The sequence below is a fragment of the Stomoxys calcitrans genome, chromosome 1 (assembly GCF_963082655.1).
Source record: "Stomoxys calcitrans chromosome 1, idStoCalc2.1, whole genome shotgun sequence".
Taxonomy (NCBI): Eukaryota; Metazoa; Arthropoda; class Insecta; order Diptera; family Muscidae; genus Stomoxys; species Stomoxys calcitrans.
Genome location: NC_081552.1, coordinates 140,566,877 through 140,711,055, shown reverse-complemented (window position 1 = coordinate 140,711,055; position 144,179 = coordinate 140,566,877).

Sequence of the window (144,179 nt, the reverse complement as noted above, 5' to 3'; positions counted from 1 at the left end):
GCTTTTTGCTTATTCAAAACAAAAAGGACAAAAATGTTGTGCGTGTGAATGTGACTATTGAAAAGCATACAATTGCAATTATTTGCAAGCCCATGGGCCTGCTTAGTATTATTTTCTTGTGAACATACAAAATAATGTGCAATAGTTTGAGTATTTTTGCAAACCACAGGTCTAACGCTCAAATACTCACTCTTTCTCTCTAGGAAGAGAGACACAGGAGAAAAAATTTTGATCTGGTATTCGAATAACCCTTTGCGTCTATCGAAACACTTTTGAAATTAAAAAGTATTTGGTTTTACAACAAAAGAAATGTTTTTTACCGTATGGCATGCTGCTGAAGGGTGTACAATAAACAAAATAAGTTATGCTCAATAATGCTACGATTATAGCTAACGTTTGATATATTGAAGCGAACCGTTACATGGTTACAATAAAAGAAAAACTTCGTGATAAAATTATTTTGTTTATCTTAAAAATGTACCAAACTTTTTATTTGTTTGCATGCAGAGTGTGTAAAATTAGCGTATCCCAGTGCGCAAATGAATGAAAAAAACTAAAGGAGTTCATGCATGCCCACATAAACTGACCTTGATTGTTAAGTGTTGGCTTGGTACTTTTATAATTTGGCTCAAACCATAGTACACAGAAGTTAAAGCTAGAGGGCAGACCATTCAGTAGATTTTTTAACAATATTATTTCATTTTCGTACCACAGCTTTTTATTTTCTAGCGACACACCAAACCTCAGATGGGAATAAAATTCGCACATGCCTTGATTCATCCGGATGTCAACACTAAATATGCTTCATAACTATACACTACAAAAAAGTTATAATTTAGTGCGACAGGAGTCTCAATGCAGCCTAACAAACAGGGAGCCGATGATGGTACCATCACCTACTCCCAAGAAGCCAATTTACTTAAGATTTTTTGGAGGACTAAGATAGGCAAAGATCCTATTATTGAAACATTAGGCTGTACAGGGACTAAATACTCAATACAGCCTAACGAACAGCGACCCGACGATGGAACCATTACCGACTTTATAAAGAGTCGGAAGACTAGGATAGGCAAAGAACCTAATATGATGACATCAGGCAGTGCAGTGACAGGAAAGTCAATGTAGTCTAAAGAACAGGGGGCAGACGATGAGCTCATCACCTACTCCCAAGATGCCCATTTACTGGAGGTTATACAGATAAACATCTTACGGAGCGAGACTGCTACACACGTTGTCAACGTCAGATGCAACAGTGGTGAGACGGGGAGACGGTGCAGCATATCTGGGATCACTTTATCTGCCTTTCGACTGTCCGACACTGCCACTCACGTCGGAGTTGCAACGGCTGGTGAGGAAAGCAAAACAGACAGGATACGAGGTGCTGATAGGGCGCGATGTGAACTCTCACCACATTTCGTGGGGTAGTACCAACACTAATAAGCGGGCCCAAGCCCTGGCAAAGTTCTTGAATACTAACGACCTAATAACACTTAATATTGGTAACACCGCTACCTTCGTTAATAGGATTAGGGAGGAGGTATTAGATGTGACGACATGTTCCGAAAATCTGATCGATGAGGTTCAGGACTGGAGGGTCTCCATGGAACACTCTTTCTCTGACCATCGCTACATTTGGTTTAGAATAGCACGGCCAGCGCCGAATCCTATAAGCTACCGGCATAAGTTGAAACCCAACTGGACAAAATTCGAAATGCTGCTCAGAAGAAGACTTGGGCAAAATAAACAATCTAAATTATTGATTGTCCAAGCATAGGAGACATTGACGAAAATATTAACAGGATTCCGGCTGCACTGGTGGGGTCCTTCGAAGATAGTTGTCCTTTTCGGGAAAGGAAATCAGCCCAAGAAAAACCCTGGATGATCGGGAGATTTGCAATATTGGGAAGGAGAACCGCAGACTTTTCAACAGACCATGTCGTAAAAAAGCTGCAGTTTATTGGGATGGGTATTACATACTGCTCAAGGAATATAATAAGATTGCCAGAGCGGCAAAACGTGCCTCCTGGAAGCTTTTCTGCGAACAGGTCGATAGGGTTAATGACGCTGTCAAGATAAAAAAGTTTCTCTCAAAAACCCATGTCCAAACGTTAGTAGACGATATGGGAGTGAGAGCAGCGGCAACGGAGGACATGTTGAGGCTTTCGATGAAAACCCATTTTCCATAGGATATGACGGGACTCACGGAGACACCGGAATCTTGGAATAATGACGTTGATCGTAGGTTTATAATTACGGAATTTATGGTGAAGGAATCCTTGCTGAGCTTCAAACCACTTAAGTCACATGGACCTGATGGAATATTTCCGGCATTGCTACAGAAAGAGGCAGACTATCAGGCGCCTCATCTGGCCAAAATTTTCACAGCGTGCCTAGGACTTGCATATACCCCGAAAGCTTGGCTGGAGTTTATACCCAAGCCCGCAAGACAAGTTACGCGACACTTCTCCTATGACTTATTACGAATACTGACTGAGGAGGGATTTAAGTCCGTCTGCTACGCAGACGATGTTATAATACTTCTAAGGGGTAAGGATCCGACCGAGCTATGCAGAAGGGCCGAATGGATCCTGCATATGGCATATGACTGGGCTAGACCCAGAGGTCTCAATGTTAACCCAGAGAAGAATGAAATATGACAGTTCACGAGGAAGACGAAGGTGGGCGAATTTAACGCACCACGTTTCCTCAATAAGACGATTTCGATATCTGACAAGGTCAAATACTTAGGTGTGATCTTGGACAGGAAACTGAATTAGTATCATATTCAGGAGCGTACTGAGAAGGCTCACAGATGTTGGGCACTATGTAGACGGGCCTCAGGCTTGAAATGGGGCCTGAATCCGAGCATAGTCCACTGGCTCTACAGGAGCGGGATTAGACCAATACGTACTTACGCCTCAATAGTTTGGTGGACAGCTAGGGAGAAAAAATGCAACATAAAGACCAAACAACAGGTTCAGAGAACATGTTGTCTTGGCATAGGCGGAGCGATGAGGACCACGCTCACTAGGACAGTGGAGACTTTTCTAGATATCCAACCCATTGACATACAGATTAAGTGTGAGGCAGCCACAGCGGCTATCAGACTTAAGGCGATGGGAGAATGAATTGAGGATGGGAGCAGCTCATACCATCGCGGTATAATCGAGGCGAGTGAGGCGTATCCCCATATATCAGATAAGAGCTCTGGTCTCAAATACCTTTCATTTGAGTCCCATATTGTCATTATTGGCTTATATTCCAATTGTCTGGTGGCTTTGGAGGTGGTGCGGCCCCCTAAATATCCCTTCCATCTCCGAAATCTGGCGTTTCTGAAAATACAGTAAGGGGAGGGTCCGCCCATTAAAATTTGGACGTTAGATCTACTTCATTCTCTTGGATTTGGTGGTGGATTGGAGTAGCCAAACTCTTTGCCCCAAAAGTGGATATCGGATTCAAACTACACTACCGAAAATCGCATTGGAGCTATATATTGCTGTTGTCGGTATATATGTGTGGTTTAGTGGGAGTATAGGCGGTGAGGCGTTCCTGAAAGACTTGGCCATGAAACAGATACAGATTTGAGCCTCTTTTTGCCATAATCCACAAATATGTCCAGTTTGAGGGGTATGCAGGGTGGGGCGGCCACCTACGTACATACAAACAAAACAACAAATTTTGACCATGAATATTTATTTATTTCATTTCATGCAATGCGAAGCCATCAGGCCTATAAATAATCAGACTATGCATAAGACGTACTTTTTCTAACATAAGATAAAAAACTACTCAATTCACTAAGGGAAAGGGGCAAACTTCTCACATATCAATGAGTGCAGTCGGATTCAGGTTTTAAGCTCCTTTTTAGCCGAGTCCGAACGGCGTGCCGCAGTGCGACACCTCTTTGGAGAGAAGTTTTATATGGCATAGTATCTCACAAATGTTGCCAGCATTAGCCCGTACTTATCCCTGATAAATATCATCATCGTGCTCTACACTTCAATTTCTTTAATGTGAGCTCCAATTGCCATTGGTTTAGGGGGAGATTATGGGTTGGCACGACCCCCAAACATTTGACCTCAAATATGGATATCAAACTGCCTTTTATGAAAATTGGTTCAGCGGTTTTTGAGTCTATACGGAACAGACAAACAAATAAACAAATAAAAATACAAATCGTAACAATTTAATTTTTGTATAATAGATATCTAATTCGATATATAACTATATCTGGTAGTAAATATAATTGGATGGGTCCAGATATAATTGAATCTGCTATATATAATTGTATCCAAGAGATATCCGGCCTTAGATATAATTTTATCTTGGGCTATGTATATCTTGCGCTACAACTGAATTCTGTTCTTGCATTGTTTCAACGCAGAAATGCTTATATTTTATTTTAAACTAGCTGACCCGGACCGCTCCGCTGTGCCTTTTTTTACTTTATATGGAACAAAAGTTTCCTTGGAATATTTATTTTCGACAATTAAAGATCTTTTAGTGAAATACCATGCTACGCAAATAGTATATCGCTTGACTAACAGTTTAACGATATAAGTGCCTTTATCTGAAACCCATATGATCTTTATTGGTCTACGAATTTAAGTTTGGATGTAAGGTGTACTCCATTCTTAAAATACTTTATTTCAGCCCGATATTCTCATGATGGTCCCGAAATTGGTTATCAAATTCGTTTTCTAATTTAATCTCAAATGCCTTTCATTTGAGCTACATATTGGCATGGTCGAAAAATTTTTACTCTTTGAGGGGAGTTTTAGGGAATTCTACTCCCAAATACCTTGATTTGAGCCCCACATTGTGATGCTCAGTAACAAATAGCTGTTTGTAGGGTATTTTGAGAAAGTGGTAGACCGCAGAAAATGGATGCCGAAAGAGAGTATCAATTCTTGCTCTACCCCCAATACCTTTCATTTAAGACCCACATGGACATGGTCGGTAAACATGTCCGATTTAGGGGTGTTTTGGGGAGTGGGGTGGTCTTCCAAACACTAAGCCCTGAAAATATATCAGCGACGTGCTCTATTCTCATATATCTATATATCATTTATGTGAACCCCATATTGCCATTGGCATTTGAAATGGATATCAAATTGGTTTTCTAATCTTAAATACCATTCATTTAAACCCCTTATTGCAAAAGCCAGCACATATGATCGGTTTGGGATATGGACCCTAAAATCTGAATATCGAGCTCCACTCCACATCCTATTTGGGGATGTTATAGTGATGGGACGTCCCCTAGACAGTTGGTTTCGAATGTTGATATTAGAATCATGGTCTACTCCTAAATACCTATCATTTTAGCCCCATTTTTTCATAGTCGCAACCATGACAGGTTTTGGGAATGGGGCCGCCACTTAGTGACTTGGCTTTGAAAATATACATCAGATTCGTAGTCTATTCTAAAAAATCTCTTATTTGAGGCTCATATTGCAATGGTCAGCAAATACTTCCTATTTGGGTGGTGTTATGGGGGTGGGGTAGCCCCACAGACACTTTCCCCGAATATTGATATCAGATTTGTTCTTTACTTCCAAAGACCTTTCATTTGAGCCCTATATTGCTATGGTCATAAGTCCCATATTGCCATGGCCAATAAATAAGCCGTATTTGGGGGGAGCTTTGGGGAAGGGCTAGAACCCCAGAAATTTGGTCCCACATTTGGATATCAGATTCGTATTTTACTCGGAAATACCTTTCATTTGAGTCCCATATTGCCATAGTCGGTAAATATGTGCGATTTTGGGGTGTTTTAGGGGTTGGGATGGTCCCCCAAACACATGGTCCAACAATTGGATACCAGATTCGTTTTCTAATCTTAAATACCGTTCATTTGAGTTCCATATTTCCGTGATTGGTGCGTTCTTCTTTCAAATACCATTTATTTAAACCCCATATTGCCCTTAGTTTTGAGGGCGAGTTTACAGGATGAGTCGTCCCCTAAACACATGGCCTCCAAATTGGTTATTAAATTCGTTTTCTAATCTCAAATACCTTTCATTTGAGCCACATATTGGCATGGTCAAACATTTTTACCCTTCGGGTGGTGTTTTTGGGAAGGGGTGGTGCCCTAAATATATGGTCGCACATTTGGATATCAAGTTCGTATTCTTATCCCAAATTCCTTTAGTTGAGCCCCATATTGCGATGGTCAGCAAACAATTACTGTTTGTGGGGTATTTTGGGAAAGGTGTGGACCCCCAAAAATTGCTCCCGAGAGTGGGTATCAATTCTTGCTTTGCTCCCGAATACCTTTCAATTATGCCCCACATTGACATGGTCGGTAAATATGCCCGATCCCCCAATCATTAAGCCCTGAAAATAAATCAGCAACGTGCTCTGTTCTCATTTATTTGAACCCCATATTGCCATTGGCCTCAAAATTGGATATCAGATTCGTTGTCTAATCTCATATACCATTCACTTAAACCCCTTATTGAAAAAGCCAGCAAATATGTCCAGTTTGGTGTGTGGGCCCTACAAACTATGAATAACGAGCTCAGGAGCTTAGGTCTTGAAGACCTAAATTGTCTTGGTGAGCAAATACGTCCTACTTGGGGGTTGTTATGATGGTGGGACGTCCCTTAGACAGTTGGTCCCTTATGTTGATATCAGATACGTGGTCTACTCCCCAAATACCTTTAATTTGAGCCCCATATTTCCATAGTCGGCAAACGTGACCGGCTTGGGGGGTGTTTTGGGGGATGGGCGGCCACTCAGTGAGTTGGCCTTGAAAATATATCTGGGATTCGTGTTCCACTTTAAAAACCCTCTTATTTGAGCCTCATATTGCAATAGTCAGCAAATACTTCCTATTTGGGTCGTGTTATGGAGGTGGGGTGGCCCCATAAACACTTTTCCCGAATATTAATATCAGATTCGTGCTTTGCTCCCAAAAACCTTTTGTTTGAGCCCCATATTGTTATGGTCGTAAATTTGTCCTCTTTGGAGGATGTTCTCGGGATGGGCGGCCCCTCAAACACTTGGTCCCACATATGGATATCAGATTCGTGTTCTACACTCAAATACCTTTTATTTAAGGCTCATATTGCCATGGTCAGTTGTTGTTGTTGATGTAGCAGTTTATTGTGTACTATCTTTCGTCTGCTTGATTCTGTTGAGTGTCAAGACCCAGGAACTCCGCGACTAAGATGGGGTGCGTCCACAGGGATCTGGGTCTGAGTCGAGTGGGTCTGTCCGGGCAGTTAAACAGGTGACGTGTATCGTGCGGTCCCTGGTTACAATCGGGACATACATCTTGCACGTCGGCATCAATCCTAGCTCTGTGGGAATTGAGGCGGCTGCATCTGCCGGAACGTAATTGAGCCAGAACCACTCTGGTTTGCCGGGGGAGGTCGATTTCTTCGGGTGCAATGGGTGGCGGTCGTTCTCCAAGGACTACATTCACCCGGTAGCCAATTAACGCGTCTGCTACCGTGTCTGCATGAATGTTGTTCAGACCCGCTTGATATGCCGCTTGATCTAGAGGTTCTCTCTTGTAGCGCTGGACCTCACGTTCTAGATCGTGTAGATCTACCTTAAGGCTTCTGGGCGGTGGGTATCTATCCACAAGATGATGATTTGGATGATTTCTGCGATAACAGCCCAAAAGGTATTGCTTAGACAGCATGTAGTTATGTCTTCGCACTGGTAGGATCTTTGTCTCCTGATGGAGGTGGTCCACATGAGAACTAAGGAGACAGCCCGTCGCAGTTCGGACAGATCTGAATATTATTCCACTGCGTGTCACAAAGTTGACGTGACCACACTGGCGCTGCATAACTTACCACAGACCGGCCAATTGCTTTGTACGTGGTCAACAAAGTTTCTTTGTCTGCACCCCAAGTGCTACCAGCGAGTGACTTGAGGACCTTGTTTCTACTTTTAACTTTATTGCAGATTGCTGTAGCATGTGGGGAGAAAGTGTAGGAGCTGTCAAATGTGACGCCAAGTATTTTGGGACACTTGATGGTCGGAATCATTTCTCCACCGACCATCACAGTCAGCTCAGTATTCACCTCACGCGTATTTGTAGTGAACAGTGTGGCTGAAGATTTGGTGGCGGATATCTTCAGATTTCTTGCAGCGAAATATGAGGCAAGCTCGTTGAGGTAGACGTTCAACCTATCGCAGATGTCATCAATGGGTGAGGGGCCTGATGCCATGATCGTACAATCGTCCGTATATGATACGATCTCTATGCCGTCTGGAGGGGGTGGGATGGAGGATAGGTAGAGGTTAAACAGAGCCGGAGATATCACCCCACCTTGGGGAACTCCCTGTTTCACTCTACGGTGTTTTGACTTCTTAGCCCTAAATTCCACAAATGACTGGCGGCCACACAGATAATTCGCGACCCAACGTTTCAGGCCTGGCTGGAGGGACGTGTTGGCGATGTCCTCAAATAATTTGGCATGGCTGACCGTGTCGAATGCCTTCGATAGGTCCAGTGCCACGAGGACCGTCCTATCACATGGCCTGGGTTGATTGAAGCCACGGCAAATGTGTGTGGTGATGGCATGCAAAGCTGTTGTTGTGCTGTGCAGTCTCCGAAATCCGTGTTGATGCTCGGCGAATGGAAATTCTCCTACGAGGCTCGGGAGGAGTAATGCCTCAAGCGTCTTAGCCACTGGTGAGAGAAGGGAGATCGGTCTGTACGACTCCCCCAAACTCGGGTCTTTACCAGGCTTCAGTAGCGGGATCACTCTGCCCATTTTCCAGACATCGGGAACTATAAGAGTGTTCAATGACAGGTTAAGGACAGTGGTAAGGTACTCAACTCCAGGTTAATCCAGATTCTTCAGCATCAATGTAGAGGTTCCGTCGGGGCCCAACGCCTTGGAAGATTTGGCGCCACGGATGACATTCGTAACTTCGCCCACGGTAAGTTGTGATGGCTGTTCATCGGCTCGGAGACCACGAATACGGCGAATGGCTCTCCTCCTTGCCCTGTCTCTCTCGGGATGCACAATAAATTGACGGTTGAACAACCTGGCGCATCTCTTCGGATCAGTCACGGTTATCTCGCCAAAAGTGACTGAGGTCCTGTCGTCCCGTCTACCGGGGTTCGAGAGAGACTTAACAGTGGCCCACAGTTTGCCTGCACCGGTGCCTAAGTTACATTGCTCCAAGTGTTCCAGCCACAAATTCCGCTTATGTTCGTTGACTACCCTGTTTATTTCCAGATTCAGCTCGCTGATTCTGGGGTTAGCGGGGTCCATAGCACGAATCCCATCACGCTCGTCTGCGAGTACCACAGCTTGCGCCGGGAAATTGGGTCGCACTTGCGGTATTCGACCGGCTGGTATAAAGCGAGCGGCTGCTGCGTTGATGATGTCTCGGAATTTCCTCTCGGCCACAAGCACATCAGAGGGGGGTGGCAGTTCATTGAAGCGGCGATTGGTATACTCTCTGAAGCCAGTCCAATTGGCCTTCTTGTAATTGATGATCGTCCGGCGCTCAGAGGTTATGAAGTCGGGTGGTCGGTCGATGGTGAGGAGTATGGGGAGGTGGTCTGACCCCAAAGAGATGACGGCTTGCCAGGATACGTCACTCAGGAGATCAGGGGATGCGATTGAGATGTCTGGCGAGCTGCTGCCACTCCTCGTAATCCTAGTGGGGGCATCCTCTTTCACCGTGCAAAACGTGGAGCTATCTATCTGCTCTGCCAAAGCTATGCCACGCTGGTCGTTACCTAGGGGAGAATGGCATGACGAATGATGTGCATTAAAATCCCCCAGAACCAGACGACTATGGCCAGATAGCAACCCACTTATGTCGGGGCTGTAGGCCTGGCCATTAATCGGGACACAGCTACCAACCGGCGGTATATACACGTTGTATATCTCTATCTCGGCAGTACCAGACCTGACTGCTACCCCCATACATTCAATGTATGGGTCACTAGCGTCAAGCGCAGGCGAGATAGGTCTATAGTCTATACTGCACGGAATGGTGTATAACGAAGGCCAATCCCCCACCTCCATTCCTTGAACGATCCTTACGTAGCACATTGTAGCCGTGACAACTGTGCAAGCTGCAGGTGTTAGTCAGCTTTGTCTCCTGGATAGCAGCGACCGATATGCTCTTCCGACTCATAAAATCTACAATCTCATCAATCTTGCCTCGCAGTCCATTGCAGTTTAACTGCAAGAACGATACACTTCCCGGCACTGGCCTGGCAATAGTAGGGCTAGGGTGCTGTCGTTGCATAAATTGCCGTACGGGAGAGGTCGGGGGGGTCACATAGTCCGACGACGGCGACGCTTGTGACCCACTGCTGGCTATGTTCGCACAGCACCTAGCGAGATAGCCAGTATGACTATACTCCCGTAGCGAAGTTAGGCCAGAGCAGGAACGGAAATGTACCCACTCCAAGCACCGGTTACACCTCACCGACACTGACCGATGATGAAGGCGGTTCTGGCAAACGGAACAGAACCAGGGTCCGGGGTTCTTTTCAATCCCGGCACGGACCAGAAGCATACGGAGAAGGCACTCCGGGATGTGCCTCTCCCATGACGAAAAAAGACGAACACGTACACTGAGGCGGCAGCCCTTTCCGATGAAGATTCCATCGGGTCAATCCGGTGCGTACAACCGGCTGCCATGGGATTGTATGGTCAGTAATTAAGTCTTGTTTGGGGGAGGGGTTTTGGGGAAGGGGTGGACCCCCAGAGACCTGATCCCACATTAGATTCGAATTATACTCGCAAATTCCTTTTATTTGAGTCCCATATTGCCATGGTCGGTAAATATGTCCGATTTAGGGGTGTTTCGGGGCTTGGGGTGGTCACCCAAATATTTGGTTCGACAATAGGATATCAGATACGTTTTCTAATCTTAAATACCTTTCATTTAAGTCCCATATTGTCGTGATTGGTGTATATATATATTTGGTAAGTTTTGGGGTGGATCGGGTGGGTTGCCCACACTAGGTACCCCATCCGAAATTTGGATAAAAAATTTTTGTTTGTAGGTTACTATAATAGAGCATACAAAATTTCGCTTAAATCGCACCACACATCTCCGAGATCTGGCGTTTCTGAAAATTAGGGTAAGATGGAGGGTCCGCTCTCCCTTCAGATATTAAAAAATGTATTATAAAAAAAATTTATAGTACCATATTTTATTGTGAAAATTTCAAGAAAATCGGTTCAGCCCTTTTTCATCATATGAATTATAACTTTCTTTTCAATAACTCTTCTTTGTATTCACTAAGTTACGTTTATATTTTGCGGCCATGCTTTTATAGATCTTTTAGACTATTTATTAATTTGAAGGACAGACAACTTGTCAAAACAGAAGTGAAAACCATATGATCAACTTTGAAACCCTCTCCTGAAATGCTTTTGGCTTACCCATGCCAAAAATATTAGAATCAATTTTCTGCACTGGATATTCCTTCAATAATAGCTGCGACAATAATTATTATCCTACTAGACCACTAAATTTGTTTCTTCTTTTTATACCATACATCATAATCTTATTTCGTCATTCCGTTTGTAAACCATTGAAATATTGATCTGAGACCCAACAAAGTATATATGTGTATTTTTGATCGTCTTGACATTCTATGTCAATTTAGCCATGTCGGTCCGTCCATCTGTCAAAAGCACGTTAACTTTCGAAGGGATAAAGCTAGGCGCATGTAATACTTTCTATTTGTGTAGGTCAGTTGGGATTTTAAATGGGTCATATTGGTCCATATTTTGATATAGCTGCCATATAAGTCGATTTTGGATCTTGACCTCTGGAGCCCCTAAACGCCGCAATTCTTTTCCCATTTGTCTCAAATTTTGTATAAGATATTTTGTTATGACTTCCAACATCTGTACTTAGTAAGGTTTAAAACTTGAGTTAGCTCCCATATAAACCGATCTCCTAATTTGACTCTCTGAGCCTCTAGAGGGCGCAATTGTTATGCGATTTGGCTAAACATTATTTTAACGACTTCTCCTATGATCTTTCACATATGTGCTAAATATGGTCTGATTGGGTCCATAACCTGATATAGCTCCCAAATGAAACGATCTCCCGATTTGAATTCTTAAGCCACTATAGGGCTCAATTCTTATCCAATTTTTGCTGACATTTTGCGCAATGACATCTACTATGGTCGCCAACAGCCAAACCAAGCATGTCCCGAATTGGTTGATAACCTGAAATAGCTCCAATAGCTTTGCAATTTTTTTCCATTATCCTTTGTTTGCCTGTAAAGAGGTATCGGGAAAAAAATGACAAATGGGATCCATGGTAAAGGGTATGTAAGATTCAACTTTGCCGAACTTTTCCCGCTTTTACTTGCTGTCACTCGATTCGTTCGCCAAGTCATTGAAAACAGCTTTTTTCTCTTTATAAAATCAGCTGTTTTCAATGACTTGTCAAACGAATCGAGTGACAATACGAAAAGAATGTGTGCTTATGGGCACTCCACTTGGGCTCGATTATAAAAAAGTAAGCTTCATATCTTTGAGCTAAAATTTCAATCAAACCCGCTCCACTGAGCTTTTGCTTTCAAGACGTAGAAAAATCTCACTTCAGTAATGTAACCTACTCTCCAAAAGCTCTGATTCTGTGTACGTTCGTTGAGCCTTCCCCTCTAACAGTTTAACACAAACTTGGATATTCGCACTCTACTAAATAAATTTTTATCTATGGCAAAGATAGCCGCTTAAACTACCTGAAACACATATTGTTAAGGCCCATCTTAGGGTGAGAAATTCAAAAAAATAATTCAGCGAACAACCGCAAGGAAATTCCTATATTTTAAGTGCCCATAGGTTGCCATAACAAAGATAAATGTAACATGATCAATTTTTACCACTCTGCCCTCTTTCTGTTCGTGGTGGCGTATCCATTCAGTTGATCCATTTGCAAACAGAATAGATGGCGCTTGTTTTAATGTTAGTGCTGCCATCGATACGGGAAAGGTTTAGACTTTAATACCCTAAATGTTAACAAAATAGCTTAAAAGTTCTCCGTTCCATGTCGCCCCACATGCTTGCGCAGTCACATATAAACGACTGAGAATTTAACATTTCTCCCATCTGTTAGAATATATGTTATGAGCCTTTAGATGTCCTTTGTCTTTGCTGCTACTCGCTTGGCTACCTGCATATATATATGGCTACCTGTTGAATAGTCATAATTTAGTCTTTTTCAACTCAAATCAAATTGGCATATTAAACAATTCTCAGTGGTAAAGGACTAATTTGCCAGTCTTTATATTAGGTGCGGTGGCGACAGTTCTTAATAATTTAACCATGTAAAACTTTTGAACATGAAAGTGTTGCCCAGCAGCACGTTGTTTGGAATTGTCTAGGAAACGAAGACTCCTTGTCGATGAGCTAAAAATGACAGCCCCCTTGACTTTAGGTTTGCAACTGCTCTTATCACACTGAATGTCATAACTTTGGGGGTACGGCGGCAGTGTCCTGTCAGGTCATTATAATTGATCAACTGTTTGAGGTGAGGTGGTCTGCTAGATATATGAGCAAAATAAAGATATCATACTCGCAGTCCACAACCCTATACTTAACCCCATATTGTCATAATTGGTGTATTCAGCCGTTTGGTGAGGGGCGCCTCACTCCATTTGCCACTTGAGCACAAATTTGAATGACGCACTCCACTTAAAAATATCTACCACTTGAACCCCCATTGTTTTAATGGGGAGGTAAAACACCACCTAGATTCGTGGACACAAAGTTTATTGTCATATTCGTAATCTGCTACCAAATGCCTTTAATTTGAGGCTCATCTAGCTAGGATCGAATAATATTCCCATTTGAGTGTGGGGCTACTCCCAATTACTTGCAGCTCATTTTTTATGTTATATTAGTAGTCTAGTCCCGAATATCTTTTATTTGAGTCCTATATTGATATTTACTTCCAATATGTTTGTTTGGGGAGTTTTTGTGGATGGACGACCCCTCACATACTTCTTCCCAATTTTTAATACCATATTCGTATTCTACTCCCCAATACCTTTCATTTGATACCCATATAATCGCTATCGGTTCACTTTTGATTTTAGGTGGTGTTTTTGTGGTAACGGGGGAGGGTCCGTCCCCTTCGAATATCAACAAACTAAAAAGTCTTTTCCACCATCCTGACCATTTTCGTAATCTACTCCCAAATACCTTTCATTCGAGTTCCATATTGTCATTATCGTCCAATAATCCTATTTTAGGGGTTTTGGAGACGGGGCGGCCCCCCCAGTTACTATTATTTTCTCATCGACAAATATTTTATAGTATTTCATTAATTATTAAAACGAAAAATCAACTATTTTTGAGAGACTGCTAAAACTTTTTTTTTTTTTAACTAATGGAGCTTTTAATGGTCTTCTAATTTACCATTTATATAATATTTTGAATAAAATTCAGTTTCATTCGACAATGTTTGAACCAAAACGTTCCGAGCGAGAACATCAGAGTTTTTCTCTGTTTGCGGTAGTTATCCCCACCTACTGCTGGGAACACTTATTAGGCATTTACCTTATGTAATCAGCCAAGAAATCTTCTCTTCTGGAGCGCTTTCGGTCTGCGGCAAGACGTTCGGACTCGGCAATAAGAAGGAGGTCCCTTATCATTCAGCGTAAACTGGTAGTGGACAGAACCCATCGATGTGAGAGAAATCTCCTTGCTGTACCTCAATGGAATGTTTATGAGCAAAAACGGTATAAGTTCTTGTAAATTAAAAATATTCATGTTAATATCTGATAAGAGAACAAGAGATATCTCTTATTTCACTGAATGCTGCCCGATTCCCGATTTTAGCTAAATGATAAGCGACCTCGTGTTTGTAGGTTAGGTTTAAGTGGTAGTCTACCATCAGACTCATTTAAATTTCTTCTGTCTTGCACGGATTTATACCTAGACCACTTTGCTGTTGCACGTAGAGCTTCCTGAAGTATATCTCTTAGAGTGCTGGGAAATTTTCCCCTAACCGCAATTGCCACGTCACCAGCATACGCGATCACTTTTACGTCTTCTTCCAGAGACAGTAATATATTGTTAATTACTATATTCCAAAGTAGCAAAGTAGAGGGGACAGTAAACCTCCTTGAGGCGTTCCTCTGTTGACCCATCTTTTTTAGATCCCAAGCCTGTCGCAATGCAACTTTTAGTAAGTAAGTTGCTAATAAATTTTCTTACGGCAGAGTTGATGCCTAGAAACTCCAACTCCTTCATGATTGAAGTCAGTTGTACATTATTGACACTGACACTTTCAATGTCAAGAAATGCTTCCATTGTATATTTCTTGACAGCGAGAGAAACCTCTATGTAGCTGACTAGATCGTGAAGGGCTGTTTCAGTGGATTTGCTTTTACTATATATGCATGCTGCTGCCGCAACAGGCGATATCCAGGGATCTTTGCCCCAAGAAAATCTTTGGCCTTCGTGTGGTAGGGTTTTCCTGCTTTCGGAATGAAAATGTCCTTCGTGTGCCTCCAACCCACAGGTATATGTGACATTCTGATACAAGCAGAGTATATCTCCCTAAGCCAGGGAACCAGTCTATCAAACACAGCTTATAATTCAATCGATGATACATCATCAGGGCCTGGCGACTTAAAGGAGTCGAAACTTCTTATCGCCCAAAGAATTTTCGGCTCAGACACAATTTCTCTAATAGCCTTCCACAAATGCATACCAGTGACAACCTTTTCAGGCGCCACGTTGTTCGTTTCAGAATTTCCAGAGAAGTGTATATCAACAATTCGTTCTAGTGTTTCCTCACTAGACATTGTCCATACATTCTCTGACTTCTGAATATACCCCACCATAATAGGTCTCGAGGACAGAATCTTCCTTAGCCTAGATGTTAGCCTTAGATGTATCCTCCACGGAGCTGCAGAATTCTACCCAGCATTTGTTCTCAGCCTTTTAGCTCAGTCTGATAGATGTCGCATTCGAGTGTGCTCTTGTTGCTTTCGCTTTGTTGAAGATTTTTCTGCAGTTCCAACTAGCTCGTGTTTGTATTTGAGTTCGAATGGCGTGCCATTGAGCGAAACCAAAATGTACGGAAATTTAGAATGATTGATCCCACAAATGTCGCCGGTATAATCGACCATACCCACCGCTGAACATTTTTCTGGTTGAAACCCATGCATTCGTTTTCATAAGCGGAAATGCTTCCCTACCAAAGGCCTGCAAATGCCAATCGAAACCATTTGAGCGATAAAAAAAAAAAATACAAATGATGTTTTTACCTGTTATTCTGCTGCATAAACTGGGCATAGCAAGGAAATAAAATGAAATCCAAAGAATGTAATTTACCTTTTATTTTAAGGCGTTTAATAATCGTTTGGAAAAAATGAAAAAGACGTCATAAAAATGAATTTTTTGTTTGTATTTGATGATTTGTATGACATTTTTATTGCTTAAATTAATTTGAATAGAAAGAACTATTGCAAAAGAAATGTTAACTCTTGGATATGGTATGTTTTTAACTAGACATCTAAACACAAGTGTCATACTTTTCTCAGTGTCTTCCTGATGTTACCAATTTGACTATTTTGATTAACCACATTCGACGATTGAACGTCAATCAATGTATTTTTGCATCATGTGCAGCTCAGCGACATGACAGATGTATCGTGTCACACAAATCACACACAATTTACACTACTCTTTAAAACCGGATTTAATGGCTCGATCATCTGTTTTCCCTTTATAAAATCAGCTGACGAGAGCCTTAAATTCGGATTTAATGAGCAGTGTAAACGGGGTTTTATTATGATGCGCGTATCGGTGCGAGTCGGTTAGGTTTGGATAGCGCTCCCAAATCAGTTTACATTTATAACTTCTTAAGCTTCTAAAAGCCTAAACTTCTATGCAATTTTATTGAACATTTATATTTAAGGTGCACTGTGCCCACCAACACTCCATAAGTAGATAACGGCCCGTATAAACCGATCCATCGATTTACTTTTTGAGATCAGCTTAAAATATACACGTTCGCATGAAATAAGGAAAATTCGCCAGCAACATTATGCGCAACTAACAGTTTTCAATCGAGTCAAGTCATGGGTTACACTCCCATTATTGAGTGTTATCACATGGCAAAGACAATTTAATAATTCTACTCGAATGTGGACCACATAGGTAACATATTTGATATACAAGTTACGGAAACCTCTCTCCTTATTTAAATTCTTGAAAAAAAAAATATTTTTGATTAAAATTGGGATTGCACTTCGAATTTCCAAATTGTTTTAAATTAGACCACCAAATGTGGTCCAATTTAATAAATATGGAAATATACCCATAATAAGGACAAAATATGTTAAAATTTCACAAAAACTTGGCTTTTGCCTAAGTGTTTTTTAATCTTAAAACTAAAGTTGTAAAAATTTCTTATTAGTATCAATATTATTTTTGACTTTTAATCAATTTATAGTTAAATTCTTTATCTTAAAGTTTATATACTGCAATATAACGCACCTCAAATTTAGCTTAAAATTATGCAACCCTATATCAAGAACGAGATTTTACAGATGAGACATACTATATTTTCAAGGTCAATAAACATTTGTGCTTAAAACCGAATTTTAAAACCCAGCATAAAATCGTTAACATTAGGAGCATTTACTTGTCATTTAGGACAAATTCGCTTAGGTTAGGTTAGGTTGAAAAAGGGGTGTAGATATTAATCTACCCCATGCCACTATGGAAATACGCCTATGCCAGTAATCGGCTTGTGTGCGCTCTAAAAACTAAAAAGTAACCTCGAAAAAGAAAATTTTAAATAAGGAATTCCATGCTGCTCACAAAATCCTTAATTGTTTTCCATACCACTCCCTTAAGTTGGCTCATGTCTGATAAGGGGTCCCCACCTAAGTGCCGGTATCTGTTAGCCGCGAAAGCCGGGCCATGACATAGGAAATGCTACAACGTCTCATCATATTCCCCACATGCCCTACGCATGCCATCACTTGCGGCACCGATTTTGCATAAGTGAGCTCGTAGTCAAATGTGTGCCGTTATGACACCAAAAACTATACTGAGCTCCTTCTAATTTCCCTTCATTAATAGCTTCTTTCTCTCACGACCCGGATCGCCCAATAGAATTTTCGCCGTCCAACCGACCGTTTCGCTGTTCCACAGTGTTACATGTCGCCCACGCCCTTAAATCGGACTGCATCGACCCGAAAGGCTTCGGGATAACTAAGTTAATCGACGGCAATTCTCTGGCCTTCTCAGACAAGGCGTTAATCTCCTTCTTACACTCCAAGACTGTTCGTGACCTTACCGTTAAGCTTTTTATTGCCCTTATGGCAATTTACACCACCTCACGCAATCCGGTATCGCCTGGATCTCCGCAGTCTTAGTCCCAGGGTTCTCAATGTAAACCCCCAGGCCCACTCTGTCCTCTAGCTTTGATCCATCCGTGTAACATGATCTTCCGGATGGCAATACTAGGGTTCCGTCAATCCAAGACTGTGCCGATGGTAGCAGTGCCTCGCACTCGACTTCAAGGTTCATCTCAGGTATCGGATCGGAAACCTCTTCCCTTCCTTCAAGGTTTCCTATCGTCGCCTCGATTATACCGCGATGGTATGAGCTGCTCCCATTCTCAATCTATTCTCCCATCGCCTTAAGACTCATAGGCGCAGTGGCTGCCTCACGTTTAAATTGTATGTCAATGGGTCGGATATTTAGAATAGTCTCCAGTGCTCTAGGAAGCGTGGTCCTCATCGCCCCACCTATACCAAGACAACATGTTCTCTGAACTTGTTGTATGGTCATTATGTTACACTTTTTCTCCATAGCAGTCCACCATACTACAGAGGCGTAAGTAAGTATTGGCCTAATCACGCTTCTGTAGATCCAGTGGACATTCCTCGGATTCAGGCCCCATTTCGAGCATACGACCCGTCTACGTAGTGCACAACATCTGTGAGCCTTCTCAGTACACTCCTGAATGTGACACTTCCAATTAAGTTTCCTATCCAAGATCACTTATAAGTATTTGACCTTGTCCGATATCGAAATCATCTTATTGAGGGAACGTGGTGCATCAAATTGGCCCACTTTTGGCTTCCTCGTGAACAGGCACATTTCTGTCTCTCTTGGTTAACATTGAGACCCCTGCGTCTAGCCCTGTCACATGCTATATGCAGACCCTTTCGGCCCTTCTGCATAGCTGGTTCAGATCCTTACCCCTTAGAAGTATTATAACATCGTCTGCATAGCAGACGGGTTCAAATCCCTTCTCAGTCAGCATCCAAAATATGTTATTTATGGTGGTCAGCCAAAGGATTGGAGATCAAATGCCCCCTGTGGCGTGCCTTGTGCCACTTTCTTCCTCATATTTATGTCATGGGACTCGCAATTTATCCACCTGTTCCTTAGCATATGGTTTATCCAGTCTCTAAGGACCCGGTCCACCCGGTACTTTTCTAAGAATAGGATCAATGTGCCACAAATTATTAAACGCCTCTTATATGTCAATGCAAATCGCCAATGTGTACGTCTTGGCATTGCAGGATTCTTCTATTTTATGTACAACCTCGTGCATGGGAGGCTCCACCGAACTTCCTTTGACATTGGCATGCTGTTTTTGTTTAAGCAGTTCGCTGGATGTTCTACTCTTTATCATGGTATCCACAATGCGTTCCATGGCTTTGAGTATAAAGGACCTAAGACTTATAGGTCTGTAGGCTTTTGTTGTCGCATAACGTATATATATTCTTGATCGTCGCGACATTTTATGTCGATCTAGCCATGTCCGTCCGTCTGTCCCTCCGTCTGTCCGTCCGTCTGTCCGTCCGTCCGTCCGTCCGTCTGTCTATCGAAAGCATGCTAACTTCCGAAGGAGTAAAGCTAGCCGCTTGAAATTTTGCACAAATACTTCTTATTAGTGTAGGTCGGTTGGGCAATATCGGTCCATGTTTTGATATAGCTGCCATATAAACCGATCTTGGGTCTTGACTTCTTGAGCCTCTAGCGTGCGCAATTCTTATCCGATCAGAATGAAATTTTGCACGACGTGTTTTGTTATGATATCCAACAACTGTGCCAAGTATGGTTCCAATCGGTCCATAACCTGATATAGCTGCCATATAAACCGATCTTGGGTCTTGAATTCTTGAGCCTCTAGAGTGCGCAATTCTTATCGGATTGGGATGAAATTTTACACGACGTGTTTTGTTATTATATCCAACAACTGTGCCAAATAAGGTTCAAATCGGTTCATAACCTGATATAGCTGTCATATAAACCGATCTTGGGTCTTGACTTCTTGAGCCTCTAGAGTGCGCAATTCTTATCCGATTGGAATGAAATTTTGCTCGACGTGTTTTGTTATGATATGTTATTATTAACATTGAGACCCCTGCGTCTAGCCCAGTCATATGCCATATAAAGACCCTTTCGGCCTTTCTGCATAGCTGGTTCAGATCCTTACCCCTAAAAAGTATTATAACATCGTTTGCATAGCAGACGGGCTCAGTCAGCATCCAAAATATGTTATTTATTGTGCTCACCCAAAGGAGTGGGAATCAAATGCACTTCTGTGGCGTGCCTTGTGCCACTTTCTTCCTTATATTTATGTCATGGGACCCTCAATTTATCCACGTGTTCCTTAGCATATAGTTTATCCAGGCTCCACCGAACTTCCTTTGACATTGGCATGCTGTTTTTGTTTAAGCAGTTCGCTGGATGTTCTACTCTTTATCATGGTATCCACAATGCGTTCCATGGCTTTGAGTATAAAGGACCTAAGACTTATAGGTCTGTAGGCTTTTGTTGTCGCATAACTTACTTTGCCGGGCTTGGGTATAAATACCACCTCTTGCTTTCTGCCAGGCTTTTGGAGTATAATCAAGTCCTAGCCACGCTGTGAAAATAGTTTCCAGATAGTCGGTCTCCTTTTGTAGTAACGCCGGAAATATTCCATCAGGTCCGGGAGACTTAAATGGTTTGAAGCTTCTCAAGGCTTCTTTGACCATAAATTCCGTTTCCTGAGCCAAACGTACATTTCTTCGACAGTGAATTTAGCAACGTAAACCATAGTAGTAACAACACCTCACCAGACCTACGTTTTGATCTTGAGCGTTTTGAACAAAGCGATATAGTTAGCACTGTAGAATCGATTAAGTCTAATGCCATTGGTTCTGATGGTATTGACCCAAGATTTTTTAGGATAACTCTACCCTTTATTCTTCCGTATATATGCAATCTTTTTAACAATATTATTTTAAGGAGTTGCTATCCTCAGTCTTGGAAACGGGCAAGGATAGTCCCAATACTATAGAATAGCCAGGAATTTAGACCAATCGCAATACTTCCATACATCTCTAAGATATTTGAGACTCTAGTCAACCGGAAAATATCAGAATATATTGAGAATAATTCGCTGCTAACAGATTTTCAATCTGGTTTCCGGCCAAAGCACAGTTGCACTACTGCACTTTTGAAAGTAGTTGAAGATGTAAGGACAGCGATAAAGTTACCTTTCTAGTTCTTTTAGATCATTCGAAGGCATTTGATTCCGTTGATCCCAATGTACTTTGCCTTAAACTAAAACATTTACAATATTTAAATTTTCTGAAAGAACAACGGATCTGTATTTGTATTTGTATTTTATTATGATAAAACCCATACAAAAGACAGTATCTTATATAAAGCATGGATTAGTAAATTGATAATACAATGAGTTCAACAAGTTTATATTTTAATATCTTTCGAATAGAAGCCAATTGGTAGCCGCTGTTCAAGCTATCTTTCAGTCTCAAGAGGTGTTCCACAGGGGTCTGTATTGGGTCCACTCCTATAGCAATGACCTTCCTGGACAGTTGCGCAACTGTGGTATTCATATATATGCCGACGACGTACAGCTGTATATGAGCTCTTCGCCGGAGAGGTGGATTAATGACGTACTTGGCCTTAATTGTGGCTTGGATAGGATAAACACATGGGCAAACGCCAACGGACTACATCCAACGAAGTCAAAGTGCCTTGTGATTTGTAGGAATCGTGTGACAATGCCGTCCAATCTTGATGTGGCAATTGCTGGAGCCCCAATTGAGGTTGTTTCATTTGCAAGAAACCTTGGGTTGGAGTTTGATGATAGACTTTCATGGAAGAATCATGTCAGTATGACAGTGGGCAGGACCTACGGCGTTTTACGAAACTTATATTTGAGTTGGCAGTATACCCCTTTGTCAATAAGAATGCTTTTGGCTAGGACATTTCTTCTGCCGAAATATTATACTCTTGCGAGGTTTTTACCGGTTGTGATGTAAGTCATAGGAATAAATTGCACGTGGCCTTTAACGATGTCGTTAGATACATTTTTGGTTTGCGTAGAAGAGACCGGGTATCTGACTTGGGTAGACAAGTATATGGTGTGTATTTAACTCGTTACTTAAGATACGCTCGTTGCCAATGGTCCACAAGATTTTTTATTCCAATGTACCGTCATATCTGGCTTCTGTATTGCGTTTTGCCAACTCTACAAGAGGTAAACAAGTAATACAAATTCGTCATCAATAACGTGTTACAGAACAACAGTTCTTTGTTAATGCTATACGTCTATGGAATAACCTTCTCAATAGTATACAAATTATAAGTAATGAACGACAGTTCAATTACAATCATTTTAATTAATTACTGGTTTTGTCTTCTTTATAACTCTTTATACCCTCCACCATAGGGGTATACTAATTTCGTCATTCTGTTTGTAACTACTCGAAATATTCGTCTGAGACCCCATAAAGTATATATATTCTTGATCGTCGTGACATTTTATGTCGATCTAGCCATGTCCGTCCGCCCGTCTGTCTGTCGAAAGCACGCTAACTTCCGAAGGAGTAAAGCTCGCCGCTTGAAATTTTGCACAAATACTTCTTATTAGTGTAGGTCGATTGGTATTGTAAATGGGCCATATCGGTCCATGTTTTGATATAGCTGCCATATAAACCGATCTTGGGTCTTGACTTCTGGAGCCTCTAGAGTGTGCAATTCTTATCCGATTGGAATAAAATTTTGCACAAAGTATTTTGTTATGATATCCAACAACTGTGCCAAGTATGGTTCCAATCGGTCTATAACCTGATATAGCTGTCATATAAACCGATCTTGGGTTTTGACTTTTTGAGCATCTAGAGGGCACAATTCTTATCCGATTTGAATGAATTTTTGCACGAAGTATTTTGTTACGATATCCAACAACTGTGCCAAGTATGGTTCAAATCGGTTCATAAACCAATATAGCTGTCGTATAAACCGATCTGGGATCTTGACTACTTGAGCCTCTAGAGGTCGCAATTTTTACCCGATACCCCCCAATATGCCCCATTTAGGGGTGTTTTGGGGATTGGTGGGGCCCCAAACCCTAAGCCTGGAAAATATATCAGCAATGTGCTCTATTCTCATATATCTATATATCATTTATTTGAACCCCATACTGCCATTGGCCTCAAAATTGGATATCAAATTTGTTTTCTAATCTCATTTAAACTCCTTATTGCAAAAGGCCCTAAAAACTATGAATAATTAGTTCTACTCTCTTTAAGATCCAAATTGTTTTGGTGAGCAAATACGTCCTATATGGGGTTTGTTATGGTGGTGGCACGTCCCCTAATGTTGATATCAGATACGTGGTCTGCTCCCACATACCTTTAATTTGAGCCCCATATTTCCATAGTCGGCGAACATGACCGGCTTGGGGGATGGGTGGCCACTCAGTGAGTTGGCCTTGAAAATGTATATCGGATTCGTGTTCCACATTAAAAACCCTCTTATTTGAGCCTCATATTGCAATATTCAGAAAATACTTCCTATTTCGTGGTGGTGTGGTCCCATAGACACTCTTCCCGAATATTGATATCAAATTTGTGGTTTACTCCCAAAGACCTTTCATTTGAGCTCCATATTGCTATGGTCGTAAATTTGTGCCCTTTGGGGGATATTTTTGATGACTGGTCCCTTATTTGGGTATCAGATTCGTATGCCACATTCAAATACCTCTTATTTAAGCCCCATATTCCCATGGTCAGTAAATAAGTCCTGTTTGGGGGGTGTTTTGGGAAGGGGTGGACCCCCAGAAACGTGGTCCCACATTTGGATATCAGATTTGTAATCTACTCGCAAATGCCTTTCATTTGAGTCCCATATTGCCATGGTCGGTGCTTAAATCGCACCACCCACCTTCGAGATGTGGCGTTTCTGAAAATTAGGGTAAGGGGGAGGGTCCGCCCCCCCTCCCCTTCAAATATCAAAAAATTTAGTATGCTGTTTTCACCACGGGGTCATTATGCACCATCTGTGAAAATTGCACGAAAATCGGTTCAACCGTTTCTGAGTCTATAAGGAACACACAAACATACATACAAACAAACAAACAAACAAAAAATCATACAAACAAAGAAACCTACATACAAACATATTGGGTTGCCCAAAAAGTAATTGCGGATTTTTCATATAGTCGGCGTTGACAAATTTTTTCACAGCTTGTGACTCTGTAATTGCATTCTTTCTTCTGTCAGTTATCAGCTGATACTTTTAGCTTGCTTTAGAAAAAAAGTGTAAAAAAAGTATATTTTATTAAAGTTATTAGAGTTCCGATCTTGGGTCTTGACTTCTTGAGCTTCTAGAGGGCGCAATTCCTATCCGAATTGGCTGAAATTTTGCATGACGTATTTTTTTATTCTTACTTTCAACAACTTTGACAAATAAGGTTCAAATCGGTTCATAGCCTGATATAGCTGTCATATAAACCGATCTGGGATATTGACTTCTTGAGCCTCTAGAGGTCGCAATTATTATCCGATTTGACTGAAACTTTGTACGACGGAATCTCTCATGAACATCAAACCTACGTGTTTATTATGGTCTGAATCGGTCTATAGCCCGATATAGCTCCCATATAAATCGATCTTTCTATTTTACTTCTTGAGCCCCTAAAGGGCGCAATTCGTATTCGAAATGGCTGACATTTTACCCAGGTCTCCAACATATAATTTAATTGTGGTCCAAACCATATCTTGATATTGCTCTGGTAGCAGAGCAAATCTTTTCTCATATACATACTTTATTTTGCCTAAGAAGAGATGCCGGGAAAAGAACTCGACAAATGCGATCCATGGTGGAGGGTATATAAGATTCGACCCGGCCGAACTTAGCACGCTTTTACTTTTTTGTCCATAAGCAGGTTAAGTTCGATGTTGGGCTATATCGGACTATATCTTGATATAGCCTCCATATAGACCAATCCACCGATTTAGGGTTTTAGGCCCGTATAAACCACATTTATTATGCGATTTTGCTGAAATTTGGGACAGTTAGTTGTGCTAGGCCCTTCGACATCTTTCGTCAATTTAGCCCAGATCGGTCCAGATTTGGATATAGCTGACATATAGACCAATCCGCCGATTTAGGGTCTTAGGCCCATAAAAGCCACATTTATTATCAGATATTGCTGAAATTTGGGACAGTGAGTTGTGTTAGGTCACTCGACATCCTTCGTTAATTGGGCCCGGATCGGTTCAGATTTGGTCATAGCTGCCATGTAGACCGATCGTCCGATTTAGGGTCTTAGGCCAATAAAAGCCACATTTATTATCAAAGTTTGCTGAAATTTGAAATTTTCGTCAATTTAGCCAAAATTCGTCCAGATTTGGATATAGCTGCCATAGAGACCGATCCTCCGAATTAAGGTCTTAGGCCCATAAAACTCACATTTATCATCCGATTTTGCTGAAATTTGGGACAGTGAGTTGTGTTAGGCCCTTCGACGTCTTTCCTCAATTTGGCCCTGATCGGATCAGATTTGGATATAGCTGCCATAGACCCCGAACACTCCCGATTTAAGGTTTTGGGCCATAAAAGGTGCATTTATTGTCCGATGTCGCCGAAAATTGGTACAGAGAGTTAACTTAAGCCCCTTGATATACTTCTGGATTATGGCACAGATTGGTCTAGATTTGGATATAGCTGCCATATAGACCGATCTCTCGGTTTTAGGTTTTGGGGCCATAAAAAGCGAATTTATTGTCCGCTGTCGCCGCAATTTGGGACAATGAGTTGTGTTAAGCCCTTCGACATCCTTCTTCAATTTTCATTCAGATCGGTCTAGATTTGGATATAGACCAATCTCTCGATTTAATGTTTTGAGACTATAAAATGCGCATTTATTGTCCGATGTTACAGAAATTTTGGACAGAGAGTTAAGTTAACCCCCTCCACATTTTTCTGCAATTAGGTCTAGATCGATCAAGATTGGTATATTGCTGCCATAAAGGACCGTTATCTCGATTTAAAGTTTTGGCCCCAAAATAGGCGCATTTATTATCCGATTTAACTAAAGTTTGACACATTGACTTATGTTAGGCTTATTGACATCCATATTGTATATGGTTCAGATCGGTTTATTTTTAGATATTGCTTTTTTTGTTAGACACAATTGAACAATGACTTGTACTTATTAGTATTTGGTCCAAATCGGATCATATTTCAATATAACTGCTATGGGTATGCAATTTTCACCGGAGTTTGATGAAAGGTGGTTTACATATATACCCGAGGTTCGGCCCGGCCGAACCTAATGCCTTTTACTTGTTTATCTTGGCGGCGTCATTAGCCCTATCGACCTGGTTCCAGAAAAGCACGTTTTGCCCCTCTGGCATTCTTATTGTATTCCCTGAGCCGTGTGTAATACACATCCCAATATGCTTCGGATTTTTTACGACGTGCTCTGTTAAAAATTCTGCGGACCTTTTTCCCAATGTTGCGAATCTCCCCGCTCATCCAAGGCTTTTCTTGAGTTGATTTCCTTTTTGGAAGATGACAACTATCTTCGAAAGACTCCTCTAGTGCAGTCGTCAATGTCTTCTATGCTAATACTAATCCCTAATCCTATTAACAGAGTTAACGGTGATACCAATTTTAAGTGTTATTAGGTCGTTAGTATTCAAGAATTCTGCCAGGGCTTGGCCCCGCTTATTAATGTTGGTATTAACCCAAGAAACGTTGCAGCTCCGACGTAGGTGACGATGTCGGAGAGTCGAAAGGCAGATAAAGTGATGCCAGGTATGCTCCACCGTCTCCCTGTCTCATCATTGTAGCATCCGGCGTTGACAACTGTGGGAAAAATATATAATTCAAACTTTTATGACAAATAACGCAGGTTCTCGGCCGAGTACCAGTGTTGGCATAGAATAATTGGTAGTTGATATCGTTCAGTCCAGAGACTTTGTTCCGGGTCCCCCATGGCTCCTCAATTAAGGCAATATAAATCGTGCCCTTGCTGATTTTCTCCATTAGAGCATGATTAGAGCTATCCGATTTGGCTGAAATTTTTCATGACCTATTTTATTGAGACTTCCAATAGTTATGCCAAATATGGTTTTAATTGGTTCATAACCTGATAAAGCTGACATATAAACCGATCTGGGATCTTGACTTCTGGAACCTCTAGAGGTCGCAATTATAACCCGTTTTGGCTGACAACAACTTCTCGCATACGTGTCAATTATGGTCTGAATCGGAATCCCATATAAACCAATCTCCCTATTTTGCTTCTTGAGCCCCTAAAGGGCGCAATTTTTATTCGAATTGGCTGAAATTTTACACAACGACTTCTCGGACTATAAGTTGATATAGCTCCAATATCATAGCATTATTATACCCACCACCACAGGATGGTGGGTATGCAACAAATCGAAATATCCATTTCCGACCCTATAAAGTATATATATTCTTGATCAGCGTAAAAATCTAAGACGATCTAGACATGTCCGTCCGTCTCTCCGTCTGTCTGTTGAAATCACGCTACAGTCTTTAAAAATAGAGATATTGAGCTGAAATTTTGCACAGATTCTTTTTTTTTTCCATAAGCAGGTTAAGTTCGAAGATGGGCTATATCGGACTATATCTTTATATAGCCCCCATATAGACCGATCGGCCGATTTAGGGTCTCAGGCCCCTTAAAAGCCACATTTATTATCCGATTTTGCTGACATTTGGGACAGTGAGTTGTGTTAGACCCTTCGACATCCTTCGTCAATTTGGCTCAGATCGGTCCAGATTTGGATATAGCTGCCATAGAGACCGATCCTCCGATTTAGGGTCTTAGACCCATAAAAACCACATTTATTATCCGATTTTGTTGAAATTTGGGACAGTCAGTTGTGTTAGACCCTTCGACATCCTTCGTCAATTTGGCTCATATCGGTCCAGATTTGGATATAGCTGCCATATAGACCGATCCTCCGATTTAGGGTCTTAGGCCCATAAAAGCCACATTTATTATCCGATTTTGCTGAAATTTTGGAATGTGAATTGTGTTAGGCCCTTCGACATCCTTCGTTAGTTTGGTCCAGATCGGTCTATATTTTCATATAGCTGCCATATAGACAGATTTCTCGATTTAAGGTTTTAGGCCTATAAAAGGCGCATTTATTATCCGATGTCGCCAAAATTTAGGACTGTGTGATAAGTTAAGCCCATTGACATTCTACTGCAATATGGGACAGATCGGTCCATATAGACCGATCTCTCGGTTTTAGGTTTTGGGGCCATAAAAGGCGCAGCAATTGTCCGATTTTGCCGAAATTTTGGACCGTGAGTTGTGTTAGGCTCTTCGACGTCCTTCTTTAATTTGAACCGAGATCGGTTCAGATTTGAGTATAGCTACCATATAGACCGATCTCTCGATTTAAAGTCTTGGCTCCATAAAAGGCGAATTTATAATCCGATTTCACTGAAATTTGACACAGTGATTTATGTTAGGCTTTTCGACATTCGTGTCGTATTTAGTTCAGATCGGTTTATTCTTAGATATAGCTACTAAAAAGACCAATATTTTGTTATACACAATTGAACAATGACTTTTACTTCTAAGTATTTGGTCCAAGTCGAAACATATTTCGATATAGCTACTATGCATACCTTATGCTTTTTTCACCGGATTTTGACAAATGGTGGTTTACATATATACCCGACGTGGTGGGTATCCAAAGTTCGGCCCGGCCGAACTTAACGTGTTTTTACTTATTTTTCTTTTATCATATGTTTGCCTAAAAAGAGATATCGGGAAAAGAACTAAATAGATGCGATCCATCGTGGAAGGTATATAAGATTCGGACCGGCCGAACTGAGAACGGTTTTACTTCATTTCATTGTAGTCATTATCAAAAAGTGATAGAGCATTTGACTAAAATAAGTAATTGATTTTGTTATATTTTTGAATTTGAACATTCGAATGGAATGCAGTAAATGAAGCATCCACTCGGTTTTGCTTCCCACTGCAAATTCTTCCTGTCTACCAGTTAGGAAACAGTCAGGCTAGGCGCTTGAAATTTTGCACAAATACTTAATATTAGTGTTGGTCAGTTGGGATTGTAAGTGGGCCAAGTCCGTCCATGTTTTCATATAGCTGCCATATAAACCAATTTCGGATCTTGACCTCTAGAAGGTACAATTCTTATCCGATTTGGCTGAAATTGTGCACAATGACTTCTACAATGCGATCCTTGGTGGTGGGTATACAATATTTAGCCCGGCTGAACTTAGAACCCTTAATTTCAGACAAGGTTTGGTTTGCAGAACAAGTTGTGTAATTTAATCCTAGCGCCAAGAGAATACAATTCAGTACAAGTCTCTAATAAGGGTAATTTTTTTGAGGTTAGGATTTTCATGCATTAGTATTTGACAGATCACGTGGGATTTCAGACATGGTGTCAAAGAGAAAGATGCTCAGTATGCTTTGACATTTCATCATGAATAGACTTACTAACGAGCAACGCTTGCAAATCATTTTCAGTGAATGGGCCCTAAAAAAGTTGGCAGAAAATCCGCTTTTTTATCGACAAATTTTGTTCAGCGATGAGGCTCATTTCTGGTTGAATGGCTACGTAAATAAGCAAAATTGCCGCATTTGGAGTGAAGAGCAACCAGAAGCCGTTCAAGAACTGCCCATGCATCCCGAAAAATGCACTGTTTGGTGTGGTTTGTACGCAGGTGGAATCATTGGACCGTATTTTTTCAAAGATTTCGAACCGAACACTGATTTTGGTAATAAAATTCAATGATTTGCAAGCGTTGCTCGTTAGTAAGTCTATTCATGATGAAATGTCAAAGCATACTGAGCATCTTTCTCTTTGACACCATGTCTGAAATCCCACGTTATCTGTCAAATACTAATGCATGAAAATCCTAACCTCAAAAAAATCACCCTTTATATTGGTTCTGATTGCTGACAACATTTGAGGCTTTCCAAACTACATCAGAAAGAATATTTGCGTTTTCAACATGCACCACTGTACACTTCCCACTATGTGACAGAAGTGTAAATAACTTTTGTAGCAAAGGATTGCAAAGCTTTCGCTTTATCTGTCTCCACTATGCGTTATTGCAGCAGCTCGGTGGCTGGCAAATGGTAACGATCTACATGAAGCGAGCCCTTTCGCTTAGAGATTGTGACACATGTTCTTAAGTTATATTTAAGGCTTCCATACGAACACTCAGTGCCCAATGGATGCACAAAGGCATTGCTGCATTATCCAATGTGACGTACATTTGGATGACCATTCACATCTTTGAAGACGACCGGCCATCCGAACAGAAATTCATTTTTTAGCGATTTGTTATGCAACATAATTCATTTATCTGGATCTGTAACAAATATTCTTATTACAAAATATGGCTGAATGTGTGTCTCTTCGTTTTTGGTGGCAATATCCAGCGTCTTTAGCCTTACCGTTTTTCCTTCACGCATTGCGGCCACATTCATTGGACTCGGCTTAAAGGTTCATTCCTTCATTTTGTTTGTTGACATTAATAAACGGCGATTGCAATAATTTAGGGATTTCAATGACAATCGTCATTGTTGCAGTTGGTGATATCCATTGGACATGTTTGAAGATGAAGGCTTAGCCTCAGTAAGATCCAAGAATAGCCAAGAGAAGCCTTATAGTGTTTTCAACGGCATTGTTCAGATAATGGATAAGATCGAATTTCAAAAAAAGAAGTGAAAACTGCTGAGTTATGTCGGGCTAAAATTTGTATGTATGCCTATCATCATTGATCTTCGCTAAATATGTCTTTCGTTCTCTGAAGGAATAAAATAACTGGGTCGATCTATAAGGGAGTTATACCCAGGAATTCGTAGCGAAGCAGAGCGGGCCTTTTTTGCCTAAGTGGAAAGGGAGCAGAATTTGTACAATCCAAAGTGGTTTTCAGTCTAAAAACCGCTTTTCTCCGACGCGGCAAAAATACATTTTTAACTACACACAGAGAAAAATTTATACCAAACGTGATTATTTCAGTAGCATACCGTATTGATAGCAAAGCAACACAACCCGCGTGGCATGGATGAAATATAAAATGATTACTGCTATTTGGTGCTAGCCTAACTACCGAAATGTTATTAGCTTTAGTACCAAACCGTTATTGTTTTTAGTACAAAACCGTTATTGTATTAATACCAATCTCGTTACCTTTTGAATATTCCATCCCACAAAATAAAAAACATTGAAAATATTTATAATTTTATTTCGGTTATATAGTATGTCAATAATTACAAATGACCTGACCAGCCTCATTCCTTTGCATTCAGTAATTGATTCCATAACCATTGATTCCTAGAAGTGGTTTTCATATAAATACATCAACATAGCATCGTTTACCACACAAGAGGATAAGTGTTTGTACTAAATATTTCCATTTCACCGCTTTCGAGTATTTGTTCACGATCTTACGCACGAAAATCTTATTAAAACTTTTTATTAAATTAAAATAAATATTTTAATTACAAACCTTAACACACTTTTGCAACGATGGAAAGGATACCAATGCGAGCCGTCTATTCTTAATATCACCCTTTGTCTGGTATTAAATTTATACCAAATGGTATTAAAATATCTGCCGATAAAGCGAATACCGTAATTTCCCTATCAGTGTATGTTCATTACACAAAAATTTACCGTTTTTGCAGAATTTCATACGAAAATTTAAAAAATCATGAGAGCGTTATCTTTTCTTTAAACTATTAAACGACCGCAATCGGTTCCAATCCACTTGGACTGGATTGTAATGACATTGATATCAGTCGAAAGTAATTTTTCCAAAGGTTTGCAGAACATATACTAATATTAATGTTAACAAAGATTAAGATTTACAAGTAAAAGCGTGCTAAGTTAGGTCGGGCCGAATCTTGGAAACCCACCACCATGGGTTCTGCTAAAAATTTATACAAAATAAATTTAGTTTATGAGCATAGTTTTATTCTCATACTAAACTTTTGTTAAATCAACTTTAAGCTTCTAGGAACCAAACAAGGATGATAGAGAGACCGTTTTATATGGAAGCTATATAAGGTTATAGACTGATTTGGACATTTGTTGGAAGTCGTAACAAAACACCGGACTCAAAAAGGTTTATATCGGAGCTGTATCAGGTTATAGACCGATTTGGACCGTTCTTGGCACGTTTGTTGGAGCACCGTATGCAAAATTTCAGCTAAATCGGACAAAAATTGCGGCTTGTAAGGACTCAAGAAGTCAAATCGGGAGATCGGTTTATATGTGAGCTATATCAGGTTATCAACCGATTTGGACCGTACTAAGTACAGTTGTTGGAAGTCATAACAAAACACCACATGCTAAATTTCAGCAAAATCGGACAAAAAATGCAGCTTCCAGAGGATCAGCAATTCAAATCGCGAGATCGGTTCATGTGGAAGCTATATTTAAACCTAAACCGATATGGCCCATTTGCAATCCCCAACGACGTACATCAATATCAAGTATCTGTGCAAAATTTCAAGCAGATAGCTTTACGCGCTCGACCGCTATCGTGATTTCGACAGACGGACGGACGGAAGAGGCTAGATCGATTCAGAACGTCGAGACGATTAAGAATATATATACTTTATGGGGTCTTAGACGCATATTTCGCGGTTTTACAAACGGAGTGACTAGATTAGTAAACCCCCATCTTATGGTGGTGGGTATGAAAATGGCAAAACAAAACCATACTATACTGGGCTCTGGCGCCCATTCCACTTCTAGGAAACGTGTCAAAATAATTCCTGTTCCCAAATCAAACACGAAATTTCGGACAATAGCTACCTTTCTAAAGTATTTGTGAATATAATACACGAACAGATTTCAGAGTATCTCGATCGGGGATCGTTATTAATGACTATGCAGTCGGGTATCCGTGCTGCCCTCAGTTGTACTAGCGGTATAAGAGAATATTGATGCCAACTTAGTCTATTTCCTGGTACTACTAGACCATTCTAAGGCACTTGATACAGTTGGTCATCGTAACTTGTGTTTCAAACTTCGGCGTTTTTCAAATTTGCCAATTCGTCTACAAGACTTATAGAGTCGTACTTTCCCAATCGGTCTATGCTTCAGAGAGGGAATCAGCATATTTGACAGTGGGTAAGGGAGTTCGACTGGGATCTGTAATAGGCCCCCTCCTTTTTTCTTTGTACGCAAATAATCTTCCTCTCCAACTAACTGATAGTCGAACCCATATGTATGCAGATAATGTGCAGGATGTGAGTGAACATAATGAAGACCTCCAACGTGTCTGTCATTAGGCTGAAGCAAATGGTTTGCTTCTTAACCCTAATAAATAGAATTTTTTATACCCTCCACCATAGGAAGGGGAGTATACTAATTTCGTCATTCTGTTTGTAGCTACTCGAAATATTCGTCTGAGACCCCATAAAGTATATATATTCTTGATCATCGCGACATTTTATGTCGATCTAGCCAAGTCCGTCCGTCTGTCCGTCCGTCCGTCCGAAGGAGTAAAGCTAGCCGCTTGAAATTTTGCACAAATACTTCTTATTATTGTAGGTCGGTTGATATTGTAAATGGGCCATATCGGTCCATGTTTTGATATAGCTGTCATATAAACCGATCTTGGGTCTTGACTTCTTGAGCCTCTAGCGGGCGCAATTCTTATCCGATTGGGATATAATTTTGCACTACGTATTTTGTTACGATATCCAATAACTGGTCCAAATCGGTCCATAACCTGATATAGCTGTCATATAAACCGAGCTTCTAGAGTGCGTAATTCTTATCCGATTGGAATGAAATTTTGCACTTAGTATTTTGTGATAATGTCCAACAACTGTGTCAAGTATGGTTCAAATCGGTTCATAACCTGATATAGCTGTCATATAAACAGATCTGGGGATTTGACTTCTTGAGCTTCTAGAGGGCCCAATTCTTATCCGATTTGAATGAATTTTTGCACGAAGTATTTCGCTTTGATATCCAACAACAGCGCCAAGTAGGGTTCAAATCGGTTTATAACCTGATACAGCTGTCTTATAAACCGATCTGGGATCTTGACTTCTTGAGCCTCTAGAGTTCGCAATTATTATACGATTTGCCTGAAACTTTGTACGAAGGATCCTCTCATGACCATCAACATACGTGTTATTTATGGTCTGAATCGGTCTATAGCCCGATACAGCTGCCATATAAATCGATCTTTCTATTTTACTTCTTGAGCCCCCAAAGGGCGCAATTCTTATTCGAATTGGCTGACATTTTACACAGGTCTCCAACATATAATTTAATTGTGGTCCAAACCGGATCATATCTTGATATCGCTCTAATAGCAGAGCAAATCTCTTATATCCTTTTTTGCCTAAGAAGAGATGCCGGGAAAAGAACTCGACAAATGCGCTCCATGGTGGAGGGTATATAAGATTCGGCCCGGCCGAACTTAGCATGCTTTTACTTGCTAGTATTTAGAGAGCACAACAAGCCCATTACTTGCTTAATTGTATGTACATAGTGGCATGAGGCGGATTGATATCCACACCCTCATTTAAACCTAACCTAAGAAATTTATAAGTTTCGTTTTATTGGTTATGATTTAGGTTTTGTAAAAGATCAGTATAATTTTATAATTTCACTGTGTTGCTTGCTTTCCATTTTCGCAAAAATAAATCGCTTGAAAACAAACAATCAAGCGACTGATTTTGACTTCTATACATTAGACTATAATTGGGAAATAGTAGGTTCTTCTTATCCCAATTTTTTACTTTTTGCTTTTTATTCATTCAGTCCATTTGGACAATATTTTATTTTTAACAGTATCTTCTCCAGTGCCATTAGTGACCTGTATATCGATCTTGAAGTCAAACATTAAACTCAAAAGTATATTTGATAGAGCAATAAGGGAAGTATTTCGATACCAAAATAGCTATATCAGGTTCAAGACCGATGTAGACCCTACTTATCAAGCAAGTTGAAGGGTTTGAAAAACAAAATTTCAGCAAAATCGAATAAAGATTGCGGCTTCCAGAGGCTAAATTCATCAAAATGGGATATCAGTTTATATGGGACCTATATAAGGTTATAGACCCATTTGGATCGTACATCGCACCCACGAAGTCTTGTCGAAGAGCCACTTTATATGGCATCTATATCCACATTTGAACCGATATGACTCACTTGAATTCCCAACTAATGACATCAATAAAAAGAATATGTGCAAAATTATTCTTCATGGTTTGATTGCGTAGTGGTCTCGAAGAGTAAGTGGAAGGTGATACATGACATCAAAGTGGAGATCCAGATGAACTCAACAGGACCTTCGTAAGCAAACCCGACATGCAAATTGACAAGCAATTTTAAAGTGATGATGATGGGCCGGCTTTCGTTTTTGATGCCCGCAGTCCTTTTGAGTTTAGATGTGTTAGCCATGAGGAAGTTTATGAGAATTTTGTCAGCGTTAAGTCAAATGCAATTGGTTTGGACGGAGTTGATCCGAGATTTGTGCGAATGTTAGTTCCATATCTCCTACCGTACTTTACGTACCTGTTTAATTCAATTTTGAGCTCCAGTGTGTATCCTATTCATTGGAAGCATGGGGGGGGGGGGGCGGATCATCGCCCTCACCCAAATTTTCAGCAACGAAATTTTGTGTGCTCTCATATAGTACCCCAAAAAATCAAAATTTGGTATCCAAGTTTAGGTGTACCTAGGGACGCGATAATATGGGACTCAAATGAAAGGTATTTAGGATAAGAAAACGTATATGTTATCCAATTGTCGAACCAAGTGTTAGGGGGACCACCCCGACCCCCAAAACACCACTAAATCGGACATATTTACCGAACATGGCAATATGGGACTCAAATAAAAGGTATTTACGAGTAGAATCCGAATCGAATATCCAAATGTGGGACCACGTGGGGGACCATTCCTTCCCCAAAGAAGACTTATTTGCTGACCATGGGAATATGGGGCTTAAATAAAAGGTATTTGAGCGTAGAATACGAATCCGATAACCAAATATGGAACCAAGTTTCTGGGGATCCACCCCTTCTCCAAAGGGGAAAAATTTACGACCATAGCAATATGGGGCTCAAATGAAAGGCCTTTCGGAATAAAGCACGAATCTGATATCAATATTCGGGAAAAGTTTCCACGGAGCCACCCCATAACACCACCCAAATAGAAAGTATTTGCTGACTATGGCAATATAAGGCTCAAATAAGGGGTTTTTAGAGTAGAACACTACTCCGATATATATTTTAAACGCCAACTCACTGAGTGGCCGCCCATCCCCCAAAACACACCCCAAGGTCAGGTCATGTTTGCCGACTATGGAAATATGGGGCTTAAAGGTATTTAGAAGTAGACCACGTATCTGATATCAACATTAAGGACCAAATGTCTAGGGGACGTCCCACCACCATAACAACCCCCAAATAGGATGTATTTTCTCACCAAGACAATTTGGGTCTTCAAGACAGTGGAGCTCGATATTCAGTTTTTAGGGTCCATACCCAAAACCGATCCTATTTGCTGGCTTTTGCAATAAGGGGTTTAAATGAATGGTATTTAAGATTAGAAAACGAAATTGATTTCAAGACCAATGGCAATATGGGGTTCAAATAAATGATATATAGATATATGAGAATAGAGCACTTTGCTGATATATTTTCAGAGCTTAGTGTTTGGAAGACCACCCCAATCCCCAAAACATCCCATAATCGGGCATATTTACCGACCATGTCCATGTGGGGCTTAAATCAAAGGTATTGGGGGGTAGAGCAAGAATTGTTACCCACTTTCGGGATCAATTTTCTGGGGGTCTACCCCTTTCCCAAATTACAAACAGTAATTGTTTACGGGCCATAGCAATATGGGGCCCAAATAAATGTATTTGGAGGGAATTTGATAACCAAATGTAGGACCATGCATTAGGGTCCTACCCCAAGACATGTACCCCCAAGGGGTACACATTTTTCGACCATGCCAATATGTGGCTCAAATGAAGGGTATTTGAGATTAGAAAACGAATTTGATAACCAATTTTGGGGCCATGTGTTTGGGGGGCGCCTTATCGTGTAAACTCCTCTTAAACCAATGGCAATATGGGGCTTTAATAAATGGTATTTGAGAGAAGAGCACGAACCTGATATTTTTCAGGACCGAGTGTCTGGGGGACCACCTCACCCCCGAATACATCCCTAAATCAGACATCATGAGAAAATCGGGCTGAAATAAAGTATTTTAAGAATGGTGTACACCTTACATCCAAACTTAAATTCCTAGACCAATAAAGATCATATGGGATTCAGATAAAGGCACTTTAACCGCTTTGAGTAATAAGGGTATCAAATAAAAGGTATTCAAAATTAGAATACAAATCTGAGACAAAAAATTATTTTTTGGTGTCTGAGGGCCCACCCCACCACCCAAAATCCCCCAGCAAGCCAAATTTACCGATTGGAACAATATGGAAATCAAACGAAAGATATTTGGAAGCTGAGTACACATCTATATATATATATATATAAATGAATTTGTGTTTGTTTGTATGTTTGTTTGTTTGTTTGTTTGTTTGTTTATTTGTGGGTTTGTAAATTTGTTTGTTTCGTATAGACTCAAAAACGGCTGAACCGATTTCTTACAAATTTTCACAGATTGTGGGGAGTGGTCAGAAAGGAGCAATAGACTATATAATTTATTGATATTGGCCGGGGGTGGTCCCTCCCCCTTACCCTAAAATTACGACCCCAAAATAAAAGTGAACCAATCGGAACAATATGGGATTCAAATGAAAGGTATTCAAGAGCAGACAATGAAATCCATATTGAAAATAGGATCCAAGTAACTGGGGGCCGCCCCAAAAACAAAACCCACTGAAATAGGTTTATTGGAAGATAATGACAATATGGGTCTCGAATGAAAGGTATTTGGGAGTAGATTATGAAAATGGTCAGGAAGGAGGAAAAGGCATTTTAGTTTAGCTTCGAAAGTGGACCAATAGGGACAATATGGGTATCAAATGAAAGGTATTGGAGGAGTAGAATACGAATATGGTTTTAAAAATTGGGATGAAGTATGCGAGGGTCGTCGAACCCCAAAAACTCCCCCACACAAACATATTGGGTGTAAATGTCAATATGGGACTCTAATGAAAGGTATTCGGGACTAGACAACAAATATGACATAAAATATGAGGTCCAAGTAATTGGGGACCCCATATTTTATGTCAAATGGGAATATAATTCGATCCTAGCTGATGATGAGCCTCAAATTAAAAGCATTTGGTAGCAGATTACGAATATGACATTAAACTTTGTGTCCAAGATTCTAGGTGGTACTTTTCCTCCCCATTAAAACAATGGGGGATCAAGTGATAGATATTTTCAAGTGGAGTGTGTCATTCAAATTTGTGCTCAAGTGGCAGATGGAATGAGGCGTCTCCCACGAAACGGATGTATGCACCAATTATGACAATGTGGGATTAAATTCAAAGTATAAGGTTGTGGACTGCGAATATGATATCTTTATTCTGCTCATATATCTAGCGGACCACATCACCTCGAAATAGTTGATCAATTATAATAACTTAACAAGACACTACCGCCATACCCCAAAGTTATGACGTTCAGTGTGATAAGAGCAGTTGCAAACCTAAGGTCAAGGTGGCCGCCATTTTTAGCTCATCGACAAGAAGCCTTCTTTTCCTAGACAAGTCCAAACAACGTACTGCTGGGCAACACTTTCATGTTCAATAGTTTTACATGGTTAAATTACTAAGAACTGTCGCCACAGCACCTAATATAAAGACTGGCAAATTAGTTCTTACCACTGAGAATCGCTTAATATGGCAATTTGATTTGATTTAAAAAAGACTAAATTATGACTATTCAACAGGTAGCCATATAGTCAGTTATAAACAACTTACACATGATGATCAATGTTATGGGTGCTAAGCCGCTCCAAGCGAGTAGCAGCATAGACAAAGGAAATTTATAGATTCATAACATATGTTCAAAAAAGCTCCAACAGATGAGAGAAATGTCAAATTCTCAGTCGTTTGCAAATTTCCCACCCTAAGATAGATAATTCAGGTAGTTTATGTGGCTATATTTGCCATAGATAAAAATTTATTTAGTAGAGTGCGAATATGTAGACGGGCCGTAGGCTCGAAATGGAATTCTGAATCCTAGGATAGTCCACTGGCTCTACAGGAGCGTGATTAGACCAATACTTAGTTACGTCTCAGTGGTTTGGTGGACTGCTATGGAGAAAAAATGCAACATAAGTCCCATACAACAGGTTCAGAGAACATGTCGTCTTGGCATAGGCGGAGTGACGAGGACCACGACCACTAGGGCACTGGAGACTATTCTAGATATCCGACCCATTGACATACAGATTAAGTGTGAGGCAGCCATTACGGCTATGAGAAGGAAGTGGAGAGGTTTCCGATCGGCTACCTGTGATGAACCTTGAAGTCGAGTGCGAGGTACTGCTGCCGATGGATTGACGGAACCCTAGTATTGCCATCTGGAAGATCATGTTTCACGGATGGATCAAAGCTAGAGGACAAAGTGGGCCTGGGGGTTTACATTGAAAACCCAGGGACTGACATCTGTTTTAGACTGCCTGACCATAATACGGTCCAGTAGGCGGAGATCCGGGCGATCACGGAATGCGTGAAGTGGTGTGGTGCTAACGCGAGGACGTCGAGTCTGAGCATCTTTTCCGACATTAAAATTGCCATAAGGGCAATAACAACCCGGACGGTAAGGTCACGAACTCTCTTGCAGTGTAAGTAGGAAATTAACGCCTTCTCTGAGGATACCGGTACTTAGGTGGAGACACAATATCAGACATGAACCAACTTAGGGGAGTGACATTGAAAACAATTAAGGATTTTGTAAGTAGCACGGAATTCCTAACTCAAAATTTTCTTTTAAGAGGTTACTTTATAGATTTTAGAGCGCACAACAAGACGATTACTGGCTTAGGTGTATGTCCATAGTGGCATGGGGCGGATTAATATTGGGTTGCCTAAAAAGTAATTGCGGATTTTTCATAAAGTCGGCGTTGACAAATTTTTTCACAGCTTGTGACTCTGTAATTGCATTCTTTCTTCTCTCCGTTATCAGCTGTTACTTTTAGCTTGCTTTAGAAAAAAAGTGTAAAAAAAGTATATTTGGTTAAAGTTCATTCTAAGTCTTATTAAAAATGCATTTACTTTCTTTTAAAAAATCCGCAATTACTTTTTGGGCAACCCAATATATGCACCCTCTTTTCAACCTAACCTAGAGTGCGAATATCCGAGTTTGTGTTAAACTGTTAGAGGGGAAGGCTCAACGAACGTACACAGAATCAGAGCTGTTGGAGAGTTGGCTACGTTACAGAGGTGACATTTTTCTACGTCTTCAAAGTGAAAGCTCAGTGGAGTGGGTTTGATTGCAAATTTAGCAGAAAGATAAGAAGCCTCCTTTTTATAAACGATCCCAAGTGCTATGCCGATGAGCACACATTTTTTTCGTTTTGTCACTCGATTCGTTCGCCAAGTCATTGAAAACAGCTGATTTTATAAAGGGAAAATAGCTGTTTTCAATGAACGAATTGAGTGACAACAAAGCTGCAAAGCTATTGGAGCTATTTCAGGTTATCAACCAATCTGGAACATGCTTGGTTTGCCTGTTGGAGACCATAGTAGAAGTCATTGTGCAAAATGTCAGCAAAAATTGGATAAGAATTGGGCCCTATAGTGGCTTAAGAAATAAAATCGGGAGATCGGTTCATATGGGAGCTATATCAAGTTTGGACCCATTCAGAGCATATTTGGCACGTATGTGGAAGGTCATATGAAAAGTCGTTAAAAGTGTTTCAGGGACGTCTCACCTAAACTCCACCCAAACCACTCATGTATACTGACTATAGCAATATGTGGCTGCAATATGATTTTTGGGAGCATTGTATAAATCTGATACTCACTATCCACTTTCAGAGCAATAGGATTGCCTACTCCAATCCAACCCCAAAACCAAGAGATCTAACAAGAATGCTATAATGGGCGGACTCCCCCTTACCTTATTTTCTAAAACTCCAGATCTCGGAGATGGGTAAGACAATTTAAAATTTAGTTTGTTTATAATAACTCAAAAAGAGTAATTTGGTATCCTTATTTAGGTTGGGATATGTAAATGAAAAAAAAAATTTAATATAATACAATTGAAATTTTAGATACAATATTTAGCAAGTAAAAAGGCGTTAAGTTCGGCCGGGCCGAACTTTGGATACCCACCACCTCGGGTATATATGTAAAACACCTTTTAACAAAATCCGATGAAAATTGCATACCTTATGTCCCATAGCAGTTATATCGAAATATGATCCGATTTGGACCAAATACTAATAAGTACAAGTCATTGTTCAATTGTGTATAACAAAATATTGGTCTTTTTAGTAGCTATATCTAAAAATAAACCGATCTAAACCACACACAACATTGATGTCGAAAGGCCTAACATAAATCACTGTGTCAAATTTTAGTTAAATCGGATTATAAATGCGCCTTTTTTAGGGCCAAGACTTTAAATGAAGATATCGGTCTATATGGCAGCTATATGCAAATCTTGATCGATCTAGACCTAATTGCAGATATATGTGAAGGGACGTAACTTAACTCTCTGTCCCAAATTTCGGCAACATCGGACAATAAATGCGTCTTTTATGGGCCTAAAACAATAAATCGAGAGATCGGTCTATATGGCAGCTGTAAACAAGTCTGGACCGATTTGAGTGAAATTGAAAAAGAATGTCGAAGGGCCTAACACAACTCACTGTCCCAAATTGCGGCGACATCGGACAATAAATGCGCTTTTTATGGCTCCAGAACCTAAAACAGAGAGATCGGTCTATATGACAGCTATATCCAAATCTGGACCGATCTGTCCAATAATGCAGAAGTATGTGAAGGGGCTTAACTTAACTCACTGTCCCAAATTTCGGCGACATCGGGCAATGCGCCTTTTATGGGTCTAAGACCCTAAACCGGAGGATCGGCCTATATGGCAGCTATATCCAAATCTGAACCGGTCTGAGCCAAATTAACGAAGGATGTCGAAAGACCTAACACAACTCACTGTCCCAAATTTCAGCAAAATCGGGTAATAAATGTAGCTTTTATGGGCCTAAGACCTTAAATCGGAGGATCGGTCTATATGGCAGCTATATGAAAATATGGACTGATCTGGGCCAAATTAACGAAGGATGTCGAAGGGCCTAACACAACCCACTGTCCCAAAATTCAGCAAAATCGCATAATAAATGTGGATTTTATGGGCATAAGACCCTGAATCGGAGGATCGGTCCTTATGGCAGCTATATCCAAATCTGAACCGATCAGAGCCAAATTGACGAAGGATGTCAAAGGGCCTAATACAACTCTCTGTCCCAAATTTTAGTAAAATCGGATAATAAATGTGGCTTTTATGGGTCTAAGACCCTAAATCGGAGGATTGATCCTTATGGCAGCTATATCCAAATCTGAACCGATCTGAGCCAAATTGACGAGTTATGTCGAAGGGCCTAACACAATTCACTGTCTCAAATTTCAGCAAAATCGGGTTATAAATGTGGCTTTTATTAGCCTTAGACCCTAAATCGGCGGATCGGTCTATATGGGGGCTATATCAAGATATAGTCCGATATAGCCCATCTTCGAACTTAATCTGCTTATGGATAAAAAAAGAATCTGTGCAAAATTTCAGCTCAATATCTCTATTTTTGAAGACTGTAGCGTGATTTCAACAGACAGACGGAGAGACGGACGGACATGTCTAGATCGTCCTAGATTTTTACGCTGATCAAGAATATATATACTTTATAGGTTTGCAACACATCGGATATTTCGATGTGATGCAAACGGAATGATAAAATGAATATACCCCATCCGTCGGTGGGTATAAAAAGGAAAACATAGAAGAACAAAGTTTATAATTTCGGGCTTCAAATTTATAACAAAGCTCGTCGTAAAAGAGCGGAAGTTTACTTGCATGTATACTACACACGGCTCAAGGAATAAAACGAAATAAAATAAGTAAAGACGGGCTTAAGGCAAGACATTGGATATGCAGGCTAAGTCGTCGAATTTAAAATTTGCTTAAATTTGATTTTTTGAGATGATTAATTGATAAATGGATTAGCAATGGCCTTAAAAGGGAAAATCGTGGGCGACGAACTGTGGAACAGCGAAACAGTCGGTAGGACGGCGAAAATCCTATGGGGTGATCCGGATCTTGAAACTACGACGCTATTATTAAATGGAAGTAAGAAGGAGGTGAGTATAGCTTTTGGTATCACAACGGGACACATACGATTACATACCGTAAGTTATACTGCCAAACCAAGGGGCACACATCGACCTCCATGGTATACCCAAGAACTGGTTGGTCTAAGGACGGGCTAAACAAAACTCTTAAACAAGACGAAAACCACAAAGGCACCACACAATTGGGACGTCTAAAAGGCTGAGCAAAGAAAATACAACGGCGAGCTGAGAAAGGCTTAGAACAAATCATAGGTGGAATTCCGCAGCTCCGTGGAGGATACATCTGAGGCCTATAGGTTAGGAAGGTCTATTCTCGAAAACTTTTAAAGGTTAGGTTAAGTTAAAAAAGGATGCAGATTTTAATCTGCCCCATTCCACTATGAACATAAGCCAGTAATCGGCTTGTTGTGCGCTCTAAATAAAGGGTGATTTTTTTGAGGTTAGGATTTTCATGCATTAGTATTTGACAGATCACGTGGGATTTCAGACATGGTGTCAAATAGAAAGATGCTCAGTATGCTTTGACATTTCATCATAAATAGACTTACTAACGAGCAACGCTTGCAAATCATTGAATTTTATTACCAAAATCAGTGTTCGGTTCGAAATGTGTTCAAATTTTGACAAATTTTGTTCAGCGATGAGGCTCATTTCTGGTTGAATGGCTACGTAAATAAGCAAAATTGCCGCATTTGGAGTGAAGAGCAACCAGAAGCCGTTCAAGAACTACCCATGCATCCCGAAAAATGCACTGTTTGGTGTGGTTTGTACGCTGGTGGAATCATTGGACCGTATTTTTTCAAAGATGCTGTTGGACGCAACGTTACGGTGAATGAACACATTTCGAACCGAACACTGATTTTGGTAATAAAATTCAATGATTTGCAAGCGTTGCTCGTTAGTAAGTCTATTCATTATGAAATGTCAAAGCATACTGAGCATCTTTCTCTTTGACACCATGTCTGAAATCCCACGTGATCTGTCAAATACTAATGCATGAAAATCCTAACCTCAAAAAAATCACCCTTTACTAAACAAGTAAAAGCGTGCTAAGTTCGGCCGGGCCGAATCTTATATACCCTCCACTATGGAGCGCATTTGTCAGTTCTTTTCCCGGCATCTCCTCTTAGGCAAAAAATGATATAAGAAAAGATTTGCTTTGCTATTAGAGCGATATCAAGATATGATCCGGTTTAGACCACAATTAAATTATATGTTGGGGCCTCAAAAAGTAAAATATATGGGAGCTGTATCGGGCTATAGACCTATTCTGACCCTAATAAACACGTATGTTGATGGTCATGAGAGGATCCGTCGTACAAAATTTCAGCCAATTCGTATAAGAATTGCGCTCATTGGGGCTCACGAAGTAAAATAGAGAGAACGATTTATATGGGATCTGTATCGGGCTATAGACCGATTCAGACCATAATAAACACCTTTGTTGGTGGTCATGAGAGGATCCGTCGTACAAAATTTCAGGCATATCGGATAATAATTGCGACCTCTAGGGGTCAAGAAGTCAAGATCCCAGATCGGTTTATATGGCAGCTATATCAGGTTATGATCCGATTTGAACCTTATTTGACACAGTTGTTGAACGTAAAAATAAAATACGTCATGCAAAATTTCAGCCAAATCGGATAGGAATTGCGTCCTCTAGAAGCTCAAGAAGTCAAATCCCCAGATCTGTTTATATGACAGCTATATCAGGTTATGGACCGATTTCAACCATACTTGGCACAGTTGTTGGATATAATAACGAAATACTTCGTGCAAAAATTCATTCAAATCGGGAAAGAATTGTGCCCTCTAGAGGCTCAAGAAGTCAAGACCCAAGATCGGTTTATATGGCAGCTATATCAGGTTATAGACCAATTTCAACCATACTTGACACAGTTGTTGGGTATCATAACAAAACACGTCGTGCGAAATTCCATTCCATTCGGATAAGAATTGCACCCTCTAGAGGCTCAAGAAGTCAAGACCCAAGATCGGTTTATATAGCAGCTATATCAGGTTATGAACCGATTTGAACCATACTTGGCACAGTTGTTGGATATCATAACAAAACACGTCGTGCAAAATTTCATTTCAATCGGATAAGAATTGCGCACGCTAGAGGCTCAAGAAGTCAAGACCCAAGATCGGTTTATATGACAGCTATATCAGGTTATGGACCGATTTGAACTATACGTGGCACAGTTGTTGGATATCATAACAAAACACGTCGTGCAAAATTTCATTCCAATCGGATAAGAATTGCGCACTCTAGAGGCTCAAGAAGTCAAGACCCAAGATCGGTTTATATGGCAGCTATATCAAAACATGGACCGATATGGCCCATTTACAATACCAACCGACCTACACCAATAAGATGTATTTGTGCAAAATTTCAAGTGGCTAGCTTTACTCCTTCGGAAGTTAGCGTGCTTTCGACAGACAGACGGACGGACGGACGGACGGACGGACGGACGGACATGGATAGATCGCCATAAATTGTCACGACGATCAAGAATATATATACTTTATGGGGTCTCAGACGAATATTTCGAGTAGTTACAAACAGAATGACGAAATTAGTATACCCCCCATCTTATGGTGGAGGGTATAAAAAGATAATTTTATGTTAGGAATTCCGTGCTACTTACAAAGTCCTTTATTGTTGTCCATGATACGCCTATAATTAGGTTCATGTTTGGTATTGTGACTCCATCTACCCGAAAGGCTTTGGGTTAACGAAATTTATTGACGACAGTCCTTTGGCCTTCACTGCCAAATCGTCTGCACTTTCATTCCCCCTCACTCCGTTATGGCTCGACATTCAAACGATGCGGATTGTGCCATTCTCAGAGAAGGCGTTAATCTCCTTTTTACATTCCAAGATTGTTCGTGATGTTACCGTACTGATTGTTATTGCCCTTATGGCCATTTTACTGTCCGTAAAGATATTCACACTTGACGTCCTTACATTAGCAACACGCATTCCGTGATCGCCCGGATCTCCGCCTGCTGGACCGTATTGTGGTCAGGCAGTCTAAAACAGATGTCAGTCCTTGGGTTTTCAATGTAGGCCACCAGGCCCACTTTGTCCTCTAGCTTTGATCTATCCGTGTAACATCTTCCAGATGGCAATACTAGAGTTCCGTCAGTTCAAGACTGTGCCGCTGGCAGCACTGCCTCGCACTCGATCTTAAGTGTCGTCTTAGGCATTCGATCGGAAACCTCTTCCATTCCTTCCAGGTTTCCTACCGTAGCCTCGATTATACCGTGTTGGTATGAGCTGCTCCCATCCTCAATCCATTCTCCCATCTCCTTAAGTCGCATAAAGCTAGCCGCTTGAAATTTTTCACACATACATCAATGAGATGATGTAGGTCGTTAAGGATTGCAAATGGGCCACGTCGGTTCAGATTTGAATATAGCTTCCATATAAACCGATCTCCCGGTTTGATATATTTAACCCCTAGTGGCCGCAATTTTTGTCCGATTTGGCTAAATTTTTGTATGTAGTGTTCTGTTACGACTTTCAACAACTGTACAAAGTACGGTCTTAATCGTTATTTAACCTGACTTAGCTCCCATACAACCCAATTTCTCGATTTGACATGTTGAGCCCCTGAGAGCAGCAACTTTTGTCTGATATGCCTTAAATTTTGCATGAAAATTGTTGATTCATCATTTAGGTCAATGTTATAGGCGTTATGCCATTCTAAGCAAGTAGTATAACTAACATTTAAAATAGCGCCATCTACTGGCTGTTTTCAAATGAATTTAGTTGATCCAATTGAAAACAGCCAGCAAATGGCGCTAATTTGGAGAAGCCAACATGAACAGAAAGAAGGTTGTGTGGTCAAAATTTATCATACAGCATTTATCTTCGTTATGACTTCGTTACGGTTGTTTGCGGTATTATTTTTTAGCTTTCTCACTCTAAGACGGGCCCTCACAAAAATGATCAAAAACACCAGATCTCGGAGATGGGTGGGGTGATTTAAGCGAAATTTTGTTGGCACACTTACATTAACCAAACATCAAAAATTTGGTATCAGAATCTGAGGGCCCAAAACCCGAAAAAAAGGATTTATAGACCAATCACTACAATATGACTATCAAATTAAAGGTATTTGAGAGTAGAAAGCGAATCTGAAATCCAATTGTGGGACTAAATGTTTCGTGGGTCACCGGCCCCAAAAAATCTCCTCAAATCGCACATTTTTATCGACCATGGCAGTATGGATCTTAAATGAAAGGTCTTTGGGCGTAGAGCTCGATATTGACTTCCACTTTGAGACCAAGTCTCTGGGGATCCACCACACCATTAAACAGGACTTTTACTTATTGTGATTTAAACAAGAGCTATTTGAGAGTAGAAAAATCCACAGGAAAAATACCATGTTCTTGGCCGATTTGGACCGTACTTAGCACAGTTGTTGCGAGAACACTATGTGCAAATTTTGTAGTCCTAGATCAATATTTCGAGGTATTACTAACGGAATGACTAGATAAGTATACCCTCATCCTATCGTGAATGGGGTATACCCCACGAAGCTGGTAAAAAAAGTTCCGATCAAGCTATTGAAGGAACGTCACACTCATAAACTGACTCGGACAGATGGAGGCAATATGTGGCTTAAATGGATTTGAATATAACTCCTATATGTTGTGGTCATTCGACATGATTTAGTGGTCACCTAGAAGCCGCAGTTATCATTCGAATTGGCTTAAATTTGGCATATGGTGTTTCTTTTGACCTCCAACACCCGTGATAAGTATGGTCCAAATCGGTCTTTAACCTGATATACATAGCTCCCATATAAACCAATCTCCCGCTATCCGATTTGGCTAAAAAGTTTCAAGCTGTGTTTTGTTATGACTTCCAACAGTCATAATTAGTATTGTCCAATTCTCATATACACTGATCTCTAGATTCTTCTACGGCCTCATGAAGCTTACATTTTTGGCTGATTTTCCAGAAGTTTTGTATATAAAGTTCGAGCATACTTCAACTTCAACTGTGTTCATTTGTATATTTTTTTCGTAGAATCCGTGGATTCAACCCGGCCAAATTTATCACATTTCTACTTGTATATATATGCTATGAAAAAACAAGCAAAAGCGTGCTAAGTTTGGCCGGGCCGAATCTTATATACCCTCCACCATGGATCGCATTTGTCGAGCTCTACCACGGTCTCTTCTCTCTTTTCTCTCTTTTTAGGCAAACAAAGGATATTATTATGTTATTGGAACAATATCAAGTTATGGTTCATTTCGGACCATCATTGAACTGAATATTGTAGACCATAGTAGAAGTCATTAAGTAAAATTTCAGCCAAACCTAGAAAGAATTGCGCACTTTAGGGGCTGAAGAAGTAAAATACCGAGATCGGTTTATGAGGGAGCTGTATAAGGCTAAAACCCGATTCATGCCATATTCGATACGTATGTTAAAGGTCATGAGAGAAGCCGTCGTACAAAATTTCAGCCACATCGGATAGTGTTTGCGCCCTTTAGAGGCTCAAGAAATCAAGATCCCATACCGGTTTATATGGCAGCTACATCAGGTTATGGACTGATTTGAACTATTCTTAGCACAGTTGTTGAACGTTATAATAAAACCCCTTATGCATAATTTCAGCTAAATCGGATAATAATTGCGCTCCCTAGTGGCTCAAAAAGTCAAGACCCCTGATCGGTTTATATGGCAGCTAAATCAGGTTATGGACCGATTTGAACCGTACCATAATACAATTGTTGAAAGTCATAACAAAACACGTCACGCAATATTTCAGCCAAATCGGATAGGAATTGCTCCCTGTAGAGGGTCAAGAAGTGAAGACCCCAGTTCGATTTATATGGCAGCTGTATCAGGTTATTTACCGATTTAAACTATTCCTAGCACAGTTGTTGAAAGTGATAACAAAACACCTCATGCAAAACTTCAGCCAAATCGGATAATAATTGTGCCCTCTAGAGGCTCAAGAAGTCAAGACAATATTTTTAACACAGTTATTGGAAGTCATAACAAAAGACGTTGTGCAAAATTTCAGCCAAATCGGAGAGGAATTGCGCACTCTAGACGCTCAAGAAGTCAAGACTCCAGATAGGTTTATATGACAGCTATATCAGGTTATGGACTGAATTCAACCATGCTTAGCACAGTTGTTGGAAGTCATAATAAAACACCTCATGCAAAATTTCTGCCAAATCGGATAAGAATTGTGCCCTATAGCAGCTCAAGAAGTCAAGATCCCATATCGGTTTATATGCCAGCTATATCAAAATGTGGGCCGATATAGCCCATTTACAATCCCAACTGACCTCCACTAATAAGAAGTATTTGTGCAAAATTTCAAGCGGCTAGCTTTACTCCTTCGAAAGTTAGCGTGCTTTCGACAGACAGAAGGACGGACGGACATGGCTAGATCGATCATGACGATCAAGGATATATATACTTTATGGGATCTTAGACGAATATTTCGAGGAGTTACAAACAGAATGACGAAATTAGTACACCCCTATCCTATGGTGGAGGGTATAAAAATGAGTTTGTGTTCGCTTGTTTGTTTGTGGTTTTGTAAATTTGTTTGTTCTGTATAGGCTCAAAAACGGCTGAATCGGCGCCTCGACCTCAAAACCCCCAAATTAGATTTATAGGACGATAATGAAACTGAATGAAAGGTATTCGGGAGTAAATTACGAATATGAGTCGAATACGGATATTTTATAAAAACTTGGATTCAAGTGTCCAAGCTGTCGCTCCACCCCAAAAACGGCTCCAAACAGACATATTGGACGAACATATCAATATAGGTCTCAAATGAAAGGTATTCGGGAGTAGACTACGAATATGACATAAAAAATTAGGTCTCAGTTATGGATGGTAGCCCCATCCGCTATAAGCCCCCCAAGTGGGAATATTACTCGACCATAGCTTCATGAAACTCAAATGAAAGGCATTTGAGAGCAAATTACGAATATGGAATTAGACTTTGTGTCCAAGAAGCTAGGTGGTGCTTTGCCTCCTAAACCGTTTCCAATGGGTTATTTGACCCATTAAAACAATGGGGAATCAATTGGTCGTTTTTTCTTTTTTATACCCACCACCGACGGATGGGGGTATATTCATTTTGTCATTCCGTTTGCAACACATCGAAATATCCATTTCCGACCCTATAAAGTATATATATTCTTGATCAGCGTAAAAATCTAAGACGATCTAGACATGTCCGTCCGTCTGTCTGTTGAAATCACGCTACAGTTTTCAAAAATAGCGATATTGAGCTAAAATTTTGCACAGATTCATTTTTTGTTCATAAGCAGGTTAAGTTCGAAGATGGGCTATATCGGACTATATCTTGATATAGCCTCTATATAGACCGATCCGCCGATTTAGGGTCTTAGGCCAATAAAGGCCACATTTATTACCCGATTTTGCTGAAATTTGGGACAGTAAGTTGTGTTAGGCCCTTCGACATCTTCCGTCAATATGGCTCAGATCGGTCTAGTTTTGGATATAGCTGCCACATAGACCGATCCTCCGATTTAGGGTCTTAGGCCCACAAAAGCCACATTTATTATCGGATTTTGCTGAAATTCGGGACAGTGAGTTGTGCTAGGCCCTTCGACATCCTCCGTCAATTTGGTTCAGATCGGTTTAGATTTGGATATAGCCTCCATATAGACCGATCCTCCGATTTAGGGTCTTAGGCCAATAAAGGCCACATTTATTACCCGATTTTGCTGAAATTCGGGACAGTGAGTTGTCTTAGGCCCTTCGACAGCTTCCGTCAATATGGCTCAGATGGGTCCAGTTTTGGATATAGCTGCCATATAGACCGATTCTCCAATTTAGGGTCTTAGGCCCATAAAAGCCACATTTATTATCCGATTTTGAGAAAATTTGGGACAGTGAGTTGTATTAGGCCCTTCAACATCCTCCGTCAATTTGGCTCAGATCGGTCCAGATTTGGATATAGCTGCCATATAGACCGATCTCTCGGTTTTAGGTTTTGGGGCCATAAAAGCGCACTTATTGTCCGATGTTGCCGAAATTTGGGACAAAGAGTTAAGTTAAGCCCCTCCACATATTTCTGTAATTTGGTCTAGATCGATCAAGATTTGCATATAGCTGCCATATAAACCGATCTCTCGATTTAAAGTCTTGGCCCCATAAAAGGCGCATTTTTAATCCGATTGCACTGAAATTTGACACACTGACTTATGTTATGCTTTTCGACATCCGTGTGGTATATAGTTCAGATCGGTTTATTCTTAGATATAGCTACTAAAAAACCAATATTTTGTTATATACAATTGAACAATAACTTTTACTTATTAGTATCTGGTCCAAATCGGAACATAGCTGCTATGGGGCATAAGGTATGAATTTTGCATCGGATTTTGAGGAAAGGTGGTTCACATATATATCCGAGGTGTTGGGTATCCAAAGTTCGGCCCGGCCGAACTTAACGCCTTTTTACTTGTTTTGTAGAGTGCGTCATTCATATTTGTGCTCAAGTGACAGATGGTGTGTGGCGCACAAACCTCCTATAGACGCCCGCCACCAAACACCTGTATGCACCAATCATGACAATTTAAAGCTATAAGGTTGTGGACTGCGAATGTGATATCTTTATTATGCTCATATATTTAGCGGACTATCTCACCCAAAAACCGTCGATCAATCATAATGACCTAACAGGATACTGCGTGACTTAATGAATGTGTGGGGACACAAATAAAAGTAGGCCGCCATAGTCCGAAAATTATGACATTTAGCGTGATAGCAGGAGTTGCAGGATGAGCTAAAAATGGTTACAACTGACAGACCAAATGACGTGTTGCTGGGCAACACTTTTTTGTTCCAAAGCTTTACACACAGAAAATCGTTTAAAATTTTATTTAATTTAAAAAAAGACTACATCATGTAGTCTTAGTATGTATGTATAGTATGACTATTTAATAAGTAGTCGTATAGTCAATTACAGACAACCACCACATGATGATCCACTCAAAGCGAGTAGCACTAACATATAAATTAGCCCATGTGCAGGTTGTCTTAAATTGGATTTAGTTGATCCAATTGGATTTAGTTGATCCAATTTAAAACAGCCAGTAGATGGCGCTTACTTGGAGAAGCCAACATGAACAGAGAGAGAGCAGAGTGATCAAAATTATCGTTGTTATGACAACTTATAGGCCCTTTGAATAAAGAAAAATAAAATATAAGAATTTTGTTGCGGTTGTTTGCGCTATTATATTGTGGATGGACCCTCCTCCTTACCCTTTTTTTTTAAAATACCAGATCTCGGAGATGGAGAGGTCGTATAGTCAATTATAGACAACCACCACATGATGATCCACTCAAAGCGAGTAGCACTAACATATAAATTAGCCCATGTGCAGGTTGTCTTAAGTTGGATTTAGTTGATCCAATTGGATTTAGTTGATCCAATTTAAAACAGCCAGTATATGGCGCTTACTTGGAAAAGCCAACATGAACAGAGAGAGAGAGCAGAGTGGTCAAAATTATCGTTGTTATGACAACTTATAGGCCCTTTGAATAAAGAAAAATAAAATATAAGAATTTTGTTGCGGTTGTTTGCGCTATTATATTGTGGATGGACCCTCCTCCTTACCCTTATTTTCAAAAATACCAGATCTCGGAGATGGTTAGTCCGATTTAAGCGAAATTTTGTTTGCACAACTACAGCAACCTAAAAACAAAAATTTGGTATCAAAATTTGGGGTGGGGTGCCTAGGAGGGCCGCCAAACCCCACAACCCGCCAAACGAATTTAAAGACCAATCACTACAGCATGGGAATAAAACTAAAGGTATTTGAGAGTAGAAAACGAATCTAATATCTCTGATACCCCCAAAAAACCCCTCAAATCGGACATGTCAATATGTTTACCCTTTGGGGGGTGTTTTGGGGAAGGGGTGATGCCCTAAATACATGATCCTACATTTTGATATCAAATCCGTATTCTACTCCCAAATACCTTTATTTAAGCCCCATATTGAGATGGTCACTAAAAAATTGCTGGTTGTGGGATATTTTGGGAAAGGGGTAGACCCATAGAAAATTGGTCCCGAAAATGGGTTTCAATTCTTGCTCTTCCCCCCAATTCCTTTCATTTGAGCTCCACATTGACATGGTCGGTAAATAAGCCCGATTTAGGGGTGTTTTTGGGATTGGAGTGGTCCCCCAAAGACTAAGCCCAGCAACGTGCTCTATTCTCATACATTTATGTATCATTTACTTGAACCCCATATTGCCATTGCCCTCAAATTGGATATCAAAATCGTTTTCTAATCTCATTTTAACTCCTTATTGCAAAAGTCAGAAAATATGTCCGGTTTGGGGTATTGGCCATAAAAACTATAAATATTTAGTTCCACTCTCTTTAAGACCCAAATTGCATTGATGAGCAAATACGTCCAACTTGGGGGTTGTTATGGTGGTGGGACGTCCCCTAAACATTTGGTCCCTAATGTTGATATCAGATACGTGGTCTAGTTCTAAAAATCTTTAATTTGAGCCCCATATTCCCATAGTAGGCAAACATGACCGGCTTGGGGGGATGGGCGACCACTCAGTGAGTTGGCTTTAAAAATATATATCGGACTCGTGTTCTACTCTAAAAACCCTCTTATTTGAGTCTCATATTGCAATAGCCAGCAAATACTTCCAACTTGGGTGGTGTTGTGGGGGTGGGGGTGGCCTCATAGGCACTTTCCGGAATATTGATTGCAGATTCGTGCTTTACTCCCAAAGGCCTTTCATTTGATCCCCATATTGCTATGGTCGTAAATTTGTCCCCTTTGGGGGATGTTCTTGGGTCCCATATTTAGATATCAGAATCGTATTCTACATTCAAATACCTTGTATTTAAGCACCATGGTCGGTAACTAAGTCCTCTTTGGGGGTGTTTTGGGGAAGGGGTGGACCCCCAGGAACGTAGTCCCACATTTGGATATTAGATTCGAATTCTTCTCACAAATACCTTGGTCGGTAAATGTCCAATTTAGGGGTGTTTTGGGGTGGTCTCCCTAGCACTTGGTCCGACAATTGGATATCAGATACGTTTTCTTATCCTAAATACCTTTCATTTGAGTCCCATATTGTGGTTTGGGTGGGGCGGCCCCCCTAGGTACCCCATCCTAAATTTGGATACAAAATTTTGATTTTTTGGGTACTATATGAGAGCACACAAAATTTCGCTTAAATCGCACCACCCATCTCCAAGATCTGGCGTTTCTGAAAATTAGGGTAAGAGGGAGGAGATTTTTTCACAAGAATGTTTTTAGGAATTGTAATTTTAAATATAGTGTTTGAAAATTATTTTCTTGAAGAGTGGAGTATTACTTATGGTTTGGATGTAGGATGGCAAATTTTTCCAATACTGTCCAAGTGGAGGCGAACATTGAGATATTTTGGCTGCTTAAGATAAATAATTTTTTGCAGTAGAATGAAGCATTTTGGTTTTGGGAGGTTTTCGAAGCTGATGTTGAATATTTTGTAGGCGAATTGAGAAATTCGTGTTCTCTTTAAAAGTGTAGCGAGCAATGTTATTATAGCTTACTTTAAGTTTGTTTAAGTCTCTCGAATCAAAATTTGCGAAAATGTCACATCCATAAAGTAGAGTGGGTTTGAGGTAAGATTTCGCGAGCTTGAAACCATAAATTTCGCAGCATTCCTTAAACTTTGTCAACAGCAACGAGTGTGATTGGTCTAAGTCAGTTTCGAATTTAATATTACTCCAAGGATACAGGATGAATCAACATGTATGTATATGTGAAAAATTTCAAGGTTAGGTAAGGTTAGGTGTAAGTGGCAGCCATCAGACTCACTTAGACGTTTTCGTGCATTGTGATACCAGAGAAAGAAAAGAAGGAAGACGCCTTCTAGTTACAACCGCTGAACCATCCAGATCGCTTTAAAAAGCCCAATAACTTGCGAATGTTCACATCAGGTACTCAAAGAAAGTGGAACTGATTCTGACAGCTAGTGTGGGACACACACACAGAAGGTGTTCTATAGTCTCTTCTTCTTCGATGCCCTCACAGCTTCTGCAAAAGTCGTTGCTGGCAACCTTCATCCTGTCAGAATCTTCAAATCTAGATCTAGCCACATTGCTTTGGAATGCTCACAGCCCCCTCTTAGTGACCATCTATCATTCGTTGGCCTGGTCCTAAAAACTTAGCTTACATGTCGCTAGAAGCATGCTTACAGATTCCAGTATCACTGGAATGTGTTAGGTAGTTCATAGTCTCGCAAGCTCGTCCGCTTTACAATTCCCTGGAATATCTCTGTGGACCGGTACCCAGAACAGGTGAATTTTGAACTGTCAACTGGTCAATCGCGGTTTTGTGCTCAGAAAACGTTATCCAGGGATTAAATGGCTGCCTGGCTGTCTGAGAAGATATTTATGTCAATCGTCGTTATGACGTTATATACTAGCCATTCCATCACTTCCTTAATTGCAAGGAACTTCGCTTGATACACACTGCAGTGGTCGGGTAATCTTTTCGATATGACCAGTTCTAGATCTTTAGAGTACAACCCAAAGTCCACCTGGTCGTTTAGTTTGGAACCATCCATATAGAAGTCTATGCAACTTCTGTTACCAGGGATATCGTAGTTCCAATCGGTTCCATAAGGAATATTGGTACAATACTTTTTATGAAAAAGCGGCTCAGGTAGGGTGTAATCCACACTGCCTGGATATTGTATCATGTGGTGTCCGTAGCCGCCACATGACCAAAGATAAAGCTCCTTTAACCTCACTGCAGTGGTCGCAGCCCTTTCCAAAATGTTGGATTTGAAGTTCAATTTCCTGTCCAGCAAAACACCCAGGTATTTTGCGCTTTTTGTAATTGGGACATTCTCTCCACCCAAGGAGACAGATTTCACTGTAGGCAACATGTATCTCCTGTTGAAAAGAACTACCTCTGTCTTGCACGGATTTATACCCAGACCGCTTTCGGTAGCCCACTTTGCTGTTGCACGTAGAGTTTCCTGAAGTATATCTCTTAGAGTGCTGGGAAACTTTCCTCTAACCGCAATTGCCACGTCATCAGCTTATGCGACCACTTTTACATATTTTTCTTAAAGAGACAATAATATATTGTTAATGGCTATATTCCAAAGTAGAGGAGCCAATACACCTCCTTGAGGAATTCCCCAGCTGACCCATCTTTTTAGATCCACAGATCCCAAGCCTGCCGTAATGCATCTTTTAGTAAGTAAGTTATTAATAAACTTTCTTACGGTAGAGTTGATGCCTGCAAACTCCAATTCCTTCATTATTGACGTCGGTTTTACCATGTATACAATGCTACCATTGTATATTCCTTGACAGCGAGATAACCTTCTATGGTGAAGGGCTGTTTCAGTGGATTTTCCTTTACTATATGCATGCTGCTGACGCGACAGGCGATCCCCAGGGATCTTTTGCCCTAAGATATGTTTCCATCAACCTCTCAATCGTCATCAGCATAAAGGATGATAGACTAACAGGACGAAAATTTTTGCCTTCGTGTGGTAGGGATTTCCTGTTTCGGATTAAAAATGACGTTCGTGTCCCTCCATCCCACAGGTATATATGACATTCTGATACAAGCAGAGTATAGCTCCCTAAGCCAGGAAACCAGTCTATCAGACATAGCTAGCAATTTAAACGGTGATACATCATCAGGGCCTGGCGACTCAAAGGCGTTGAAACTTCCCAAAGGATTTTCGTCTCTGACAAAATTTCCCTAATAACCTCCGACGAATGCATACCAGTGACAACCTCTTCTGGCGCCACGTTGTCCGTTGGAGAATTTCCCGGGAAATGTGTATCAACGAGAAGGCCCAGTGTTTCCTCACTAGACATTGTCCATACATCCTCTGACTTCTGAATATGCCCCGCTGTAATAGGTCTCGAGGACAGAGTCTTCCTTAGCCTAGAGGCCTTTCATCTGTTTAGCCGAGTGACCACTTCTGCAGTATTTTCTCCAAGGCTGAAACTAATATAACGATGATCAGAGTAGCTGTGGTCCCCAACACATCGCAATCGCATATTCTTCCTCCTGCCTGTTCCTGGTATTAAAGGTCGGTTTATCCCCTTTATTACAAATCGCCAGATTGAAACTTATAATATATTCGATAAGCAGTTCACCCCTTTCGTTGACATCCGAACTTCCCTTCAGAAGCGGTTTCAACCAGCGACTTAAGGTTTGAAGGCGGCGTCTCTGACTCCTGTGCCATATATAGGGAAGCCAGCCAGTAACGAGACATGATTATTTCAAGGCTGACTACTACTAAATCTTAAGTGCTTAGCGACGGAAAAAGAAAATCTTTTATATTCGGCAAGAATTTAGGCTCTTTGCAAGAATATAGGCTCTGTGTCATCCTTGAGTAGTTTAAATTCCGGAACCATTCCTGCACAGACCCATGGTTCCTGGATAAGAAACACGTCAAATCCCCCAGCCATCAGTAGGACCTTTAGTGCCACCGAAACGGTGGAGATTTATCTACAGTGGAGATTTATCTGTAGAAACCGGACCATAGTCAGGGTTTAGAACTTCCACTACTGTTGTATTAGCCTCGTTTTCTGACTCCACCAGGAGTTCATCCTCACAAGATTCGTTAGAACTTGTCATGATGAGCTTCCGTACGCATCCAGCGGCAGTTGTTAAAGCTGTGGAACCACTCTTCCACAGGACACTGGACACTTGCGGTGTTGGTGATTCCTCTTTATATGCTTCACTAGCTGTTGCTGTCGAAGTACTTTTTGAGTTCCGTGCTTCCCCGCTTGAGCTTTCCCCTTGAGCCCAGTCCAACTGGATGACCCACCCACGCAACGATTGTCGGGTCTCGTTTCGATGCCATCCCCTCCGGTCTCGATTGTGGCAGGGGGATATTCAGTTGCGTGCAATCCGTCCGACTTTATCGATGTGATCGATAGTTCCTCATGCAAGTGTTCAGCAACAACTGCTGAGTCGTCTCCTGATTTCCCAACCCCACCGCTTCTATAGACCTTCAGTTTCAACTTGTTGAATCCGTGGGATACAACCCCTTCAGACTTGCCGAGAGACAGCCGGAGTTTAGTATGAATACTGGATGTATCCGTTCACGATCAGCCTCATCCAATCTTCTAGTCGGTGGTTGAAAGATTGGGATTACATTCTCTGAGTCTTCCAGGTATCGCTTCAGGATCTGAGGGAATCCTAGGCATCCAAGCATGCGCCATTGGTAGAGAAGAAATATCTTCCTTCTTGACTAAATCTAGTGCTGCACCTGGCCAAATCTCACCAATCTTTTTAGCGCACAACGATACATTTCAATTGAGCGTTGATCCCCGAAGGCAATTAGTCTGTATCGGCCCCGATACCAGCCTGCATCGTCAGAATCTGGAGGAGACCCAGAAAATTCCGCATGGACATCGCAGTATACTGATGACTATCTCACTCCAATTATTCCCAGGTATGCAGCCCCGTTCTTCTCCCTTGTCGACAACTGCCATCACCAAACTGTCCCTCTCCCTCCCGGAGACCGCAGCGTTTTGGCTGAATGCTGTGCAGTTTCGAAATCTAGACGTGTAGTCTATGAGGTAGCCTGTGCAACGAATCCCCGAGCCCAATTTAGGGAGTCTCTCTCCCTATTAGTGAGAGTTTTAGCATCATTCGCACCAAACCTCTCAATAAACCTGAGAGCGATACGTCTTCTTTTATTCCAACCTCTTAAACAGCATATTGGTTTGCCGTGGAAGGCCGATGGCCTGGGCATGCGAAGAAAGGGAAGGTTCGGCCTTGTAAGTCTCAAACCAGTCAAGGTTTCAGTAGCAGACAACATGTTACGGCCTAATACCACCACCGCAGCTGTTGGGTCTTTGGAGTCCATTCTAAGCATACTCCCGGGCTCTGGATCTGCCGCTTCACTGGAAACAGACACAGATCATCACTTTAGTGACTTTAATATTTCTTCCAAAAATAATGACCTATTACGAGTAGCAGGAAAATTTTTGCGGGGCGAAATGACAAAACGTCCGCTCCACTCAACGGTTCAAACAAGAATCTTCAAACGGCTAGCTTAAGGCGATGGGAGAATGGAGCAGCTCATACCATCGTGGTATATTCGAGGCGAAGATAGAAAACCTGGAAGGAAGGGAAGAGGTTTCTGATCGGATATCTGAGACGACACTTGAGGACGAGTGCGAGGCACTGTTGTCAGCAGCACAGTTTTGGACTGAGGGAACCCTGGATTGCCATGTGGAAGGTCATGTTACAAGAATGGATCAAAGCTTGAAGACAAAGTAGGCCTGGTGGCCTACAATGAGAACCCAAGGACTGAGATCTGTTTTAGACTGCCTGAGATTAGGAGATTAACGCCTTCTCTGAGGAGGGCACGATCCACACTGTTTGGGTGCCGGTTTTGGGTCGACGCAGTCCGAGTTAAAGGAGTGGGCGCCATCGGTAGGATGGCGAAAATTGCATGGGGAGATCCAGATCGTGAGACGACGAGGCTATTACAGAAAGGAAGAAGCAGGAGGCACAAAGGAGTACGAGCAGACTTATGCAAAATCTGTGCGGCAAGCGATAGCATTTTTAGGGCAAGCGGGGAAGATGATGAGACGTTGAAGCATTTCCTATGTGATTATCCGGCTTTCGCGGCTAACAGGCACCGGCACTTAGGTGGTGACACAATACCAGACTTAAACCAACTAAGGGGCGTGGTATGGAAAACGATTAAGGATTTTGTAAGCAGGCAGCAACAATTAGGGATTGTGTAAGCACCAATTCTCTTTTTCGAGGTTACTTTTTAGTATTTAAAGCGCACACCAAGCCGACTACTGACTTAGGTGTATGTCCATAGTACCAGGGGGCGCACCCTCTTTTCACCCTAACCTAACCTTGTCAGATGAAGTTGAGCACGCTCTAATTTAAAAAGTAGCATGTATTATTTTGAAATTTAATTATCATATGTTAGTTTCATTCGTATCTATTATTTTATTTGGGATTTGTTTACGTTTACTGCTAGCTGATTCACTTTTTCCATTTATTTATTTTATTCACAAGAAAAATAACACGAAAATTGTTATACCATTAATTCCGTTTGTAACACCTCGAAATATGGATCTGCGACCCCATAAAGTATGTATATTAGTGATTGTCTTGACATTTTAAGTCGATGTAGCCACGTCCGTCCCTCCGTCTGTCGAAATTACTATAGCGGTGGAACGAGTAAAGATGTCGGTTTGAAATTGAAATCGTTTGAATGCCGGGCCATAACGATGTAAGGGGGAATGAAAATGCAGACGATTTGGCAGTATAGGCCAAAGGACTGCCGTCAATAAATTTCGTTAACCCGAAGCCTTTCTGGTCGGCGTAGTCCGAGTTAAGGGCGTGGTGGAACAGCGAAACAGTCTGTAGGACAGCGAAAATGCTATGTGGTGATCCGGATCGTGAGAGGACGAAGCTATTACTGAAAGGAAGCAAGCAGAAGGTCAGTATAGCATTTGTTATCATAACGGAACACATTGGACTACGAGCTCACTTATGTAAAATCCGTGCGGCAAATGATAGCATGTGTAGGATGATGAGACGTTGGAGCATTTCCTTTGTCATTGCCCGCTTTTCACGTCTAACAGATACTGGCACTGAGATCGAGACACAATACCAGACATGAACCAACTTAGGAGAGTGGTATTGGAAACACTTAAGGATTTTCTAAGTAGCACGGAATTCCAAACTTAAATTTTTCTTTATATACCCACCACCGAAGGATGGGGGTATATTCATTTTGTCATTCCGTTTGCAACACATCGAAATATCAATTTCCGACCCTATAAAGTATATATATTCTTGATCAGCGTAAAAATCTAAGACGATCTAGACATGCCCGTCCGTCTGTCCGTCTGTCTGTTGAAATCACGCCACAGTCTTTAAAAATAGAGATATTGAGCAGAAACTTTGCACAGATTCTTTTTTTGTCCATAAGCCGGTTAAGTTCGAAGATGGGCTATATCGGACTATATCTTCATATAACCCCCATATAGACCAATCCGTCGTTTTAGGGTCTAAGGCCCATAAAAGCCGAAAATCCGATTTCGCTGAAACTCGGGACAGTGAATTGTGTTAGGCCCATCGACATCCTTCATCAATTTGGCCCAGATCGGTCCAGATTTGGATATAGCTGCCATATAGACCGATCCTCCGATTTAGGGTCTTAAGCCCATAAAAGCCACATATATTATCCGATTTTGCTGAAATTTAGGACAAGGAGTTGTGTAAGGCCCTTCGACTTCCTTCGTTAAATTTGCCTAGATCGGTTCAGATTTGGATATAGCTGCCATATAGACCGATCCTCCGATTTCGGGTCTTAGGCCCACAAAAGCCACATTTATTATCCGATTTTGCTGAAGTTTGGGGACAGTGAGTTGTCTTAGGCCCTTCGACATCTGTCTTCAATTTGGCCCAGATCGGTTCAAATTTGGATATAGCTGCCATATAGACCGATTTCCTGATTTAAGGTTTTTGGGCCCATAAAATGCTCATTTATTGTCCGATGTCGCCGAAATTCGGGATAGTGAGTTAAATTAAGCCCCTAGACATACTTTTGCAATATCGCACAGATCGGTCCAGATTTGGATATAGCTACCATATAGACCGATATCTAGGTTTTAGGTTTTGGGGCCATAAAAGACGCAATTATTGTCTGATGTCGCTGAAATTTGAGACAGTGAGTTTAGTTAGGCTCTTCGACGTGCTTCTTTAATTTTGCCCAGATCGGTCTAGATTTGAATATAGCTGCCATATAGACCGATCTCTCGATTTAAGGTTTTGGACCCATAAAAGAGGCATTTATTGTCCGATTTCGCCGAAATTTGGGACAGTGCTTTAAATTAGGCTCTTCGACATTTTTATGAAACTTGACCCAAATCGGTCAAGATTTGGATATAGCTGTCATGTAGACCGATATCTCGATTTCAAGTCTTTGCCCCATAAAATTCGCATTTATGATCCGATATCACTGAAATTTGACAAAGTCGTATGTTAGGCTTTTCGACATCCGTGTCGTATATGGTTCAGATCTGTTTATTTTTAGATATATCTACTGTACTTATTAGTATTTGGTCCAAATCGGAACATATTTTAATATAACTGATTTGGGACATAAGTTATGAATTTTTCACCGAATTTTGATGAAACGCGGTTTACATATATACCCGAGGTGGTGGATATCCAAAGTTCGGCGCGGCCGAACTTAACGCCTTTTAGAGGTTACTTTATACATTTTTGAGCAAAACAAAGCCGATTACTGGCTAAGGTGTAAGTTCATAGTGGTATGGGGCAGATTAATATCTGCACCCCCTTTCCAACCTAACCTAACCTATTTCAAGAGGAAAAGTCATCACCTACTGAATTTAACGCAAAATTTTATAAAAATCCTTTATAATTTCGAATTGAAAAACTGTTTCAACCAATCTTTTGTTATAGTACCAAAAACTTTTTAACTACAAAGTGGGTCGATAACCGCATTAAATTATTCGTGTACCGGGTCAATCATTTTGTCTTGTGCCTCTCCTACTAGAGGGAAAGGATGAGTATTTGAGTGTATATACCAGGGGTGGACAAAAATACTCACACTTTTGCACATTACTGTGAACGTACACAAGAAAATAATTCCAAGCAGGCCCATGGGCTTCCAAATAGTTGCAATTTTGTGCTCCTCGCTGGTATAGACACATTTTCACATTCAATATTTTGCACTTTCATGTTTTGACTCAGCAAATCGCTGTCAGTATATTGAGTAGCTTGGTAAGCTCGGAAAGTGACAATTTTTATAGCTTCGCCTAAGGTACAAAAATATTGGTATGTCCAATGGCCAACATTATTAGAGCAACACACAAATGGCTGCCAGATAAAAAAAAAACAACAAGAATTACTAAGGCTAATACATTGTTTGGTAATATTTACACAGTAAAGAAGTATTCATCCCAAAGTTGGCATTTTAATGTGCGAAAACAACAACTCCCACAATTAGATTTTGTTTTATTGATAGCACGACAAATACAACAGAACATTATACAAAAACATATGGAGTTGTGCGAAACTGGAAGGCCTTCAATATAATTGTGCTTCATAACATCAAAATAAATCCAAACCCAATATTAAAGAGATGGCATTACCAACTGAGATCTACCTATCAATGGTAAAAATTAGAGTTTAAATTAAGTAACAGCCTTAGAATGAACTTGCACGAAGTGTTTTGTTATGACTTCCAATGACTGTATTAAGAATAGTTCAAATCGGTCCATAACCGGATATAGCTGCCATATAAACCGATCTGGGATCTTGACTTCTGGAGCCTCTAGAAGGCACAATTATTATCCGATTTGGCTGAAATTTTGCATGAGGTCTTTTGTTATGACTTCCAACAATTGTATTAAGTATGGTTCAAATCGGTCCATAACCTGATTTAGCTGCCAAATAAACCTATGTGGGATCTTGACTTCTTGAGCCTCTAAAGGGCACAAATATTATCCGATGTGGCTGAAATTTTGTACAACGGCTTCTCTCATGACCTTTAACATACGTGTTGAATATGGCATAAATCGGTTTATAGCCTAATACAGCTCCCCTATAATCCGATCTTTACTTCTTCAGCACCTTAAGTGCGCAATTCCTTCTAGATTTGGCTGAAATTTTACACAATGACTTCTACTATGGTCTACAATATTCAGTTCATTAATGGTCCGAAATGAACCATAACTTGATATTGTTCCAATAACATAACAATTCTTTTCTTTTATCCTTTGTTTGCCTAAAAAGAGTTACCGTGGCAAGAGCTCGACAAATGCGATCTATGGTGGAGGGTATATAAGATTCGGCTCGGCCGAACTTAGCACGCTTTTACTTGTAACTTGTTTAATTTGGCCAGATCAATCCAGATTTGAATATAGCTGCCATATTGTCCGATCTCTTGATATAAAGTCTGGGGCCCATTAAGGCCACATATTTTGTCTGATTTCGCTCAAAATTTATGACAGTGACTGAGTTAGGCCCTTGGATGACCATCTTGAAGATGGCCCAGATCGGTCCACATTTGGATATAGCTACCACATAGGCCGGTGTATCGATTTAAGGTCTTGGCCCCATAAAAGGTGCATTTATTATCTGAATTCGCTGAAATTTGACAAAGTGACTTATGTTAGGCTTTTCGACATCCGTGTCTTATATGTTTCAGATCGGTCTATATATGGACATAGCAGCCAAAAAAAGCCATTATTGACTTGTATATATTATACCACTCAATGTCCACGCAGAATTTGCTATAAATCGGACAATATTTGGATATAGCTGCTATGGGTGTATTCAAAATACATTTTTCACCGGACTATGACGAAGGATGGTTAAATCAATGGCAATATGAGTTCTAAATAAATGGTATTTGAGAGTAGAGCACGATGCTGATAATAGTTCAGGGCCAAGTGTACCCAAAAACACCCCTAAATCGGAGATCGTGACATATCGGTCTGAAATAAGGACTCTTAAGAATGGAGTATATCTAACACTCAAACGTTAACGACCCTAAACCCTCCGAGCGAATTCATACACCAATAAAGATCGTATGGGATTCAGATAAAGGCATTTGTATTAGTATACTGTCAGTCAAGCGATATACTATTTTCGTAGCATGCTGTTTCACTAATGGCTCTTTAATTGTCGAAAATAAATACTCAAGGGATAATTTTGTTCCATATAAAGTAAAATAAAGTAAACAGGTAAAAAGGCTTTAAGTTCGGCCGGGCCAAACTTTGGATACCCACAACCTCGGGTATATACAGCGGTCAAAAAAAGTATTCATCATTCAATGTTTTTTTTTAATAAGTCTACAAAAGACAATTGGAATAAAAACATATTAAACTAATGATGCAGTAGTGCTTGTGTGATATATATGTACACAATTTCATTGTTTTTAAAGAAAAAAATAGTATTTATTGGAATCAAAAGGGCCATTTTACAGCTGAACACAAAAAATTAAACAAAAAAAGTATTCATCATTGCAAAAAAACAAAAAAATAAATAACATAATTTAAAAAAATTAATACTTTGTTATTCGACCACCGCGTCTTATAACTTCTTTTAAACGGTTTGACATCGATTGGACTAATTTAGCGGTTATATTTTGGTCTATATTAGTCCATGAACAACATGTGAACAACCTTTCGTCAAAATCCAGTGAGAAATGCATACCTTATGCCCCATAGCAGCTATATAGGCATATCCAACGATTTAGACCAAATGCTTATGAGTACAAGTCATTGTTCAACCGACAGATCGGTCTATATGGCAGCTATATCCAAATCTGGTTCGATCTGAGCCAAATTCAAGACCAACATCGAAGAGCCCAACACACCCCACTGTCCCAAATTTCGGCGATCTGAGCCAAATTCAAGACCAAAATCGAAGAGCCCAACACACCCCACTGTCCCAAATTTCGGCGACATCGGAAAATAAATCCGCTTTTTATGGGCCCAAAACCTTAAATCGAGAGATCGGTCTATATGGCAGCTATATCCAAATTTGAACCGATCAGTGCCAAATTGAGGAAAGATATCGAAGGGCCTAAGGCAACTCACTGACCCAAATTTCAGCAAAATCGGATAATAAATGCGGCTTTAATGGGCCTAAGACCCTAAAACTGAGGGTCGGTCTATATGGCAGCTATATCCAAATCTGGACCGATATGGGCCAAAATGACGTAAGATGTCGAAGGGCTCAACACAACTCAATGTCCTAAATTTCAGCAATATCGAATAATAAATGTGGCTTTTATGGGCCTAAGACCCTAAATCGGAGGATTGGTCTATATGGCAGCTATATCCAAATCTGGACCGATCTGGGCCAAATAGATGAAGAATGTCGAAGGGCCTAACACAACTCACTGTCCCAAATTTCAGCAAAATCGGATAATAAATGCGGCTTTAATGGGCCTAAGACCCTAAAACTGAGGGTCGGTCTATATGGCAGCTATATCCAAATCTGGACCGATCTGGGCCAAAATGACGAAAGATGTCGAAGGGCTCAACACAACTCAATGTCCTAAATTTCAGCAATATCGAATAATAAATGTGGCTTTTATGGGCCTAAGACCCTAAATCGGTGGATCGGTCTATATGGCAGCTATATCCAAATCTGGACCGATCTGGGCCAAATAGACGAAGAATGTCGAAGGGCCTAACACAACTCACTGTCCCAAATTTCAGCAAAATCGGATAATAAATGTGGCCTTTATTGGCCTAAGACCCTAAATCGGCGGATCGGTCTATATGGAGGCTATATCAAGATATAGTCCGATATAGCCCATCTTCGAACTTAACCTGCTTATGGACAAAAAAAAGAGTCTGTGTAAAATTTCAGCTCAATATCTCTATTTTTAAAGACTGTAGCATGATTTCAACAGACAGACGGAGAGACGGACGGACATGTCTAGATCGTCTTAGATTTTTACGCTGATCAAGAATATATATACTTTATAGGGTCGGAAATGGATATTTCGATGTGTTGCAAACGGAATGACAAAATGAATATACCCCCATCCTTCGGTGGTGGGTATAAAAAGGCGCATCGGAGCGGGCCCGGTTCAGCTAGTTGTTATTAAAAACGAAGTATGCAAACCGATTTTTACGAGCAATATCTCATTTTGTTCATAGGTAATGTGGCTTTTAGTGAAAGTTATAAGACTTGACACATTTTGAATTTGTGTGATTAAAAAAGAGAAAAAATTTAAATTTTTTTCAATCTGTTCTTTAATATTTAAAGAGAATTAATGTTATTTTGATCGTAAATATTCATTCGTGCAACAGGAAATAATTTTTTCGAAAAAAGTTAAAAAATCAACACCCTAATGTTTACATTTGAAAGTGTTATATAACTAAATAAAGCATATTGACTGATGTGATGAATAAGACTTCTTGGGACGAAAGTTTGATTTATATCCATGGTCCTAAGTACTTAAAGTTAAACATGGGCGATTTCATTGCGTTTTTACTTGTGTGTGTGCGTGTGTGTGTTTTTTCTAATCAATAGCGCGATTGAAATCTTTGACTGATTTTGTTCTACTTGCACACATGTTCTAATAATTTGTAATACGAATAGTGACTAAAATTGTAATCTCATATTCATCATCTATGTCGTATCGAAGTGTTTCCGTCTTTGGCTTGATCCAAAGCAAAATACTTCCAACGCTTTGTTAAAGCGCATTATTAAATTCGAGAAAATCAAGTCTTTGACACTTTTACAAAGATGCAAACAGGACACAAATTTTAGACATCGTCCACGAACTTACCCTTGTTGTTCCGTGAAAAAAAAAACATCTTGTGCTGTGAACTGGCCTTTCCTTGAGCACAAACACACTACGTAGATAAGTGTGGACCTCAGCGTGTTGACCACCAGTTGACTTCGTCGTTGACCAAGGCAAGGCTTGAATAAATCTACATATGAGTACGTGCACACACGTCCGTCCGCCCATGGTCTGTAGAGCAAATGGACATGTACCATAAAGAATATGCAGCCACCCAAAAGTGGCTAATAAAGCAAAACTTATTGACAACATTCACTGCCACAAGCACAACGGGCTGCGACAACGACAACTCATGTCACCGAAATTTACCTACCAGCAAAGACTAGCCAAAGTCGAGCATACAGGGCTCCAGGCGGCAACCGTCTTGTTGACGCACATTATAACACGGAATTTTCGCCAATTAACACCTTGCAACATGTTGAGTGAAATTTCGAACACTGTCTGTTTGGCCTGGGTGGCTAAAGATTTTCATAAGCAAAAATGCGTTAATTAAAATTTTGGTCAATGCCAGTGACAATGGACCACTGTTAAGCGACCAACTCCCCCGCCCGGGAGGTATGCAAGACGTGAACACCGATTCCCCTCTCTGATGCATATAAATAAAGGCGCAATCGGTTTGGAAGCGACTATTTATTAATTGATGGCATGAAATGCTATCGAACACCCAGCACAACACACTTTAGGCTTTACCCACAACGATCAATGCCATCTTCTTTTAGCTAGACTCAGTAGTTGCTCACTGACAGTATAGATGACGCCTCACAGCGGGGTGTGGATGCTGGATGCTGTATGGTCTATGTTGTGGCGAAAATGGATTCATCATCATTGGTTGGTTGCGGCATCGCCTGACCTGGCTGATTAAGAATTTTATTCGAACGAACAGACATCATGTTATTTGCGCATCCGTGTTGAAACATGAGTTTGTGTGGCGAGCTTAAAAGGTGCATATCGTACCGCTGCAACAACTCAATGTAACGCTCTGCGTATAGATTTAAAAAAAGGTGAGAGAACGAACATGGTTTTTGTGATAGCCCTTGCAAAACGGCCACTATTTCGCAATAAATTACCCCAACAATGTGCACTAGAGTGGCTAACAACACAAATCTTTCTGCACTTAACAAAATATCGTTAAATAAATTTTATTCTCTATAATCATACAAACAATTTATGCATCAAACAATTTGTATATTTATGTTACTGGTCTTCAAAATTCGGAGGTGAGTCAAACCGTCCATTATAAAAAATGTTTAGAAATGTATTGGGTTGCCCAAAAAGTAATTGCGGATTTTTTAAAAGAAAGTAAATGCATTTTTAATAAAACTTAGAATGAACTTTAATCAAATATACTTTTTTTACCCTTTTTTCCTAAAGCAAGCTAAAAGTAACAGCTGATAACTGACAGAAGAAAGAATGCAATTACAGAGTCACAAGCTGTGAAAAAATTTGTCAACGCCGACTATATGAAAATCCGCAATAAGTTTTTGGGCAACCCAATATCTGGGGAATGATAAACGTGTGTAGAAGGGAGCAACACGTTAATAACGTCAACATCAAAAAACACCAATGTGAACCCAAAATAGTTGGTCAAAAGGGGAAAATCTGCTTAGCCCTTAAAGAGTCCTTAAGCTGTCTTTTATTTAGTGGAAGTCTCGGCCAACTACAGCAAAAAACATTTTGTTTCAGACCTACACGCAAAAAATAATTCGTTTCACATAAAGGAAAATAAACTACTTTTGTGAAAAACATTCGACTTTGCGTGAAATACCTGCGAGAATATGTGACAAGTATAATGCATTTTTGCCAATTAACAGATCTCAGTTGGTAATTCAAACTCTTTGAGAGTTTTTTCCGATGTGATGGTACACAATTATTAAAAGTCTTCCATTTTGGCACAACTCTATCATAGTTTTGTATTACGATTTGCTATATTCCTCATGCGATAAACACATTTAAATAACAACTTTGGGATGGATGTTTCTTTATTGCGTAAATATCACCAAAAAAATTTTGTGCCTTCGAAATACTCTATGTGTTTTCTTGTACCCAACAGCCATTTGTCCGATGTTGTAATGACTTTTGTCATTGGGTATACCAGCATTTTTGTTCCTAAGGCCTTATTTAAAAAATTTTAATTTTTCGAATTTACTCGCATCAGCACTCGACTGCTCTGCACTTTGCTCAGTCAAAAGAGACAAATGTTTTGAATGAAAATGTGTCTATGCCAGTGACGAACTCACAATTGCAATTATTTGCATGCCCATGGGCTTGCTTGGCATTATTTTCTTGTGTACGTACATACTAATGTGCAGTAGTGCGAGTAGGTTTGCCCATCACTGTTCTATACAATCAAATACTAACCCTTTATGTCTAGCAGAAGAGAATAATTATTGGTACGGTAAACGAATAGTCATTTAAGCTATTGAAACAATTTCGCTATTCAAGATTTTTTGATTTTACAACAAAACAAGTAAAAAGGCGTTAAGTTCGGCCGGGTCGAACTTTGAATACCCACCACCTTGGATATATATATAAACCACCTTTTATCAAAATCTGGTGAAAATTGTATACCTTATATCCCATAGCAGTTATATCGAAATATGATCCGATTTGGACCAAATACAAATAAGTAAAGGGTGATTTTTTTGAGGTTAGGATTTTCATGCATTAGTATTTGACAGATCACGTGGGATTTCAGACATGGTGTCAAAGAGAAAGATGCTCAGTATGCTTTGACATTTCATCATGAATAGACTTACTAACGAGCAACGCTTGCAAATCATTGAATTTTATTACCAAAATCAGTGTTCGGTTCGAAATGTGTTCAAATTTTGACAAATTTTGTTCAGCGATGAGGCTCATTTCTGGTTGAATGGCTACGTAAATAAGCAAAATTGCCGCATTTGGAGTAAAGAGCAACCAGAAGCCGTTCAAGAACTGCCCATGCATCCCGAAAAATGCACTGTTTGGTGTGGTTTGTACGCTGGTGGAATCATTGGACCGTATTTTTTCAAAGATGCTGTTGGACGCAACGTTACGGTGAATGAACACATTTCGAACCGAACACTGATTTTGGTAATAAAATTCAATGATTTGGAAGCGTTGCTCGTTAGTAAGTCTATTCATGATGAAATGTCAAAGCATACTGAGCATCTTTCTCTTTGACACCATGTCTGAAATCCCACGTGATCTGTCAAATACTAATGCATGAAAATCCATATACAACATGGATATCGAAAAGCATAATATAAGTCAATGTGTAAAATTTCAGTTAAATCGGATTATAAATGCGTCATTTTTCTAAATTGCAGAAATATGTGGAGGGGTTTAACTTAACTCTTTGTCCCAGATTTCTGCAACATCGGAAATTAAATGCGCCTTTTATGGATCCAAAACATTAAATCGAGAGATCGGTCTATATAGCAGCTATATCCAAATCTAGACCGATCTGAGTGAAATTGAACAAGTAAAAGCGTGCTAAGTTCGGTCGGGCCGAATCTTATATACCCTCCACCATGGATCGCATTTGTCGAGTTCCTTTCCCGGCATCTCTTCTAAGGCAAAAAAGGATATAAGAAAAGATTTGCTCTGCTATTAGAGCGATATCAAGATATGGTCCGGTTTGGACCACAATCTTCTTCTTATATATAAAAATCAATTTGTGTTTGTTTGTAGGTTTGTTTGTTTGTTTGTATGTTTGTGTGTTCCTTATAGACTCAGAAACGGCTGAACCGATTTCTTGAAATTTTCACAGATGGTGTCTAATGATCCTGTGGTGAAAATAGGGTACTACATTTTTATACCCTCCACCATAAGATGGGGGGTATACTAATTCCGTCATTCTGTTTGTAACTACCCGAAATATTCGTCTGAGACCCCGTAAAGTATATATATTCTTGATCGTCGCGACATTTTATGTCGATCTAGCCATGTCCGTCCGTCTGTCCGTCCGTCTGTCCGTCCGACCGTCCGTCTGTCTGTCGAAAGCACGCTAACTTCCGAAGGAGTAAAGCTAGCCGCTTGAAATTTTGCACAAATACTTCTTATTAGTGTAGGTCGGTTGGTATTGTAAATGGGCCATATCGGTTCATGTTTTGATATAGCTGCCATATAAACCGATCTTGGGTCTTGACTTCTTGAGCCTCTAGAGTGCGCAATTCTTATCCGATTGGAATGAAATTTTGCACGACGTGTTTTGCTATGATATCCAACAAATGTGCCAAGTATAGTTTAAATCGATTCATAACCTGATATAGCTGCCATATAAACCGATCTTGGGTCTTGACTTCTTGAGCCTCTAGAGTGCGCAATTCTTATCCGATTTGAATGAAATTTTGCACGACGTGTTTTGTTATGATATCCAACAACTGTGCCAAATTGGGTTCAAATCGGTTCATAACCTGATATAGCTGTCATATAAACCGATCTGGGATCTTGACTTCTTGAGCCTCTATAGGTCGCAATTATTATCCGATTTGCCTGAAATTTTGTACGACGTATTCTCTCATGACCATTAACATACGCGTTTATTATGGTCTGAATCGGTCTATAGCCCGATACAGCTCCCATATAATTCGATCTGTCTATTTTACTTCTTGAGGGCGCAATTCTTATTCTTGAGGGCGCAATTCTTATTCAAATTGGCTGACATTTTACACAGGTCTCCAACATATAATTTAATTGTGGTCCAAACCGGACCATATCTTGATATCGTTCTAATAGCAGAGCAAATCTTTTCTTATATCCTTTTTTGCCTAAGAAGAGATGCCGGGAAAAGAACTCGACAAATGCAATCCATGGTGGAGGGTATATAAGATTCGGCCCGGCCGAACTTAGTACGCTTTTACTTGTTTAATATCGGACCCTCCCCCTTACACTAATTTTCAGAAACGCCAGATCTCGGAGATGGGTGGTGCGATTTAAGCGAAATTTTGTGTGCTCTCATATAGTATCCTAAAAATAAAAATTTGGTATCCAAATTTCGGGTGGGGTACCTAGGGGGGCCGCCCCACCCTAAAACATACCAAACATATACCAAGACCAATCGCGACAATATGGGACTCAAATGAAAGGTAATTAACATTAGAAAACTTATCTGATATCCAATTGTCGGACCAAGTGTTAGGGGGACCACCCCAACACCCAAAACACCCCTAAATCGACCATATTTACCGACCATGGCAATATGAGACTCAAATGGAAGGTATTTGCGAGACGAATACGAATGTAATATCCAAATGTGGGACCACGTTTCTGGGGTCCACCCATTCCCAACAACACCACCAAATAGGACTTATTTACTGACCATAGGAATATGGGGCTTAAATAAAGGTATTTGAGTGTAGAATTCGAATCTGACATCCAAATATGGGACCAATCGGATAAGGATTGCGTACTCTAAAGGATCAAGAAGTCAAGACATGGCAGCTATATCAAAACATGGACCGATATGGCTCATTTACAATACCAACCGACCTACGCCAATAAGAAGTATTTGTGCAAAATTTCAAGCGGTTAGCTTTACTCCTTCGGAAGTTCGCGTGCTTTCGACAGACATGCGGACGGACATGGCTAGAACAACATAAAATGTCGCGACGATCAAGAATTTGTATACTTTATGGGGTCTCAGACGAATACTTCGAGTAGTTACAAACAGAATGACGAAATTAGTATACCCCCATCCTATGGTGGAGGGTATAAAAAGGATGTCGCAGGGCCTAACACAACTCACTGTCCCAAATTGCGGCGATATCGGACAATAAATGCGCTTTTTATGGCCTAAAAACCTAAAACCGAAAGGTCGGTCTTAATGGCAGCTATATCCAAATCTGGACCGATCTGTGCCAAATTGGCGAAGGGCCTAACACAACCCACTGTCCCAAAATTCAGCAAAATCGGATAATAAATGCGGCTTTTATGGGCCTAAGACCCTACATCGGAGGACCTGTCTATATGGCAGCTATATCCAAATCTGGACCGATCTGAGCCAAATTGACGAAGGACGTCGAAGGACCTAACACAGCTCACTGTCCCAAATTTCAGCAAAATCGGATAATAAATGTGTAAGCTTAATAATAAGGAGACCCCTTATCATTGAGCTTAAACTTGAATCAGGCAGCACTCATTGACATCTGAGAAGTTTGCCCCTGTATTTTGCATATCTTAAACCGAACAGATTATCGCTAAACTTAATACCGTCATGTATTACTGTTTAATCCGTTGAGTAGAGCGGACATGTATTTTCAATTGGTTTTTTTTTTAATTCATAGCCTCGTAAAAGGAACCTATTTACAACCACTCAGGATAGCTGAAGCGGTATTACCTCTAAATGCCTCCATCTGTTTTAGGTCCAGCGGGCTCGGGGAATAGTAGTTAGCCAGGCTTCACTGGATGGTCTAATTCCGCAATGGTACAGCGTCAGCCAAAAGACTGCAGAGTGAATTAAGGCGATCAACAGTATAGTGCTTGGTTCTTGCAATCACAATATTTTCAAAGTCGCTAAAGACGTATTCGTAATGGTCTTTACGAACAAGAGAGGACAAGTAAAAGCGTTAGTTCGGCCGGGCCGAATCTTATATACTATCTTACAAGCAAACAATGGATATTTATCCATTATACATTGGAGCTATCCATATTATTGGAGCTATTTCAGGTTATCGACCGATACGAACCATACTTGGTTTGGATGTTGGGGACCATATTCATTGGATAAGAATTGAGCCATATAGTGCCTCAAGAAAATCGGGAGCTTGGCTTATATGGGAGCTATATCAGGCTATGAACCGATTCAGCCCATATTTGGCACATATGTGGAATGTCATAGGAGAAAAACATTGTTTGCCATATCGGATAAGAGTTGCTGCCCCCAGGGACTCAAAAATTAGGAGATCGGCATATATGGGAGCTATATCATGTTGTGAACCGATGTAAACCATACTTGGTACAGTTGTTGCATAAAAAAAAAAAAAAACAAAAGACTTCATGGAATATTTCTGCCAAATCGGAAAATAATTGACCACTCTAGAGGCTTAAGAAATCAAGATCTCAGATCGGATTGCATGGTAGCCAGGATTTTATTTTGGGTGGGGGGATTCTCACCCAAAATTTTTTCAAAACCGAAAAATTTGCCAAAATTCTTCTGTTATTGTGAATTTGGTAAAGATACCTCAAATTATTTATTCAAGTTTGTGGCCGCTACTGGATGCAGCAGGAACCGACCCATTGACGCAAAGTGGAGCGGTTTGATTTTTTTCATTGCAAAAATCCCATCTCTTTAACCGAATAAGATAATTGAATGATTTAAATGGCATATGATAGATAAGTGTTCAGCCTAAAAAATGAATGTTTGAAAAGGGTTCTACGCTTTTTATGTTTATGTTTTATGTCAAATTCAAAATTTATGGAAAAATGGTAACTAAGTGGAGTAACATGTTTTTCGATTTTAGATTTTTAAAGGCTTTAATGTCTTAAAATTATCAGCAAAAACATAAAAAAAAAATTATGTATCTATCTTTCTTAATTTTCTGTAAAATTGTCATCATAGTTTGTAATTAAGTTTTTTTTTTTTAATTTTAAGTTGTGAAGCGTGTAACTTTTAGTAGGAAAGAACAATCTATATAAATTTTCTTTTATTCAGAAAATTTTGTAATCTTTCCAATGGTACAATCAGATTTGAATTGGTATAGAAATAGTACCACAATTCCAAAATGCCGATGATACCTTCACAAAAATCATAGAAAAAAATTGTTGCAACTCCAATATCTCATAAACCGTTATAGCTATTCCAGTCATAAAGACATGTTTTTGTAGGATTTTCCAAACTCTATCGTTTGCAAATCGATCATGACGATCGGCCTATAAATGCCTATTTGGCAGCACGGACAGTTAAGTACGGACAGTTAAACCCTCTTGAATTATATTAAGAGGCAATCAAAGAGTGTGTTTTGAAAATATGGCGAGGGCATAAAACGGTATAGTTTTTTGTAAAAAGCGACCACAATTTTACTTCTTAAATAGTGGTTTATTTAGAGAAGGCAAAAAAAGTATATCCAATAAATAGAAAAAATAAAGAATCACAATCTCTTGCCTACCCTACGGGAAATGGGTAAGGTCCCAAACCTGTCATGGGATAGTTCCTGTCGTGATAACGACCGGTGCCAGTTCTCGTCCCCTTATTTGAAAAAACCCTAGCACTTTCAAAAGAGTTTGCCACTCGAGATGGCGAGTTGTCACCATTCTAACAACGTAGGGCAGGTCCTGGGACAGTTCGAAAAGGATTGCAAGTATTTTTAATGGAGATAACATTAGTTAGCAAACACATCAAACGGATAAACAATTTTTAACAATTACTAAGCGACTTTTTAAAAAATCTAACAATCAAGTTATGACAAATGAAACTTTTCATTCTCTGTAGAATGGGTGCTGTGAAAGGTAATAATTTCTATACATTGGCCGTAGTTTTCGAGATATTAGACTTGAAATCGAATGAAATTACCTAAAAATTGCTTGTTTTTTGACTAAAAATCGGACATATCTATGCTTACCATTTTCAAAATTCTTGGAAAATTCTTACATAAGATACGTTCTTTCAAAATTTCGTAGGCGCGCATGCAAATGTAAATTTTTGCCACCTGTGTCCTCGGTCGGCGCCACCGTGCGACGGTGACATTTGGTCAAAAAGTCAGAGTTTGCCAGCATACTATTGCCAACACACTATTTGCAGATCCATCCTTATCATTCAAAATGTGTTAATCTTTGCTAATAACTACATTTTATAGTGTTCAGCATTTTGATGCAATTTTTCATCTTAACTTGCACTAAGTCTAGTTTTATGATGTACACATGTTTTTGTGTTTGTCGGTCGATTGATTTTAAGCGAATTTTATTCCCATATAACTGAAAACATAAAGCAACTATAATTGCTAAATTAAAAAAAATGATGCCAGATCGGCTTAAATGGCAGCTATACCAGGGTGTGGACCAATTTGGACCATACTTCGCATAAATGTTGTAAGTGATACCAAAACACTTCGTGCAAAATTACAGCCAAATCGGACAAGAATTCCGCCTTCTAGAAGCTCAAGAAGTCAAGACCCAGGATCGGTTTATATGGCAGCTATACCAGGTTATGTACCGATTTAAACCATTCTTAGGACAGTCGTTAGACGTGATATTAAAATACTATGTGCAAAATTTTAGTCAAATCGGACAAGAATTGCGCCCTCTAGAGGCTCAAGAAGTCAGGACCCAAGATCGGTTTATATGGCAGCTATATCAAAACATGGACCGATTTGCCCCATTTACAAGCCCAACCGACCTACACCAATAAGAAGTATTTGTGCAAAATTACAAGCACTAGCTCTACTCATTCAAAAGTAAGCGTGCTTTCGACAGACAGACGGACGGACGGACATGGCTAGTTCAACTTAAAATGCCACGACGATCAAAAATATATATACTTTATGGGGTCTTAGACGCATATTTCGAGGTGTTACAAACAGAATAACGAAATTAGTATACCCCCATCCTAGGGTGGAGGGTATAAAAACAAGTAAGAGCGTGCTAAGTTCGGCCGAGCCGAATCTTATATACCCTCCACCATTGATCGTATTTGTCGAGTTCTTTGCGCGGTATCTCTTTTAAGGCAAACAAAGAATAATGAATAAGAACTGTTTGTTAGTGGAGCTATATCAAGTTATAGTCGGATTCGGACCATAAATGAATTGAATGCTAAACATTGCAGAAGTCATTATGTAATATTTCAGTCCATTCGGGTAAAAATTGCGCCTTGTAGTGACTCAAGAAGCTAAATCGGGACATCGGTTTATATGGGAGCTGTATTAAGCTACGGATCGAATCAGACCATATTGGACACGTATGTTGAAGGTCATGACAGAGGCCGTTGTACAAAATTTCTGCCAAATCGGATGAGAAATGCGCCCTCTAGAGGCTCAAGAAATCAATATCCCAGATCGGTTTATATGGCAGCTACATCAGGTTATTTACCGAATTGCGCCAGACTAAGCGCGGTAGTTGGGAATTATAACAAAGCGCCTACTTTATAGGGTCTTGGACGGATATTTCGAGGTGTTACAACAGGATGACGAATTTAGTATAACCCCATCCTATGGCGGAGGGTATACAAATAAATTTTGACCAGTTTTTGCGAAGAGCCATTCTGCTTAAATGATGTCGCTAAATTATCGTTTGAACCATATTTTAATCGATCGAAAGTCCGTTTTTGATGGAAAAGATGTCCAGTAAAAATTGCATCCAACTATTTGCATTTTATCTTTATAAGTCCTGAAGTTTTATTGCAGATAAAATAAATAATGGTGGCAGAACTTAAAATCAGAAATACAAAAGAATTTCTACGTTATTGCAGTTGCAAACATTTTTCTTTCCTTGTCAACTTTATTTGCGATTTAAATTTTATTTTAGGCAACTAAGTTGGGACAGTGAGTTGTGTAAGGCCCTTCGACATCTTTCTTCAATTAGGCCCTGATCGGAACAGATCGGATAGCTGCCATTAGGCCCATCCCTCGATTTAAGGTTTTGGGTTCATAAACGGCGCATTTATTGTCCGATGTCGCCGAAATTTGGGTTAGCAAGTTAATTTAAGGCCCTTGATATACTTCTGCAATATGGCACAGATCGGTCCATATATGGATATAGCTGCCATATAGACCGATCTCTCGGTTTAAGGTTTTGGTCCAATAAAAATTTATTGACCGATGTCGCCGAAATTTGGAACAGTGGGTTGTGTTAAGCCCTTCGACATTCTTCTTCAATTTGGCTCAGATCGGTTCAGGTTTGGATATAGCTACCATAAAGGCCGCTATCACAATTTAAAGTCTTTGGTTCAGATCGGTTTATTTTTAGATATAGCTTTTTAAATACCAATATTTTGTTATACACAATTGAACATTAACTTGTATTTATTAGTATTTGGTCCAAATCGGAACATATTTCGATATAGTTGCTTTTTCACCGGATTATGACGAAAGTGGTGGGTATCCAATGTTCGGCCCGGCCGAACTTAACGTCTTTTTACTTGTTTATTTTGAGACAATAATATTTGAGATGGTTAATTATTATTTTCATACCGCATCAAGATTTTTTATGAACTCCCCTTTTTGCTGCCAGCGTGATTTGAACTCAGGTCCCAACTCAACCACCATACAATTTATGTAATGAACGGCAAAAGGTTTACTTAAACTTAACAACAAAATTGTGGTAGACAACATACCCCTTCTTTGCAGTTTGCAGACAAACGTAGATGCATGCACAGATGGGCCATGGGTAAATACCCAAAACGTATTTACCCGTTAAATTGGGTAGATTGGGTAAATACCCGTGTATTAACTCATTTATACCCGAAAGCTGGGTGTTTATAATTTCGCAGATATCTTGGGTATAAAAATAATTTCCAAATAATTTTTGATGATTTCGAATTCTTTGTATAGAAGCCTAATCTTCTGATTTCATAAAATCGGATTTTAGTTATATATAGCCGCTATATATTGGGTTGCCCAAAAACTAATTGCGGATTTTTCATATAGTCGGCGTTGACAAATTTTTTCACAGCTTGTGACTCTGTAATTGCATTATTTCTTCTGTCAGTTATCAGCTGTTAATTTTAGCTTGCTTTAGTGTAAAAAAAGTACATTTGATTAAAGTTCATTCTAAGTTTTATTAAAAATGCATTTACTTTCTTTTAAAAAATCCGCAATTACTTTTTAGGCAACCCAATATATACCTATCTCTAGACCTAAAGACATGAGGCAATGAATTGGTAATTTTTCATCGGATTTAGATGAAATTTGGCACTACCAAATTTCATCGAAATAGGGTAAAAATGCTTCTTTTATAGGTTATATCGGAAGATCGTTCTATATGGCAGCTATATCCGGCGGCAATTTTTTTCTGTTGTATTTTTTTCTTTAAAGTAATTTTATAAAATTCGGCGCAATTTTGTATGTATTTCTCATTAAACAATTTTTTTAAAAGTTATTTATACACTTTTTATAACCTCCACCATAGGATGGGGGTATACTAATTTCGTCATTCTGTTTGTAACACCTCGAAATATGCGTCTAAGACCCCATAAAGTATATATATTCTTGATATGATTGTATGATTCAAATCAGTTCATAATCTGGCATAGCTGCCAAATAAGCCGATCTTGGATCTTGACTTCTTGAGCCAATAGAGAGTGCAATTCTCATCCGATTTGGCTGAAATTTTGCATGAGGTGTTTGGTTATGGCTTCCAATAACTGTGCTATGTATGGCGTATAACGGTATAGCTGCCATATAAACCGATCTGGGATCTTGACTTCTTGAACCTCTAGAGGGCGCAATTCTCATCCGGCTTCTCTTATGACCTTCAACATATGTGTCTAATACAGTCTGAATCGAGCCATAGCTTGATACAGCTCTCATATAAACCTATCTCCCGATTTTTCTTCTTGAGCCCCTACAAGGCGCAATTCGTATCCGAATGAACTGAAATATTACACAAAGACTACAATGTTCAGTATTCATTAATGGTCCGAAGCGGACTATAACATGATATAGCTCCAATAGCATAACAGCTTTTATTCAATATTCTTTGTTTGCCTAAAAAGAGATACCGCGCATGGAACTCGACAAATGCGATAAGATTCGGCCCGGCCGAACTTAGCACGCTCTTACTTGTTAACTATGTCATTGTCAAAATATATAAAAAAGTAGCGTGACTGACTGACTGTTCGTCGCCCAGCCCAAACGGCTAAATGTAGAATCATGAAATCTTGCACAAATGTTGGTATTGGATCATAGGCACGGTACTAAAAAGAACCAAAAAGTACGAAGTTGTGTGTTTTTACCCAGCACGAGCGTATAGGTCTTACTTTTTCCAAAATAGTGGGAGAAATAGTACGTTTAGTGCTGCATTGGTTCCATTTAATACTTTCTTTGCATATGGAGCTGGAGGTCTGAAATTTTGGATGTCGGTAGAACTAGGAAATATATGATGGCTGACTAAATGATCTATCCAAAATTTTTACATTTTGGTAACAAAATTGATACCATTTGGTACTTTCTTTATAGATGTAGCTACAGGTCCGAAATTTTTGCATGCAGATACAACGAGGAACAATATGATAAGTTGTCACCAAAAATTCGTAAATTTTGGTACCATTTGATACTTTCTATATAGATGTAGCTACAGGTCTGAAATTTGGCATGTAGATACAACGAGGAAAAATATAAAGGGTGGCTAAATGATCTATTTAAAATTCAAACATTTTGGCACCCAAATTGGTACCGTTTGATAATTTCGTTACAAATGGGGCTATAGGTATGAAATTTGGTATCTGGTATGTAGGTACAACGAGGAAAAATATGATGGGTGACTAAATGATTTATTTGAAGTTCTTACATTGTTGTAGCAGAAAGTAGAAAATAATACACTAGAGCTCATCTCTGCCTACAGCGAACGGGAGCAGTTAGAATTAAGCAATTTGACAAACATTATCGCAGTCTTTATTAACATAGAACATGTGGAAGAAAACGTACTAATTGTAGTGCAATTTGTACCTTGAAAGTATATATTGGGCGACAAGAAGATATTTTTTTATTCGTGCATTTAGGTACTCAAACCTACAAAATGGTAAATTTTTACGGAGTAAGATAAAGCTCTCGAAATTGGTGCCGATTGGCAGACGGCAAATTTTGGGCGATCAAAAAATCAGAATCGGTACACCTTGACATTAAATATAGGGCGGCTACAAGATATGTTTTTAATTCGTGCATTTAGGTACTAAAACATACAAGATGGTACTTTCTTTACAGAGTGATCTTAAGCTCTCAAAATTGGGATACAGCTATACCTTGACGAAGCGGACCGCCGGGATGCTAGTGTAAATAAATCCATTAATAATAATGTTTGTTTGCTTGTTTATCTGTTTCTTCCTCTAAGTCTACAAATTTTAAAACCCATGCTGTGAAAACTAAATAGTGTAACTGCATAAAAATTCAATGTTGTTCGTTTTAGTACATAAAAATACGAATATTAGGAGTAACTTCCAGTCACTCAATACCTACTGTCAAAGTGTAACTGTATTCCGAATTTCAAAGCATCAGCTCAATATATAAAGAAAGTGCCATTTTGTATATTTCGTACCTAAATGTAAAAATTAAAAACAAAATCTTCTAGTTGCCCAAAATATACTGTTAAGGTGTAACTATGGGTTGCCCAAAAAGTAATTGCGGATTTTCCATAGAGTCGGCGTTGACAAATTTTTTCACAGCTTGTGACTCTGTAATTGAATCCTTTCTTCTGTCAGTTTTCAGCTGTTAGTTTTAGCTTGCTTTAGAAAAAAAGTTTAAAAAAAGTATATTTGATTAAAAATAATTCTAAGTTTTATTAAAAATGCATTTACTTTCTTTTAAAAAATCCGCAATTACTTTTTGGGCAACCCAATACATCTCAAATTTTAGAGCTTTAGCCCACTGTGCAAAAGAGTACCATTTTCTACGTTTTAGAAATTAACTAAACGAATTTCAAAAAATTTTCTATTTTGAACGTTTAGGTACCCATATGTAGGATTTTCAAAAAAATCTTCTAGTCGCCCAATATATGCTTTTAAAGTACCAATTACACCACAATTAGAAAGTTTTCTTCCACTTCTGGTACGATTTGTTACGACATATCGTATTTTTGTCAAAACTGATAATTCGTATCAAGTTGCTTAGTTTTAGCTGTCCCCGCTCACTGTAGGCGAAGATAAGCTATTTTGTACTATTTAGCACTTTTTGATACCAATATGTGCGAATAGAACATTCTGTCACCCATCACGATCCGTATCGTTTGGATGCCGGGGCCATAGCAGAGTAAGGGAGAATGAATAAGCAGACGATTTGGCAATGAAGGCCAGGAGACTGCCGTCAATAAACTGGGTTAACCCGAAGCCTTTCGTCCAAATAAAGAGCGTTCGCTACGAATGCGCATGTAATACTGTGCAATAGCGAAACGGTCGGTAAGGAGACGAAAATCCTATGGAGAGATCTGGATTGTGAGAAGACGATGCTAGTGCAGAAAATTGGTCCCAAAATGGGTATCAATTCTTGCTCTACCCCCCAATGCCTTTCATTTAAGCTCCACATTGACATGGTCGGTAAATATGCCCGATTTAGGGGTGTTTTGGGGATTGGGGTTGCCCCCAAACACTAAGCCTTGAAAATATATCAGCGACGTGCTCTATTCTCATATATCTATATATCACTCATTTGAACCCCATATTGACATTGCCCTCAAAATTGGATATCAAATTCGTTTTCTAATCTCATTTAAACTCCTTATTGTAAAAGTCAGCAAATATGACCGGTTTGGGGTATTGGCCCTAAAACTATGAATATTTATTCCCATTCTCTTTAAGTCCCAAATTGTCTTGGTGAGCAAATACGTCCTATGTGGGGATTGTTATGGTGGTGGGACGTCCGCTAGACAGTTGGCCCCTAATGTTGATATCAGATACATGGTCTACTCCCACATACCTTTAAATTGAGCCCCATATTTACATAGTCGGCAAGCGTGACCGGCTTGGGGGGTGTTTTGTGGGATGGACGGCCTCTCAGTGAGTTGGCCTTGAAAATATATATCGGATTCGTGCTCCACTTTAAAAACCCCCTTATTTGAGCCTCATATTGCAATAGTCAAATATTTACTATTTGGGTGGTGTTGTGGGGGTGGGGTGGCCCCATAGACACTTTTCCCGAATATTGATATCAGATTTGTGCTTTACTCCCAAAGACCTTTCATTTGAGCCCCATATTGCTATGGTCGTAAATTTGTCCCCTTTGGGCGATGTTTTTGGTCCCATATTTGGATATCAGATTCGTATTCTACATTAAAATACCTTTTATTTAAGCCCTATATTCCCATGGTCAGTAAATTAGTCCTGTTTAGGGGGTGTTTTGGGAAAGGGGAGCACCCCCAGAAATGTGGTCCCACATTTGGATATGAGATTCGTATTCTACTCGCAAATACCTTTCATTTGAGTCCCATATTGCCATGGTCGGTAAATATGCCCGATTTAGGGGTGTTTTGGGGCTTGGGTGGTCACCCTAGCACTTGGTCCGACAATTGGATATCAGATACTTTTTCTTATCCTAAATACCTTTCATTTGAATCCCATAATGGTCTAAATATATGCTTGGTAGGTTTTAGGGTGGGGCAGCCCACCATCCGAAATTTGAATATTAAATTTTTGTTTTTAGGGTACAATATGAGAGCACACAAAATTTCGCTTAAACCGCACCACCCATCTCCTAGATCTGGCGATTCTGAAAATTAGGGTAAGGGGAAGGGTCCGCCCCCCCTTCAGATATCAAAAAATGTAGTACCTTATTTTCACCACGGGGTCATTATGCACCATCTGTGAAAGTTTCAAGAAAATCGGTTCAGCCGTTTCTGAGTCTATAGGAACACACAAACAAACCTACAAACAACCACAAATTGTTTTTTATACATAAGATATCTTGAAAATGCTTTGAAGTGAAATGCGAAATATCGATACATAAATAAATTAGGGAAGAGAAAAACCAGAAAGACCTCGAGCTTGAATGAAAAACAACAATAGAGAATTTTTAAATAATACTTTTTCTACAGATAAAATTTCAATTAAATCAATAAAACTATAATTAAGAGAAAATTCATAAAGAATTATGTCTTAGAGAAATTTTTGGTCCAGACCTGAGCGATATTTCATTGAAACTTTGTCCCTAGAAAAAATGTTATTGACAGTTTGAAAAAATTTAAAAGAAAATTTATTTGCAACGCTTAGAAGGAGAAGAGCTAGACCCATTTATATGCATACCGATCGGCTTAGAATCACCAGATAGCTCCGCCCGACTTTTGCCTTTCCTTGCTGGCTATAATTTAAATTTAGTCTTGAGAAAAAAATTTCATTAAAGTGTTGTCTTTAAAATAAAATGCCTTTTTTTATAGTAAAAATTTGACTTTGTTATTGGAGTGTCCAGATTAGAACAATGTGGTTTGATTTTGTTATACCCTCCACCATGGGATGGGGTATACTAATTTCGTCATTCTGTTTGTAACTCTTCGAAATATTCGTCTCAGACCCCATAAAGTATATATAATCCTGATCGTCATGACATTTTATGTCGATCTAGCAATGTCCGTCCGTCTGTCTGTCGAAAGCACTCTAACTTTCGAAGCAGTAAAGCTAGACGCTTAAGATTTTACACAAATACTTCTTATTAGTGTAGGTCGGTTGGTATTGTAAATGGGCCATATCGGTCCACGTTTTGATATAGCTGCCATATAAACCAATCTTGGGTCTTGACCTCTAGAGTGCGCAATTCTTATCCGATTGGGATGAAATTTTACACGACGTGTTTTGTTATGATATCCAACAACTGTGCCAAGTATGGTTCAAATCGGTTCATAACCTGATAAAGCTGCCATATAAACCGATCTTGGGTCTTGACTTCTTGAGCCTCTAGAGTGCGCAATTCCTATCCGATTTGGCTGAAATTAGGATTTCCAACAACTGTATCATGTACGGATCAAATCGATGTAAAACCTGATATAGCTGTCATGTAAACCGATCTCGGATCTTGCCTTCTTGAGCCTTTAGAGGGCGCAAATCCTATCCGATTTCGCTGAAATTTTGCACGACCTGTTTCGTTATGACTTTCAACAACTGTGCAAAGTTTGGTTCAAATCGGTCTATAGCCTGATATAGCTGCCATATGGCTAGATCGAGCATCGAGACGATCAAGAATATATATACTGTATGGGGTCTTAGACGAATATTTCGAGGTGTTACAAACGGAATGTCTAGATCAGTATACCCCCATCCTATGGTGGTGGGTATCAACAATATTTATAAATCGAACACCATTTCTCAGCGCAAAATATAATAAGAAAACGCTTATTGTCATGTAGATTCGAAATGATAATTTTTAAAAGTTAATTTAATAAAATCTATGTATTATGACGGAATCAAAAAATGACATTAAAATAAAGCAACAGTGACTGTAGCTGCTTCAAGAACGGAAACATGTAATTAACATTTTTTTAAACGCTGAAGGGTTCACTATACAATTTTTTAAATTTTGTGATTTTGATGTTTCGCGTCTGTGGAATTCAACGTTATGGTGAGATCTTCCAAGAGTGGTACTATAGTACCGTTCAATAAATATCTGGGAGTTTCTACTACTATTAGAAAGTTGAAAGTGTTAAACAGATAGCTGGGCCGTTCTGGAAGAATTTAGATATGGCATGTGTAATATGTGATGTGAATTTCAGGGAAGAGTCCAAATCAAACGCAGGAAGTGAAACCGAATCCCTTGTATCGACAGTAGAATTTTGTATTGTCAGGTTATATAAAGGAAAGTTTAAATCAGAATATTGTTTTGAAATCAAAATAGTGTGAGCACTAGAATCAAATATTTTACTCAGATCAAGTAGTGAGAGAGCCTTTTTTCTATAAGGACATTATCTGGCATTTTCAGTCAGATGACAAACAAGTGACGTGGTGGTGTGATCCTCTGAAATCCAGATTGACATGCATGTATAAGATTTCTCTCACCTAAATAATTAGATATCCGACTCTTTAGTTAGAAAGGGCAGGCAGTGTCGACATTGGACGGTAGTCGGAGCAGTTTAATCCTGTAGTATTCTTTTTACGAAACGGTTTTACTTTAGCTACTTTCCAAGATAGGACGATGAACTTGAAAGAGGACACAAACAATATTAGTATGAGTTACCGTATTGCAATATAAAGATCTGTGATATTCAAATGTTGGTTGTCCCTAATATAATTAATGTCGTGTTGTTAATAAATGTGCTTTTGACGAAAAAATTCATGTGAATATATCCTTGTAAGTTAATTATATTTTCATGAAGAATTGAATTAATGTAATGTTTTAATTAAGGCCACTGTAGCGCAGAGGTAAGCATGTCCGCATATGACGCTGAACGCCTGGGTTCGAATCCAGGCGAGACCATCAATTTTCAGCGGTGGTTTTCCCCTCCTAATGCTGGCAACATTTGTGAGGTACTATGCCCTGTAAAATTTCTCTCCAAATAGGTGTCGCACTGCGGCACGTCGTTCGGACTCGGCTATAAAAAGGAGGCCCCTTATCATCGAGCTTAAACTTGAATCGGACTGCACTCATTGATATGTGAGAAGTTTGCCCCTGTTCCTTAGTGGAATGTTCATGGGCAAAATTTGCAATGCTTTAAATAAATAGTCGTATCCCCTGAAGATGTCAGCAAAAGTTGACGAAACGTTGGGACAAATGAAATAATGAACGAATAGAGCTTAAGATAAAATTTAATAAAATCTAAATGGACCAAGAAAATCTGAATACAACAAAGGAGAATTCGACATATGAGGTCGGATCGAAAACAACCGTTATTTTCAAATTTCGTGAGTTACGTATGTTCGATTTTCGCATTTTTATACCCTCCACCATAGGATAGGGTTATTCTAATTTCGTCATACTGTTTGTGACACTTCGAAATATGCATCTTATACCCCATAAAGTAAATATATTTTTGATCGTCGTGACATTTTAAGTCGAACTAGCCATTTCCGTCCGTCTGTCTGTCGAAAGCACTTTAACTTTCTAAGGAGTAATGCTAGCCGCTTGAAATTTTGCACAAATACTTCTTATTAGTATAGGTCGGTTGGGGTTGTAAATAGGCCATATGGGTCCATGTTTTGATATAGCTGCCATATAAACCGATCTTGGGTCTTGACTTCTTGAGCCTCTAGAGAAAGCAATTCTCCTCCGATTTAGCACACATTTTGTACAACAGCCCTCATAAACGTGTGTGGTCGGAATCGATCTATAGCTTGATACAGCTCCCATATAAGCTGGACTATAACTAGATATTGCCTCGATAGCCTAGCAGTTCTTATAAGATTTGGGCCGGCCGAACTTAGCACGCTCTTACTTGTTTTTTACTAGTTTTCTGTTATGTAGGTACACATGTCTGTTATATATCGAATGTCGCTTAATTTTTGATATAGAAAATGTTAGTCGTATTTTGGTGTTCTCTTCGATTTTTTACTATTCGAAAAAATGGATCAAAGAAACTGTAATAAGTTTTGTGTAACCAAAAAGCGCATTTCGAAGTGTTTCGAGGACTGGAAAAAATTGCAAAAAAATATCTGAGAGGTACTACTTTGAAGATGACAAGATAGTTATCGATGGATAAATTAAAAGGTGCAAAAGGTGACTTTTGCAATAAGGAGTTTAAATGAGATTAGAAAACGAATTTGATATCCAATTTTGAGGCAATGGCAATATGGGGTTCAAATAAATGATGCATGAGATTAGAGCACATTGGTGATATATTTTCCGGGCTTAGTGTTTGGGGGACCACTCCAATCCCCAAAACACCCTTAAATCGGGCATTTTTACCGACCATATCAATGTGGAGCTTAAATGAAAGGTATTGGGGGATAGAGCAAGAATTGATACCCATTTTCGGGACCAGTTTTCTGGGGGTCTACTCTTTTTCCAAAATACGCCACAAACAGCAATTTTTTAGTGGCCATCGCAATATGGGGCTCAAATAAAGGTATGTGGGAGTTGGATAACGAATTTGATATCCAAATGTAGGACCATGTGTTTATGGCATCACCCCTTTCCTAAAACACCCCCAAAGGGTGACAATTTTTCGACCTTGGGAATATGGGGCTCAAATGAAAGGTATTTGAGATTAGAAAACGAATTTGATAACCTATTTTGGGGCCATGTGTTTGGGGGACGCCTCATCATGTAAACTCCCCTTAAACCAATGGCAATATGGGGTTTAAATGAATAATATTTGAGAGAAGACCACGATGCTGATATTTTTTTCAGGGCCAAGTGTCTGGGGGACCACCTCTCCCCTGAAAACACCACAAAATCAGACATCATGAGAATATCGGGCTAAAATAAGGTATTTAAGGAATGGAGTACACCCTTCATCCAAAAATTAAATTCGTAGACCAATAAAGATCATATGGGATTCAGATAAAGGTACTTATATTGTTAAATTGTTAGTCAAGTTAGCATGGTATTTCACTAAAAGATCTTTAATTGTCGAAAATAAATATTCCATATAAAGTAAAAGAAGTCGCAGTGTAGCAGGCCCGGGTCAGCTAGTAGTATATGAATATCGCTTGACTAACAGTATAACAATAAAAGTGCCTTCATCTGAATCCCATATGATCTTCATTAGACTACGAATTCGGTCGGTGGGTATAGGATCATTTAAGTCGGGATGTTAGATGTACTCCATTCTTAAAAGACTTTATTTCTGTCCGATATTCTCATGATGTCCGATTAAGCGGTGTTTTCGGGAGTGGAGAAATATCAGCATCATGCTCTTTTCCCAAATACCATTTATTTAAACCCTATATTGACATTAGTTTGAGGGGAGTGTACAGGATGAGGCGTCCTCCAATCATATGGCTCAAAAATTGGTTATCAAATTCGTTTTCCAATCTTTAATACCTTTCATTTGAGCCAAATATTGGCATGGTCGTTACATTTTTACCCTTTGGGGGTGTTGTGGAGAATGGGCGGTGCTCTAAATACAGGGTCCCACATTTGGATATTCGTATTCTGCTTCCAAATACATTTATTTGAGCCCCATATTGCGATGGTCAGTAAATAACTGCTTTTAGAGGGTTATTTTTGAACGGGTAGACCCCCAGAAAATTGTCCGAAAGTGGGTATCACATTCGTGGTCTACTCCCCAATACCTTTCATTTAATCCCCACATTGATATGGTCGGTATATATACCCGATTTAGGGGTGTTTTGGGGCGTGGGGTGGCCCCCCAAACACTTAGCTCTGAAAATATTTTAGCTCATGCTCTGTTATCATGTGTCTATATATCATTTATTTGAACCCCATATTGGCATTGGCCTTGAAATTAGATATCAAATTTGTTTTCTAATCTCAAATACTTTGCAAAAGTAGGCAAATATGTATGTATGGATCGCAAAATCTATCAATATTGAGCTCCACTGTCTTGAAGAACCAAATTGTCTTAGTAAACAAATACGTCCTTATAGGGGTTGTTATGGTGGTGGGACATCCCCTAGACAGTTGACCCGAATGTACATATCAATATCATGGTCTACTTCCAAATACTTTGCATTTAAGCCCCACATTTCCATAGTCGGCAAACATGACCAGTTTGTGGTGTTTTAGGGGATGGAGCGGCCACACAGTGACTTGGCCTTGAAAATATATATATCAGATTCGCGTTCTACTCCAAAATACCTCTTATTTAATCCCCATATTGCAATGGTCAGCAAAAAAAACCTATATGGAAGGTGTTAGGGGGTGGGGTGGCCCCATAGGCGTTTTTTCTTGAGTACTGACATCAGATTCGTGCTTTACTCTTGAAGACCTTTCATTTGAGCCCCATATTGCTATGGTCGTAAATTTGTCCGCTTTGGGGGATGTTGTGGGGGTTGAGGTGGCTCCCAAACACTTGGTCCCACATTTGGATATCACATTCGTATTTTACACTCAAATACCTTTTATGTAAGCCTCATATCGCCCATGAGTTCTGTTTGGGGGGGTGTTTTGTGGAAGTGGTGGGCTCCCAGAAACTTGGTCCAACATTTGGATATCAGATTCGTATTCTACACGTAACTACCTTTCATTTTGTCGCCCCTAAATCCATAAATATGTCCGATTTCGGGTTTTTGAGGCGGTCCCCCAAACACTTGGTCCTACAACTGGATATCAGATACGTTTTCTAAACTAAATAAACTTTAATTTGAGTCCCATATTGTCGTGAATAGTCTATATATATACAATTGGTAGGTTTTGGGGGTGGGGCGGCCCCCTAGGTACTCCATCCGAAATTTGGATATTAAATTTTTGTTTTTAGGTTGATATAAGAGAGCACACGAAATTTCGCTCAAATCGCACCACCCATCTCCAAGATCTGGCGTTTCTGTAAATTAAAGTAAGGGGGAGGGTCCGCCCCCTTCAGATATCAATGAAAGGTAGTATCCTATTTTCTCCACGGGAACATTATGCACTATCTGCGAAAATTTCAAGAAAATCGATTCAGCCGTTTTTGAATCAATAAAGAACACACAAACAGACAAAAGGACAAAAAAAAACACAAATTGATTTTTATATATATGACTAGCTGAACCGGGCCCGCTCCGCTGCGCCTTCTTTTACTTTATATGGAACAAAATTATCCTTTGATTATATTTATTTTCGATAATCAAGGAGCTTTTAGTGAAATACCATGCTATGAAAATAGTATATGCATAGCGCTTGACTAACAGTATAACAATATAAGTGCTTTTATCTGAATTCCATATGATCTTTATTGGACTACGAATTCGCTCGGAGGGTTTAATGCCATTAATCGGACACATTTTCATGATGTCCGATTTGGGAGTGTTTTCGAGGGTGAGGTGGATCCCTAGACACTTGGCCCTGAAAAAAATACCAGCATCGTGCTTTTGTCTCAACTACCATTTATTTAAGACCCATATTGCCATTGGGTTAAGTAGAGTTTATAGGATGAGGCGTCCCCCAAAAAAATGGTCTCAAAATTGGTTTTCAAATTAGCTTTCTAATTTCAAATTTATGTCATTTGAGCAACATATTGGGATGGTTGGCAAATTTTTACCCTTTTGGGGGTTTTTTGAGGAAAGATCGGTGCAAGAAATATATGATCCCACATTTGGATATTCGTATTCTACTCCCAAATACCTTTATTTGAGCCCCATATTACGATGGTGAGTAAATAATTGTTGTTTGTGGTCTATTTTGCGAAAAGACCCTAGAAAATTGGTCCCGAAAGTGTGTATCAATTTCTTTCTCTTCTCCCCAATACCCTTCATTTGGGCCACACATTGATATAGTCGGTAAATATTCCCGATTTAGGGGTGTTTTGGGAAGTTGGGGTGGTTCCCAAACCCTAAGCCCTGAAAATATATCAGCATCGTCCTATTTTGGGGTTTTTATGGTGGTGGGACGTCCCCTAGACAGTTGGTCCCGAATGTTGATATCAGATTCGTGGTCTACTCTCAAATACCTTTCATTTGAGCCCCATATTTCTATAGTCGGCAAGCATGACCGGTTTGGGGGTGTTTTGTGGGATGGGGCGGCCACTGGTGGGACGTCCCCTAGACAGTTGGTCCCTAATGTTGGTATCAGATACATGGTCTACTCCCCAAACACCTTTAATTTGAGCCCCATATTTTCATTGTCGGCAAACGTGACCGGCTTGGGGGTGTTTTGGGGGATGGGCGGCCACTCAGTAAGTTGGCCTTGAAAATATATATCGGAATTGTGTTCCACTCTAAAAACCCTCTTTTTTGAGCCTCATATTGCAAAAGTCAGCAAATACTTACTATTTGGGTGGTGTTGTGGGGGTGGGGTGGCCCCATAGACACTTTTCCCGAATATTGATATCAGATTCGTGTTTTACTCCCAAAGACCTTTCATTTGAGCCCCATGTGGCTATGGTCGTAAATGTGTCCCCTTTGGGGGAGGTTTTTGGGGAGAGGCGGCCCCCCAAACACTTGGTCTCATGTTTGAACATCAGATTCTAATTCTACACTCAAATACCTTTTATTTAAGCCCCATATTCCCTCGGTCAGTAAATAAGTCCTGTTTGGGGGGTGTTTTGGAGAAGGGGTCCACCCCCCCAGAAACGTGGTCCGAAATTTGGATACCAGATTCGTATTCTACTCGTAAATACCTTTCATTTGAGTCCCATATTGCTATGATCGGTAAATATATCTCATTTAGGGGTGTTTTGGGGGTGGGGTGGTGTTGTGGGGGTGGGGTGGTGTTGTGGGGGTGGGGTGGTGTTGTGGAGGTGGGGTGGTGTTGTGGGGGTGGGGTGGTGTTGTGGGGGTGGGGTGGTGTTGTGGGGGTGGGGTGGTGTTGTGGGGGTGGGGTGGTGTTGTGGGGGTGGGGTGGTGTTGTGGGGGTGGGGTGGTGTTGTGGGGGTGGGGTGGTGTTGTGGGGGTGGGGTGGCCCCATAGACACTTTTTCCGAATATTGATATCAGATTTGTGCTTTACTCCCAAAGACCTTTCATTTGAGCCCCATGTGGCTATGGTCGTAAATGTGTCCCCTTTGGGGGAGGTTTTTGGGGAGAGGCGGCCCCCCAAACACTTGGTCTCATATTTGGATATCAGATTCTAATTCTACACTCAAATACCTTTTATTTAAGCCCCATATTTCCATGGTTAGTTAATAAGTCCTATGGGGGGTGTTTTGGGGAAGTGGTGGACCCCCAGAAACGTGATCCCATATTTGGATATCAGATTCGTATTCTACTTGCAAATACCTTTCATTTGAGTCCCATATTGCCATGGTCGGTAAATATGTCCGATTTAGGGGTGTTTTGGGGGTTGGGGTGGTCCCCCTAGCACTTGTTACGACAATTGGATATCATATACGTTTTCTTATCCTAAATACCTTTCATTTGAGTCCCATATTGTGGTGATTGGTCTATATATATATTTGGTAGGTTTTGGGGTGGGGCGTCCCCCCTAGATACCCCATCCACAATTAGAATACCAAATTTTTGTTTTCAGGGTACTAGAAGAAAGCACACAAAATTTCGCTTAAACCGCACCACCCATTTCCGAGATCAGGCGTTTCTGAAAATTATAGTAAGGGGGAGGGTCCGCCCCGTTTCAGATATCAAAAATGTAGTACCCTATTTTGACCACGGGATCATTATGCACCATCTGTGAAAATTTCAAGAAAATCGGCTTAGCCGTTTCTTAGTCTATAAGGAACACACAAGCAAACAAACAAACCTATAAACAAACACAAATTGAATTTTATATTTAAGAAGATGCGAACAAATAAATTAAACAGAGAAAACAGCAAGTGCAGATAAAAAAGTGTTTTTGTATGGAAACAAAAACATTTAATTGCTGCTAAATTCCGTTGGCGGAACAATTAAAATTTTGGGCGACTATTCCGAAAATTCCGAAGGCCCCTAACAGAGGCCTAATAGCTGCGACAATGACGAATCGATAATTGATGGTCATGATTATCACTGGCCGATACTGCTGCGACATTTCCTTCAGTTCGCACTCTTGGTTAGAGTGTTGGTGGTCCTACAAAATAAACTTGGTGCCAAATTTAGTCACAATAGCCGCCTCAGTGGTTCGATTAAACTGATCATAAAATGGATGAAGCGCGCAAAGCCAAATGAATTTGTGGACTTTTGGAAATTTAGGTAGTAAAAAGTTTCAAAAAGTGTACGAATTAGATGAAATTTGCACAGGTCGAACGGGTAAGGCTAGAACTTTGAAATTTTGCTTAAAGGATTGTTGTTTCAAAATAACGGGGGGTTGATAGAAAAAATGTGAATAATTAAAAAGGCATTAAGTTCGGCCGGCCCGAACTTTGGATACCCACCACCTCGGGTATATATGTAAACCACCTTTCATCAAAATCCGGTGAAAATTGCATACGTTATGTCCCATAGCAGTTATATCGCAATATGTTCCGATTTGGACCAAATACTAATAAGTACAAGTAATTGTTCAATTGTGTATAACAAAATATTGGTATCGAGAGATCGGTCTATATGGCAGCTATATCCAAAACTGAACTGGTCAGGGCCAAATTGAAGAAGGATGTTGAAGGGCCTTACACAACTCAATGTCCTAAATTTCAGCAAAATCGGGTAATAAATGAGGCTTTTATGGGCCTAAGACCCCTAATCGGTGTATCGGTCTATATGGCAGCTATATCCGACTCTGGACCTATCTTGGACAAATTGACGAATGATGTCGAAGGGCCTAACACAACTCACTGTCCCAAATTTCATATAGCCCTGTATCCCATCTTCGAAATTAACCTGCTTATGGATAAAAAAAAGTTTCAGCTCAATATCTCTATTTTTAAAGACTGTAGCGTGATTTGAATAGACAGACGGACAGACGGACGGACGGACGGACGGACAAATGGAATGACAAAATGAATATACCCCCATCCTGCGGTGTTGGGTATAAAAATAAATAGTACTGGAAACGGAAGAAAGGTACGTCTAGCACCGTACATGGTTCCATTTCGTACTTTCTTCACGGAATTTAACATGTATTGTAGATTCAACTAGGAGATATATGTTTGCTGACTAAGCAATTTTTTTAAAAAACCTACATTTTGGTATCAACAAGTACTAAATGGTAAGAAATGGCTTATTTACTTTAACAGTTAACAGAGGCAGGTAATATTAAGTAGCTTGGTAAAAATGATCGCAGTCTTGCACAAAAATACGATAAGTTGTACCAAATACGGAATGCTGAAGAAAACATACTTAAGTGCTGTATTTGGTACTATTCGGTACTTTCTTTATAGATTAAGCTACAGCTCGGCTCGGCTCTTGGCAGTATGTACCAGGCGACTAGAAGATTTTGTTTATATTCGTACGTTTTAGTACTAAAACGTGCAAAATGTTTTTTTCTTTACAGACTGAGCTCCAGCTCTGAAACTTGGAATACAGGTACATATCGGCGATATGTACCGGGCGACAAGAAGATTTTGTTAATTTTCGTACATGTTGGTACTAAAACGTGCAAAATGGTGCTTTCTTTACAGACTGGCCTAGAGGTCTGAAATTGAGGCTTCTGTGCAACAAGAATTTTTTTTCCATGAGAAATGTAGCTTTCTTTAAGATAATTCCACTGTTAGGAATTTTATTCGTAACAGGGGCCTAGCCCACTCCAGGTGGAAAGTTTTAAAACGCCTGAACCTCACTAGGAATTGCGCATGGCAAGAAATAAAGTTAATTCACTCATTAGTGATGCAAAATTACGATATTATTCATCCAAATATTATTCCGCATTATACACGAAAGGCAAGTGGTGGGTGATAAACGATATCGGAATTGGAAAATCCTAGGCAATTTCTAATAACCATGGTAATATAAAGGAATTGAATGAATCATTTATTAATATTCCGACCTTAGATATAGACTCGACTTTTTACCGAGACACTAATAGTCTTCCGGAAAGCACAAATGTTGATTGCAATTTTGAGTTTAGATGTATATCGCACAACGAAGTTTTACATTGTCTTAGATCATTCAAGTCAAATGCTGTTGATCTTGATAACATTGACTCAACATTCATAAGAATATTAGCTCCTTACATTCTACCTTCTTTTACTCATGTCTTTAATTCAATTCTAATCTCCAGTGCATATCCGGCTTTTTGGAGAAGATCAAAGATGATCCCAATCGCTAAGTTGAATAGTGGTTTCCGTCCGATTTCTATATTATGTTACCTCTCGAAAGTTTTCGGGAAACAAATGGCTGAATATCTATATCTATTGTCCGATAGACAATCCGGGTTTTGTGTCCATCATAGTTGCGTTAGTGCATTAGTTGAAGTTTCGGAATCAATTATTGTAGAAGTGAAACTGATGACGGCAATGGAAGTTTTCTCGTCCTACTAGATCATTCAAAGGCTTTCGACTCGGTTGATCATCATAACTTATATATGAAGCTCAAAAGATTTTTCAATTCCAGCGATACTTCTATCAAATTCAATTCAAATAGTAATCGGCAACAGTCAGTGTACGTAGGGTATTCAATATCATAGCCAATTCTAGTGCCCAAAAGAGTTCCAAACGATCTTCCTACCCAGCTGGTCCATTTCCAAATCCTTATGTATGCTAATGACGTGCAGTTATAACTTAGCGGCTCTGTTAATAATATTAGTGAATCCCTTGCAAAAATCAACAAGGACCTGTCCCGTGTCTATGAGTGGGCTACAGCAAATGGTTTATTTCTGAACCCCGAGAAATCGAAAGTGATTGTTATTCACAAAAATTAAAGATTTAGTTTGCGAGACCTGGATATCACTATAAATCAACAGAAAATTGATATTGTGTCTGGTGCTTAGAATTAAGGTATGATTTTTAACAGTTCATTAACTTGACAAAGCTGCGTGCACTGGGGATAACACACTCTTATACACCAATCGAAATTCGAATTCGGTTAGCAAAGACATTTCTAATTCCTGGTCCGATCTATGGGTGTGAACTTTGTACACCCTCCACCATAAGATGGAGGTATACTTATTTCGTCATTCTGTTTGTAACTCCTCAAAATATTCGTCTATGATCCCATAGTTAGACGATATATATATCCCATATATATTCTTAATCGTCATGACATTTTAAGTTGATCTATTGTAGTTATGTCCATCCTTCTAGCTTTACGCTAACTTTCGAAGGAGTAAAGCTAGCCGCTTGAAATTTTGCACAAATACCTCTTATTAGTGTAGGTCGGTTGGGATTGCAAATGGGCTATATCGGTTCATGTGTTGATATAGCTGCCATGTAAACCGATCTAGGATCTTGACTTCTTGAGCCATTAGAGTACACAATTCTTATCCGATTTGGCTGAAATTTTGCATGAGATGTTTTATTATGACTTCCAACAACTGTTCGGAGTATGGTTGAAATCGTTCCAAAACCTGATATAGCTGTCATTTTTTTAATTTGTTTTTATTTATTTATTTTTTTTTTTAATTTTGAAATTTTAATTTTATTTTTAAAAATTTCTGTAGGCTAAACTGTTCGAAAGTTAGTTTGTAGAAATGCTAATTCCAATGATTGTAAGTATGTCTCGAATCGGTGTATATCGATACGCACAAAATGATTTTAAAATGTTTATCTTGGCGTTTTGGAAAATTTTTTGAAGTCACTAAAAGCAGTTCCATAATTTAGCACAAACGTTAGGATCGCCAAACACACAAGGAAGTTAAATATCAACGTTGTCATTGGAGAGGATGAATCATAGTGGGAGGTTGCCCTTGTTGCGGCGGAATTTGTATAATGTAATTGTAATGATCAGCCCATGAGTAAGAAATGAATGAACACATTTGACGCAACCTGTTCCGGAATTCAAGGACCAGAATGAGCGCAAAAAGAGCTAGTATGGCACTAGAGTTGCAGCGTGCATTGCAGATGTTTGTGATCTGGTTAAACTTTACAAAAGGTAATTCACTTTTCTCTGTGAACAAACGAAAGACTGTGAGGTGGAAGAAAAACATCACGTCGTCTCTCCAGTCGGCTGTTTCCTTAATCTGAGTTTTACCATTGCTTTCAATTCGTCATCGTTCATGACAATGCGAAGAACGCGGTCCAGAACATGGTGCTGGCAATTGGAGAACTTGGGTGATAGGTGACCTTTCTCATCGAACATTTGGTGCAGTCGAACTAAAACGCATGTCTTATTGCCGGTATTCACGCTTGTTGTATCGGCAACAACCATCACCATTGATTCCCACAGGTTGAACCCGACTAGTATATTCTGGATTCCTTCTACGATTGTTTGAGCTTTCCCATCCTTTAATTTGAGAGCAGTCAACTTAATTTCTTTGGATTCATTCTTGAGGACCACAACCTGATATTCAACGCTCTCAAGATGTTTGCCTTCAAAGTGCATGCTACACTTCTCCCGATAAATCATGCTTACCAAGTACTCCCTCAACCAAGCAGCTTCCTTGTATATAACCTTGAAGATTCCTGACATGACACGTGTCTTCAGCTTCAAGCTGGTGGCAGACCGTTGCTGCTCCGTGGGACTATAGCTTTGAGCTTGCAACAAGCATGCATATTGGGATATGCTTCTTTTTATACCCTCCAACATAGGATGGGGGTATACTAATTTCGTCATTCTGTTTGTAAGTCCTCGAAATATTCGTCTAAGACCACATAAAGTATATATATTCTTGGTCGTCATGATATTATAAGTCGATCTAGCCATGTCCGTCCGTCTGTCTGGTGAAAGCAGGCTAACTTTCGAAGTAGTAAAACTATCCGATTGAAATTTTGTACAAGTACTTCCTATTAGTGTCGTCGGTTGGGATTGTAAATGGGCTATATCGATCCATATTTTGATATAGCTGCCATATAAATCGATCGGGGATCTTTACTTCTTGAGCCACTAGAGGACGTAATTGTTATCCGATTTGGCTGAAATAATGCATGAGAAGTTTTGTTATGGTTTCCAACAACAGTGACAATTATGAATCGGTCCATAACCTGACATAGCTGTCATATAAACTGATCTTGAGACTCTGGGGGTGCAATTCCTATCTGATTTAGCTGAAATTTCAAAATTTCAGCCAAATTGGATAATAATTGCGCCCTCAAGAGGCTCAAGAAGTCAAGATTCCAGATCGGATTATATGACAGCTATATCAGACTATATTATAGACCGTTTTCAACCATACTTAGCACAGTTGTTGGAAGCCGAAGGGCATTTGGATTTGTACGATTAAAAATAAAGAAAAATATTTAATTTTTTTATTCGTGTAACAGAAAATAATTTTTAAAAAGAAAAGTCGAAAAGTCATAACCTTAATGTATATATATTTATATATTATTTATTTAAATTAATCTTCGAGTGAGTTAGGCCCCTGCTTATTTAACGAATTTTAGTCATATTTTTCCATTTCCGCCCATAGTGCAGCGGCTTAAAATGAGTATCTAGTCAGCTAATGTTTTGCTTCGGTTATGATAGTTTTTGTCTGCAGTGCGTCGACGTTGTATAAAACGTTACATTGCCGCTTTTATGACCCATGCAGTCCCTCACTGAAGACACACTCTTAAGGAAAAGAGTAATGCTACGAAAGCCAACACAATGAATTGTTCAGACTAATGCAAGGACTAAAACCATCCTACTCCCCACTGGGCCTTGTAAATTGTGCCAGCAGACATGCAATTTCATCACCATGTCGTGTGTGCAACAGTGGTTTGCAAGAACTCTTAACCAACGCAACGCAGTAGTGAGAAATGTACGCATTTGAGTAAATAGGCTCCCTATAAGTGTAAGAAGCAGGGTGTATCATCGGACTTTGCGTTGATATTGTTAAAGACATTGGATTACATTGATTTTGCAGCCTCCACAAAGAGTGTCGATGATGTTGTTGCTGCTTCTGTTTCTATGTTTGCGACGGTTCCTGTTGTTAGCTGCCAATGTCGTTGTTAGTTATTCTGCTGCATTGCGTCGTGTTGCTGTTGTACCACTGATGACAAGGCTGCACCGAAGGCTGGAGGGAGGTCTGAGTTGCGTGTACTGCATCGCAAACACAGTCAGACTTTTTACACCTTTATGCAAATGTTGGCCCAGTAAGAGGCCAATGGTCAACGTGTTGTTACTGTTACTCATGGTGTTCTTTCTGCCTCCCTCCCACTCGGTCAGATACGAGGTGGTGTTTTATGGTGTGAATGCAAACTTACCTGACTTGCATTAGTATGATGTGCAAGCATCAACACATTCACAAGCAAGAGAGTTCCAGGGACTAAGAACACCATAACACATTAACAAAGTCTCCAACGTTACCTGCCACCAACTCTTTCTCCACAGTTTTATAAATTAACCGCAAACTCTATCGACCGACACACAGTGGAATAGAGTTGGAAAAAACTAGTAAAAAATCTGTCATTTGAGAAGAGGTGGAGATAACTTTTAGAATTTTTTTTTTTAAAGCCCTAGGATGTCAGGGCACCCTTGGCAGCGTCCTAAATTTGGTCACCTCGCCATTTCAAAAAATGTCTCGGGATGCCAACACCTTATTTTCCATAAAAAATGTTCACTAGATGTTTACAAAATCTCTCCTGATTACGGGGATATTCGACTTTTAATTTACATTTTTTTGGAATTTTGACCGATACCGGCTTCGCACTTTGCGATTTACGAAGTCATTTGTGGTTTGATTTTCATTTTGTTTTTACCAATTTTGTAATGATTTTGCTGCATGAAATCATATTCGATAATTCAATTAAAAGTCTTACAGTTTGGAAATCAAAAGTTAAGTTCTTGAATGGGCGAAATTAGATATAACTGTCATATAGACAGATCTGGCGATTTAGAGTCTTAAACCTAAAAAAGACGAATTTTATGTCAAATTTCGCTAAAATTTAAAACAGTGATTCGGAACTGTAAGCTTTATTAGGCCCGTCGATATCCAAACCGAATATGGTCCGTATCGGACCATTTTTAACATATAGCTGTCATATAGATCGATCTGTCTATTAAGGTTTTTAAGTTCGTAACAAGAGCATTTATTACCTAATTTCGCTAAAATTTGCGACTGGAGTTTTATTGAGTCCATCGCTATCCCAACCAATTAGGGTCCAGATCGGAACATATTTGGATATGTTCTTAGGCCCCTAACACGCCCATTTGTTGACTGATTTCACTGAAATTTGGAACATTTAATGCAAATGTTGACCGTGTCTGCGCCTTAAATGGTTAAATTAGTCCAATTTTGGCAAACTCTTTTCATCCTTTCGACCGGCATCTCACGCATAAATGCTTCAATGTTGTCTTCCAATGCATCAATTGAATCGGGCTTTTCTGTATAGACATGAGCTTTAACATAGCCCCACGATCGTTAAATAAAGTATTCACCGAACTCGCTTCTCAATAAGTATATTGTTACGCGTGCTGTGTGGCACCGTCAAGCTGTTGGATATTTACAAAAGTTGGATATTTACAGTTACGTTACGATTTGCATCATCTTTGAAGAAGTACGGCCCAATGATGCCACCAGCCTATAAACCGCACCAAACTGTGGCCTTTTCTGGATGTATTTGTGGCTCTTGCATTGCTTCTGGCTAATCTTTACTCCAAAACCGACATTTCTGCTTATTTACATAGCCATTGAGCCAAAAATTAGCTTCGTCGCTGAACACAATTTTTCACATTCACATTTCAGAGCTCGCATTTTGTTAAATTCATTGTTAAATTATAGACCAATCTGAAGATGTTTGGAAGTGAAACAAAACACGAAACGTGCGTGACCCTTTCAAAACAATGTGGTGTACAAAATCACCCTTTAGCTGCCATATAGACCGATCTTGAACATTAGGTTCTGTAGAACATAAACGGCTCATTTACTTTCCGATTTGGGTGAAATTTAGAACAGTGAGTTGGACTAGGCTTTTTGTTGTCTGAGCGGGAGATGGTCTTGATTGGACCATATTCCTATATAGTTGCTATATGGACCGAACATTATGCATTTATAACCCGATATAAAGCTTCTCAGCACCTAAACCAAATATTATTAAGATCGCCCTATATTTCGGTATTATTAATATGCATATAGTAGAGCTATAATCAAATAGGTTAGAAATATATTCATGGTGGTGGGAATCAAAAGTTCGGCACGGCCGAACTTAATGCTTTTTACTACAAATTTTTCAATTTGAATTTTCGCTTTCAGAAAATTACAATTTTTCCCTTTCTCTTCTCAAAGGGCAGAATTTTTATTTGTTTTTTTTCGATTCTATCTCATTGTGCGACATTCAGCAAAAGTGGACTCTGTACACAAATCCGAGCATTCAGTTCTAATACGTCCATTCATCTAAAGGATTTTAAGAGTGCTTTCGTCCGCGTGTAAATGCATTGAGGAAATTTTGCCATTACGCCACCACCATGAAAAGTTGGAAAGTAACTCCCATGGCTTAAAAGGTTATATCTACAAATCAACAACATCGCACTTGCAATTACATTTCAAATCTTGATGATTTTTGTCAAGGCAGACGTAAAGAAGTACATCTCACAAAGTCAGTTTTTAAATTTCAAATAAAATTCCGGCAACATGTGCTCCTTAACTTAAGTTGTCCATTCTTAAGAACACATATACAAACGAGGACTGTTTTATATATTTCTGACACTCCGATTGAGACACCTTCATAACATGGATATTGAAAGCTTCAACAGCATCTTCCGGTGGCAAAAATCGTTGACCATAATTTTTTTCTTAAAGTGCGAAAATCAAAATAAGTTGTTGGCTGCCAACTCAAAATAAGTTATTGACCGGTCAAATCGCGCTAGTTTGAGTCAATGTGTGAGAGCTCGCCTTCAGCGTTAGCACTACAGAAAAAATTTCCGACCAAAGTATATCAAAAAAAAAAACCTACCAAATTACTTTCCAGCCTTCCAAATTAATATACACTCAATCTTTTCGTAACAGTTATTATACCCTCCACCATAGGATGGGGGCTATATAAATTTCGTCATTCTGTTTGTAACTCCTCGAAATATTCGTCTGAGCCCCCATAAAGTATATATTTTCTTGATCGTCGTGACATTTTATGTCGATCTAGTCATGTCCGTCCGTCCGTCTGTCTGTTGAAAGCATGCTAACTTCCGAAGGAGTAAAGCTAGCCGCTTGAAATTACAAATACTTCTTATTAGTGTAGGTCGGTTGGTATTGTAAATGGGCCATATCGGTCCATGTTTTGATATAGCTGCCATATAAACCGATCTTGGGTCTTGACTTCTTGAGCCTCTAGAGTGCGCAATTCTTATCCGATTGAAATGAAATTTTGCACGACGTGTTTTGTTATTATATCCAACAACTGCGCCAAGTATAGTTCAAATCGGTTCATAACCTGATATAGCTGCCATATAAACCGATCTTGGGTCTTGACTTCTTGAGCCTCTAGAGGTCGCAATTATTATCCGATTTGCCTGAAATTTTGTACGACGGATCCTCTCATGACTATCAACATATTGTGTTCTGAATCGGTCTATAGCCCGATACAGTCGATTATGTCGCTCTAATAGCAGAGTAAATGCGTGCTAAGTTCGGCCGGGCCGAATCTTATATACCTTCACCATGGATCGCATTTTTCGAGCTCTTTCCACGGTATCTCTTTTTAGGCAAACAAAGGATAAAAGAATATTGAATATTGCAGACCATAGTAGAAGTCATTGCGTAAAATTTCAGCCAAATCAAGTAAGAATTGCGCCCTTTAGGGGCTGAAGAAGTAAAATAGGGAGACGGTTTATAGGGGAACTGTATTAGGCTATAAACCGACGCGTGCCATATTCGACACATATGTTAAAGGTCATGGGCAAAGCAGTTGCACAAAATCTCAACCAATTCGGATAATACTTGCGCCCTTTAGAGGGTCAAGAAGTCAAGATCCCATATGGGTTTATATGGCAGCTATATGAGGTTATGCACCGATTTGAACTATTCTTAGGGGTATCCAAAGTTCGGTCCATAACCTGATTTAGCTGTCATATAAACCGATATGGGATCTTGACTTCTTGAGCCTCTAAAGGGCGCAAATATTATCCAATGTTGCTGAAATTTTGTACAACGGCTTTTCTCATGACCTTTAAAATACGTGTCGAATATGGCATGAATCGGTTTATAGCCTAATACAGCTCACCTATAAACCGTCTCCCTATTTTACTTCTTCAGCCCCTAAAGTGCGCAACTCTTTCTATATTTGGCTGAAATTTTACACAATTACTTCTACTATGGTCTCCTATATTCAGTTCAATAATGGTCCGAAATGAATCATAACTTAATATTGTTCCAATAACATAACAATTTTTTTCTTTTATCCTTTGTTTGCCTTAAAAGAGATACCGTGGCAAGAGCTCGACAAATGCGATCCATGCTGGAGAGTATATAATATTCGGCCCGGCTGAACTTAGCGCGCTTTTACTTGTTTTTGAGTTAACAATATCTTATATACAATATAACAAGTAAAAGCGTGCTAAGTTCGGCCGGGCCGAATCTTATATACCCTCCACCATGGGTCGCATTTGTCGAGTTCTTTTCTCGGCATCTCTTCTTAGGCAAAAAGGATATAAGAAAAGATTTGCTCTGCTATTAGAGCGACATCAAGATATGGTCCGGTTTGGACAACAATTAAATTATATGTTGGAGACCTGTGTAAAATGTCAGCCAATTTGAATAAGAATTGCGCCCTTTGGGGACTCAAGAAGTGAAATACAGAGATCGATTTTATGGGAGCTGTATCGGGCTATAGACCGATTCAGACCATAATAAACACGTATGTTGATGGTCATGAGAGGATCCGTCGTACAAAATTTCAGGCAAATGGGATAATAATTGCGACCTCTAGAGGCTCAAGAAGTCAAGATCCCAGATCGGGTTTAATTGGCAGCTATATCAGGTTGTGGACCGATTTGAACCATACTTTGCACAGTTGTTGAAAGTAAGAATAAAATATGTGTTGCAAAATTTCAGCCAAGTCGGATAGGAATTGCGACCTCTAGAGACTCAAGAATTCAAGATCCCATATCTGTTTATATGACAGCTATATCAGGTTATGAACCGATTTGAATCATACTTAACACAGTTGTTGGATATCATACTTCGTGCAAAAAATTCATTCAAATCGGATAAGAATTGCGCCCGCTAGAGGCTCTAGAAGTCAAGACCCAAGATCCCTTTATATGACAGCTACATCAGGTTATGGACCGATTTGAACCATACTTGGCACTGCTATTGGATATCATAACAAAACACGTCGTGCAAAATTTCATTCCAATCGGATAAGAATTGCGCACCTAGAGGCTCAAGAATTCAAGACCCTAAATCGGTTTATATGACAGCTATATCAAAACATGGACCGATATGGCCCATTTACAATACCAACCGACCTACACTAATAAGAAGTATTTGTGCAAAATTTCAAGCGGTTAGCTTTACTCCTTCGGAAGTTAGCGTGTTTTTGACAGGCAGACAGCCGGACGGACATGGCTAGATCGACATAGAATGTCGCGACGATCAAGAATATATATACTTTATGGGGTCTCAGACGAATATTTCGAGTAATTACAAACAGAATGACGAAGTTAGTATACCCACCATCCTATGGTGGAGGGTATAAAAATCAATTTGTGTTTGTTTGTAAGTTTGTTTGTTTGTTTGTATGTTTGTGTGTTCCTTAAAGACTCAGAAACGGCTGACCCGATTTTCTTGAAATTTTCACAGATGGTGCATAATGATCTCGTGGTGAAAATAGGATACTAAATTTTTGATATCTGTAGGGGGGGCGGACCCTCCCCCTTATCCCAATTTTGGTATCCAAATTTCTGATGGGGTACCTAGGGTAGGCCCCCCACCCCAAAACCTACCAAATATATATATACACCAATCACCACAATATGGGACTCAAATGAAAGATATTTAAGATTTGAAAACGTATATGATATCCAAATGTCGGACCAAGTGATTGGGGGACCACCCCAAGCCCCAAAACCCACCTAAATCGGACATACTTACTGACAATGGCAATATGGGACTCAAATGAATGGTATTTGCGAGTAGATTACGAGTTTGATATCCAAATGTGGTACCAAGTTTCTTGGGATCCACCCCTTCCCCAAAACACCCCCCAAAAGGGACAAATTTACGACCATACCAATATGGGGCTCAAATGAAAAGCCTTTGGGAGTAAAGCACGAATCTGATGCAATATGGGGCTCAAATTAGAGATATTTTAGAGGAGAACAAGAATCTGATATATGCTTTCAGGCTAAAGTCACTGATTGGCCGCCCCATCCCTCAAAACAGCCCCCAAAACGGTCATGTTTCTCGACTATGGAACTATAGGGCTCAAATGAAAGGTAAATGGGAGTAGACTACGATTGTTTATCAACATTCGGGACCAACTGTCTAACCGACGTCCCACCCGCAAATAGGACGTCTTTGCTTACCATGTCAATTTGGGTTTTGAAGAGAGTGGAGCTCGATATTCGTAGTTTTTAGGGCCCATACCCCAAAACCAGACATATTTGCTGACTTTTGCAGTAAAGGGTTTAAATAAAATGTATTTAAGATTAGCAAAAGTATTTGGTATCCAATTTTGAGGCCAATAGCAATATGGGCTTCAAATAAATGATATTTGAGAGTAGAACAAGTTGCTGATATATTTCCAGGCCTAAGTGTTTGGGCGACCACCTCACTCCCCAAAACACCCCTTAATCGGACATATTTACCGACCATGTCAATTTGGGGCTCAAGTGAAAAGTATTGGGGAGTAGAGCACCGAATTGATACCGACTTTCGGAACCAATTTTCTGGGTGTCTGCCCTTTCCCCAAAAACAACCCACAAACAGCAATTATTTACTGACCGACGCAATATGGTGCTCAAATAAAGGTATTTGGGAGTATAATACGAATCTGATATCCAAAAGTGGGACCATGTATTTGGGGCACCGCCCCTTCCCCCAAAAACACCCCCCAAATAGCAAAAGCTTACCGATCATGGTAATATGTGGCTCAAATGAAAGGTATTTGAGATTTAAAAACAATTTTGGGGCCAAGTGTTTGGGGGACGCGTCATCCCATTAACTCCCCCTTAAACCAATGGCAAAATGGAGTATAAAAATGGTTTTTAAGGTAGAGCACGATGCTGTGCAAAATTTCGTGATGATTGGGCAAGAAATACAACCTGCACTTTGATTACAAGAATACGTGGACTCCAGACGGAGTCCACGGAGTCAGAAAGTGATTCTGAGTCGATCGGTATACTTATCAACGGGTCTAGCTCTTCTCCTTCTTATCGTTGCAAACAAATGCACAAACTTATAATACCCTGTACCGCAGTGGTGGTGTAGCGTATAAAAATAAATTTATGGCGATAAGTCAGCAGGTGCTATTTTTTCTCAATGTAATTAAATCCACCCTTCTTCGATAAATGGTTTTAAAATATTAAAAGCATATTTTTTTTTGTAAATACATTGTGGCTTGGGATTAAAAAATTTTTATTTTTTTATAAATGTTAAAAAAAATTTAAATGTTCCTTAAAAAAATTGCCGTTAAAGAAATTTAAAAAAATTACGCTCTAAACACTAAATATTATACACTCTCTAAATTATAAATATGTGAAATTTCATCCAAATTGGACAAGAAAGACGAGGGTCAAGCGTAATGTGTTTAAATGTTGTCTTTGAAAATATTTATTAAAATTGTCTATAGAAAAAATTTTAGGAAAATGTTTTTTTATTTGAAAAGAAGTTATTGAAATTTATCGAAATCTTTCTTTCAGAACAAATAATTTCGAGGATGCCCAGGACTGAGCAAGACATATTTCATAGAAATTTCCAAGTTTCACCTTCACATAGAAAAAATTTCAATTTCAATTTTTATTTTCTGATTTTTCATTTTTTTATACCCACCACCGAAGGACGGAGATATATTCATTTTGTCATTCCGTTTGCAACACATTAAAATATCCATTTCCGACCATATAAAGTATATATATTCTTGATCAGCTTAAAAATCTAAGACGATATAGACATGTCGTCCGTCTGTCTGTTGAAATCACGCTACAGTCTTTAAAAATAGAGATCTTGAGCTGAAACTTTGCACAGATTCTTTTTTCTCCATAAGCAGGTTAAGTTCGAAGATGGGCTATACCGTCCGATTTAAGGTCTTGGTCCCATAAAAGCCGTATTTATTATCCGATTTTGCTGAAATTTGGGACAGATTTCGATATAGCTGCCATATAGACCGATCTCTCGGTTTTAGGTTTTGGACCCATAAAAAAGCGCATTTGTTGTCCGATGTCGCTGCAATTTGGGACAGTGAGTTGTGTTAGGCCCCTCGACATCCTTCTTCAATTTGACTCAGATCGGTCCAGATTTGGATATAGCTGTCATATAGACCGCATTTATTGTCCGATGTTGCCGAAATTTGGGTCAGAGAGTTAGGTTAAGCCCCTCCACATATTTCTGCAATTTGGTCTAGATCGATCAAGATTTGCATATAGCTGCCATATAGAGAGATATCTCGATTTAAGGTATTGGCTCCAAAAAAGGCGCATTTATAATCGGATTTGACTGAAATTTGACACAGTGACTTATGTTAGGCTTTTCGATATCCATGTTGTATATGGTTCAGATCGTTAAATTTTAAGATATATGCCCGAGGGCCTCTTGGCTACGTCCCTGGCTCTCATATAAACCGATGCAATTTTTGTCCGATTTGGCTGAAATTGCATGTGGTGTTCTATTATGACTTCCAACAATTGTGCCAAATACGGTCCAAATCAGTCTATTATCTGATAAAGTTCCCATGTAAACCGATCTCTAGGTCGTCCTTGCTCGATTCCTAGAAGTTTTTTTTTTTGCTGGTTTGATAGAAGTGTGGTATGTAGAATAATATTATACCCTTCAACTAATTTTATTTTGTATAAATTTTTAAGCAGAATCCATGGTCGTTAAATCAGCAATTTTTGTCCGATTTATTTATATATTTAATGAATACCTACACAACAAGATTAAATATTATAGTTATAGTGCAGGCTTATAAGAACAGTCATGTATCCTTTGGCTGTTAGGCCCCTCGACATCCTTCTTCAATTTGACTCAGATCGGTCCAGATTTGGATATAGCTGTCATATAGACCGCATTTATTGTCCGATGTTGCCGAAATTTGGGTCAGAGAGTTAGGTTAAGCCCCTCCACATATTTCTGCAATTTGGTCTAGATCGATCAAGATTTGCATATAGCTGCCATATAGAGAGATATCTCGATTTAAGGTATTGGCTCCAAAAAAGGCGCATTTATAATCGGATTTGACTGAAATTTGACACAGTGACTTATGTTAGGCTTTTCGATATCCATGTTGTATATGGTTCAGATCGTTAAATTTTAAGATATATGCCCGAGGGCCTCTTGGCTACGTCCCTGGCTCTCATATAAACCGATGCAATTTTTGTCCGATTTGGCTGAAATTGCATGTGGTGTTCTATTATGACTTCCAACAATTGTGCCAAATACGGTCCAAATCAGTCTATTATCTGATAAAGTTCCCATGTAAACCGATCTCTAGGTCGTCCTTGCTCGATTCCTAGAAGTTTTTTTTTTTGCTGGTTTGATAGAAGTGTGGTATGTAGAATAATATTATACCCTTCAACTAATTTTATTTTGTATAAATTTTTAAGCAGAATCCATGGTCGTTAAATCAGCAATTTTTGTCCGATTTATTTATATATTTAATGAATACCTACACAACAAGATTAAATATTATAGTTATAGTGCAGGCTTATAAGAACAGTCATGTATCCTTTGGCTGAAGTTTTGCATGTAGTCTTCCGATATAACTACCAACAACTGTACCAAGTACGGTCCAAATCGGTCTATAACCTGATATAGCTCTCATATAAACTGATCTCCCGATCGGTTGATTTGGCTGAAATTGTACATATGTCGTTTTGGTATGATTTCCAACAAATGCCAAGTATTGTCTAAATCGGTTCATAACCTGAAATAGCTGCCATATAAACCCATCTCGTAATTTGACTCTCTAAGCCTCTTGGAGGCGCAATTACTACTCGATTTGCCTGAAACTTTTGAGGTTATATTTTTATATGACTTGTACGGCGTGACAAGTACGGTCCATATCGGTCAATAACTTGATATAGTAGTTCCTATATATTTATTTAAAAAGGTTATTCAAAGAACTTAATAATTGCTAACCATGGTGGATGGTTTATAAGATTCGGCCCGGCCGAACTTTTTTACTTGTTAAAGACTACAAACATTTAATCTATATTTCCTAAATTTCCATCTCCAATCCGCTGTTCGCGAAGGTAGCTGTTTTGTACATTTTTGTGCCCAAATTTTAACTTTTTCCAAAATACTAGGACAGCTTATGAAAGAGGAGGCAAATAGAAAAGACGCCTGTGTCGGCGTTTTGAAACTTTACATCGAAAAGTAAGCAAATAAGGGTTTACAATATGTGTTCGATATTTAGCAAATTCACTCTTCAGGAGCATTGAGTAAAATATTTTAACAGTAAGATTGAAGACATATATAAAGTTTTTTATCAACTAGATGTTCCTCCTAATGAAGCACGGACACCAAAACATTGTTGTCGCGCTTGTCACAATGTTTTAGTGATGTGGTCCAAAGGTAATTTAAAAGTTCAACTAATCAATTCCAGACTAGTGATATTTTTGTATTTTTATACCCCCCACCATAGGATGGGGGTATACTAATTTCGTCATTCTGTTTGTAGCTCCTCGAACTATTCGTCTAAGACCACATAAAGTATATATATTCTTGATCGGCATGACATTTTAAGTCGAACTAGCCATGTCCGTACGTCTGTCCGTCTGTCTGTTGAAGGCACGCTAACTTTCGAAGGAGTGAAGGTAGCCGTTTGAAATTTTGCCCAAATACTTTTTATAAGTGTAGGTCGGTTGGGATTGCAAATGGGCCAAATCGGCCCATGTTTTGATATAGCTGCCATATAAACCGATCTTGGGTCTTGACTTCTTGAGCCACTAGAGGGCGCAATTCTCATCCGATTTGACTAAAATTTTGCATGTAATGTTTTGGTGTCACTTTCAGCAACTGCGCTACGTATGGTTCAAATCAGTCCATGTTTTGATATAGCTGCCATATATACCGATCTTGGGTCTTGACTTCTTGAGCCTCTAGAGGGCGCAATTCTCGTCCGATTTCACTAAAATTTTGAACGTGTTTTGGTGTGACTTCCCACAACTGTGCCAAGTATCTGGTAAAGCTGTCATATAATCCGATCTTGGATCTTGACTTCTTTAGCTTCTACAGGGCGCAATTCTCGTCCGATTTGACTGAATTTTTGCACGTGGTATTTTGGTATCTAATATGGTTTGAATCGATCAATAGCTTGATACAGCTCTCATATAAACCTATCTCCCGATTTTGCTTCTTGAGCCCCTACAAGGCGCAATTCTTATTCGAATGAACTGAAATATTGCACAATGACTTCTACGATGTTCAGCATTCATTTATGGTCCGAATCGGACTATAACATGATATAGCTCCAATAGCACAACAGTTATTATTTAATATTCTTTGTTCGCCTAAAAAGAAATGCTGCGCATAGAACTCGGCTAATGCGGTCCATGGTGGAGGGTATATAAGATTCGGCCCGGCCGAACTTAGCATGCTCTTACTTGTCCTCACTACAAACAGAGAACTACCTTTCCACCGATTTTCAGCAAACGTTTCGCCGACGTTTTTTTATATGGAGTTTGGTAGCATTCCGCTCGAAAAACTGAGCAGAATACTCAGCTTTAGGGCGAAGATCATAAATTTGTTAAATTCTTGTTTGTTTCTCTTTCGAGACGAGCTGAATGATCGGAGATTTTTCTTTGCAAATGGAAAAGGAAAGACAGAGGTCGCAACAAACACCAACCACTATTTGACGCGTTTCGTAATTTGGATACAATTCCTAATCAACTATATTAGGTGTGAAGGCTTCAAGGACCGTACGTTGGTATGTTGCATTTATGCCGAATTTATTGCGCAACGCCTCTTTGATACAAATACGAGGGTTGCCTTTTAAATTTCGGGATTAGAGAAGAAAAACAAATATAAATCACCGAAAATCACTTAATTGTTTTTCAAAATATTCCCCCACACTTTTGCATGCTTTTGAACCAATTGTCGAAGCATTTCTAATTGCGGTATCTCGAAAACATGCGCTCTGAACGCATCAACCGCTTCTTCAGGTCTCGAAAAACGTTGACTTCTCATTTTATTTGTTTATGCTGGTCCCACTAATGCCTAAGGTTGACTCAATATCACGATAGGTCACATGACTTGCAATTTCAGTTGTCGCACAGCATCAATGGTTTTTGGAACAACAACTGATTTTGGAAGACTTTCACGAAATTCGTCTTGGAGTGAACTACGACATCGGTTGAAGTCACCATACCATCGATAAACACTGGTCCTTGATGGAAATTCATCGCCCAAAGTTGAATTAAGTTCATCGATGCACTGTTGTTGAGTTAATCCACTTCGAATGTTGCAAAAGTAATCGCACGAAAATGATCACGATTTAATTCCATTTTTTGGGCGAGATCTTTTAAGTTACTATAAACAACACAAACAACGCTCGTATGTCAAAACGTACTGAGCACGTATAACCTCAAAAATTTTTGCGATAGAACTGTCAGTTGGCAGATTGCAACTCAATGGTTGTCCAAACCCCAAATATAAAAGGCAACCCTCGTACCACATTAACCACGCTCGACAACCCTGTCTATTAGCTATACTTTTCCAAATGCATGTGCTTTTGTGTAATGGCAGCTTTTTTGTCTACGCAATCACACTACTACCATGGTATACACATGATTCTGCGCATCTTTTTGAAATTGTATTGATGGGTTCGAACGCTAGACAACGGCAATCGCTGCTGCTTCGCGTCTACCGAATTTTTTAATTTTTAAGTTTTTTTTTGCCTGTTAGGGCGAATATCATTATCATAAATTTTACAATTTTTTGTCCGAACCCCGGCCGGGCTCTTCCGAAGTTTTTCATTTGGGCCTGACATTTGAAGGTTGATGCAAAGTGCTGCATTTGCAAAATCTTCACGTCAGACGAACTTGTCGCCTGGGAAAGTGTAAAATACGTAATATATATATAATACATAATATATATATAATTTTCTGGGCAAACATCGTTCCCCTACAGTTGAAATTTTCGTTGACACTATGTTGAGAAATTTTGAAAAATTTGGTGTTCATAAAGGGTGATTTTTTTGAGGTTAGGATTTTCATGCATTAGTATTTGACAGATCACGTGGGATTTCAGACATGGTGTCAAAGAGAAAGATGCTCAGTATGCTTTGACATTTCATCATGAATAGACTTACTAACGAGCAACGCTTGCAAATCATTGAATTTTATTACCAAAATCAGTGTTCGGTTCGAAATGTGTTCATTCACCGTAACGTTGCGTCCAACAGCATCTTTGAAAAAATACGGTCCAATGATTCCACCAGCGTACAAACCACACCCAACAGTGCATTTTTCGGGATGCATGGGCAGTTCTTGAACGGCTTCTGGTTGCTCTTCACTCCAAATGCGGCAATTTTGCTTATTTACGTAGCCATTCAACCAGAAATGAGCCTCATCGCTGAACAAAATTTGTCAAAATTTGAACACATTTCGAACCGAACACTGATTTTGGTAATAAAATTCAATGATTTGCAAGCGTTGCTCGTTAGTAAGTCTATTCATGATGAAATGTCAAAGCATACTGAGCATCTTTCTCTTTGACACCATGTCTGAAATCCCACGTGATCTGTCAAATACTAATGCATGAAAATCCTAACCTCAAAAAAATCACCCTTTATGTGCTCCGATCGAAGAGTGATACAATGACAAATGTGTTCATTCTTGTACAGTTGACCTGTGCTGGTTATTATTTGCTAATGGTACAGAATTGCCAAGAACATCTATAAATATATCATCCTATTTGTATACCCTCCACAATAGGATTACTTTACTTTACTATAATTGGCTATGATAGAACATTTGTTCCACTAGCCGAACATAGAATAGCGCTCCAAGCGCCTCGATCTTCTGCGGTCATTTTATAATCTCTGATTCCATGATTTCGAGGTGTCTACCACCACTTGATCCTTCCATCGGGCGTTTGGTCGTCCCGGTTTGCGTGTACCACCGTGTTTGCCTTCTTTGCTGGAGCTTCTTCATACATTCTGACAACATGACTTAACCAACGCAGCCGTTGTATTTTAATGCGTGTAACTATGCTATCGTCGTCATACAGCTCGCGGTTCATTCGACGCCTATATTCTTCATTAACGCAAACTGGTCCATATACATTACGAAGAATCTTTCTCTCAAACACTCCAAGCACTGCCTCATCTGCTTTCACAAGTACCCATGCCTCCTAACCATATAACAACAGGGGTAGTATCAGTGTTTTGTATAGTGTAATCTTCATCTGCCGAGAGGGGCCTTGTTTCTAAACTGCATACTTAATCCAAAGTAGCATCTGTTTGCCAGAGTCGTTCTTCGTTTTAATTCAAACTGGTGTCATTCGTTTCGGTTACGGCAGTGCCGAGGTAGATATAGTTACTGACTATCTCAAAGTTGTCGTTCCCAACTTTCTCCATTTTAATTCCTCCAACATAGGATGGGGATATACTAATTTCGTCACTCTGTAACACCTCGAAATATGCATCTGAGACCCCATAAAGTATATATATTCTTGATCGTCATATAATTTTAAGTCAATCTAGCCATGTCCGTCCGTCCGTCCGTCTGCTGTAGAAAGCACGCTAACTTTCGAAGGAGTAAAGCTAGCCGCTTGAAATTTAGCACAAATACTTTTTATTAGTGTACGTCGGTTGGGATTGCATGTGGGCCAAATCGGTCCATGTTTTTGTATAGTTGCCATATAAACCGATCTTGGGTCTTGACTTCTTAAGACTTTAGAGGACGCAATTCTCGTCCGATTTGACTGAAATTTTGCACGTAGTGTTTAGGTGTGACTTCCAACAATTGTTTTAAGTATAATTCAAATCGGTTCATAATCTGGTATAGCTGTCATATAAACCGATCTTGGATCCTGACTTCTTTAGCCTCTAAAGGGCGCAATTCTCTTTCGATTTGACTAAAATTTTGCACGTGGTGTTTTGGTATCATTTCCAACAACTGTTCTAAATATGGCGCAAATCGCCATATTAATCCGATTCTCATCCGATTTGGAAGAAATTATGTCCAACGGCTACTCTCATGACCTTAAATATATGTATCTTATGTGGTCTGAATAGATCAATAGCTTGATACAGCTCCCATATATACCGATCTCCCGATTTTGCTTCTTGAGCCCCTACAAGGCGCAATTCTTATTCGAATGAACCTAAATATTGCACAATGACTTCTACGATATTCAGCATTCATTTATGGTCCAAATCGGACTATAACTTGATATAGGTCCAATACCACAACAGTTCTTATTCAATATTCTTCGTTTGCCTAAAAAGAGATACTGCGCATAGAACTCGACAAATGCGGTCCATGGTGGAGGGTATATAAGATTCGGACCGGCCGAACTTAGCACGCTTTTACTTGTCTTTATCTTTTTGGATGTACAAGACGTTGAGGGATTTTTTTTTTTTTATCTGCATTTACTGCCAGACCAAGTTTCACTGATTCTTTTTCAGTGCTTTTTAAGGCAGCAGTTACTACTTCCGATGACCAACCTATGATATAGATGTAGTCGGCATAGGCCATATCTATTCACATTTGCATTTCGTATAATCTTAAAGAGATCACAAGAGAGGCTGTCTCCTTGTCTGAAACCGCGCTTTGTAGAGTCCTATTAATTTTGCAGGGATACCAAACTCAGACATTGCTTGAAATTCCTTTGAACGTATAGGGTATCGAAAGCGGCTTTGTAGTCAACAAAGAAATTGTAGGTGTTGATTTGTCCTTCTCGGATTTTTCCAGGATTTGCCGCAGTGTGAATAGCTGGTCTATGGTGGATCTACCAGGTCTAAAGCCGCATAGATAGGGCCCAATTATTTCATTGGATGGGAGTGTACTAATTTGGTCATTCCATTTGTAACACCTCGAAATATTCGTCTAAGACCCCATAAAGTATATATATTCTTGATGGTCGTCATAATATTTTAAGTCGATCTAGCCACGTCCGTCCGCCTCTCTGTCGAAAGCACGCTAACTATTCAAGGAGTAAACCTAGGCGCTTGACATTTTTTAACAAATACTTCTTATTAATGTAGGTCGGTTTAGATTTTATTACCACATCGGCAAAAGTTTTGATAAAGCTGCCATATAAACCGATCTTGCATCTTCTTCTTTAGCAACTGGAGGGCGCAATTCTGATCCGTTTTGGCTGATATTTTGCATGCGGTGTTTTGTTATGACTTCCAACAACTGTGCTTAGTAGCTGTCATATAATCCGATCTGGAATCTTGGTTCTTGAGCTGCTAAAGGGCGCAACTATTACCCAATTTGGTTGTAACTTTGCATGAAGTGATCTCCCGATTATAATTCTTGAGCCCATAGAGGGCGCAATTCTTATCCGACGTTGTTGAAATTTTGTACAGTGACTTACAGTTTGGTCTCCAACAGCCAAACCATGTATGGCCCCAATCGGTTTATAACTTGGATAGCTCCAAAAGCATAGCAATTCGTATCCATTGTCCTTTGTTTGCCAATAAAGAAATATCGGGTGAAGAACTTGACAAATGCGATAAATGGTGGAGGGTATATAAGATTCGGCCCGGCCGAACTTAGCACACTTTTACTTGTTTTTACCCAAATTATATTGAGGTGCGTCACGCTAAAAAATGTAATATTGCAAACAAATGTTAAAAAAGCAACACGCAATAGTAAAACAATTTTTAACTTTTATGACCAAACATACTGCCTTACGTAAGGCAACACAGAATGACGCTTGCTTTTAAGAGTCAAAGTGGAAAATTTGTTCACTTTTCCGCGTTGCTTTTGTGCAATTTGTGTGCAGAGTTGCATTTTTGCAACGCGACGCTCAAAGCCAAAGCTCGAACAGCTGAGAGATTTTTGCTTTGGGTTGGGTAGATTAGGTTAAAAAGAGGGTGCTCATATTAATCCGCCTCATGCCGCTACGGACATACACTTAGGCCAGTAATCGGCTTGTTGTGCGCTCTAAATACTTAAAAAGTAATCTAGTAGAAGAAAATCAAATTTAGTAGTTCCGTTGTACTTACAAAGTCCTTAATTGTTTTCCATGCCACGCCCATGAGTAGGCTCATGTCTGGTATTGTGTCTCCACCTAAGTGGCGGTATCTGTTAGCTGAGAAAGCCGTCCAATGACATAGGAAATGCTTCAACGTCTCATCATCTTCCCCACGATTTTCCATAAGTGACCCGTTATGATACCGAGAGCTATACTGAACTCCTTCTTACGGTAATAGCATCTTCTTCTCACGATCGCTGTTCCAGAGGGTTAGATGCGCATTCGTCGCCCACGCCTTTAACTCCGACTTCGTCGATCCTAAATGCTTCTGGTAAACCTTTATTGACGGCAGTTCTCTGGCCTTCACACTGCCTGCTTTCTCATTCCCAGTTACTCCGCTATGGCCCGGCACCCGAACAATGTGGATCATGCCATCCCCAGAGAAGGCGTTAATCTCCTTACAGTTTATGAGTGCTCGAGATCTTTTTATTGTTGTTATTGACCAGGGCCTCTTTACCGTCCGTAAAGATGTTCATAGTGAATGTTGAAGCAGAATATTTCTTCTTTTGACACCATGTGTGTGTATATATATATATATATATGTATATATATTGGGTTTCCCAAAAAGTAATTGCTGATTTTTCGTATAGTCGGCGTTGACAAATTTTTTCACAGCTTGTGACTCTGTAATTGCATTCTTTCTTCTGTCAGTTATCAGCTGTTACTTTTAGCTTGCTTTAGAAAAAAAGTGTAAAAAATGTATATTTGATTAAAGTTCATTCAGGCAACCCAATATATATATTATATATATATATAGGTTACCCCGGCCACATCGCGAACATCCCATTCTCATGAGTACTTAGATGAACAAGAGTATCGTGGGCCTAAGATAAAGTCGCAAAAGGCAGCTTGGTGATGATGGTTATTTACTATGGAGAAGAAGGAACATGTGGAGTGTGATAGTCGATGGACTGTATCTACTCCGATATTCTTCTGTGGATCAAACCTCTGTCAACATGTACCGTTTCGCCTTAAAAAAGTTTGTTGCATTTGGTCAAGATATGCTTTCTCCACCAATGGCACAATCATGGTTACCAAAGAAGCCTTCAATCCCAAATCCGTAAGGGACAATCACCACCTCCCAACCACCGACTGGAGGCTTGGACACTCAGCCATTAAATTTCTGGAAAATGCCTTTCAGAATTCGAAAAGTACCTTTGACTGTCGCAGATCTCTTAACAAGATGCCTGAACAGCTCAAAATTCACATGTTCTGGGTGCCGGGCCATAGAAATATACAGGTTATTGTAGGGCTGATGAGCTTGCAAGTCTAGAAGCTACATTATAAATTCCAGGGAAGCGATAATCGGTGGCTATGCTTCTAGCGACATGAAAGCTTTTTCATCGAAATATGGTCCAAAGGGAAGCGAATGTATGGTCCAAGCTAAACATGGAGATATCTAAAGCTTTCCTGTCTTTGGCTGCAACAGAAGTTCCTCTCATCGTGTCTCTCATAACCGGTCTCTGTCTGATTGAAAAACATGATGCTAGACAAAAGGTTGCAAATAGCTATTTGTGCAGCAGCTGGTATGACGTTGAGGAAGAGGAAATAATAGAAAATCTGTTTTGCGACTGTCCTGCACTGGCAAGAAGAAGGAGTTTCACTATAGGTTCATATTTAACTAATGACTTGTGTGAATTAGAGAGTAACTTTTACTTTACCTATTAAAGTTCTACCAAATCAGGAAAAAATGTTATCTATAGTGACCGTAGAAGACTAATCAAGATATCGGTTTATATGGGAGTCATATCAGGTTATAGACTGGGATGTGGGAAGTCTTAATGGAACCATACGTGCAAATTTAAGCCAAATCGGCTTACGATTTAAAATCGGGAGATCGGTTCTTATGGGAGATATATCAAGTTTAACACCCATATGAACCACGCTTACCACAGATGATTGACGCCACAACAAAAAACTCAGTGCGAAATTTCAGACAAATGTTGAAAATTCTGGGGGCTCAAGATGCCAAATTTGGAGATATGTTTTATGTGGCAGCTATCCTCAAAACCTACATGGTTAAGAAGAATAAGGCACCTTACTTAACTCCTTCGAATGTTAGCGTCCGTTTAAACAGACGGACATCCAGCGAACTGCTCAAAGACATCCAGCGAACTGCTCAAATACAAGCAGCATGCCTATGTCAAGGGAAGGTCGGTGGAGACTGCCCTGCACGCGGTTGTGCATAAAATAGAAGAATCCTTCGATGCCAAAACGTCCACACGTACAATGTGCGGACCGACACTCTGATCCAATCCTTAGAGAGTGGATAAACCATAGGCTAAGGAACAGGTGGATAAATTGTGTGTCCAATGGCATAAATATAAGGGAGAAAGTGGCACAGGGCATGCCACAGAGGGCATTTTATCGCCACTCCTATGGGTGACCACCGTAAATGACCTATTACGGATGCTGACTGAGGATGGATTTGAACTCCGCTATGGAGAAAAAGTGCAACATAAAGACCACACAACAGGTTCAGAGAACACGTTGTCTTGGCATAGGCGGAACGATAAGGACCACGCCCACTAAGGCACTGGGGACTATACTAAATATCCGACCCTTTGACATACAGATTAAACGTGAGGCAGCCACTGCGACTATGAGACTTAAGGCGATTGAAGAATGGATTGAGGATGGGAGCAGCTCATACCATCGCGGTATAATCGTGGCGACGATAGGAAACCTGGAAGGAAGTGGAGGTTTCCGATCGGATACCTGAGATGAACCTTGAAGTCGAGTGCGTGGCACTGCTGCCATCGGCACAGTCTTCGATTGACGGAACCCTAGTATTGCCATCTGGACGGAACCCTAGTTTTGCCATCATGTTACATGGATGGATCAAAGCTAGAGGACAGAGTGGGCCTGGGCGTTTTCATTGAAAACCCAGGGGCTGACATCCGTTTTAGGCTGCCTGACCATAATACGGTCCTGCAGGCGGAGATCCGGGCGATAGCGGAATGGGTATGGTGGTGTGGTGCTAACGCAAGGACGTCGAGTATGAAGGGCAATAACAACCAGGACGGTAAGGTCACGAACAGTTTTGCAGTGTAGGAAGGTAATTAACGCCTTCTCTGAGGATGGCAAAATCCGCAACATTTGGGTGCCAGGCCATAACGGATTGAGCCCAGAGCACTACCGTCAATAAACTTGGTAAACCCGAAGCCTTTTGGGTTAACGCAGTCCGAGTTTAAGGCGTGCGCATACAACCCTGTGGAACAGCGAAATGGTCGGTAGGATGGGGATCCAGATCGGAAGAAGACGAGGCTTTAACTGAAAGGAAGTATGTATCATGACGGGATGCATAGGACTACGAGCGCAATTATGTAAAATCGGTGCGGCAAGTGATGGCACGTATAGGGCATGCGGGGAAGATGATGAGCCGTTGGAGCATTTCCTTTTTCATCGCCCAGCTATCGCGTCTAACAGATACCGGCACTTGGGTGGGGACACAATACCAGACATGAACCAACTTAGGGGAGTGTCATTGAAAAAAATAAAGTATTTTGTAAGTGGAACGGAATTCCTAAATTCTATTTCTCTTTCGAGTTTTTCTTTGTGTTTAGAGCGCACAAAAAGCCGAATACTGGCTTAGGTGTATGGCCATAGTGGCATGGGCAGATTAATAACAGCACTCTCTTTTCAACCTAACCTAACCGAAATATCAGCGAAAAGCTTTCTAAAGACAACCTATCCCCGAGTTTATTTGTCAAAGCCAGAATTTCAATCAAATTTTGCATTTTGCGACACTACATTTTGCCTAAACATTTTTAAAATCTTTTTATTTTGCTTATTTGTCCCAAACAATATTTTCCCAAAAATTTTTTCTATAAACAAAGTTCTATAAATATTTTTAAAGATACCATTTTTAACCCTTACGCCTGACCCTCGACTCCGTTGCCCGATTTTGATGAAATTTTCATAATTTACGGAATTTATATTGACGTAGTAATTTTTTAAACATTTTTGAAAAAAAATCTTTTCATTTCCTAAGACCTTACAACAAAAAAATAATTTTTTTTATTATTTTATGACCATTTAGCGAAGAAAGCTGGATTCAATGATTTTGGCATAACATCGCACCTGCTGTCAAAATAAGTAGGTTTCTGGCGATAAATTTGTTTTTTAAATGTAGAGACCATTAAGTGCGACAAGGCATTAAAACGGATTCTAGAAATCTTTCTACCAAGAATTTTGAGAACTTTTTTCGTTTGATTTTTGGGATATAAAAACTTTACGGTTTCCGACAAGCCAATTTTGCCCCAAAACATGACAGGAAGAATTGTTGTAATTGGATTCAGTCGTCCACTTTACTTTAATCCAAAATACATTACGATACCTCTTTCCTAACTCGAGCTAGAATTTTTCTAGTGTAGCTCTATTCTTGGGTATTTTTCCTTAATGGGTTAATGCAATTTTTCTTAAAGACAGAATCGCAGTGTAAATTTTTCCAAACATAAAATTTTTGTGAATGTTTTAAACGAAAAGTTATTAAAAGTTTCTTAAAGCCAAAATCTTCATGGAATATTCTTGCCAAAAAAATTTTTTCTCAAATTGTTCCGAAAGACAGACATTTGAAAAAAATTTCTAAGGCATAATTCTATACAAATTTTCTGTTAATTCTCTTGTCATTATTTTAATTGAAATTTTATCAGTGGAAAAAATATCATTTAAAAAATATCTTTAAACGAAACATTTTGTTTGTTAGTCTAAACAACTTTTTCAAAGAATAATTAGTAATATTTAATTATAAATTATTTGAATTACATCAGCAATGAAATGAAAAATTTAAAGAACTCGGAAACACAATTTTCGAACATATTATATATTAATCACCCAGATTAATTTACATTTTAAAATATTTATTTAAAAAAAATATTAGGTTTTTTTTTCTTGCAATTCCATGATTCACAATACAGTATTTAGAGCAATTGATACGGAGCTCATAGTGATTAAGAGACGCAAATTCTAGTAGAATTTTTTTTTTGGCTCTGTTGTCTTTGACCCTAGATTTGAGCACAGTGAAATATTACTTACAACAATTTAAAATTTACTTTTTGGTTTTTGCTTTCTTCTAAGACAATACTTTTACTACGAAAAGATTTTGCAAATAATGATTTCCTTACGTGTTATATTCGAAAACTTTTAATGAAATTCACAGTTTCACTGTGAAACACCATGTTTTTCACGATTACTTCTTTGGAAAACTATAAAACTATAACTGATAACACAACACTTTTATTAATATTTTATCGTTAACAATCGAAAACAAGTAAAAAGGCGTTAGAATAGGCCGGGCCGAACTTAGGATACCCACCACCTCGGGTATATACGTAAACCACCTTTCATCAAAATCCGGTGAAATATGTTCCGATTTGGACCAAATACTAATAAGTACATGTCATTGTTCATTTGTGTATAACAACATATTGGTCTTTTTATTAGCTATATCTACAAATAAACCGATCTGGACCATATAAATCATGGATGTTCAAAAGCCTTACATAAGTCAATGTGTCAAATTTCAGTTAAATCGGATTATAAATTTTTTTATGGGGCCAAGACTTTAAATCGGGTTCTTAGGCCCCTAAATCGGAGGATCGGTCTATATGGCACCTTTATACAAATCTGGACCGATCTGTGCCGTATTGCAGAAGTATGTCAAGGGGCTTAACTTAATTCACTGTCTTAAATTTGGCGACATCGGGCAATCAATGCGCCTTTTATAGACCCAAAACCTTAAATCGAGCAATCGGTCTATATGGCAGCTATATCCAAATCTGAACCGATCAGGTCCAAACTGAAGAAAGATATCGACGGGCCTAAGATAACTCACTGTCCCAACTTTTGGCAAAATCGGATAATAAATGTGGCTTGTATGGGCCTAAGACCCTAAATCGGAGGATCGGTCTATATGACACCTATATCCAAACCTAGACCGATCTGTGCCGTATTGCAGAAGTTTGTCAAGGGGCTTAACTTAATTCACTGTCCAAATTTTATGGGCCTAAGACCCTGAATCGGAGGATCAGTCTATATGGCAGCTATATCCAAATCAGGACCGATCTGGACCAAATTGACGTAGGATTTCGAAGGGCCTAACACAACTCACTGTCCCTAATTTGACAAACTCGGATAATAAATGTGGCTTTTATGGGCCTAAGACCCTAAATCGGAGGATCGGTTTATATGGCACCTATATCCAAATCTGGACCAATCTGAGCCAAATTAACGAACTGTCCAGAATTTAAGCTAAATCAGATAATAAATGTGGCATTTATGGGCCTAAGATCCTAAATGGGCCGATCGATCTATATGGCGTCTATATCAAGATATATTCCGATATAGCCATCTTCGAACTTAACCTGCTTATGGACAAAAAAAAACTCTGTGCAAAGTTTCAGCTCAATATCTCTATTTTTAAAGACTGTAGCGTGATTTCATCAGACAGAGGGACAGACGGACGGACACGTCTATATCCTCTTAGATTTTTTCGCTGATCAAGAATATATATATTTTATAAGGTCGGAAATGGATATTTTGATGTGTTGCAAATGGAGTGAAAAAAATTAATATACCCACCACCCAAGGATGGGGGTGGGTATGAAAATATTAATTTTCACTGTGAAACACGAGCTTAATACCCACCTTAAGTAAGGAAATGTGTTAAGGTAATATTGGTCAGCAGGATTTAATCTATGAGAGCAAATTTTATAATACACTTACGTTTGCCGCAAGGTCATTTGACACCCATTAGTGGGTAAAGGAAGAAAAAAGTTTACAACTGGGATTGTAAATGGGCTATATCGGTCCATGTTTTGATTTAGCTGCCATATAAACCAATCTTGCATCTTCACTTCGTGTGCCACTAGAGGGCGCAATTTTTATCCGATTTGGCTGAAATTTTGCACGAGGTGTTTTGTGCTGACTTATAATAACTGTGCCAGAAATGGTTCAAATCGATACATAACATGATATAGCTGCCATATAAACCGATCTGAGATCTTGACTTTTGAGTCATATTTGGCTGATAACGGCTTCTCTCATGACCTTCATCATACATGTCAAATATGGTCCGATTCGGTCTATAGCCTGATACAGCTTCCATATAAGCCGATCTCTCTTTTTATACCTTCCATCATAGGATGGAGGTATACTAATTTCGTCATTCTGTTTGTAACTCCTCGAAATATGCGACCCCATAAAGTATATATATTCTTGATAGTCATGTCATTTTAAGCCGATCTAGCCATGTCCGTCCGTCTGTCTGTCGAAAGCACGCTAACTTCCGAATGAGTAAAGCTAGCCTCTTGAAATTTTGCAGAAATATTTTTTATTAGTGTAGGTCGGTTGGAATTGTAAATGCGCCACATCGGTCCATGTTTTGATATAGCTGCCATATAAACCGATCTTGGGTCTTGAGTTCTTGAGCTTCTAGAGGGCGCAATTCTTGGCCGATTTAACTGAAATTTTTAACTTAGTGGTTTGGTATCACTTCCAAGAATTGCAGTAATTATGGCTCAAATCGGTAAATAATTTGATATAGCTGTCATATAAACCGATCTTGGATCTTGACTTCTTAAGCCAATAGAGCGCGCAATTCTCATCCGAGTTGGCTGAAATTTTGCATGAGGTGTTCCGTTATATCCGATTTCAATAACTGTGCTGGATATGGCGCAAATCGGTACCTAAACTGATATAGTTGTTATATAAACCGATCTGGGATCTTGACTTCTTGAGCCTCTAGAAGGCGCAATTCTCATCCGATTGGAATGAAATTTTATACATCGGCTCTGTCTCAACAAGCAAAACATGCGTTATAGGAGTGGTGTAAATCCTCAATAACACACCAAGGGCAACATTCGGGACGCCTTCGCGAACATACCGTTTGATATGCTGCAAAGAGAGGACTCGAATTTCCAAAATCGACTTAATCAGTGTATGAGCAATGGGGATTGCCATTTACCCTATGTCATTTTCATGACTGCATTCTCGAATAAAAAAGGAATTAAAACATTAACTGAAGTACTTTTGTTTTTATTAACACTTCAAATAAGAAAGTTCTCTGGCGCACCCTGTAATTGCGGTCTACGTGTATTATTCTTCTACAATTTATTGTAGCCCAACACCAAAAGAACATTACTGCTATATTCGCCAACATTTAAACCTAGGCGTTGAAACGCATGCTTACCTATGCGCCACTTACAATGAGCTAGGCAACAAGAGGCACATGATTCAACATTATTGTGAATAAAAAGGGGTTTCCATTTTGGAGATACTGATTTTGTGATGATATGGCTATTGATTTGTCCCGGCCAACATTGAATCGAAATATGAAGGGAGCTGGTTAACAACAAATATCCACTTTATTGTTGTCGAAATGGGGTCGTAACATAAACAATCACAAGTGATGAAAACCTGGTATCGTTTACTCCATTGCTGACTCAACAATAACATGATTTAGTTGTTATCTTATGCGTACGTAGATCATTGTTCAGACGATGGAAGGGCAGGCTGTCAGGAATGAGGCACGCATTCAGAGATTCCTCGGTGTTGGAGCGACTACGCCGGTCATGGTGATGTTCAATTTGAATTGAAGTAGATCCATCATGATCAGTGTACGAACACAATGTGCAAACGTCCATCCTAGATAGAATCGCCCCTACAGTCTACAGAAGCATCAGGCGGCAGGAAGTGAGATTTTTTCCTCGTCACCTTAGGATGTCTGTATGTACATAAGTTGGGCTTATAATTCAATTAATATTGAAAAAATAAAACTCTTCAGAGTTGTTTGTGTTGAAGTTGAGTGTTTCAAGGGATCGAAGTTGTTGAGTGGGTAAGAGATGAGTGCACACACTCTCACTTATCGAAGTGCATCGATCGTTTGGTGGGGGAATCACTTGGCCGAACTGACTCTGCATTTCGGTTCAACCTTACGTGAGGCAAAGATGCGATGTGGAATGCAAGAAAATTGCATCGTCGCTGTGTCTGGAAAGTTTCCAGGAGTGTTTCCCTGGTTGTCTGACGGACGGACAGGCGATGATTTGTAGATTTTAATGGACTTGGATTTATTTTGTGTACTCAAACACTTGACCGGATGTTTTTCTAAGGTGATTAAGACGTTTAAACAGAGCAAACTTATCAGTTAAATAAAATCAATTTCTTTTTTTAATCTGAATATTGTAATAATTGCAACACCATGACCAGAGTGACAATAGGGACACAATGTCCCTATTGTCACTTATGCGTCATTGTTTGTTGCATGTTAGAACTTCAAATATATTTCACAAAACCCAAAAACATTCTTTGTTATCTCTTGCATTGAGCTTTGTTTGCCCATTGATCATTTGAATAAATGCTGTCTTTAGATTAACCTATAACTGTGACGAGGTAGTAAATTTTACACCCTTTTTATACCCCTCATCATAGGATTGGGGTATACAAATTTCGTCATTCTGCTTGTAACACCTCGAAATATACGCCTAAGATCCCATAAAGTACATATATTCTTGATCGTCGTGACATTTTAAGTCGATATATTGTAGCTATGTCCGTCCATCCGTCCGTCTGTCTGTCTAACTTACGAAGGAGTGTAGGTAGGAATTTTGTTTTGATGTAGCTGCCATATAAACCGATATTGGGTCTTGACTTCGTGAGCTTCTAGAGGGCGCAATTCTCATCCGATTTGGCTGAAATTTTGTACAACGGCTTCTCCCATGACCTTCAATTCACGTGTCTAAAATGGTATGAATCGATCTATAGCTTAATACAGCTCCCATATAAACCCATATCCCGATTTTGCTATAAGTCGCAATTCCTATCCGAATGGACTGAAATATTACACAATGACTTCCACAATGTTCTGCATACAATTCATTTATGGTCCGAATCGGACTATAACTAGCTCCAATAGCATAACAGTCCATATTCATTATTCTTTGTTTGCCTAAAAAGAGATACTGCGCAAAGAACTCGACAAATGTGATCCATGGTGGAGGGTATATAAGATTCGACCCGGCCGAACCTTGTTTATAAATGAAAATTTGTTTTTCTGATGTTCTCGCCAGAACTCGAGTCCAGGCGGACATGCTAACCAGCGCTACGCTAGCCTCCTTAGTTGATTAAATTACATTAATTAGAGTAATAACAAGTAAAAAGGCATTGCGTTCGTCAGGGCCGGACTTTAGATACCCACCACCTCGAGTATATATGTGAACCACTTTTCGAACCCATTGCATATTAAAATTAGGTCCGATTTGAACCAAACTCGGCACGGACGTCGAGTGGTATAATAAATACAATTCACTGTTAAAGGTGTCAAAACAGAATATTGGTCAATACAGCAGCTACAATATATCCAATATAGACCGATCTGAACCTTATAGGGCACGGATTTGAAAAGCCTAACATAAGTCACTATGCAAAATTACAGCCAAATCGAAGAATAAATCCACCTTTTATGGGCCCAAGACCTTTAATAGGGAGATCGCTAAATATATGGCAGCTTTATCCAAATATAGACCGATAGGAGCTATATTGAACGCGTATATCTTGAGCCTAAGCTCACTGTGTCACATTTCAGCGAAATCGGATAATAAACGCTGCTTTTATGATCTAAGGACTAAAATCGGGTGATCAGCTATATGGCGGCTTTATCCCAATAAAGCCGGCCATTGTGCCAAATTTCAGCAAAATCGGATAACAAATGTTGGTTACATGGGCCTAAAACCTTAAATCGGCAGATCGGTCTATATGGGGGCTATATCAAGATATAGCTCAGCTTCGAACTTAACCTGCCCATTGACAAAAAAAAAAGAATCTGTGCTAAGTTTCAGCTCAATATATCGATTTTTTAAGACTGTAGCGTGATTTCAACAGACAAACGGACAGACGGACGGACATTGCTAGATCGTCCTAGATTTTTACGACGATCAATAATATATACACTTTATCGGATCGGTCATGGATATTTCGATGTGTTGCAAACGGAATGACAAAATTAATATTCCCCCATCCTTCGATGATGGGTATAATAAAACAGAATTTGGAACCCGGATAAATGAAACGCTAGAAATACATTAATATTGTTTCACTTATCCGTCATTTTCGGTTAAGCCTAGTTCGGATGAGTAAAATTACTTTCTAGTTAAGCGATATGAGCAGAAACTCAACCGATTTTCCACGTATGAAATAACTTGAGTTGAGATTTTTTCAATTAAGACACAATTATAAGCAATGTATCGAAATATGGAGGCCACCGCGGCGCAGAGGTTGACATGTCCGCCTATGACGCCGATCGTCTGGGTTCAAATCCCGTGAACATCAGAAAAATTTTCAGCAGTGGTTATCCCCTTACATTTGTGAGGTATCCCGCCATGTTAAAACTTCTCTACCAAGTGGTGTCGCCATGCGGCACGCCGTCGATAATCGAGCTGAAGTTTTAATCGGACTGCACTCATTGATATGAGCGAAGTATCCCCTGTTCCTAAATGGAATGTTCATGGGAAATTTAGTATATCGTAATACGATTAAGCGAATTTTTAAAATTCTATTGGGTTGCCCAAAAAGTAATTGCGGATTTTTCATATAGTCGGCGTTGACAAATTTTTTCACAGCTTGTGACTCTGTAATTGCATTCTTTCTTCTGTCAGTTATCAGCTGTTACTTTTAGCTTGCTTTAGAAAAAAAGTGTAAAAAAGTATATTTGATTAAAGTTCATTCTAAGTTTTATTAAAAATGCATTTACTTTCTTTTACAAAATCCGCAATTAGATAGATAGATTAGATAGACACTTTTTCGGAAAAGCGATTTACACTTAAGCGAATTCAATTGCATTGGATAACACCAAAATCGAATGGTTCCTTCCATCAAGTTTCACTAAAGCGGGACTATCACAAAAGCGAATTACAAGCGAATTAACTTGAATAGGTTTTTCAGAAAATACCAAGCATTTCATATCACAAGCCTATTTATAATATCGAAAATCATAAAATTTTAAAGATACAAAAAAACAACAAAATAGAATATAATTCAAATCAAACATAACATTATTTCATGTCTACTAGGTAGACTTAGGTTTGAAAAATAATAACTGAAATTCATGTTCTGTCTTAAAGACTACAGCTCAACAAAAACTTGTCAAATTATGTGAATGTGCACTATAAACATAGACGTATATGTTACTGGAGGGGGACATTTTTAATGATACAATGGTCCACATAGGATTTTAACCTTAGCTCCCGTAAAACTAATGCCATAATTAGACTTCTTGAGCCCCTAGAGGCGCAATTTTCAACCGTTTGTCTGCAATTTTGTACGTCGACTTCGGTTATGCCATTTAACATATGTGCCAATTATGATCTTAGTCGGTTTATATGCCGATATACGATAGCACCCATATAATCCCATTTGACTTCTTGAGCCTATGCAAATGCAAATTGTGCCCATGAACATTCCACTAAGGAACAGGGTCAAACTTCTCACATATCAATGAGTGCAGTCCGATTCAAGTTTTAAGCTCAATGATATCGGACCTCCTTTTTATAGTCCGAGTCCGAGCGGCAAATGTTGCCGACATTAGGAGGGGAAAACCACCGCTGAAAATTTTTCCTGATGGTCTCGCCAGGATTCTAACCTCTGCGCTACGGTGGCCTCCTCCTCCTCTTTAGCTTATAGATAGCGAATTTATTGTCCGATTTGGATGTTTTGGCTTCTGGAACCTCTAGTGGACATAAGTATTAACCGATTTGGCGGAAATTTTGTGCGATGACTTCTGGTGACCAAAAATCCCACATTCATGGCAATTATGGTCCAAATCGGTCCATAACCTGATTTATCTGCTATACAAACGAACTTCCGCTTTCACTCTTTGAAGCGTATGGCTTATTTTATTTTCTTATGAATACTTACCTTAATGGGGAGGTGGAGGTAAAAATGTTTCAAAGAAAAAATTTCAAATATTTGACGAACAGTGGCATAGAATCGAAAAAACTGGTTAAAAAATCGGTCAATTGAAAACGGACTAATTATAAATGGTTAAAGCTGAGGTGTTAATAAAGGGCGATCTTTCAGCTTTTTTCGTTTTCGCAACACTGGTTTAAACACCTCACGCAAGCGTTGTTCGTTTGTAAGACGATTCATGCGTGAAATGTTTAAACAATGATTTAAACGGCTCACGCACATTTCGTGTTTTGTTTTACTGTCAAACATCTTCAATTTGGTCTATAATTTAACTATGAATCGTCTTACAAACGAACAACGCTTGCAATTTTTTAAATTTTATTATCGCAATGCGTGCTCTGTGTAGAAAGTTCATCGCGCGGTTTATGGGCTGGTGGCATCATTGGACCGTACTTCTTCAAAGATGATTTGAATCGTAACGTAACTATGAATGGTGAGCGGTATCGTAAGATGATATCCAAAATGCAAGAGCTTGACTTGCATAACATGTGGTTTCCAAAAGACGGTGCCACAAACCACACAGCTCTTGTAACAATGGACTTATTAAATGGTCACCGAACTTGCCGATTAACATTTTATTTCACGTTTGGGACCGGTCAATTGGCCGCCTAGATCGTGCGTTTTAACACCTTTAGACTATTATTTGTGGGGCTATGTTAAAGCTCATGTCTATACAGAAAGCCTGCTTCAATTGACGCAAAAGACAACATTGAAACATTTATTCGTGAGATACCGGCCGAAATGTTGGAAAGAGCATGCCAAAATTGGACTAAGCGGATGGACCATTTGAGGCGCTGTCAGGTCAACATTGCACAAAATAATCTTCTTTTTCAATCCCGGTTACTCCGCCAGGGCCCTGCACCCAAACTATGGGGACTGTGCCACCGTCAGAGAAGGCGTTTGTCTCCTTCTTACATTCCAAGACTGTTCGTGGTCTTACCGTCCTGGTTGTTATTGCCCTTATGGTCTGTTTTGGATTCTTGTTTGAACCGTTGAGTGGAGCGGACGTTTTGTTATATAACTCCGCAAGAATTTTCTTGGAACTCGTAATAGGTCTTTTTTTGGAAGAAAAACGTAAGTCCCCCAAGGATAGAGGTATCCATTAGGCGGTTGATGATCTGCGTCTGTTTCTAGTGAAGAGGCAGATCTAGAACCCGGGAGTAGGCAAATGAACTCCAAAGACCCAACAGCTGCGGTGGTGGTATCAGGCCGTAGTATGTTGTCTGCTACTGAAACCTCGACTGGTGGAGCTGCTGCTCCAGGCTCCACTAGACGACAGACGACTGGTCAGCAGGGGCTTTTGACGAAAACACCTGGTTCTAGCCTAAAGGACAAGGCCGAACCTATTGCTTCTTCGCATGCCTATAAATTGCCTAAGCCATCGGCCTTCCCTGGCAAACCAACACGCTTTTTAAGAGGTTGGAATAATAGAAGTCGCATCGGTCTCAGTTTTATTGAGAGGCTTAGTGCGATTGATCCTAAGACTCTCACTAATAGGGAGAGAGATTCCATAAATTGGGCTCCGGAATTCGCTGCACAGGCTACCCCAAGGACTACACTCTAGATTCGGAAAGATGGGTCCAAGAACCTTGGTGATGGCAGTTGTCGAGGGAGAAGAACAGGGCTGCATACCTAGGAATAATTGGAATGGGATAGTCAATGGACTGTAGTCAGTATACACCGATGTCCTTGCGGAATTTCCTGGGTCTCCTCCAGTTTGTGACGGTGCAGGTTGGTATCGGGGACGATACAGACTAATTGCCTTCGGGGATCACCGCTCAATTAATATGTATCGTTGTGCGCTAAAAAATATTGGTAAGATCTGGCCAGGTGCAGTACTAGATTAAGTCAAGAAGGAAGATATTCCTTCTCGACCCACGGCGCATGCTTCGATACCAAGGATTCCCCTCAGATCCCGAATCGATACTAAGGAGGACTAAGGGAATATAATCTCAATCTTTCAACCATCGACTGGAAGATTGGTAGATTAGATGAGGCTGATGGTGACCTGAGACATGCAGTATTCGTACTAAACTCCGGCTGTCTCACAGACTTCAACAAGTCTGAAGGGGTTGTATCCTATGGATTCAACAAGTTTAAACTGAAGGTCAATAAAAGCGATGGGGTTGGGGAATCAGGAGACGACTCAACAGTTGTTGCTGAACTATCGACCACATCGCTAAAGTTTGGCGGATTGCAGGCGACTGAACATCCCATCGAAACGGGACCCGACAAGTAATGGGTGGGTCACAAAGTTGGACTGGGCTTAAGGTGTGCGCCAGCGGGGAAGCATGGAACTCAAAAAGTACTGTGACAGAAGCTGTTAGTGAATCATCTAGAGAGAAATCGTCCACGCCGCAAGTGTCCAGTGGTTCCACTGTTTTCTCACCTGCCCCTGGATACGTACGGAAGCTCATCATGACAAATTCTAACGAATCTTGTGAGTATGAACTCCTGGTGGAGTCAGAAGACGAAGCTAACACAACAGTGGTTGAAGTTCTGAATCCTGACTATGGTCCGGTTTCAACAGATAAATTTCCACCATTGTAACGCCGCTTCGGCGAGACTAAAGGTGTGTGGAGGAATGGTTTGTGGACTAAGAATTCCGGGATTTAAACTTATCAAGGGTATTGGGAATGGGAGACACAGATCCTGTATTCTTGCAAAGGGTGGTCAAAATGTTTTTTTTTCTTCCGTCGCTAAGCACTGAAAATTTAGTAGTAGCCATCCTGAAAATAAACAAGTCTCATTACTGGCTAGCTTCCCTACATATGGCACATGATTCAGAGATGCTACCTTCAAACCTTACGTCGCTGGTTGGGGCCTCATTGTAGGAAGTGATGCTAATGCACATCATCAGATATGGGGAAGTTCGGATGTCAACGAAAGGGATGAGCTACTTATTGAATATATTATAATTGCAATCTGGCGATTTGTAATAAAGGGGATAAACCGACCTTTATTACCAGGAACAGGAAGGATGTGCTAGATATTAGCTTTGTATCGGAATATATATTTGGAAGAATATGCGACTGGGAAGTGTTGGATGAGCACAATTTCTCTGATCATCGTTATATTAGTTTTAGCCCTTGAGTTTAGCCTCCCCTTCCCAGAAGGGGAAGTGGAAACTACTGAGGATATAGACATAGTAGTCAAGCGGATCACGAAGGCCCTGAATGACTCTCTTGCGTCCGCATGGCCTAGTGCCAAGCTAAGGTGCAAACAGTGACCGTCATGGTGGACCCCAGAGCTGGTTGGTCTAAGGAAGGTCTGCAGAAAATTCTTCAACAGAGCAAAAGCCACACGTTTGGGACATCTGTAAGGATGAGATAGGAAAATATAAGGGCGAGCTGAGATAGGCTCAGAACAAATCCTGGGTAGAATTCTGCAGCTCCGAGGAGGATACATCTGAGGGCTCTAGGCTAAGGAAGATTCTGTCCTTGAGACCTATTACGGTAGGGTATATCCAAAAAATCAGAGAACGTATGGACAATGTCTAGTAAGGAAACACTAGAACAACTCCTTGATACACATTTACCGGGAAATTCAGCAACGGACAACGTGGGGCCAGAAGAGGTTGTCACTGATATGCATTCGTCGGAGTTTATTAGAAAAAGGGCGATAATAAGTTTCGACTCCTTTAAGTCGCCAGGCCCTGATGATGTAACACCGGTTGAATTATAAGCTGTGTCTGATAGACTTGTCCCCTGGCTTAGGGAGATATACTTTGCTTGTATCAGAATGTCACATATACCTGTGGGATAGATGGACACGAAGGTTATTTTCATTCCGAAAACAGGAAATCCCTACCACACGAACGCGAACGATTTTCGTCCTATAAGTCTATCATCCTTCATGCTGAAGACCATCTAGAGGTTGATAGAAACATATCTTAGGACAAAGATCCCTGGAGACCGTAATAAAGTTTATTAATAAATTACTTACTAAAAAATGCATTACGGCAGGCTTGGGATCTATGGATTTAAAAAGATGGGTCAGCTGGGGAATTCCTCAAGGAGGTGTACTGTCTCCTCTACTTTGGAATATAGCCAGTAACAATATATTATTGTCTCTGGAACAAAAAGGTGTAAAAGTGGTCGCGTATGCTGATGACGTGGCAATTGCGGTTAGAGGAAAGTTTCCCAGCAATCTAAGAGATATACTTCAGGAAGCTCTACGAAATGGGCTACCCAAAGTGGTCTGGGTATAAATCCGTAGTAGTAGTTCTTTTCAGCAGGAGTTCTAGTTCTTTTCAACAGGAGATAGAAGTTGCCTACAGTGGAACCTATCTCGTTGGGAGGAGAGAATATTCCATTCACAGAAAACGCAAAATACCTGGGTGTTTTGCTGGACAGAAAATTAAACTTTGAATCCAACATTTTGGAAAGGGCAAGCAAAGAAACTCTTGTCCAATACACTTGCAAGAGAGCCATTGGCAAAAGCTCGGGGTCTAGACCGCGTGTCATACATTGGATATATACTGCAGTTGGTCTGGTGGACGGCGCTTCAATAGTTCACCTACTGCTCAATACTTAACCGGATCCAAAGGATGGCTTGTTTGTGCATCTCAGCCGCACTGAGGACGACACTATCTGCTGCACTGTGTTATCTTTGATACAATATCCAATGTTCCAGGCGATGTGGATTACACCCTACCTGAGCCGCTTTACCACTGTACCACTATTCCTGATATCCCTGGTAACAGAAGTTATATAGACTTCTATATGGTAATGATAATGATCTAGAACTGGTCATATCGAAATAGTAACCCGACCACTGCAGTGTGCACCAAACGGAGATCCTTCCGATTAAGGAAGTGGAGGAATGACTAAGATATAATGTCATTACGACGATTGGAATAAATATCTTCTCAGATAGCCAGGCAGCAATCAAATCCCTGGAGAAGGTATTTCTGAACACAAAAACAGCGCTCGACTGTTGCAGATCTCTCAACGAGATGGCTGAACAGTTAAAAATTCACCAGTTCTGGGTGCCGGGCCACAGAGATATCCCATGGAATTGTAAAGCGGACTAACTTGCGAGACTGGGAACTACCCAGATTACCCAAGTTATTGGGCTTTTTAAAGCGATCTGGATGGTTGAAAGGAAAGGAAATAGAAGGCATCTTCCTTCTTCTGTTCCTGTGGTATCACAATGGACGAAAACGTATGAGTATGATGGCAGACTGCCACTTAAACCTAACTATGGCCTGTTTACTGTCCGTAAAGATGTTCATACTCGACGTCCTCGAGTTAGCAACACATCACCTCACGTAATCCACGATGTTGAAGGGAACAAAACAACTCACTTCTTCTCTTATATATAAAAATCAATTTGTGTTTGTTTGTTTGTATGTTTGTGTGTTCCTTATAGACTCAGAAACGGCTGAACAGATTTTCTTGAAATTTTTACAGATGGTGCATAATGACCCCGTGGTGAAAATAGGGTACTACAGTTTTTGATATCTGATGGGGGAGCGGACCCTCCCCCTTACCCTAATTTTCAGAAACGCCAGATCTCGGAGATGGGTGGTGCGATTTAAGCGAAATTTTGTGTTCTCTCATATAGTATAGGGTACTAAAATATAAATTTGGTATCCAAATTTCGGATGGGTTACCTAGGGGGGCTGCCCCATTCTTAAACCTACTAAACATATATATAGACCAATCACAATATGGGGCTCAAATGAAAGGTAACGCACGTATCTCAAAATAACGCACGTATTTGAAAATAACGCACGTATCTCAAAAAACACACGTATCTGATATCAATAATAGGGACCAAATGTATAGGGGACGTCCCACCACCATTACAACCCCCAAATAGGACGTATTTGCTCACCAAGACAACTTGGGTCTTAACAAGTAAAAAGGAGCTAAGTTCGGCCGGGCCGAACTCGGGTATATATGTAAACCACCTTTCATCAAAACCCGGTGAAAATTGCGTACCTTATGTCCCATAGCAGTTATATCAAAATATGATCCGATTTGGACCAAATACAAACAAGTACAAGTCATTGTTCAATTATGTATAACAATATATTGGTCTTTTTAGTAGCTTTATCTAAAAATAAACCGATCTGAACCATATACAACATGGATGTCGAAAAACCTAACATATGTCAATGTGTCAAATTTCAGTTAAATCGGATTATAAATGTGTCTGTTTTGGGGCCAAGACTTTAAATCGAGATATCGGTCTATATCGCAGATATATCCAAATCTTGATCGATCCAAGTGAAATTGAAAAAGGATGTCGGATGAGTTGTGTAGGGCCACAACTCACTGTCCCAAATTTCGGCGACATCGGACAATAAATGCGCATTTATGGGCCTAAGACCCTAAATCGGAGGATCGGTCTATATGACAGCTATATCCAAATCTCGACCGATCTAAGCCAAATTGACGAAGGATGTCGAAGGGCCAAATATAACTCACTGTCCCAAATTTCGGCGACATCGGACAATAAATGCGCCTTTTATGGCCAAAAAACCTTAAATCGAGAGATCGGTCTATATTGCAGCTATATCCAAATCTTGACCAATCTGGGCTAAATTGACGAAGTATGTCGGGGAGCCTAGCATTACTCACTGTCCAAAATTTCAACAAAATCGGATAATAAATGTGGCTTTTATGGGCCTACGACCCTAAATCGGAGGATCGGTCTACATGACAGCTATATCCAAATCTGGACCGGTCTAGGCCAAATTGACGAAGGATGTCGAAGGGCCTAACACAACTCACTGTCCCAAATTTCAGCAAAATCGGATAAAAAATTTGGCTTTTTTGGGCCAAAGACCCTAAATCGGCGGATCGGTCTATATGGGGGCTGTATCAAGATATAGTCCGATATTGCTTATCTTCGAACTTAACCTGCTTATGGACAAAAAAAGACTCTGTGCAAAATTTCAGCTCAATATCTCTATTTTTGAAGACTGTAGCGTGATTTCAATAGACAGACGGACGGACATGTCTAGATCGTCTTCGATTTTTACGCTGATCAAGAATATATATATTTTATAGGGTCGGAAATGGGTTTTTCAATGTGTTGCAAACGGAATGACAAATTGAATATACCCCCAACCTTCGGTGGTGGGTATAAAAAGAGTGGAACTAAATATTTATAGTTTTTAGGGCCAATACCCCAAACCGGACATATCTGCTGACTTTTGCAATAAGGAGTTTAAATGAGATTATAAAACGAATTTGATATTCAATTTTGAGGGCAATGGCAACTTGGGGTTCAAATAAATGATATATAGATATATGAGAATAGAGCACGTTGCTGTTATTTGTTCCGGGCTTAGTGTTTGGGGGACCACACCAATCCCCAAAACACCCCTAAATCGGGAATATTTACCGACCATGTCAATGTGGAGCTTAAATGAAAGGTATTGGGGTCTAATCGTGTCCCAAAATACCCCACACACAGCAATTTTTTGTGACCATCGCAATTTGGGGCTCAAATAAAGGTATTTGGGAGTAGAATACGAATTTGATATCCAAATGTAGGACCATGTATTTAGGGCATCACCCCTTTCCCAAAATACCCCCAAAGGGAAACAATTTTTCGACAATGCCAATATGTGGCTCAAATGAAAGCTATTTTAAATTAGAAAACGAATTTGATAACCTATTTTGGGCCATGTGTTTGGGGGACGCCTCATCCTGTAAACTCCTCTTAAGCCAATGACAATATGGAGTTTAAATAAATGGTATTTGAGAGAAGAGCACGATGCTGATATTTTTTCAGGGCCAAGTATCTTGGGGACCACCTCTCCCCCGAAAACACCACTAAATCAGACATCATGAGAATATCGGGCTGAAATGAAGTATTTCAAGAATGAAGTACACCTTACATCCGAACTTAAATTCGTAGACCAATAAAGATCATATGGGATTCAGATACAGCCACTTATACTGTTATACTGTTAGTCAAGTTAGCATGTAATTTCACAAAAAGATCTTTAATTGTCGAAAATAAATATTCCAAGGAAACTTTTGTTCCATATAAAGTAAAAGAAGGCGCTGCGGGCCGGGTCAGCTAGTCATATATAAAATTAAGGGCCAAAAATACTCACCAAAAAAACAGCACTAGTCGAACACTGTGCTCCAGACCAACATGAACCAGACTTAGAGGGAGAGAGTGAGAGTCATAGATAACGAGATAAATTACAACAAGAGACTGGCGCTGGGAACGTTACATATCATTAATACAACAACAGCTAGACGTATAAACTACAAAGCAGACACAGAGGGATGTGAGAGTAACTTCAGCATGCTTATAAAACGAGTAAATCAAATCCAATAAGAAATGCCAGTATCGAAACAGACAACGCCGACGAAGATGGTCGCATAGCTTTTAGTTTTTATACCCACCACCAAAGGATGGGGTATACTAATCTAGTCATTTCGCTTGTTACACCTCGAAGTATTGATCTAGGGCCCCAAAAAGTATATATATTCTTGATCGTGTCGACATTCTGAGTCGATACAGCCATGTCCGTCCGTCTGTCGAAATCTCGATAGCGGTCGCTTAAAGCTAGCCGCTTGTAATTTTTACTATTGATGTAGGTCAATGGGGGTTAAAAATGGTCCAAATCGGTCAATAATCTGATATAGCTCCCATATAAACCGATCTCTCGATTGGACTTCTTGAGCCCCTGGAAGCCGCAATTTTTATCCGATTTGGCTAAACATAGTGTTCTGATGTGATTTCCAAAAATTGTGCCAAGTACTGTCCAAATCAGTCAAGAATCTGATATAGCTCCCATATAAACCGAATTCCCGATTCGACATCTTGAGCCCCAGGAAGCCGCAATTTTTGTCCGATCTGGTTGAAATTTTGCATATAGTATTCTGTTATGAATCCAACATTTGTGCTTAGTACGGTCCAAATCGCTCGAGAACATGATATAGTTTCCATTTGACCCAATCTCCCGATTTTATTTTTGAGCCCTCACAAGAGTTGATTTTTATTCGATTTGGCTGAAATTTTTGCATATGGTTATGGCTCTCACCAACTGTGCCAAGTAGGGTCCAAGTCGGTCTATAACCAGATTTTTTTTAGCAGAATCCATGGTGGTAGGTTTCCAAGATTCGGCCCGGCCGAACTTAATGTGCTTTTACTTGTTTATATATTTTGTTTTATGTTAGACTAGCTGAACCGGGCCCACTCCGCTGCGCCTTCTTTTACTTTATATGGAACAAAATTATCCTTTTAATATTTATTTTCGACAATTAAAGAGCTTTTAGTGAAATACCATGCTACAAAAATAGTATTTGTATGTATATTGCTTGGCTAACAATTGAACAATTTAAATGCCTTTATCTGAATCCCATATGATCTTTGCTGATTTTTGAATTCGCTCAATGAACTAACTCAGGGAAAACAATTAAGGATTTTGTAAGTAGCGCCGAATTCCTAACTTAGATTTTCTTTTTCGAGGTTACTTTTTATGTATTTGGAGAGCACAACAAGCCGACTATTGGCTTAGGTGTATGTCCATAGTGGCATGGGGCAGATTAATATCCGCACCCTCTTTTCAACCTATGCTAACCTAATGTCAATATAAATACTCTAAATAATGATTATATGAAATTTCATTAAAATCAGACAAGGGAATCGTTGTTTCAATAGAGACCAAACAATGAAAATACGTTTCGAGACCAAAAAATGCAAAACAAAAATTCTATTTTTTTTACTTCCAAACTGCGTAACTTTTAACTGGATAATCGGATTTGGATACTTTTCGCCAATTTTGTCACCAACGCACGTCATGCATCAAGATGAAAATTGAAATCAAAGTCTTCATAAATCGCAAAATAGCCTATCTTTGCTAAAATTGCAAAAGAATAAATTTAAAAGCTGAAAAACCCCGAGACCAGAACAGATATTGTAGACGGTCTTTTGTGTAAGGATTTTTGAGAATTTTGGAAATCGGACAGCAAATTAAGATTTAGCCGCTCGAACAAATTTTCAAAAAGCCGAGGACCACTGGGGCCTGCCACGAGGCGCCTGGACAACCCTGGGCCTTAAAATTTTGCATGTGATTTCGTTAACACCTCAGTTCTAATATATGAAATTTCAAAGAGATATTTCAACTAATTTTTTATCCTATCCTGCAGTGCGACACGTGGAAAATTTTACACCAGCACATGCTGCACTCACAGCGACCGCCAAGGCAATGAAATGAGAAAATACACAGAGAACTGGATCGCAAAATTGAGAAAGGAGGGATTTGATAAACAAAAGTGCACTCTCAACACACTAAAATTTACGTGGGGTTTAAAAAGCTAATGTTAACGAGAATGGTATTATTCAAAAGAAAGGAGAGACTGATTCTTCGTTTTCGCAAAATACAAAAAAAAACTGAAGGCTGATTTTTTCGCAACCAAAAATTTTAATTGGTACGTACACTCAAAAAATAATTCGTTTCATTTAAAACAAATTTGCAACAAGTGCACTTCGTTTGTGATAAACGTTGGAATTTGTTTATGATGAAAGTATATGTTTTTTTTTCGATAAATTCTTGCACAAATTTGTGACAAATAAAATTTATTTTATTTATCCTGACAATTACTTTAATTCTTGAAATATATACGAGGGTTGTGTTACGAGGGTTAAGCTTCACATTCATCCTTAAAGATTCATCTCGTCCAAAAATTGGAATTTAATCGTGAACATATTCGTGCGATTATTTTTTACAACTATCGAAGTGGATTAACTCAACAACAGTGCATCGATGAACTCAATTCAATCAATTGGCGATGAAGCTTCATCAAGGACCAGTGTTTATCGATGGTATTGTGAATTCTTTTTTTCCCGTACGTAAAAAATAAAATGAGAGGTCAACGTTTTTCGCGACCTGTAGAAGCGGTTGACGCGTTCAGAATGCATGTTTTGGAGATACCTCAATCAGAGTGACCAAAGTGCTTCGACAATTGGTTGAAACGCATGCAAAAGTGTATAGATCTTAATGGGGAATATTTTGAAAAACGGTCAAGCGATTTTCGATGATTAATATCTGTTTTTCTTCCCTAATCCCGAAATACAAAATTTAACGTCATGCTAATGTATACTATGTATATTTTTTTTACTTTTAAAATAGACTAACTGTACCCGGCCCGCTCCGCCGCGCCTTTATTAACACCACGCGCAAAAATATGTTAATACCATATGTATCTGCCCAGAACAATGTGTTAATCTACTCCCAACATACGCTTTATTTGTACCCCATATAGCCAAGATAGGCAATAATTCCCATTTAGGGAGGAGTTTTGTCATGACTTCGCCCTTCCGATATCAACAAATGACAGTTGAACCTCGATTATCCGGGCCTCTATGAATTCTGGGATTCCCCTTTTTAGTTTCAGTTAAATGTGAGTATCAAATTGCTTTAGGTATGCAACTGAAAGTTGTCTGATCAAGGAATTTGTTCGAAAATAGCCCCAACAACAAAAGAGAAAAAAGAGCTCGTAAAGTTCTTTTCTTTGGGGAAAATTATAACTGATAAAAGATCATAGAAAGAACATGTATTTTAGTTTTATATCAGAAAATATAAGATGTAGGCAAACAAACTTTACGCGATTTAATAAAAAGAAGAAAACAACTTTAAAATATGACTCTTGAAGTAAGTCTATAGATGAGTTGAAAACGAGTCAGATGTAAGAAAAGTTCTACAACAACATTGACTTCGACAAGGAGTGTAAAGTGTTTTTACTTCGAGATAAGTGTAAGCACAACCAGATGTCAATGTCCTAATACATATATGAACATGTTATAATGAGCTTCAAACACCGTAAAAACTTTGGCTTGAGACAGCAGACATGGTTTCGCCAAGTCTTTTAATATAATGAAATCTTTGCGGACATCTGCTATATCTTAGGACAATATAAGACCATAAGTTTATCGTATTGCTTGGAACAACCTGCTGTCCCAAGATGACGAAAATGCAAATTTAGTCGTAGTCGAATTTCGACAATTTTTAAAAATGGTATTGTGGTTGGTCGAAGACGAAAAATCTTTAACATTTTTGGCATAACTTAAGTCGAATTCGATAATCAAATTTTACAAAAACTATCGACTTATTATATTATTTTGTTTATTCTAAAATTATATCTATATCCAAACTGTCTAAGGCAATAAAGTTACACAATACCATGAAATGTTAAATTCACCTTCGACAACTGAAATAAGTGTGATTGTAATACCATCTGGATGTTCAATTCATGACCTCTCGGAGTAAATGGAGTGCGATGATGATGTCACATCATGTGCTATTGTTTCCGATGCCACAATACATATGGCTAACCAAAGCAAAAAATACGAGACTGACGGGAATTCCGAAGAATCGGACGAAGGAAAGACCAGAAAACCCCCCATTTGTTGAAGCAATAGAGCCATACAGTGTTCTTTTCTTGAAAGTAGTCCAGAAATTTCAGAGACAAATTTAATGTAGGTATACTGCATACAATCTAACCAAAATAAAAAAAAGAATACACTCGCAAAAAGAAACTACTTTCCATAAGTACTTTGAATAATTATGTATATGTATTTGAAATCATGGAAACTCTGTATATATTGTATATGTAAAAAAAATGCGTAAATAATGAAATTAAAGAAAAAACCTATAATATCCGTGCCCGAGCAAGCCGGATAATCGAAGTTCAACTGTATATAGCCTATTGCTACTTCCAGATCATATTCGTAATCTACTCCCTAATACCTTCCATTTGAGTCCTATATTGTCATTATGGAACAATATGCCTATTTGAGGGGGTTTTGAGTCGGAGCGGCCCCTTAGTTACTCTACTCCCTATCGCCCCTTACGATATCAATAAATTCTATAGCCTATTGCTCCTTGCAGATCATATTCGTAATCTACTCCCTAATACCTTTCAGTTGAGTCAAATATTGTCCCGATCGGTCCAATTTTAATTTTTGGTGTTGCTTTTGGGGTAAGGGGAGAGTTCGCCCAGACCATCCTACACAATGTGTGAAAATTTCAAAAATAATCAGTTCAGCCGTTTTCGAGTATATTCGGAAGAAACAAACAGACAGACAAACAAACACACTTTGAGTTTTATATTTTTAATAGATTGTGTATGTTTAAAAGGAGGACAAGTTCAATTAAATGTTCTAACATAACGCAAACTCAAATTTGTACCAATTGTAAACAGATCTCAGTTGATAGTTCAAACTATTTCAGAGTATATTTGAGCTTATAAAGTCTTCCATTTTCGCCAACTTAAATTTCTTTCAAAATCGAAAATTGCCAAAATTGATACCTCAATTTTTTTTTTTTTTTAATTGTGGCCGCTATTGTGTGCGGGAACTCACCCATCGGCGGTGACATTTGGTCATAAAGTCAGAGTTGAATATTGTACTGATTGCCAACACACTATTTATAGGCCGATCCTAATCTTTCAAAGCCTTCAAAGTGTGGTTGTCTTGGCGAATATCTCAGTTTTATAGTGAAAATTTCGGCGAATTCAGTATTTTGATGAAATTTGTACATTTTTGCTCTCAAACTAGTTTTATGATTTCAACAGGTTATTGTGTGTGTCGATCTATTGTTAGTCATTTAGACTTTCTTTCCATAAAATTTAATGCAAACAAACTGAAAACATTAAGCAACAATAATTGTAAAATTAAAAAAAAATACATTTTGACCAAATTTTACGAAGATCCATCTACATTCTGCTTAAATGATGTCGCTAAATTCTTCTTCGAACTTAATTAAATCGATCGAAATTCGCTTTCGATGGAAAAGATGTGAGATAAAAATTACATCCAACTATTGTTGTTGTAGCAGTTTGTTGTGTTCTATCTTTCGTCTGCTTGATTCTGTGGAGTGTCAAGACCCAGGA